Genomic DNA, 142,351 nt, shown 5'->3' on the forward strand with positions numbered 1-142,351 from the left:
CACAGCTCTGCACATCACCTTTGCTCTTAAAAATGGGCACCAGTACACTTTTCCTCCATTCCTCAGGCATCTTCTCACGCACTAGAATTCTATTGAACAAGCTGGTCAAAAACTCCACAGCCACCTCTCCTAGATGCTTCCATACCTCCACAGGAATGTCATCAGGACCAACTGCCTTTCCATTTTTCATCCTCTTTAATGCCTTTCTAACTTCCCCCTTACTAATCATTGCCACTTCCTGGTCCACCACACTTGCCTCTTCTACTCTCCCTTCTCTATCATTTTCCTCATTCATCAACTCCTCGAAGTATTCTTTCCATCTAGCAAGCACACTGCTGGCACCAGTCAACATATTTCCATCTCTATCCTTAATCACCTTAACCTGCTGCACATCCTTCCCATCTCTATCCCTCTGTCTGGCCAGCCTGTATAGATCCTTTTCTCCTTCTTTAGTGTCCAACCTGCCATACATGTCATCATATGCCTCTTGTTTTGCCTTTGCCACCTCTACCTTTGCCCTGTGTCGCATCTCAATGTATTCCTTTCGCCTCTCCTCGGTCCTCTCGGTCTCCCACTTCTTCTGAGCTAACCTTTTTCCTTGTATGATTTCCTGTACTGTGAGGTTCCACCACCAAGTCTCCTTCTCTCCTTTCCTGCCAGAAGATTCACCAAATACTCTCCTGCCTGCTTCTCTGATCACCTTGGCTGCAGTGGTCCAGTCTTCTGGAAGCTCCTGCCGTCCACCGAGAGCCTGTATCACCTCTTCCCGAAAAGCTGCACAACACTCGTCCTGTCTCAGCTTCCACCACATGGTTCTCTTCTCTGCCTTTGTCTTCCTAATTTTCCTCCCCACCACCAGAGTCATCTTACACACCACCATCCTATGCTGTCTAGCCACTCTCCCCCCTACCACTACCTTACAGTTGGTAACCTCCTTCAGATTACATCGTCTGCACAAGATGTAATCCACCTGTGTGCTTCTACCTCCGCTCTTGTAGGTCACCCTATGTTCGTGCCTCTTCTGGAAAAAAGTGTTCACTACAGCCATTTGCATCCTTGTTGCAAAGTCTACCACCATCTGTCCCTCCAAGTTCCTTTCCTGGATGCCGTACTTACCCATCACTTCTTCATCACCCCTATTACCTTCACCAACATGTCCATTACAATCTGGACCAATTACGACTCTCTCTCTTGTCTGGGATGCTCAGAACTACATCATCTAGCTCCTTCCAGAATTTCTCTTTCACCTCTAGGTCACATCCTACCTGTGGGGCATAGCCACTAATCACATTACACATAACACCCTCAATTTCAAATTTCAGCCTCATCACTCGATCTGATACTCTTTTCACCTCAAAGACATTCTTAGCCAACTCTTCTTTTAAAATAACCCCGACTCCATTTCTCTTCCCATCTACACCATGGTAAAATAATTTAAATCCTGCCCCTAAACTTCTAGCCTTACTGCCTTTCCACCTGGTCTCCTGGACACACAATATATCAACCTTTCTCCTAATCATCATGTCAACCAACTCCCGAGATTTTCCTGTCATAGTCCCAACATTCAAAGTCCCCACATTCAGTTCTAGGCTCTGTGTTTTCCTCTTCTCTTTCTGCCTAAGAACCCGCTTTCAACCTCCTCTTCTTCTTTGACTTCGACCCACAGTAGCTGAATTTCCAACGGCGCCCCGCAGGTTGACTGCGCCGGTGGCGGACGTTGTTAACCCGGGCCACGACCGATCCGGTATGGAATTCTTTGGATGAACGCTCATATTTGTTTGGCAAGGTTTTAAGCCGGATGCCCTTCCTGACACAACCCTCTGCATTTATCCGGGCTTGGGACCGGCCTACAGTTTGCACTGACTTGTGCCACCCATAGGGCTGCATTATAGGTTCAGCGACAACAAACTGGCTAAACAAATCGGTCATTTTCAAAATCCATTTAATGTTTTTGTCTGGCAGTCTCCTTGAGTGGGCCAATTAGGTTCATCCAAACAAACACTCCAGTTTTATTTCACCTGTGAATATACATTTCAATAGTTAATCACCTGTGTATTATCTCACAAGTCTAGTATTACTGTATATTATTCATTAATGCGGAGAGGCGATTTTAGGATCATAGGTTTAAGGGTGTTGGGATTCTTTTTAGATGTGTTTCAGTACCCACCCACCCCCACAAAAAAAGGGTTCCAAACAGACATCTATGCCAGTCTGTAAGATATTTAGTGGCCTTTTGGCTTTCATATTATCACACGTACATGACACAACTTACTTCTCTAAATCCAGTTCAAACAGAGAACAGTGGTACTTTCTGACCACCTGAATCGTTTCCTACAACTATAAAAAAAAAAAAGTCAGCCAACTCCTACCTAACAACATGAACAGTGACTTATGATTAAATAGAGCAAAAATGAGGACTGGTAAAGACAATAGTGTGTTGAGACATGCACAGCATATCTTTAAAATGGTATATGGTCATATCACTGGAAGACGGGTATTGCTGCGTGTAGGGAGGGAATTTTAGTGGCGCTTCAGCACCCCCAAAAATGAGCTCGAAACACCCATGGGAGTGTGTACTTGTGTGATCGACATTACCTTTATGGGATGTACAGTAGCTCATGTGCCACTGTTTTTATTGGGACGTTCATGGCCTTAGTGACAGCTCCTGACCTGGAACAGAAGTCAACTGTACTTGAAAAGATAGCTCATGTGCATATAGCCTATCCATCCATCCATTTTACAAGTCGCTTATCCTCACAAGGGTAGCGGGAGTTCTGGAGCCTATCCCAGCTATCATTGGGCAGGAGGCGGGGTACACCCTGAACTGGTTGCCAGCCAATCGCATGGCACATACAAACAAACAACCATTCGCACTCAGTCACACCTGTGGGCAATTTAGAGTGTCCAATTCATGCATGTTTTTGGGATGCGGGAGGAAACCGGAGTGCCCGGAGAAAACCCACACAGGCACGGGGAGAACATGCAAACTCCACACAGGCGGGGCCCCGCGGGGATTGAAACCGAGTCCTCAGAACTGTGAGGGTGATGCTCTAACCAGTCGGTCACCGTGCCGCCCATATGGCCTAACATTTATTAATAAAAAAGAGTTTGGTCATTCTGTAGTCCATATGTCAAACCTTGCCTTACCCAATCAACAGCATCCTGCTTAATGGCATAGTAGTAGCCAGCCAGTCTATTGTGCGTCTCTGTGGTTGCTGGTGCCCTTCTGGTTATGGCATTCATGCAAAACTGGTCTTTTCTTCCTCACACATTCTAACCAGGTACAACAGTAAAACAGTCTGCCATCTGTATAGATTATTATTATTATTATTTTAAGAAAAACTCAAACTTAAACCAGTAATCTGAAAAATATGGACAGGGGAAGAAGTTGACTACCTACCTAGCTATTATTTACTAATTAAAGAACTGAGCTCAGCTGACATAAATAATAATGTCAAATAATCATAATAAAACACACTGCTATGGTTGTTTCTTACAGGCATTTCTTGTTGTTGTACACTATTATGGTTGTTACTTATTGTTGGGAGGCATCAGCCAGGGTTATGTGAGGGATGTGGGAAGGAGAAGGAGTCAGTAGACCATGTATTTCTGAGGGCGTATAAAGATCAGGGGAGGGTGATTAGGGACGAGATGAGGGGAGGTACTGAGTGATGGTAAAGCGGCTAAAGAAAAGCTGATGGTGGAGTTTTGGAATGGTGCAGAAGCATTTGAAAGAGTATGGAGAGGGGGAGGGGCTCTATGTTAATCGTTAGTATCATTGCTAAAAACAGTGACAAACGCATTTGAATTTTTTCATTTCCAAACGATTTTTTTTTTTGCTGATCGACCAATGGCGGCCCCTCCTTGTCCGTGGCATAAACTCAATCGGTATCCTCGTTTTGGTCAGACACGTCACTAATGTGCGTGTTGTTTCACACACGGATATGAAAAGAGGACATGATTCGCCAGCGCGCTGTTGCAGCCCAACTAACAGATGTGACTACGTGACGGCCATGTTGGCAGGGGCAATGTTCCCATCGAAGGCAATGCATGGACATTGAAATGAAGTCGTAACATGCTCATTTCTGTCTCGATTTTAATGAGGTTTACTTTGTTGTCTATGCCAACGCATGTGCTATAAATACAGAACATTTTGGGGGGAACATTTTTTAAGGACAATTTGCACGCTAGAAAGGTTGTACAGCGTTGTCAGACCGTATGCAGCACAATTCTCCGGCATCCTTGTTCTTTGGGGTTCCCTGTTGTCCGGAAACATTGAATGTGCAGATAACTTTGCCACTGCTATCTTAACGTCGTCGTACGCATGCACCTTACAGGGGGTGCGTCTTATCTACGTATGTTCATATCTATGCTTTGACTTCACCCATGGCAACGGAAAATAACACACGCGTTAACTTACTGTAGGGGTATGGTGGATATCAAGATGGACAAAGATACACTGGCACAGGAAAGAGTTTTTATCAACGATATTGACTCATTTGCATCGAAATATATTGCAAAGGTGAAATCTGGCATTAGTAATTAAAACGTTGTCATGAAATTTGTGCCGTCAAAGCAAAGGTGTTTGTTGTTGACAGTGTCTTGCCAAACATACGCTTGAAGGCGATGGCTCAGCTGAGAAAGAGGGTCGGACTTTGAAATCAAACGACTCTGGGTCACAAAGTTACAGGGTCGTTGGGACGATTTCAGACGGTTCAGAGGAGGACAGACCCTATGTGTTGGAAGCATACATTGTAAGTACCAACAAAAGTGCAATATAAAATAATAAACCCACAAACTGACAAAGTGACGTATTGCTATTTTGTATGCAAGCGACCGAGTAGGGAAAAGATTCTTCAAAAACTGATGGAATGTGACGTGATCATCTACAACGTTACTCAGCATCCTGAGCAGGTAGATGAAGCCTGCTGGGCAGTTACAGGTAGGCATTTTGCATGTTCAATAATAAAGTATATGTTTGAATATGTTTGTGTATGATAGCAACGTGTGTGTGTGTGTGTGTGTGAGAGTGCATCTCCATGATTGCGGGGCGTCAGCGTTCAGAGTTGTGGTGGGTAGAGGACAGAAGCGGTGGAGAGCGCAGAGCGGGCAGAGATTTCAGATTCCTGAGCGTCTGATGAATCCAACTGTCTTTGAGTCGGCTCGTCCTGGCCCGCAGACTGAAGAGGCTGTGTGACGGACGGGTGGCCTCCGTCACACATCTGCTATGCGGAGGGCTTTGCGGGTGCTGTAAATGTCCTGCAGGGAGGGAAGAGAGATTCCGATGATCTTCTCAGCTGCCCTCACGATGCGCTGGAGAGTCTTGCGGCAGGATGCGGTGCAGGCACCGACCGTACCACACAGTGATGCAGTTGGTCAAGATCCTCTCTATGGTCGCTCTGTAGAACGAGCACAATAATAATAATTATAGCAAGCAAGGTTGGAATGTAATTATGTAATTAACTAATGCTTTTATCACAGAGGCAGCATCCTCCCTTTTACAGGGATAAGCCTCGGGCCAACGAGTATACGCATCTACAATTACCAACAAATAGCGTTTGCCCCGTATACATCCAAGCATGTCTGTAAAATCCAATTGAATTTCCTCCCCCGGGTCTCGAGGCAATGGAAAAGTGCCCTGAAGTGGTTTCATTGTTGGCTGTATATTACATATTTGGCACACCTCGCAATTTTTCACCAGATTCTCAATTGCGTCCTGTAAGTTGAGGGTGCCACCAGTGAATGAGTGCTCGTATCATTCGCGCCTTCCCCACATGAGCCGCTCCGTGATTCTCCTCTACCAGGACCCGGAGCCGAACCACCAAGGGAACAGGGCGACCTGTGGCATCTGGGGAAGCCTTGTTGGGGTTCTCTTCTGGGGATGCACGTTTTTGATCCTCCAGCAATGTCTCTCACGTCATCTTTGGAAAAAGTTTTAACTGGTCCTAACTCGGCACACACCATCTGATATGCTGGCACTGTCTGTTTTCCTGCCTCATTTCCCTCTTCGACCAAGCAATCACTCTTACTATGTCCCTTACATTTCATTGTAGCTACTTTTAAATCCTCCCAAAGCCAAATAACCTTGTCCTGATGCTTTATCTGCGTTCCCGTGGCTGTCATAAAACCTGCTCTTAACCATTGTGCCAGTTCTATGTGCACTATACCACAAACATATTCTGAGTCTGTATAAATGTTCACAATTTTCCCTTCTGCTAACTCCAAAGCCCTTACCACCGCTCTCAACTCTGACAATTGCGCCGATTGCTTCCCTTCCACCTTCTCTGTTTCCTTCACCTCAGCCACTGTCATCTTGTTGCACCACTGCATATGCTGCCTGAAGCATATGATGGTTCGATTGATGGTTGGCTCCGACAGATCAAATCCCATAGTACCCTATGCCTATAGGAAACATTACGTACTTGGGTATTAATATTTCGTCAAAACTCACAGAGCTATCCATCCATTTTCTGAGCCGCTTCTCCTCACTAGGGTCGCGGGCGTGCTGGAACCTATCCCAGCTGTCATCGGGCAGGAGGCGGGGTACACCCTCAACTGGTTGCCAGCCAATCGCATGGCACATACAAACAAACAACCATTCGCACTCAGTCACACCTGTGGGCAATTTAGAGTGTCCAATGAATGCATGTTTTTGGGATGTGGGAGGAAACCGGAGTGCCCGGAGAAAACCCACGCAGGCCCGGAGAGAACATGCAAACTCCACACAGGCGGGGCCGGGGGATTGAACCCGGGTCCTCAAAACTGTGAGGCTGACGCTCTAACCAGTCGACCACCGTGCTGCCACCCAAGAATAGCAAAGAGCAAAATGGTGGACTATTCTGAAGTGGCCTTCTAAAGGCTTCTTTATACTCGCGCGGGCAGCGTCACTGCGTAACTGTCCCGCAGTGCTCGAGCGCGACCCACGCGCGCAGTTTTGAAAATGTACTGTAGGCAGTTCACCTCAAAGTCGCCGTGTCGCTACGGCTGGTATTGGATAGGACACCACAGGCTAGAGTTTCCTCTTTTTGGGCCATTTCCGGTAGCCCTTTTTACTTTCCATAACAAGGAACAAAGCAACAACAATGGCAACCGTGGAACAGTGTCTGCTAGAACAAATGGACCTAGATGACCAGATGATTCATTTCATTATGCTGCAAAATCGATCAAGAAGGCGGCGGCGTAGATGGTATGTAGAACCAAGGGGCACGCTGAGTACTTCATCACAGCATGTGACTAAAACGGACCAATCACGAGAGATGATCTCCGCGGCGTTCTACGCGCAGCAACAATTTTTGCCGTGTGCACGTCAAGGTACGCAGAGGGGCCGCGCGGGCCAATTCGATAAAGAGGCCTTAAGATCCCTGATCTGCCGTAAATCCTAGGAGCTGAAACATGCCGTCTGGGGAACGCACCCTTCAAACTTGAGACAACGGGAGCAGTTTGCTCATGAAGCCTCGTTGGGAGTCGTGGAGTTGGTAGAGGGGATATAAACATAGACAACAGAGAATACACTGTTGGTGTTTTTATAGGCTTAAAAAAGCATTTGATACTATTGATCATAGTATATGAATGAAAAAATTAGAGCGATATACCATATGAGGTCTGACATAATTGGTTTAAAAGTTACTTGGATGACAGATTTCAAGATGATAATATTTCAATATTTCACTTCTGCGGTCCCACAAAGATCTGTGCTGGGCCACAAGTTATTTATGCTATATATTAATGATATCTGCAATGTTTCGAAAATCTTCAAATGTTTCTTATTTGCTGATGGCACAACTCTCTACAGTGCAAGGAAAAGCCTCGAAGAGCTTCTAACTACTGTGGAAAATAAATTAAATATATATATATTTTTAAATGGTTTGACGTCAACAAATTATCATTAAATTTAACGAGACATTTTTTGCACTAGACAGCTAAATAAACAGGCAAAAATCATGATTTATTCTACTAAAATAGAAGGAGGATATGAAAATATATTCCTTGGAGAAATTATTGATGATAAACTATGTTGGAAATCTCATATAGACTGTGAAATCCAAGATGTAAAAAACCATAGCTATTTTACATAAAACTATAGGGCGTCTTAAATAAAAGGTCACAATAGACAGTACTCAGACGCTGTTCGAAAAAATACATAATATAATATATTATTATGATTATTATATATATTATAATTTGATTTCCTGGTATATTGCAGATGTTTATTACAGTTGTTACTCTATTTTTTTGTTTGTGCAATATTTTTTATGTTATCCATTTCTCTTGCTGTTTCTCAATGTATTATATGTATTTAGGCCTGTCACAATAGCAAGTGTTTTAGGATGATATAGTTTCCCCAAAACTATAACAACGATAGCATCGTTGATTTTTTTTAATGCAACTGATATAATGATATCAGAGCATAATAATGCAAGTTCATCCTTTTTAAGAAAAAAACATCACTTTTATTTATAATTCTAAGTACAATGAACATTGACATTGTAATGTAGAACAATACATAAAATATCTTAGATACTAATATGAATAAAAAAAAGGCTCTGTTCACAAAAATTGCACTTAAAACAAATTATAAACTTTTGGCACAGAGGTATAAACAGTCATGAATGCCTTAACAGGCAATATACTGCCAATCAAGTTTCCAGTTGCTTAAAAAAAGTAGCAACATTAATAACATCAGTACTGTAGATCAAAAGCAACCTGATTTGATTCAAGATTTGTACTACTTTTTAAAAGTCTGCTGCCTTTCTTTAAAAGCTTCTTTGTCAACATGTTCAATGACTGCATCTCTTACAATAGTAATACTATACTGTATATAATGTGAGCATGTACCATATATAGTACACCGTCACGTCTTTGCATTGTTGGGCAAAGGGTTCCATAATTGGCAAGCTGACGCAAAACGGGAAATGCTGAAGAAATTGGGTGGGATGGTTGTGTCTTAAGATGGATTTCGTCACTTTGAGGTTTTAAATAGTATTGTCTTTGTTGCGACTTCATACAAATTCGAGACACCAGCTCATTGGTAACGGGATGGCCGCATTCATCTGGCTTGAATCCAAAATGTTCCACTACATTGCATTGGCATCAGGCTTTGGAAGTAATTCCATTTATGCCGCCCAACTTTCTGTAACTGTGCAGCTACCGGCGTGCTGTCTGAAAACTTAGTATTCAGAAATTAGGCGGCATATGCAACCAAATTAGCCACACTCTGGAGTGCTGTCCTGTCAAAAAAATTTAAATTCATATGCCAGATTTCCAGCACCACGGCAGAGTACTAAGCCAAAGCTCTGCATCCTAAACCGAAAATTGATCGTACTTTATGCGTTTCTGCTCGTTTTTGTACGTCTCAGATGCAGGAGGCACATCAAATGAGATCCCTGTGTATGTGTATATATGTGTATGTACTGACATCAAGCATCAAGGAAATCTGGGCTTCCATAACTCCCAGGCTGGGTGCCTCAATGCCACGGCGCATCGAGGCAGTGATTACAGCAAAGGGATTCCCAACCAAGTATTGAAGATTAATGTATCGTTTTAAAAGTATCATATCAGAATCAGAATCATCTTTATTTGCCAAGTATGTCCAAAACACACAAGGAATTTGTCTCCGGTAGTTGGAGCCGCTCGAGTACAACAGACAGTCAATTTACAGAACACTTTGGGGACATAAAGACATTGACAAAAAAACAATTGTGCAAAAAGATGCAGAGTCCTCTAGCACTTAGAGCAGTTTGAACGACTAATATTGCAATAGTCCAGTGCAATGACCATTGTGCAAAGGGCGCTGAGACTTCAAGGAGTGTATGCGGTTTAAAGTGACGAGTAGTGCGATCATCTGGGACAATTGTCGGTTGTGCAAATGTTACAGATACTCCTCAATCAGTGTGCAAATGGAGCAGATGCTACTCTGGCATGAGTGGCCAGTATATGCAAATAGTGCAGCATGGCGAGACAACTACAGTGAGTGCACGAGTAATACATAATTGGCCCCACAGAAATGTGACAACGAACTCAAGTCAAAAAATTGCCAGCTTGTTGTAATGGAATTATAGGTTAGGTGTTTAAGAAGTTGATCGCAAGAGGGAAGAAGCTGTTGGAATGTCTACTAGTTCTAGTTTGCGTTGATCGGTAGCGCCTACCTGAGGGAAGGAGCTGGAAGAGCTGGTGACCGGGGTGCAGACGGTCCGAGAGGATTTTGCACGCCCTTGTCTTAGTTCTGGCAGCGTGCAAGCCCTCAATGGTGGGTAGGGGTGTACCGACAATCCTTTCAGCAGTTTTGATTGTCCGTTGCAGTCGGAGTTTGTCCTTTTTTGTAGCAGCACCAAACCAGACTGTGATGGAAGAACACAGGACTGATTCGATGACTGCTGTGTAGAACTCTCTCAGCAGCTCCGGTGGCAGGCCGTGCTTTCTCAGAAGCCGCAGGAAGTACATCCTCTGCTGGGCCTTTTTGAGGACGGAGTTGATGTTGTTCGCCCACTTCAGGTCCTGAGAGATTGTAATTCCCAGGAACTTGAAGGTCTCGACGGTTGACACAAGGCAGCTGGACAACGTGATGGGCAGCTGTGGCGAAGGATGCCTCCTGAAGTCCACGATCATCTCTACCGTCTTGAGCGTGTTCAGCTCCAGGTTGTGTCGGCCGCACCACAGCTCCAGCCGCTCCGCTTCCTGTCGATATGCAGACTCGTCACCGTCCTTGATGAGGCCGATGACAGTGGTGTCATCTGCAAACTTCAGGAGCTTGACAGTCGGGTTCGCTGAGGTGCAGTCGTTCGTGTAGAGAGAGAAGAGCAGCGGAGAGAGGACACAACCTTGGGGCGCCCCAGTGCTGATGCTGCGTGTGGATGAGGTGGCCTCCCCCAGCCTGACCTGCTGTGTCCTGCCCGTCAGAAAGCTGTAAATCCACTGGCAGATGGCAGGTGAGACGCTGAGCTGGAGAAGCTTGGTTGAAAGGAGTTCAGGGATGATGGTGTTGAACGCTGAGCTGAAGTCCATGAACAGGATCCTCGCGTAGGTCCCTGCACTGTCGAGGTGTTCTAGGATGAAGTGCAGTCCCATGTTGACTGCATCATCCGCAGACCTGTTCGCTTGGTAGGCAAACTGCAGGGGGTCCAGCAGGGGACCTGTGACACTCTTGAGGTGGTCCAGCACGAGACGTTCAAAGGACTTCATGACCACAGATGTCAAAGCGACAGGCCTGTAGTCATTCAGACCAGAGATTGCAGGTTTCTTGGGGACTGGAATGATGGTGGAGCGTTTGAAACAGGATGGAACTTCGTACATTTCCAAAGATCTGTTAAAGATCTGAGTGAAGACTGGAGCGAGCTGGTCCGCGCAGACTTTGAGGCAGGATGGGGACACATGGTCCGGTCCTGTCGCTTTGTTAATATTCTGTTGTTTCAAGATGCGTCTCACATCCTGTTCATGGATGGTTAACGCAGAAGTCAGAGGTGTGGTTGTGGTCGCGGGTGCGGCCGGGTGGGTGTGTGGAGTGAAATTGTCCTTTTCAAATCTGCAATAGAAGGTATTCAAGTCGTTATTTTGATTGATTTAATGTGAGCCTAATTCATCTTTTTTTTTATCTACAAAAACTTTTTTTTATCTACAAAAACTGAGAAGTAAATGATTTCTTCACAGTATTACATTTTTTGGAATTCCTCATCAAACAAATAAATACTTTAAATTGTTTAAATTGTGGGCCTTGAATCTATAATTGATGGAAGTTTAACTTTTTGAATGGAATTATGGAAATACAAACTTTTCCATGCGATTCTAACTTTTTGGAGAGGGTCTGTGTGTGTGCACGTGTGTTTGTGTGTGTATATAAAAGCAAAACTTGTTTTTGCTCCCATTTTTCGTGAGCTGGACTCAAAGATCTAAAAATGTTTCTATATACACATAAGGCCATTTCCCTCAAATATTGTTCACAAATCTGTCTAAATCTGTTAGTGAGCATTTATCCTTTGTCAAGATAAATATCAAGATGGCATATCGAGATGCTGATTACACAGCATGATTATTGCACAGGTAGGCCTTACGCTGGCCACAATAAAAGGCCACTCTGAAATGTGCACTTTTGCTTTATTGTGGGAGTCTGGGGAGGGGTGTCAGAAAACCAGTCAGTATCTGGTGTGACTACGATTTGACTCACGCAATTGTTGATTATGGCCTGTGGAATGTTGGTCCACTCCTGTTCATTGGCTGTGTTGGATATAGTCAGGAACGGGAACACGCGGTCATATACGCCGATCCGGAGCATCCCAAACATGCTCAATGGGTGGCATGTCCGGGGAGTATGCTGACCATGCAAGAACTGGGATGTTTTAACAAAGAAAAAAAAAAAACAACACAAAACGGACCAAAACTTGTCCCCTGCCGAACCATCGGATTTCTGTATGTAGTAACAGGTCACCATATTCAGCTGACAGCTCCTCCAAAGCACCTTGAATGCTCTGTGCTGTTTAGCCCTGGAGCAGATGCGGTTTATGATCTTCATAACAGGAGTCATCACATGCTCAAAGCCGATCACTTTTGTACATAATGCCTGCTGGTAAATGATGATGCAATGGTACTGCAGAAACTTTGGAAACTGTGTCACCTTAACAGTGAGCAATGAATCCTCGATATCGGCCGATCATAGCAGGAGCCCTGTCTGTAGTCACAGATAGCAGTTTTTCTAACAGTACCTTTTTCTCTGCAAAAAGTTTGCATGGAAGCTTGTGTGACACGTTCTGAAATGTCTCTCCACATTGTGCTGCTTTGGCATCACCACAGTCACTCCACACACGCTATTTTTTCACATTGGTAAAAAAAATAAAAATTAAAAAAAAGTACTCGGCCTCCCATTCACTGTGAAAGTTATGTTGTTCTTTTGTGTTGTGTTTTGTGTTTTTTGGGGGTTAAATCATCTCAGCGTCGCTGTGCCTGCTAGCTTCTCTTCACTAATGCTATGATTTGGTCATGCGCTACAATACAGCAAAAACACAATAAAGCAAAAGCACACATGTGAACTCTACTGTTGTTGTTTTTTAAAATACTGTCATTTCCAAATTTACATCAATTTATCAACAATATCAACAAAAAATATCGATGCAGCACACTGTTAAGTGACTTTTTTTTTTTTAAGAATAACATTTTTGAAAAAATTTACACTCGTGAACTATTTCTAGAACAGGCGACTCATAAGGTTCCTGCAGGGTGACACGGGCACCGCGTTGGTGACCCCTGGCCTATTGTATAATACGTAATGTATCATGATGCCAACTCCACTGAGACAAGAATCTCTGCAGAACAAAACGCCCCATGAGAACCTGCACGAATGTTAATGGCAGACTATGACCACGGCAGATGAATGCAAGATTAATTTAACACATCATGGCAGATGATTGACGAGAGCTACTGCTCACTAAAACTAAACTGGTTGTAGACAAGATGTTGCCAGCCAGCAAGGCGTACATATTGTTTGGCACCGAGTCCTGCTTAAATAGATCTTGGTCATGGCGAGGGATCATGATGATTAAAGTAAGCCATTTTAAACTAACAAGATGATTCAAGAACAGTCACGGAGTTGTTATTTTAGCTGCAGGCTTAGGGTCATTGTCTTGTTGGAAGGTGAACCTTTAGCCCAGTCTGAGGTCCTGAGCACTCTGCAAAAGGTTTTCGTCCAGGATACCCCAGTACTTGGGCGCATTCACCTTTCCTTCGATTGCAACCAGTCGTCCTGTCCCTGCAGCTGAAAAACATCCCCACAGCATGATGCTGGCACCACCATGCTTCACTGTTGGACTGCATTGGACAGGTGATTAGCGGTGCCTGGTTTTCTCCACACTTACCACTTAGAATTAAGGCCCAAAAGTTCTATCTTGGTCTCATCAGACCAGAGAATCTTATTTCTCACCATCTTGGAATACCTTAGGTGTTTTTTAGGGAACTCCATGCGGGCTTTCATGTGTCTTGCACTGAGGATAGGCTTACGTCTGGCCATTCTGCAATCAAGCCCTGACTGGTGGAGGGCTGCAGTGATGGTTGACTTTCTACAATTTTCTCCCATCTCCCGACTGAATCTCTGGAGCTCAGCCACAGTGATCTTTGGGTTCTTCTTTACCTTTCTCACCAAAGCTCTTGTCCCCCAATTACTCAGTTTGGCCGGATGGCCAGCTCTTGGACGGGTAAAGGTCGTTCAAAACGTCCTCCCATTTAAGCACTATGGAGGCCACTGTGCTGTTAGAAACCTGAAGTGCAGCACAATTTTTCTTGTAACCTTGGCCAGATCTCTGCCTTGCCCCAATTCTGTCACTGAGCTCTTCAGGGAGTTCCTTTGACCTTTTCATTTTCTCTGACATGCACTGTGAGCTGTAAGGTCTTCTTGATAGGTGCTTGGCTTTCCTAATCAAGTCCAATCAGTATAATCAAACACAACTGGACTCCAATGAAGGTGTAGAACAATCTCAAGGATGATCAGAAGAAATGGACAGCACCCGAGTTAGACATATGAGTGTCACAGCAAAGGGTCTGAATACTTATGGCTCTGTGATATTTCAGTTTGCCTTTTTTTTTTTAATTTTGCAAAAATTTCAACAATTCGTTTTTTTTTCTGTCAATATGGGGTGCTGTGTGTACAATAATGAGGAAAAAAATGAACTTAAATGATTTTAGCAAATGGCTGTAATACAACAAAAAGTGAAAAATTTAAGGGAGTCTGAATACTTTGCATACCCACTGTATGTTTTGTGGATTGGCATCCGTATGTTGATGGGGGCATGTGGGGTTGCTGATGGGGACCGTTGCGATCGCGGACTGCCACACGTTTGTCAATGGGTGCTGACGGGGATCATTGCGATTGCGGAGCACCAGACGTTTGTTGATAGAGGTGGATGCTGACAGACCTTTGCGATCACGTAACGGCAAACATTTGTCGACAGGGATTGTGGGGGTTGCTAACGGACCTTTGCGGTCGCGGTGCACCATGTGTTTATCGACGGGGCTGGTGCTGAACAACCTTTGCGATCGCGGACCACAAAACGTTTGTCAACGGGGGAGGATAATTTTTATTACATTTTTATTTTTAATTACTTTTGTCAGATTCAAGTTATTTCTGTGATCACTCTGGGTTTTACTTTCCTTAACGGGGGGTACCAACAATTTTGTCCACGTATGTACAGGTCTCCCTTCTGAACCTTCGTAAACACTCGGCAAACATCAGCACATATTCGGAAGTGTTTCTTCGTCAGTTTTGTTACATCACGTGAGATTTCTACATCTTTCTGTATTGGAGGACTTGTCCCTTCATCAGCGGTGGAACAGAATCTTTAAGTGTGTGGTGTTGTGTGTTGAGGCTATCGGAGCACTCCACACACAATATGACCAAAACTGTTACATGCCTGATTTGTTTATCTTCAAGTGTGGGGTCTGTACTCAGGGGCGTCAAACAGGTAGGGATGAGGTGTCATCTGTCCCAAGCTGTCAAAGAATTTTTGGAGGAGGGCCTCCATGGAGGTGCTATACAGGGGCCCATAATCTGGTGCGACGTTCATGTCTGTGGCACATGACAGTTGAAAAATCCTTTTGTGTGTCCTAGGCCAAAGTTAAATGTTCTCAGAGTTGTTTTCTGTTTTGTGTATTTGCAGCCCTCCATGATAAAAAAACACATTTTAAGCAACCAAAAAGGTTTATCCTCATCTCTACAGTGATGACTTGGGCGTGCAGTGAGCCAATCAGTTCTGTAAGTATTTTGTGAACGGTCTTTTTTTTTTTGTCTGGTGTCCAGGTAATTTTTTGTCTGCTGTCCAGTTAATACCCAAAAAATACACACATTCAAGTATTCATTTAAATCAGTGGTTCTCAACCTACTTTCTGCCCGCATCTCAAAATGTTTGTATTTGTTTTCACCCAATATAATTTCAGATATTCATGCATTTTTACATGTACCTAGCTACCTGGATATCAGTCCAAGTTGTACTCTGCTGAAGAGGCTCTATGACCTTGAACAATGTATAAAATGGTTATAGCTATGTTTAGCTATGAGACCAAGATGGCGCCGACCAGTGTGGTCGCCTCGGTTATGTCCTCTCTAGTATTTGTTTTTGTGTTTTCCATTCATCTTTGGAGACATTAAACGACTCACTTACACAAGGGGAGACTTGCTAACCATCAAGGAGGCTACTTCAGACTTTCTTTCACCAACTTTCGCAAATCCACTCAGTCCCCCCCCCCCCCCCTCCCAAAGTTACTCACTGGAGCGGCTTCCACGGTCTTCGGCGCATGGAGGCGGAGGCGACGCCACCAAGGGAAGCGAGCCGGCATCTTCTGATAAAGACCAGTAAAGACTTTGGACGTTCCGAAGTGCTTTATGGAGACTTGGCTTCGTGAGGCTGTACTCGATGGCACCGTCATGTCTCCGGGTTTTCATCTTCACAGAGCAGACCGCATCATGGAGTTATCGGGGAAAACAAAAGGCGCCGGGATAGGCTTCTATATCAACGAAAAATGGTTTGCGGACGTCACGGAGCTCAGCACACACTGCAGCCCGCATTTGGAGTCACTCTTTTTGAACTGTAAGCCATTCTACTCGCCGCGTGAGTTTGCATCTATCATTCTCGCTGGCGCCTATATTCCTCCTAAAGCTAACACGAACAAGTCAACAAAATTGAAAAAAAACACCTGGACTCACCCCTCATTATTCTCGGGCACTTTAACAAAGCTAAACTCAACCACAAACTCCCTAAATACAAGTAGCACATCGACTGTCCCACCAGGGAAAATAAAATTTTTGACCGCTGCTATACTACGCTAAATAACGCATACCGTGCTATACCTCGTGCAGCCCTGGGCTCCTCTGATCACTGCTTAATTCACTTCATGCCAATGTACAGGCAAGAACTTAAATGCGTGAAGCCTACAGTGAAAACAGTGAAAAAGTGGACCAATGAAGCAAAGATAGAACTTCAAAGCTGTTTAAACTGCACAGACTGGAGTGTTTTTGAAAATTCTGCTGGCAGCCTGGATGAATATACAGACACTGTCACATCCTATATCAGTTTTGGTGAAGATGTGTGTGAACCAGCAAAGTCATTTCGCACATTCAACAACAACAAGCTGTGCTTCACTGCCAAACTTACGCAGCTTCGCAAAGCTAAAGAGGACCCATATCAGAGTGGGGACAAGGCCCTGTATAATCGAGCTAGAAATCAGCTGACTAAAGAAATTAACATTGCAAAGAGGAACGATGCAGCAATGTTAATTTAATTTAACTCTAAAAACTCTAAATGAGTCTGGCATGTATTCCAATCGCTGACCAACTACAAGCGACGATCCTCCCAAGCTGAGAACAATAGCACACTAGCCAACGACTTGAATACCTTCTACTGCAGATTTGAAAAGGACACTTTCACACGCCGCACCACCGACCACAATCACACCACCGACCTCTGCGTTAACCATCCACGAACAGGATGTGAGATGCATCTTCAAACAACAAAACATTAACAAAGCGGTAGGTTCAGACCATGTGTCCCCATCCTGCCTCAAAGTCTGCGCAGATCAGCTCGCTCTAATCTTCGCACAGATATTCAATAGATCTCTGGAACTGTGCAAAGTACCATCCTGGTTCAAACGGTCCACCATCATTCCAGTCCCCAAGAAACCTAAAATCTCGGGTCTAGATGACTACAAGCCTGTCGCCTTGACATCTGTGGTCATTAAGTCATTTGAACATCTTGTGCTGGACCACCTCAAGAGCGTCACAGGTCCCCTGCTGGACCCCCTGCAGTTTGCCTACCGAGCGAACAGGTCTGCGGATGATGGAGTCAACATGGGACTGCAGTAGAACACCTCGACAGTGCAGGGACCTACGCGAGGATCCTATTCGTGGACTTCAGATCAGCGTTCAACACCATCATCCCTGAACTCCTTTCATCCAAGCTTCTCCAGCTCAGCGTCTCACCTGCCATCTGCCAGTGGATTTACAGCTTCCTGACAGGCAGGGCACAGCAGGTCAGGCTGGGGGAGGCCAGCTCATCCACACGCAGCATCAGCACTGGGGCGCCGCAAGGTTGTGTCCTCTCTCCGCTGCTCTTCTCTCTCTACACGAACGACTGCACCTCAGCGTACCCGGCTGTCAAACTCCTGAAGTTTGCAGATGACACTACTGTCATCAGCCTCATCAAGAACACTGACGAGTCTGCATATTGACAGGAGGTGCAGCGGCTGGAGCTGTGGTGCGGCCGACACAACCTGGAGCTGAACACGCTCAAGACTGTAGAGATGATCTTGGACTTCAGGAGGTATCCTTCGCCACAGCTGCCCCTCACGTTGTCCAGCTGCCTTGTGTCAACCGTCGAGAGTTCCTGGGAATTACAGTCTCTCAGGACCTGAAGTGGGCGACCAACATCAACTCCGTCCTCAAAAAAGCCCAGCAGAGGATGTACTTCCTGCGGCTTATGAGAAAGCACGGCCTGCCACAGGAGCTGCTGAGGCAGTTCTACACAGCGGTCATCGAATCAGTCCTGTGTTCTTCCATCACAGTCTGGTTTGGTGCTGCTACAAAAAAGGACAAACTCCGACTTCAACGGACAATCAAAACTGCTGAAACGATTGTCGGTACCCCCCTACCGACCCTTGAGGACTTGCACGCTGCCAGAACTAAGACAAGGGCGTCCAAAATCCTCTCGGACCGTCTGCACCCCGGTCACCAGCTCTTCCAGCTCCTTCCCTCAGGTAGGCGCTACCGATCAACGCAAACTAGAACTAGTAGACATTCCAACAGCTTCTTCCCTCTTGCGATCAACTTCTTAAACACCTAACCTATAATTCCATTACAACAAGCTGGAAATTTTTTTACTTGAGTTCGTTGTCACATTTCTGTGGGGCCAATTATGTATTACTCGTGCACTCACTGTAGTTGTCTCGCCATGCTGCACTATTTGCATATACTGGCCACTCATGCCAGAGTAGCATCTGCTCCATTTGCATCTTTTTGCACAATTGTTTTTTTGTCAAAGTCTTTATGTCTCCAAAGTGTTCTGTAAATTGACTGTCTGTTGTACTAGAGCGGCTCCAACTACCGGAGACAAATTCCTTGTGTGTTTTGGACATACTTGGCAAATAAAGATGATTCTGATTCTGATTCTCTTTCCACCTCTCCTTCGTCTTCGACCCACAGTAGCTGAATTTCCACTGGTGCCCTGCAGGTTAACTGTGCCGGTGGTGGATGTTTTTAACCCGGGCCATGACCGATCCGGTATGGAACTCTTTAGATGAACGCTCATATTTGTTGGGCAAACTTTAAAGCCGGATGCCCTTCCTGACGCAACCTTCTGCATTTATCCGGGCTTGGGACCGGCCTACAGTTTGCACTGGCTTGTGCCCCCGTAGGGCTGCATTCATTAAAGCCTTTTTTTCTAATTATATAAAATAGTCCCTTTGATATCTTTTACGATCGAAAAGGTCATATATTATATTTCTACCTCCTAAAATGTTAATCCCGCTAAAATAAATAAACAAACAGGTACTAACTGTTGTTTCAGACTGTCAAACCCCCTAGGTCAATTCCAAGTGCACTAGATCGTTTAAAGAGAGAGGGCTGGCGTCTCATTGATGGCCGTGGGAACCTAGGTGAATCTCTCTTGACACCGGCTTAAGCAAGCACCCATCGTCTTTTTAATAAGACTCACCATGCAATTGTTCATTGAACCTTCACAAGAAAACCAGAGGGCTGATAAAACAAATTTGCACCTTCAAAGCCTATCGTCAAAGGTGGGGGGCTTAGTTTTTGCCCCTTCAAAACCGATGGATAGTACTTTTTCAGTTAGTCTAAGAAAATGCTATGCTTTGGCTTACTTTTTTCCACTTTATTTCTAAAGTGAGATTAAACAGACCTGTCATAAATTGGAATAGGCATTCAGTAGTATTGCAATTAGTTATCGTGTATCCTACTGACACTTCTATCGAATAATAAAGTACACAGTATTTGGATAATATATTTTTTTGCTTGGTGAATACACTACAGAAAATGAGACATTTCACTTAATGAATGACCAATTGGTTTCCTCTTTTAGCTAATCAACAGTATTTTTCTGAAACTCACATCGTTAATATAGCAGGAAACTGCATTTTTCCATCTACAAACATTTCTCGTGATGCAGTTTCAAACACAAATAATAAATAAACACAAATATAAACAGTCGGTCAGGGACTCCATGTGCCTGAAAAATATGGATAAGTGCAAGGAGCCACTGTGTCATCGAGATCTGTTGATCTGTCAAGTGTTATATGACATTGGAAGTAAGGGGTATACATGTAATATGGTTTATCTTTAAGACGCATGAGTACCGTACCTGTTGACAGTTAAAGTTAGTAGAACAGTTAATGTCTCTATTTAATCTAATTTTAGATGAGAGAAAAAGTGGAGAACCCAGAGAATTATTCGGAGTGCAAAGTCCACTGAGTTTGTTCATTAATAATGTCTTAAAATAACCTCCCTTTTATTTTCTGTCATAGGATGATCTGGAACTCCCTTTTACTGATGATGATTTTAGAAGAAGAAAGGCTCATCCAAACTTTAAAAAGCACCTCGAACTGGAGAAAATGGTTGCCAAAATGGGCAAGATGGTATGTTTCAAACGTCTTTCATACATTTTTTTCTTCTGTTATTTGGTAATGGCAAAACACATACAATACAGTGTATCTAAAATGTTTAATCTTACTACATCAATTCACTAAGCCTGAACAGTTATCTGCAAGCTACACACAATTGTTGGTACCCCTTTGTCAATGAAAGAAAAACCCACAGTGGTCACAGAAACAGAGGTGGGACCAAGTCATTGGTTTGAAAGTCACAAGTAGGTCTCAAATCTTTGCCCTCAAATCCGAAGTCAAGTCCCAAGTCGAGACAGGCAAGTCCCGAGTCAAGTCTCAAGTCGAGACATGCAAGTCCAGAGTCAAGTCCTACACTCGATGTTTCGAGTCCTTTTGAGTCATTTTTACAACAAAGTTATATTATATTTTACTATAATATATGCATTTATATATTGAATATTTATATATTATATGCAATATGTATATAGTTAATATACTTTAAAATGCATCTGTAGCATATTATAATTCATTTGTTAATGGTTTGGAGGATAACGTTTGCATTCTCCTTCGTTCCATGGGTTCCGTTTAAAATGAAACAAGAGGATATTGTAACTAAGGATGTTTAGTTCGTATAAAAATGGGGCACCACGTCGTTGATTAGCTAACAGCAGGTCAAAATGATGACAACCCTTGTGGAGTAATCTTTTTCTGAAAGGGTTGCCACAGTTATGTTATAAGTTATAAGAGTTCTCAATTGCAAAGGTCAATATCTTTGACTCAAACACACACAGTACACAACAGTGTGCTTGATATGTAGAACATTTAATGTGAAACTTCAGGGAAATTGGGACAAATGCAAAGGGAGTTAACTATGTAATAAAAGACAATAATACATAACACAGCAGAACATGCGGCACGATGGCCGACTGGCTAGAGCGCCAGCCTCACAGTTCTGAGGTTCAATCCCCGGCCCCGCCTGTGTGGAGTTTGCATGTTCTTCCCGTGCCTGCATTGGTTTTCTCCAGGCACTCCGGTTTCCTCCCACATCCCAAAAACATGCATGGTAGGTTGATTGAGGACTCTAAATTGTCCATAGGTGTAAATGTGAATGTGATTACGAATGGTTGTTTGATTGTATGTGCCCTGCGATTGGCTGGCAACCACAGTCCCGAAGGTCCAGTCGACAAGCGCAGAAGTACAGCCAGGAACAAGAGAGAGAAGACAAAGGAAAGGGGTCTGCTTTTATACCTCTGAGTCACGGGAGAAAGAGATCACGCCCCCAAAACTGATTTATTAGTTTCTGGAGTACACAGGCCACGCCCTAATCACGGGTGGATTCTGCAGTTTCAAAAACGATTCCCAACTTTGAAACTGTCTCAAGCAAGAGATTGAGTACATGAAACAAGCTTGTTTCAAACTTAGTTCTGGCATATCAAATTATATTGTTCAACACATTATTTCATACTTTTGGGTTAAAACACTGTTTTACAGTCCTCATTAACAGACTCATCGCCAAACCTGGAGAATCAACACATGAATGACACAGAAATCAAGACACACGTTCAGGGTACTCATGCAGGCCTGTACATGTTTGTACAGATGGATTTCCTTAATTGCATTGTTCATTCTCGACACACATAATATAGGGGTAACAAGGGGTCAATCTTGCAGTGTTTTTAGTCACCACTGGGGGCTGACCGTGTTCTGATAATGAGGAGTGACCCCCCATTCTCACTGGATGGCTGGACTTTGTCAATCTGTTGAGAGAGCATTTTGACTGCAGGTCAAAAGGGGAATTGTTCTGTGATGAGCAGTCATCACTCATTCTTTTTGTTTGAGTGTCCTGGTGAGTCAACACAGACATCCTGCTGGCCTGTGGGCCCATCCAAGGAATGCTGGGGGTCTTCCTGAATGAATTTAGAAAAGAAGAGCAGGCGAGTCTTTTGTAGTCTTTGTGTTGAGAGTCGATATCCGTTACACATTTATTTGTCAAACTTAATTTGATAAAAAGTTCATTTAAGGCGGCACGGTGGCCGACTGGTTAGAGCGTCAGCATCACAGTTCTGAGGACCCGGGTTCAATCCCCGGCCCCGCCTGTGTGGAGTTTGCATGTTCTCCCCGTGCCTGCGTGGGTTTTCTCCGGGCACTCCGGTTTCCTCCCACATCCCAAAAACATGCATGAATTGGAGACTCTAAATTGCCCGTAGGCATGACTCTGAGTGCGAATGGTTGTTTGTTTGTATGTGCCCTGCGATTGGCTGGCAACCAGTTCAGGGTGTACCCCGCCTCCTGCCCGATGACAGCTGGGATAGGCTCCAGCACGCCCGCAACCCGAGTGAGGAGAACCAGCTCAGAAAATGGATGGATGGATGGAAGTTCATTTAAACTTTATAAGAAAACTAGATGGCTGATCAGAATGTTTGCACCTTCAAAGCCAATCGTCAAGGGTGGAGGAAACTTAGGTTTCCCCCCTTTAAAACCGATCGATAGTACATTTTCAGTTTTTCTATGAAAATGCTATGCTTTTACTTAATTTTTCTCACTTTATTTCTAAAGTGAGATTAAACTGACCTGTCACAAATGAGAGTTTTCATCCAGTAGTATTGCAGTATTAATTATCCTACTGACATTTTTATTGAATAATCAAGTAAACTGTATTAGGATAAAACATATTTTTTCTTGGTTAAAGAGCAATTATGAAAACATGAGAAAATGGTTAAGACTTTTCGCTGAATACACAACCGGTTACTTTCCTCTTTTAGATAATCAGCAGTATTTTTCTTTTCTTTTTTCTTAATTTATGCTTTTATCTCAAGTAGACTAGACTATTGTAATGGTCTTCTGACAGGACTCCCCAAAAAGAGCATTAAACAGCTGCAGCTCATTCAGAATGCTGCAGCTCGGGTTCTGACCAGAACAAAGAGGTCAGAGCATATTACTCCAATTCTAAGGTCTTTACACTGGCTCCCAGTCAGCTTTAGAATAGATTTTAAAGTTCTGCTACTAGTCTATAAATCACTTCATGGTTTAGGTCCTGAATACATGAAAGAAATGTTCATGGAATATAAACCCAGTAGGGCTCTGAGATCGACAGACTCAGGTCAAATAGTGAAGCACAGAGTCCAAACCAAACATAGTGAAGCAGCATTTCAGAATCAGAATCATCTTTATTTGCCAAGTATGTCCAAAACACACAAGGAATTTGTCTCCGGTATTTGGAGCCGCTCTAGTACAACAGACAGTCAATTTACAGAACACTTTGGAAACATAAAGACATTGACAAAAAACAATTGTGCAAAAAGATGCAGAGTCCTCTAGCACTTAGAGCAGTTCGAATGACTCATATTGCAATAGTCCGGTGCAATGACCATTGTGCAAAGGGCGCTGAGACTTCAAGGAGTGTATGCGGTTTAAAATGACAAGTAGTGCGATCATCTGGGACAATGTTGGTTGTGCGAATGTTACAGATACTCCTCAATCAGTGTGCAAATGGAGCAGATGCTACTCTGGCATGAGTGGCCAGTATATGCAAATAGTGCAGCATGGCAAGACAACTACAGTAAGTGCACGAGTAATACATAATTGGCCCCACAGAAATGTGACAACGAACTCAAGTCAAAAAATTTCCAGCTTGTTGTAATGGAATTATAGGTTAGGTGTTTAAGAAGTTGATCGCAAGAGGGAAGAAGCTGTTGGAATGTCTACTAGTTCTAGTTTGCATTGATCGGTAGCGCCTACCTGAGGGAAGGAGCTGGAAGAGCTGGTGACCGGGGTGCAGACGGTCCGAGAGGATTTTGCACGCCCTTGTCTTAGTTCTGGCAGCGTACAAGTCCTCAATGGTGGGTAGGGGGGTACCGACAATCCTTTCAGCAGTTTTGATTGTCCGTTGCAGTCGGAGTTTGTCCTTTTTTGTAGCAGCACCAAACCAGACTGTGATGGAAGAACACAGGACTGATTCGATGACCGCTGTGTAGAACTGTCTCAGCAGCTCCGGTGGAAGGCCGTGCTTTCTCAGAAGCCGCAGGAAGTACATCCTCTGCTGGGCCTTTTTGAGGACGGAGTTGATGTTGGTCGCCCACTTCAGGTCCTAAGAGATTGTAATTCCCAGGAACTTGAAGGTCTCGACGGTTGACACAAGGCAGCTGGACAATGTGAGGGGCAGCTGTGGCGAAGGATGCCTCCTGAAGTCCACGATCATCTCTACAGTCTTGAGCGTGTTCAGCTCCAGGTTGTGTCGGCCGCACCACAGCTCCAGCCGCTCCGCTTCCAGTCGATATACAGACTCGTCACCGTCCTTGATGAGGCCGATGACAGTGGTGTCATCTGCAAACTTCAGGAGCTTGACAGTCGGGCTCGCTAAGGTGCAGTCGTTCGTGTAGAGAGAGAAGAGCAGCGGAGAGAGGACACAACCTTGGGGCGCCCCAGTGCTGATGCTGCGTGTGGATGAGGTGGCCTCCCCCAGCCTGACCTGCTGTGTCCTGCCCGTCAGAAAGCTGTAAATCCACTGGCAGGTGGCAGGTGTGACGCTGAGCTGGAGAAGTTTGGTTGAAAGGAGTTCAGGGATGATGGTGTTGAATGCTGAGCTGAAGTCCACGAACAGGATCCTCGCGTAGGTCCCTGCACTGTCGAGGTGTTCGAGATGAAGTGCAGTCCCATGTTGACTGCATCATCCGCAGACCTGTTCGCTTGGTAAGCAAACTGCAGGGGGTCCAGCAGGGGACCTGTGACACTCTTGAGGTGGTCCAGCACGAGACGTTCAAAGGACTTCATGACCACAGATGTCAAAGCGACAGGCCTGTTGTCATTCAGACCAGAGATTGCAGGTTTCTTGGGGACTGGAATGATGGTGGAACATTTCAAACAGGATGGAACTTCGCACATTTCCAAAGATCTGTTGAAGATCTGAGTGAAGACTGGAGCGAGCTGGTCCGCGCAGATTTTGAGGCAGGATGGGGACACATGGTCCGGTCCTGCCGCTTTGTTAATCTTCTGTTGTTTGAAGATGCGTCTCACATCCTGTTCATGGATGGTTAACGCAGAAGTCAGAGGTCTGGTTGTGGTCGCGGGTGCGGCCGGGTGGGTGTGTGAATTGAAGTTCTTGCCTGTACGTTGGTATTAAGTGAATTAAGCAGTGATCAGACGAGCCCAGGGCTGCACGAGGTATAGCACGGTATGCGTTTTTTTACCGTAGTGTAGCAGTTGTCTAAAGTATTATTTTCCCTGGTAGGACAGTCGATGTGCTGCTTGTATTTAGGGAGTTCGTGGTTGAGTTTAGCTTTGTTAAAGTCCCCGAGAATAATGAGGGGTGAGTCCGGGTGTTTTTTTTTCAATTTCGTTGACTTGTTCGGCGAGGGTTAGCAATGCGGCGTTCGTGTTAGCTTGAGGCGTAATATAGACTCCAACCAGTATGAACGATGCAAACTCACGTGGCGAGTAGAATGGTTTACAGTTCAAAAACAGCGACTCCAAATGCGGGCTGCAGTGTGTGCTGAGCACCGTGACGTCCATACACCATTTTTCGTTGATATGGAGGCATATCCCGCCGCCCTTTGTTTTCCCCGATGATTCCATGTCGCGGTCCGCTCGATGAATGTTGAAGCCGGGAAGCATGACGGCGCCATCGTGTACGGCGTCGCAAAGCCAGGTCTCCGTGAAGCACATGGCCACGGAACGTCCGAAGTCTTTAACAGAAGATGAAGCTCGTCCATTTTGTTGGGTCGGGAGCGTACATTCGCGAGGTGGATCGACGGGAACGCCAATCTGTGTCCTCTCTTGCGGAGTTTCACCTGAATGCCGGCTCGTTTCGCTCTGTGGCGCCGTTTCCGCCTCCATACTCCGAAAACCGCGGACGCCGCTCCGGTGAGTAACTCGGGGAAAAAACTGAGCGGATATTCGAAAGTTGGTGACAGAAAGTCCGGAGTAGCCTCCTTGATGGTTAGCAGGTCTCCCCTTGTGTAAGTGAGTTGTGTAAGGTCTCCAAAGACGGACGAAAAACACAAAAACAAAGACAATACTAGAGAGCGCGTTACCGAGGCGACCACACTGGTAGGCGCCATCTTGGAATTTAGCTATTATGCTGCACACAAATGGAAGTAAGTTGCCAACAGAAGTGACGTCAGCGTGTGAATGTTTTTAAATCCAGGTTAAAAACTTTTTTTCTCATGCTCTTCAGAGTATTTCCATTTTTAAATATTTCTTGCAATGTACGCTGTTTTAATTCTCTTTTTTAAATGTTTATAAAATGTTTTTTACTTAGTTTTTAAATGTTTTTAGTCATGTAAAGCACATTGAGTTACCTTTTGTATGAAATGCGCTATATAAATAAATTTGCTTTGCTTTGCTTTAATTTCAAATTGTGCATATAGTAAAAAAAAACTGCCTTTTCTTGGCTACAAACATTTATAGTGCTGCAATTTCAAACACAAATAAATAAATAAATAAACAAATATAAATAGATTTCTCTTTAAACTTATTTCTTGTGAGTATCAAAAACATCCATCCATCCATTTTCTGAGCCGCTTCTCATCACTAGGGTCGCGGGCATGCTGGAGCCTATCCCAGCTATCATCGGGCAGGAGGCGGGGTACACCCTGAACTGATTGCCAGCCAATCGCAGGACACATAAAAACAAACAACCATTCGCACACACATTCACACCTACGGGCAATTTAGAGTCTCCAATTAATGCATGTTTTTGGGATGTGGGAGGAAAGCGGAGTGCCCGGAGAAAACCCACGCAGGCACGGAGAGAACATGCAAACTACACACAGGCGGGGCCAGGGATAGAATCCCGAACTGTGAGGCTGACAATCTAACCAGTCGCCCAGCGTGCCGCCAAAACATAAGTCATTACTAAAAAAGGAACAGAAGTTTGTCATCTTTTAATAGAGGCACAATTTCATCCAACTGTGGTGTCACAGTCCGAACACTAGGGGGTACTATGTAAAAATACTGGATTATATAAAAAAGAGGGGGGAAAAAAAGGACACGAAGAAGAATGTAGCTTCGTGTTGAATATATATAGCTGTGTGCTGATTGGTAAAGTGTATAAAAAAACAAATACAAGAATGATTCTTGAGAGCCCTACACTGACTAGACCAGACTGTAATGAACAGTAAGCCTAGATAGTGTATGGTCAACCAGCTTTGAAACTTACTATTTGCGTGATCACTCACAAAGCTAGCTGCTAATGCTGACAAAACCAATCATATGTGATGTCAAACTACGTGATTCCCACTGTGCAATGTGGATTTCTTTCCTTTGCAATAATTAACATTAACGTCCTCATTGTTACGTTAATTGTTGGTCTTTTCTGTGTATTTTCCCAGCACTTTAATTTTTAATTGACTGTCACATTTGTTGTTGATTTATGTTGCACTGTGTGTGTTTTCCTTTTTTTAATTAATAGAACCATTACTTTAGGTAGTGTGCGAAAATAGTGACCGTCTGGTCAATTCCTCCACAAGAATGTGCCCATCAGGGTCTTAATTAACTGTTAAAAGAAAATAAACTGAACGAAAGCTCTTAGCATTGTGGGACCAACTAAATTATAGTAGATAAGAACAGCAACTTTATGATTACATCACTCATAAATTCCTGTAGACCAATACTTAGTGGCAAGCATTTGATTGTTGGTGCTTCGATAAAAGTAGTAAGTCTTTTCAAGTCAATAGGCCGAAGTCCAAGTAAAGCCTCGAGTTATTGCTGTTCAAGTCCAAGTCGGGTTACAAGTCTTGTATCATTTTGTCGCGTCCAAAGTCATCAAATTCATGACTCGAGTCTGACTCAAATCCATCTCGTGTGTCCACACCTCTGCACAGAAATAACTTGAATCTGACAAAAGTAATAATAACAAATGTAATGCAAATTAACCAATGAAAGTCAGACATTGCTTTTGAATATTGGTTCAACAGATTTTTTTGATAAACAAACTCATGAAACGGGCCTCGACAAAAATGATGGTACCCTGAACTAAATATTTTGTTGCACAACCTTTTGACGCAATAACTGCAATCAAATGATTTTTGTAACTCTTAGTGAGACATCTGCACCCCTTTATTTCTTTGGCAAGCTATATGTTAACAACAGATATTCTAGAGAGAACTGTGCTGCCCACTGTCAAAAAGATTGGTCTCAGTCGCAGGTCATGGGTCCTGCAACAGGATAACGACCCAAAACACACAGCTAAAAACACTCGAGAATGGCTCAGGACAAAACATTGGAATATTCTAAAGTGGCCTTCTATGAGCCCTGATCTAAATCATATTGAACATCTGTGGAAGGAGCTGAAACAGGTCATCTCATAAAAGCACCCTTCAAACCTGAGACAACTGGAGTTAATTGCTCCAGTTCACTCCAAAGTGGGTCAAAATATCTGCTGAGCGGTGCAGAAGTCAAATTGAAAATTACAAAAAAAAATTTATTGCGGTGATTGCCTCAAAAGGCTGTGCAACAAAATATTAAGGGTATCATTGTTTTTTCCAAGTCCTGTTGCAGAATTTTTTTTTTTTTTTTTTTTTAAATAATTCTATTTGAACCAAAATTCAAAAGCACTGTCTGATTTTCCTTGGTTAATTTTCATAACATTTTTATATTTACTTTTGTCAGATTTAAGTTATTTCTGTGACCACTATGGGTTTTTCTTTCGTTAGAAGGGTACCAACAATTTATCCACTTGTGTTTTACATTTAAATTACATTTTATCCAAACCCCAATATACGCTACACTACTATACCCTACCTACAGTGAAGGACGGTGGTGTTAGCATTTTTCATGCTTTGGGACTGTTTTTCTTGAGATGGAACTGGGGCCGTAGCCAAGGTGGAGAATTATGAACAGCTCAAAATAACAGACAGTACAACACCTTCAGGCTTCTGCAAGAAAGTAAAAAAATAAACGCCAGAAAAAGCTGACAAAACATCTGAACTCTATTTGAGCTTAATCAATGTGATTGATTAATTCTGAACACAGTTACCAGCCAGTTACGTATAAGAGGATGTACGTATTTGTGCAACCTCATTATCTGAGTTGTTAATTTTTACTTACCCTCCTAAAAGCATGAGATTTTTTTTCAACTGAGTTATAGCTCACATTAATGTTGAGGGAAAAAAATGAAATTCTAAATCTTGGTCTCATTTTATTATGTCACAAAAACCTGGCATTTGAACAAAGGGTGCGTAGACTTTTTATATCCACTGTAGGACCTTTACATAATCACACACCCATTATTATTGAAACCTTTTTCATATACTTGTATACCCCACAACTGAGCGGTGTGAATTGTTTCCATTGTAAATGGCAAGTATAGCAAAACCTGCTTGTTGCTTTGCTTTTAGGACAGAGCACTGTTTTCTACATATGTTGTGGTGTCAGGTCTTCAGTATGGACTGGGAGAGCAGGTCTTCCATCTCTTTTTTAAGGTGAGAGTCCAGAACTTATTGTTGTTTATTCTTGCTTGGAGAAAATTAGTATGTTTTTTTTTTTTTTTGTATTGATATGTTTTACTTGCTTTTAATATTATATGTGACGTATTACATGTAGCAGTGCCTGGGATTAGCAACATGAGAATGCAAATATATTTGAATAAAGTTACAAAATACTATTTGTTGTTTGGGATAAATATGATCTAAATAAACTGTTCCAAATGACAATGCCTACAGGATAGAATTAAAATTCAATGAACTGTTTTTGTTTGCATTTTCTTCATGCATTTTTTTCTCTCCTGTCAGTGTAGATCACTGAGATCAATCTCAGACAGGGTTCATAATTAGAATCGGAATCATCTTTATTTGCCAAGTATTATCCAAAAACACACAAGGAATTTGTCTCCGGGAGTTGGAGCCACTCGAGCACGACAACAGACAGTCAATTGACAGAGAACACTTTTGAGACATAAAGACATTGACAAAAAAAAAAAAAGTCACTGAGCAGTAAAGAGTTGCTAGTTATCTGGTAATGCCGGTAATTTTTTTTTTTTTTTTTACAATTGTGCAAAAAGATGCAGAGTTCTCTAGCACTTAGAGCAGTTCGAATGACTAATATTGCAATAGTCCGGTGCAATGACCATTGTGCAAAGGGCGACGAGACTTCAAGGAGTGTATGCGGTTTAAAGTGACGAGTAGTGGGATAATTTGGGACAATGTTGGTTGTGCAAATGTTGCAGATACTCCTCAATCAGTGTGCAAATGGAGCAGATGCTACTCTGGCATGAGTGGCCAGTATTGGTCAACAACAGATATGCAAATAGTGCAGCGTGGCGAGACAACTACAGTGAGTGCACGAGTAATGTATAATTGATTTGGCCCCACAGAAATGTGACAACGAACTCAAGTAAAAAAATTGCCAGCATGTTGTCATGGAATTGTAGGTTAGGTGTTTAAGAAGTTGATCGCAAGAGGGAAGAAGCTGTTGGAATGTCTGCTTGTTCTAGTTTGCATTGATCGGTAGCGCCTACCTGAGGGAAGGAGCTGGAAGAGCTGGTGATCGGGATGCGGAGGGTCCGAGAGGATTTTGCACGCTCTTGTCTTAGTTCTGGCACGTGCAAGTCCTCAAGGGTCGGTAGGGGGGTACCGACAATCCTTTCAGCAGTTTTGATTGTCCGTTGCAGTCTGAGTTTGTCCTTTTTTGTAGCCGCATCAAACCAGACGATGATGGAAGAACACAGGACTGATTCGATGACCGCTGTGTAGAACTGCCTCAGCAGCTCCGGTGGCAGGCCGTGCTTTCTCAGAAGCCACAGGAAGTGCATCCTCTGCTGGGCCTTTTTGAGGACAGAGTTCATGTTGGTCGCTGTTGGATCTATCTCACCTAACACCTATAAAAATAGACACAAAAGGAATGAAAACGCTGGTTTCTTTTGCTCATGAGGAGGGCGTATGGGAGATTGCTCAGATTACAGCCTCTCATCACGCGCTAAACAATCTCTCCCGTCGCTCCTGTATTTATTTGAAATAGGGAGGTTTCTGATTTACAAGACATAAAATACGAAGCTTACAAGACACAACACACTAAGGGGAGGGTTTCAAAGTGAAGGCATGAGACCAACACCAGCCACGTCCCCGGCCACGTCCTTGCTCAAGGCGCCCTTCAATCGGATGATTCCTGCTGAGTCATCTTCTTGAAGGCGAGACTAATGCAAGCTAAACAAATAAATGATAACTTCTACAATATATTTTACAGTCGCCCACTTCAGTTCCTGAGAGACTGTAATTCCCAGGAACTTGAAGGTCTCTACGGTTGACACAAGGCAGCTGGACAACGTGAGGGGCAGCTGTGGCGAAGGATGCCTCCTGAAGTCCATGATCATCTCTACAGTCTTGAACGTGTTCAGCTCCAGGTTGTGTCGGCCGCACCACAGCTCCAGCCGCTCCACTTCCTGTCGATATGCAGACTCGTCACCGTCCTTCATGAGGCCGATGACAGTGGTATCATCTGCAAACTTCAGGAGTTTGACAGTCGGGTGCGCTGAGGTGCAGTCGTTCGTGTAGAGAGAGAAGAGCAGCGGAGAGAGGACACAACCTTGGGGCGCCCCAGTGCTGATGCTGCGTGTGGATGAGGTGGCCTCCCCCAGCCTCACCTGCTGTGTCCTGCCCGTCAGAAAGCTGGAAATCCACTGGCAGGTGGCAGATGAGACGCTGAGCTGGAGAAGCTTGGATGAAAGGAGTTCAGGGATGATGGTGTTGAACACTGAGCTGAAGTTCACGAACTGGATCCTCGCGTAGGTCACTGCACTGTCGAGGTGTTCGAGGATGTAGTGCAGTCCCATGTTGACTGCATCATCTGGAGACCTGTTCGCTTGGTAGGCAAACTGCAGGGCGTCCAGCAGGGGACCTGTAACACTCTTGAGGTGGTCCAGCACAAGACATTTAAAGAACTTCATGATCACAGTTGTCAAGGCGACAGGCCTGTAGTCATTTAGACCTGAGATTGCAGGTTTCTTGGGGACTGGAATGATGGTGGAGCGTTTGAAACAGGATGGTACTTCACACAGTTCCAGAGATCGATTGAAGATCTGAGTGAAGACTGCCGCGAGCTTGTCCGCGCAGACTTTGAGGCAGGATGGAGACTCATGGTCTGGGCCTGCCGCTTTGTTAATCTTCTGTTGTTTGAAGATGCGTCTCACATCATGTTCGTGGATGGTGAACGCAGAAGTCAGAGGTGTGATTGTGGTCGGGGGTGCGGCCGGGTGGGTGTGGGGTGTGAATGTGTCCTTTTCAAATCTGCAGTAGAAGGTATTCAAGTCGTTGGCTCGTGTGCTATTGTTCTCAGCTTGGGGGGATCGTCACTTTTAATGAGTCAGCAATTGGAATGCATGCAAGACTGATGTAGAGTCGTTAGCACTAAACTGTTTTTCCAACTTTGATGCATAGTTCCTTTGCTTTGCAATGTTAATTTCTTTAGTCAGCAGGTTTCTAGCGCGATTATACACAGCCCTGTCCCCGCTCTGATATGCGTCCTCCTTAGCTTGGCGTAGCTGCTTAAGTTTTGCAGTGAACCACGGCTTGTTGTTGTTGAAAGTGCGAAATGACTTTGTTGGTACACACACATCTTCACAGAAACGAATATAGGATGTGACAGTGTCCGTATATTCATCCAGGCTGCCAGCTGAATTTTCAAAGACACTCCAGTCTTCTTCTTCTTTTCCTTTCGGCTTGTCCCGTTAGGGGTCGCCACAGCGCGTCATCCTTTTCCATGTAAGCCTATCTCCTGCATCCTCCTCTCGAACACCAACTGCCATCATGTCTTCCCTCACGACATCCATCAACCTTCTCTTTGGTCTTCCTCTAGCTCTCTTGCCTGGCAGCTCCATCCTCATCATCCTTCTACCAATATACTCACTATTTCTCCTCTGGACGTGTCCAAACCATTGAAGTCTGCTCTCTCTAACTTTGTCTCCAAAACATCGAACCTTGGCTGTCCCTCTGATGAGCTCATTTCTAATTTTATCCAACCTGGTCACTCCAAGAGCGAACCTCAACATCTTCATTTCCGCCACCTCCAGCTCTGCTTCCTGTTGTCTCTTCAGTGCCACTGTCGCTAATCCATACATCATGGCTGGCCTCACCACTGTTTTATAAACTTTGCCCTTAATCCGAGCAGAGACTCTTCTGTCACATAACACACCTGACACCTTCCTCCACACGTTCCAACCTGCTTGGACCCGTTTCTTCACTTCCTGACCACACTCACCATTGCTCTGGACGGTTGACCCCAAGTATTTAAAGTCCTCCACCCTTGCTATCCCTTCTCCCTATAGCCTCATTCTTCCCCCACCAGCCCTCTCATTCATGCACATATATTCTGTTTTAGTTCGGCTAATCTTCATTCCTCTTCTTTCCAGTGCATGCCTCCATCTTTCTAACTGTTCCTCCAGCTGCTCCCTTCTTTCACTGCAGATCACAATGTCATCTGCAAACATCATGGTCCACGGGGATTCCAGTCTAACCTCATCTGTCAGCCTGTCCAACACCACTGCAAAAAGGAAGGGGCTCAGGGCTGATCCCTGATGCAGTCCCACGTCCACCTTAAATTCTTCTGTCACACCTCACCGCTGTTCTGCCGCCCTCGTACATGTCCTGTATTATTCTAACATACTTCTCTGCCACTCCATACTTCCGCATGCAGTACCACAGTTCCTCTCTGGGTACTCTGTCATCGGCTTTCTCTAGATCTTCAAAGACACAATGTAGTTCCTTCTGACCTTCTCTGTACTTTTCCATCAACATCCTCAAGGCAAATAATGCATCTGTGGTACTCTTTCTAGGCATGAAACCATACTGTTGTTTGCAAATACTCACTTCTGACCTGAGTCTAGCCTCCACTACTCTTTCCCATAACTTCATTGTGTGGCTCATCAACTTTATTCCTCGATAGGTGCCACAGCTCTGCACATCACCTTTGTTCTTACAAAATGGGCACCAGTACGCTAGAATTCTATTGAACAAGCTGGTCAAAACGTCCACAACCACTTCTCCTCGATGCTTCCAGCCTATCCATCGCCACTGCAAACAGGAAGGGGCTCAGGGCTGATCCTTGATGCAGTCCCACCTCCACCTTAAACTCCTCTGTCACACCTACAGCACACCTCACCACTGTCCTCCTTCCCTCATGCATATCCTGTATTATTCCAACATACTTCTCTGCCACTCCAGAATTCCGCATACAGTACCACAGTTCCTCTCTGGGTACTCTTTCATAGGCTTTCTCTAGATCCACAAAGACACAATGTAGCTCCTTCTGTTCTCTGTACTTTTCCAACAACATCCTCAAGGCAAATAATGCATCTGTGGTGCTCTTTCTAGGCATGAAACCATACTGTTGCTCGCAAATACTCACTTTTGTCCTCAGTCAAGCCTCCACTACTCTTTCCCATGACTTGTAGCTTATCAACTTTATTCCTTTATAGTTCCCACAGCTCTGCACATAACTCTTGTTCTTAAAAATGGGCACCAGCACACTTTTCCTCCATTCCTCAGGGATCTTCTCAGCCGCTAGAATTCTGTTCAGAAAGCTGGTCACACAGTCCACAGCCACCTTCCATACCTCCACAGAAATGTCATAAGGAGCAACTTCCTTACCATTTTTCATCCTCTTTAATGCCTTTCTAACCTCCCTCTTACTAATCATTGCCACTTCTTGGTCCACCACACTTGCCTCTTCTACTCTCCCTTCTCTCTCATTTTCCTCATTCATCAACTCCGCAAAGTATTCCTTTCATCTGTCGAGCACACTACGGGCACCAGTCAACACATTTCCATCTATATCCTTAATCACCCCAACCTGCTGCACACACTTCCCATCTCTCTCCATCTGTCTGGCCAACCTTTAGAGATCCTTTTCTTCTTCTTTAGTGTCCAACCTGGCATACATGTCATCATATGCCTCTTGTTTGGCCTTTTCCACCTCTTCCTTTGCCCTATGATGCATCTCAATTTATTCCGTTCATCTGCCTTCGGTCCGCTCAGTGTCCCACTTCTTCTTCGCGAACCTCTTTCCTTGTATGATTTCCTGTGTTCCAGAAGTCTCCTTTTCCCCTTTCCTGCCAGACGATACACTCAAGTACTCTCCTGCCTGCCTCTCTGATCACCTAGGCTGTAGTGGTCCAGTCTTCTGGAAGCTCCTCCTGTTCACCGAGAGCCTGTCTCAGCTCTTCCCGAAAAGCCGTACAACACTCCTCCTTTCTCAGCTTCCACCACACGGTTCTCTGCTCTGCCTTTGTCTTCCTAATCTTCCTCCCCACCACCGTAGTCATTTTACACACCACCAACCTATGCTGTCTAGCCACACTCTCCCCTGCCACTACCTTACAGTCAGTAACCCCCTTCAGATTTCATCGTCTGCACAAGATGTAATCCACCTGTGTGCTTTTACCTCAGCTCTTGTAGGTCACCCTATTTTCCTGCGTCTTCTGGAAAAAAGTGATCACTATAGCCATTTCCATCCTTTTTGCACAATCTACCACCATCTGTCCCTCCAAGTTCCTTTCCTTGATGCCGTACTTACCCGTTACTTCTGCATCAAACCTGTTTCTTTCACCAACATGTCTATTACAATCTTCACCAATCACGACTCTCTCTCAGTCTGGGATGCTCAGAACTACTTCGTCTAGTTCCTTCCAGAGTTTCTCTTTCACCTCTAGGTCACATCCTACCTGTGGTGCATAGCCGCGAATCACATTATACATAAGACCCTCAATTTCAAGTTTCAGCCTCATCACTTGATCTGATACTCTTTTCACCTCCAAGACATTCTTAGCTAACTCTTCTTTTAAAACAACCCCAACTCAATTTCTCTTCCCATCTACGCCCTGGTAAAATATTTTAAACCCTGCCCCTAAACTTCAAGCCTGACTGACTTTCCACCTGCACTCCTGCACACACAACACAGTATATCAACCTTTCTCCTAATCATCATGTCAACCAACTCCCGAGATTTTCCTGTCATAGTCCCAACATTCAAAGTTCCCACATTCAATTCTAGGCTCTGTGCGTTCCTCTTCTCTTTCTGCCTACCAACCCGCTTTCCACCTGTCCTTCATCTTTGACTTTGACCCAAAGTAGCTGAAACCCTGCAGGTTAACGGTGCCGGGGGCGGACGTTGCTAACCCGGGTCACAACCTATCCGGTATGGAATTCTTTAGATGAACGCTCATATTTGTTTGGCAAAGTTTTAAGCCGGATGCCCTTCTTGATGTAACGCTCTACATTTATCCGGGCTTGGGACCGGCCTACAATTTGCACTGGCTTGTGCCCCCCATAAGGGTTGCATTCTGGTTTTGTCATATCATGTCTGCTGCAAGCATGTCGCGTTATTAAACACAGGCTTTTAAAACTCCACATAACTTGTCTTATAAGACGTAACAAAAAAATCAACTTGGTGAATGTGCTTTATTTTTTTATGGGTTTTTTTTAACACTGCTGTTCAGGGCACTAAACTGTACTCAGTTAATGCTTTTATGTAAACGTTAACTCCCCCCCCATGTACTATGACAAACAGTATGTTCCAAAAGGCATGTAAAGCAGTCTTTAAGAAACTTTTTTCCACAAATTGACAGTCGTGACATGTTCCATGTGGTGGAAGCTGAGACAGGACGAGTGTTGCGCAGCTTTTCGGGAAGAGGTGAGACAGGCTCTCGGTGGACGGGAAGAGCTTCCAGAAGACTAGACCACTGCAGCCAAGGTGATCAGAGAGGCAGGCAGGAGAGTACTTGGTACATCTTCTGGCAGGAAAGGAGAGAAGGAGACTTGATGGTGGAACCTCACAGTACAGGAAATCATACAAGGAAAAAGGTTAGCTAAGAAGATGTGGGACACTGAGAGGACCGAGGAGAGGTGAAAGGAATACATTGAGATGTGACATAGGGCGAAGGTAGAGGTGGAAAAGGCCAAACAAGAGGCATATGACATGTATGACAGGTTGGATACTAAAGAAGGAGAAAAGGATCTATACAGGTTGGCCAGAGACAGGGATAGAGATGGGAAGGATGTGCAGCAGGTTAGGGTGATTAAGGATAGCGATGTAAATAATGTTGACTGGTGCCAATAGTGTGCTCGATAGATGGAAAGAATACTTTGAGGAATTGATGAGTGAGAAACATTAGAGAGAAGGGAGAGTAGAAGAGGCAAGTGTGGTGGACCAGGAAGTGGCAATGATCAGTAAGGGGGAAGTTAGAAAGGCATTAAAGAGGATGAAAAATGGAAAGGCAGTTGGTCCTGATGACATTCCTGTGGAGGTATGGAAGCATCTAGGAGAGGTGGCTGTGACCAGCTTGTTCAATAGAATTCTAGTGCGTGAGAAGATGCCTGAGGAATGGAAGAAAAGTGTACTGTGCCCATTTTTAAGAACAAAGTTGATGTGCAGAGCTGTGGGAACTATAGAGGAATAAAGTTGATGAGCCACACAATGAAGTTATGGGAAAGAGTAGTGGAGGTTAGACTCAGGACAGAAGTAAGTCTTTGCGAGCAACAGTATGGTTTCATGCCTAGAAAGAGTACCACAGATGCATTATTTGCCTTGAGGATGTTGATAGAAAAGTACAGAGAAGGTCAGAAGGAGCTACATTGTGTCTTTGTAGATCTAGAGAAAGCCGATGACAGAGTACCCAGAGAGGAACTGTGGTACTGCATGCGGAAGTCTGGAGTGGCAGAGAAGTATGTTAGAATAATAAACGACATGTACGAGGGGAGCAGAACAGCGGTGGTGTGCTGTAGGTGTGACAGGCGAATTTAAGGTGGACGTGGGACTGCATCAGAGATCAGCCCTGAGCCCCTTCCTTTTTGCAGTGGTGTTGGATAGGCTGACAGATGAGGTTAGACTGGAATCCCAGTGGACCATGATGTTTGCAGATGACATTGTGATCTGCAGTGAAGCAGCGAGCAGGTGGAGGAACAGTTAGAAAGATGGAGGCATGCACTGGAAAGCAGAGGAATGAAGATTAGCCGAAGTAAGACAGGATATATGTGCATGAATGAGACAGATGGTGGGGGAAGAGTGAGGCTACAGGGAGAAGAGATAGCAAGGGTGGAGGACTTTAAATACTTGGGGTCAACCGTCCAGAGCAATGGTGAGTGTGGTCAGGAAGTGAAGAAACTGGTCCAAGCAGGTTGGAACGGGTGGAGGAAGGTGTCAGGTGTGTTATGTGACAGAAGAGTCTCTGCTCGGATTAAGGGCAAAGTTTATAAAACAGTGTTGAGGCCAGCCATGATGTACGGATTAGAGACAGTGGCACTGAAGAGACAACAGGAAGCAGAGCTGGAGGTGGCGGAAATGAAGATGTTGAGGTTCGCTCTTGGAGTGACCAGGTTGGATAAAATTAGAAATGAGCTCATCAGAGGGACAGCCAAGGTTCGATGTTTTGGAGGCAAAGTTAGAGAGAGCAGACTTCGATGGTTTGGACAGGTCCAGAGGAGAGATAGTGAATATATTGGTAGAAGGATGATGAGGATGGAGCTGCCAGGCAAGAGAGCTCGAGGAAGACCAAAGAGAAGGTTGATGGATGTGGTGAGGGAAGACATGAGGGCAGTTGGTGTTCGAGAGGAGAATGCAGGAGATAGGCTTACATGGAAAAGGATGACGCGCTGTGGGGACCCCTAAAGGGACAAGCCGAAAGGAAAAGAAGAAGTCACTGATGGTGTAGCGGTACCCTCATCTGACTTTGGTGTGGGCAGCGTGGGTCAGTTCCCGCTCAGTGTGAATGTGGGTGTGAATGGTTGTTGGTGTCTATATGTGCCCTGCGACCGACTGGCGATCAGTTCAGGGTGTAGTCTGCCTTTCGCCCGAAGTCAGCTGTGATAGGCTCAAACACCCCGTGACGCTAACCACGATAAGCGGTGTTGAACATTGATGGATGGATGTTGTTCATGGTGGTTTTGTTCAATTACATCCCCATTAATATGAAGCTGCTACAGTTCTTGATGATCCAAAAATATTATTCACGCAAGATTGTATAGATTGTATATTTCATTACCTAATTAACTGTTCATAAGATTGTTATTTATCTGTTCAGAAAGTTTTTTATATGTTAATAAATTGGTTATCCATTCATAAAATGTATGTATGCAGTTACCCCCTGTAGCGATTATGTATGAAATAAGAATTGTAATTAATTTAGGATAAAGTAATGAGCCGGGAGCAACGTTTGCCTTACTTCCGGTTTATCAAAATTTTGATTTAATTGTTAAAAATCTTACTAATGTCTCGAAAAGGGCACCAGGTAAAATTTTTCAAGTTTAACTTTCGGCGAAATGATGACAAACCGTTTTAATCAGTCTCAGAATCACACAATTTGAGTCCTAGGTTACAGAGGTTTACTTAAATTCAGAACACACACAATATACGACCACGAGTGGAATTTTATGGTGTATTTAATGAAACACACAACACCAACTACAAACTACAACAAGAACATAACACTCAGGGTAAACAAAAGAGAAAATAAGGCGTACAAAAATGGAAAAGAGGACATCGTGTGTGGTCGCTGGGCTAAACTTAATGAGCGTGTGAGCGTTTAATGCGTTGAGTCAGAGCGAGAGAAGGCAAAATTGGGATTTCGTATGAAGCTTGTAATTTCCCCAAAATTATTACGCGCTGATGTTGTTCATCATAGTAAGGATTGCAGTGTCGACTCAAGAACGTTGATAAGCTGGTCTTTGGGGGTGGTCTTCCTCTGGATCTCAGGTGGAAATGAAACAGTTTTGCTTGAAGAAAAAACAGATGCACAAAAAGAAAAAAAGGAATACAAAAGGAAAGTTGGAGTCCCATTTGGGTTGCGCTCATAACTTCCCTGTCGCTTGACTTGGTGGCGAGCCGAGCTCTGGCCCTCAGAGGCTTGCGGCATCCGTCAGGGATGCCAGTAGTTGCTCATTGAGGCCCCGCCGACTGATCGTGGCTAGGGAAAGCGATCGGAGCCGCATGGTCGACTTCTTCAGTCGAAAACGCCACGAGCTTGGTTGCAGCGGGCGTTCGCGCACGTGGTGGCACCGGGAGGTGCCCGAGCACAAAAAGGCAACGAAAGAAGGGGGAGGAGTGGCCGGAGGTCACCCAGCTGGCGAGCTGCCAGCAAAGGTACGAGGAGAAGGACAAGGAAGCCTCAACTCTACCCTGCACAACTCTACTCTGAGAAAAGTTTCAGTTTAGAGTTAAATACCACAGGGGCACGGCGTAGGAAGAGGGAGTTCCGACTTGGAAAAGACCACGCCCACCAGCCTGAATCTCGTCTGCACATTTGAGTAAATGGGTTTTTTAAATAATATTAATCTCAAACTGTTATGGGTGTGTGTTATGGTTGTTGTCTTCCCCATGTCTTGAACCCACTTCCTCCTGAGAGCATCTTCCCCACCTGTGCCTCGTTTACCCTAATTACCCCATGCATGTAACCTCGTTTCTCATTCTTTCTGGTCGCCAGTTAGTTGTACCATGTTGTCACGTTCCAGCATTCCTTGTTTCCACATCCACAACTCATAGTAAGAGTAGACCCTGTTCTGATTATTGACCTTGTCTCTTTGCCTCATGTTTTTTGGATACTCTTGCCTTTTCGGATTGCCTGCCTGTGTACCAACCTCTGGCCGTTTATGAAACCTCTCTTTTTGAAATTGTCCATTTGAATTGGAGTCGTGCATTTTAGGTCCTGTCCTTTGTTCCGTTCATGACAGAACAACCTGGCCATAACATGGACCCAGCAGACTCAGACCCGGTGCGCAAAGCCCTTCAAGCGCAGGGTCAACACATCTCGAAGCAGGATGAGCAGCTTGTTGCCCTCCATCTAAAGGGACTGTCGGAACATCAGGACACTCTGATGAGACAGGTGGCCTCACAGTTTGACGTTCTAATGAATATGGTTAAGAACAAGGAACCAGCTGGCACAGCACCCGATGCCACCACTGTACCACCGTTTCCATGCGAATCAGTCACAATGCCGCCCACTTGCCACCACCGCTGCTGTCTGCCCACAGCTCTCTCGACTGGAGAGGTTTCTCTGGAGATTCTGGGAATATTAAGCCGTTCATCACTCAGTGCGAACTCCACTTTGAGCTGCAGGCATCTGCCTTCCCCACCGAGTGGGCAAAGATCATTTTTGTCATTTCCCACCTGGCTGGTCGTGCGGAGGCGTGGGCTACTGCTGAATGGAGCCGCAATTCCGCCACGTGTCATTCTTGGGCTTTTGTAAAGACTATGGAGCAAGTTTTTTCAGTATTCCACACCAGGTCATGAGGCAGCTTGCAGAGTCAACCCCTCAGGTCAGTCTGGTGGCCATCCAGGCCACCCGAGGTGAGGTGCTTGGGTGAGTGGTTCAGGAGGTCATCCAGGACGCCAAGCACCAGGGTCTTTACAGGGCCATTCAGGCGGACGGCCACGGTGCCGAACCCAATGGTAATGCAAGAGCCAGGCAATAGGGTTGGGTGGCGGCCGATGGATGAGTGCCGCCGGAGCGAGGTCGGGTGGCGGCCGCCGGATGAGCGCCGCCGAAGCGAGGTCGGATGGCAGCCGCTGGACGAGCGCAGTCGGAGCCGGGACAGGAGACGGACGCTGGACGAGCGCCGCCGCAGCGAGGTTGGGAGACGGCCGCTGGACGAGCGCCACCGGAGCAAGGTTGGGAGACGGCCGCTAGACGATTGCCGCCGAAGCCAGGACGGGTGGCGGCCACTGGACGAGCCCCGCCGGAGCCGGGACGGGTGGCGGCCGCTGGACGGGTGCCGCCGGAGCCGGAAGGGGAGCCTGGCGCGGCTGCAGAGGAGCAGGATCGGGAGCCTGCCGCAGCTGCAGAGGAGCAGGAACGGGAGCCTGCCGCAGCTGCAGAGGAGCAGGAACGGGAGCCTGCCGCAGCTGCAGAGGAGCAGGAACAGAGCCTGCAGTCGCTTCCTCAGCCTGCCACCATTGAGGTTTGGGAGGAGAGCGTACGGGAGGGGCAGAGTGCACAGGGTCTCGGGAAGATTAACTCGGAAAAATGGCTGGTAATGAACATGGTGGCTTGGGGGCAGGTTTGACCAGACGTGACTTAATTGGAGCCGTGGATCAACATGTGGGAACGGGGGGGAAAAAACGAGACAAAATGGACCCTTGCAAAGTTGATGCCGTGACTAATTAGCCCACTCCCACGTCACGCAAGGATGTACAAAGGTTCTTAGGGTTCGCAAATTTCTACAGAACGTTCATTAGAAATTTCAGTTCAATAGCCTCGCCTTTGCATGATCTTACCTCGCCATGTAGTCGTCTCATCAGAGGGGGAAGTGGTTTCAATATCTGGTGGACTGGGAGGGCTACGGGCCTGAGGAACGTTCATGGGTGCCGTCTGCGTTTATCGTGGATGACTCACTCATTCGGGACTTCCACATTGCGCATCCTGGAGCTCCGGGGCTGTCTGGGGCCGGCCGTTAAGGGGCGGGGGTACTGTCATGGGTGTGTGTTATGGTTGTTGTCTTCCCCCTGTCTCGTAGACACCTGCTCCTGAGAGCATCTTCCCCACCTGTGCCTCGTTTACCCTAATTACCCCATGCATTTAAACTCGTGTTTCATTCTTTCTGGTCGTCAGTTCATTGTACCTTGTTGTCATGTTCCAGCATTCCTTGTTTCCACGTCACCGACTCATAGTAAGACTCAACCCTGTTCTGATTATAGACCTTGCCTTTTTGCCTCACGTTCTTTGGATACTGTTGCTTTTTCGGATTGCCTGCCTGTGTACTGACCTCTGCCCGTTTATTAAACCTCTCTTTTTGAAACTGTCCATTTGAATTGGAGTCGTGCATTTTAGGTCCTGTCCTTTGTTACGTTCATCACATAAACACTCCCAACTTTGCACTCTCACATATAGAATCATTGTTTAAACTTTGGTCGTGACAGACGGGTTGCTTATTGTTCAAGACAACATTTCATACTGTTTGATTTCAAATCATGAACCGCTTTCAAAATCATGCAGAGCACCTGTCAAAGTGAGAATGGGGACACAGACACCAAGGCTTACATTTGGAATATATCTCCAGAGTGTGCAAGATATAAAAACGGACATTTTATCTTCCGTTAACAAACAAAGGCATGTTCCCCAAGTTCTGCTTGCAGTTCCTCTCAACGCCAGTGGGTGGCGCCTCACGCTCATGGGTGAATGTTAACCACATAGTCTGCTTGAAGGGAATGTCCCTCCAATCTTTTGGTTGGGGAAGGAGTCTTTTGAAGACAGGAAGCAAGAGTTGACGGGAACCTGCTAATTAGGTTCAGGTCCACTTGACGTACACCAGGCCCTGTCCTAATCGCTGTCTCACAGCAGCGCAGCATGGAGGAGTGGGGGTTCTCAGGTGGTCGCGAGTCTCTGAGGCGCGTCAAAGTTGCGGCGCACATGTCCGCTACACCCCCCATCACGGGGTGTTAAAATTCCAGTCCACTCCCACAATAAGTGAAAATCTGTGATATAGAAATACCCTATTTAAATACACCCTCTGCATGTTTCTATAGCATTTGCGGCACTTATATTTTTAAAAATGTCTTTAAACACACTTATAAAACAATACAAACACATTTAAACACATACAATATATTGAGAAAGAGCAAGAGCAATATATAACAAAGTATTGTACAAACAGTAATCGAGTAATAACTGTAATAACACAAATAAAATCTGCAATATATTGGGACAGCGAAGTGTGAACCGTGATTACTGCATCTGTATATTATTATGTATTAGGTAGGTAGGTAGATACTTGAATTGATCTCATACAAAATTCTGGATGATTAAATGATCATTTAAATGATAATGATAATTTTTCTGAACAGTTTAGCAGGGGTGGGGCATCAGCAACACATTCTCTGCTGGCCAAAACACTGTGGACATGAAGTCCTTTTAACATCTCGTGCTGGACCACCTCAAGAGTGTCACAGGTCCCCTGCTGGACCCCCTGCAGTTTGCCTACCGAGCGAACAGGTCTGCGGATGATGGAGTCAACATGGGACTGCACTTCATCCTAGAACACCTCGACAGTGCAGGGACCTACGCGAGGATCCTGTTCGTGGACTTCAGCTCAGCGTTCAACACCATCATCCCTGAACTCCTTTCAACCAAGCTTCTCCAGCTCAGCGTCTCACCTGCCATCTGTCAGTGGATTTACAGCTTTCTGACGGGCAGGACACAGCAGGTCAGGCTGGGGGAGGCCACCTCATCCACACGCAGCATAAACACTGGGGCGCCCCAAGGTTGTGTCCTCTCTCCGCTGCTCTTTTCTCTCTACACGAACGACTGCACCTCAGCGAACCCGACTGTCAAGCTCCTGAAGTTTGCAGATGACACCACTGTCATCGGCCTCATCAAGGACGGTGACGAGTCTGCATATCGACAGGAAGCGGAGCGGCTGGAGCTGTGGTGCGGCCGACACAACCTGGAGCTGAACACGCTCAAGACTGTAGAGATGATCGTGGAATTCAGGAGGCATCCTTCGCCACAGCTGCCCCTCACGTTGTCCAGCTGCCTTGTGTCAACCGTCGAGACCTTCAAGTTCCTGGGAATTACAATCTCTCAGGACCTGAAGTGGGCGACCAACATCAACTCCGTCCTCAAAAAGGCCCAGCAGAGGATGTACTTCCGGCGGCTTCTGAGAAAGCACGGCCTGCCACCGGAGCTGCTGAGACAGTTCTACACAGCGGTCATCGAATCAGTCCTGTGCTCTTCCATCACAGTCTGGTTTGGTGCTGCTACAAAAAAGGACAAACTCCGACTGAAACGGACAATCAAAACTGCTGAAAGGATTGTCGGTACCCCCCTACCCACCATTGAGGACTTGCACGCTGCCAGAACTAAGACAAGGGCGTGCAAAATCCTCTCGGACCGTCTGCACCCCGGTCACCAGCTCTTCCAGCTCCTTCCCTCAGGTCGGCGCTACCGATCAACGCAAACTCGAACTAGTAGACATTCCAACAGCTTCTTCCCTCTTGCGATCAACTTCTTAAACATCTAACCTATAATTCCATTACAACAAGCTGGCAATTTTTTGACTTGAGTTCGTTGTCACATTTCTGTGGGGCCAATTATGTATTACTCGTGCACTCACTGTAGTTGTCTCGCCATGCTGCACTATTTGCATATACTGGCCACTCATGCCAGAGTAGCATCTGCTCCATTTGCACACTGATTGAGGAGTATCTGTAACATTTGCACAACCATCATTGTCCCAGATGATCGCACTACTCGTCACTTTAAACTGCATACACTCCTTGAAGTCTCAGCGCCCTTTGCACAATGGTCATTACACTGGACTATTGCAATATTAGTCATTCGAACTGCTCTAAGTGCTAGAGGACTCTGCATCATTTTGCACAATTGTTTTTTGTCAATGTCTTTATGTCTCCAAAGTGTTCTGTAAATTGACTGTCTGTTGTACTAGAGCGGCTCCAACTCCCGGAGACAAATTCCTTGTGTGTTTTGGACATACTTGGCAAATAAAGATGATTCTGATTCTGATTCTGATCAGAACCACTGACCTACATTTACAACCTAAATTCTAATATACTGTAGACGCAACTAGTTTGTATTCTAAACAGTGTATTCTCTTCATTTTGTAGCATTTCTCTTGGCTGCACTGCTTCCATAATGTGGATGTGGATGTTGGATTATTTCTATGTGCTGCCATGTCAATCTACAGTAATCTGCCTCGGGCACTTCATAATCAGTAGTTTTGGCCGATGTTACCTAAACTAGCAATGTGACTGTTTCTTCAACCAATCGTCAATTCCCCTCACAAGGGCCACAATAATTTCAATATTTTGGTCCAACCAAAACATAATAATAATAATAATCTCTGGTGAGTATGATGTATTTTAATTCAAATGTTTCTTATGTCATGTTGCGGCGGCACAGTGGCCGACTGGGTAGAGCGTCAGCCTCACAGTTCTGAGGACCCGTGTCAATCCCCGGCCCCGCCTGTGTGTAGTCTGCATGTTCTCCCCGTGCCTGCGTGGGTTTTCTCCGGGCACTCCGGTTTCCTCCCACATCCCAAAAACATGCATTAATTGGAGACTCTCAATTGCCCGTAGGTGTGAATGTGAGTGCGAATTGTTGTTTGTTTGTTTGTATGTGCCCTGCGATTGGCTGGCAAACAGTTCAGGTTGTACCCCGCCACCTGTCCAATGACAGCTGGGATAGGCTCCAGCACACCCGCGACCCTAGTGAGGAGAAACGGCTCAGAAAATGGAAGGATGGATGGATGTATGTCATGTTGCATTCTGAACTGCTACCGATGTACGTGGCACAGTTGCACGCTGTTATATTGTGCTTTTTTTTATTGTATTTTAAAATAATTGTGACATTATGGTGCAATCATATTTTTAAAAATGCTTTTCATAACCATGATACTGTATACGGAGCAAAATTCTGAATTTGTGTGTTGATGGTTTATTTTTTTCTAACCAAATGCAATTCTGGATTCATAGATGTCATGGCTGGGACAAGAAAATGAAATACCAGTCTTTGGAGAGGGCAACAACATTGTTCCCACAATTCACGTCAGTGACCTTGCAAGGTTGGACACAAGAATAATACACTGCTCAATTAATATGCTTTCTTTACTACCTTTTGAAATTTGCATGGGCTCACCATGCACTGTATATTATACTGGGCCTGTTGTGATGTATTGTAGTATGCTGGATACACTCAATGGTACACCTGGAAATTACACCTGCCATCCATACATCTATCTATTTTCTTCACCGCTTATCATATTCGGGGACGTGGGGGACCCTAGTCCCATTGAATGTGGGCAAGAGGCAGGGAAGCTCTTGGACTTCACGATCACGCCCCACCTGGGGTTTCACTTATCAAAGAGTGCGTAGGATTCTTAAGATAAGTGTGCTTTCGCACATTAACTGAAAACGGCATACAACCAAAATGCTATGAAAAAATCTCGTGTACGCACACAAGGACACCTGAAGGTAATTTGCCTTGATAAATTAACAAAAAAGTCCCGAGAGTTTGCTTAAAATAATTTATGATTTTTGAGGAAAGAGCGGAAATTACATCTGTCAATTACATTTTAATCATGTGCAACCAATAATAGAATTCAGGGCTTTTTTTTCAGTGTGGGGTGGCGTGAGACAGCGACATGGCTCTGAGGGATGAAACCGGAAAAGCGCTGTTCAATCTTTTATTGCAAATAAAATACAACACATGAACAAATAAAATAAAAGAAGTGGTTGAATGTGTCCTTCGTTTATTCCAGTCGGGTATGGTTAGTAGGGAAGGGAATCGAGAATCGGTTCCAAAATTAACGATACCTTGGAATTGTTAGCCGAATTTTCTAGCAATTCCCTGATCGATTCTATTTGAATTGATGACGTCATTACGCATTTTACACAGTTTATTCACCGCATTGATCAGCTGGCATTCACACAAGTACTGGCCTCAAGTGGTATTAATATACTATATCATACTAACTATTCTGTGTAAAAATTACACCAATTTTACTATAAACAACTCGAAAGAACACCACTTTAACTATTAAACCCTCTGTGTACAAAATAAGACAAAGATGTATTTTAAGGTAGTCAAAATGTGATACAGTAATTTGAACTATAGCAATGCATTCTGGGAAAGAGCGCATGCAAATTCTTCTGGTGTTAATATACCCTGCCAGAAACTGCGACGGGAAGTTTCTATTGGCCTCTTTGGGGCAGTATGGTGCGATGCATGCAAGGAGGTACATGTAGAAGAAGAACATCACAATGGAACTTCATTAAACTTGCTCTTCACATATTAGGAAGATTATATGCGTGAGTGGTTATATCACCTGTAGACTATATCACTATATTATATCACCACTATGGAGTTGCTTTGAAGTGCCTGTGGCCGCATGGCCCAGTGATTGTCTTTCAATCCAAAGAGTGTAGGTCTGATCCCCCGGGCCCTATGAATATGTCCAAGTATCCTTCAGCAAAATACTGAACCCCCAGTTGATCCTGATGCTGTGTCCTCAGTAGGTGAATGAGGAGACAGCGTTAAAGCGCACTGAGCACCTTAGGTAGAAATGTGCTATACGAGCCAAAGCCCATTTACTATGAATGTTCACTTTAGCTAGCCTGTCAATAGGGTGTTCGCATTAAGCTAGCAATCTCTCAAATATATAATTTATGTTTTGTATTTAAATATACAATGTGTAATTATTTTTGTTTTGAGTTTAGTTTTACAGTAAACTCCAAATGGGAGTTTACTGTGTGACGAGTCGTGCGATCATCTGGGACAATGATGGTTGTGCAAATGTTACAGATACTCCTCAATCAGTGTGCAAATGGAGCAGATGCTACTCTGGCATGAGTGGCCAGTATATGCAAATAGTGCAGCATGGCGAGACAACTACAGTGAGTGCACGAGTAATACATAATTGGCCCCACAGAAATGTGACAACGAACTCAAGTCAAAAAAATTCCAGCTTGTTGTAATGGAATTATAGGTTAGGTGTTTAAGAAGTTGATCGCAAGAGGGAAGAAGCTGTTGGAATGTCTACTAGTTCTAGTTTGCGTTGATCGGTAGCGCCGACCTGAGGGAAGGAGCTGGAAGAGCTGGTGACCGGGGTGCAGACGGTCCGAGAGGATTTTGCACGCCCTTGTCTTAGTTCTGGCAGCGTGCAAGTCCTCAATGGTGGGTAGGGGGGTACCGACAATCCTTTCAGCAGTTTTGATTGTCCGTTGCAGTCGGAGTTTGTCCTTTTTTGTAGCAGCACCAAACCAGACTGTGATGGAATAACACAGGACTGATTCGATGACTGCTGTGTAGAACTGTCTCAGCAGCTCCGGTGGTAGGCCGTGCTTTCTCAGAAGCCGCAGGAAGTACATCCTCTGCTGGGCCTTTTTGAGGACGGAGTTGATGTTGGTCGCCCACTTCAGGTCCTGAGAGATTGTAATTCCCAGGAACTTGAAGGTCTCGACGGTTGACACAAGGCAGCTGGACAACGTGAGGGGCAGCTGTGGCGAAGGATGCCTCCTGAAGTCCACGATCATCTCTACAGTCTTGAGCGTGTTCAGCTCCAGGTTGTGTCGGCCGCACCACAGCTCCAGCCGCTCCGCTTCCTGTCGATATGCAGACTCGTCACCGTCCTTGATGAGGCCGATGACAGTGGTGTCATCTGCAAACTTCAGGAGTTTGACAGTCGGGTTCGGTGAGGTGCAGTCGTTCATGTAGAGAGAGAAGAGCAGCGGAGAGAGGACACAACCTTGAGGCACCCCAGTGCTGATGCTGCGTGTGGGTGAGCTGGCCTCCCCCAGCCTGACCTGCTGTGCCCTGCCCGTCAGAAAGCTGTAAATCCACTGGCAGATGGCAGGTGAGACGCTAAGCTGGAGAAGCTTGGTTGAAAGGAGTTCAGGGATGATGGTGTTGAACGCTGAGCTGAAGTCCACGAACAGGATCCTCGCGTAGGTCCCTGCACTGTCGAGGTGTTCAAGGATGAAGTGCAGTCCCATGTTGACTGCATCATCCGCAGATCTGTTCGCTTGGTAGACAAACTGCAGGGGGTCCAGCAGGGGACCTGTGACACTCTTGAGGTGGTCCAGCACGAGACGTTCAAAGGACTTCATGACCACAGATGTCAAAGTGACAGGCCTGTAGTCATTCAGACCCGAGATTGCAGATTTCTTGGGGACTGGAATGATGGTGGAGGGTTTGAAACAGGATGGAACTTCGCACATTTCCAAAGATCTCTTTAAGATCTGAGTGAAGACTGGAGCGAGCTGGTCCGCGCAGACTTTGAGGCAGGATGGGGACACATGGTCCGGGCCTGCCGCTTTGTTAATCTTCTGTTGTTTGAAGAAGCGTCTCACATCCTGTTCATGGATGGTTAACGCAGAAGTCGGTGGTGTGATTGTGGTCGGTGGTGCGGCCGGGTGAGTGTGTCGTGTGAAACTGTCCTTTTCAAATCTGCAGTAGAAGGTATTCAAGTCATTGGCTAGTGTGCTATTGTTCTCAGCTTGGGGGGATCGTCGCTTGTAATTAGTCAGCGATTTGAATGCATGCCAGACTGATTTAGAGTCATTTACGCTAAACTGTTTTTCCAACTTTGCTGCATGGCTCCTCTTTGCAATGTTAATTTCTTTAGTCAGGTGGTTTCTCGCTCGATTATACAGGGCCCTGTCCCCGCTCTGATATGCGTCCTCCTTAGCTTGGCGAAGCTGTTTAAGTTTAGCAGTGAACCACGGCTTGTTGTTGTTGAATGTGCGAAATGATTTTGTTGGTACACAAACCTCTTCACGGAAACTGATATAGGATGTGACAGTGTCCGTATATTCATCCAGGCTGCCAGCTGAATTTTCAAAGACACTCCAGTCTGTGCAGTCTAAACAGCTTTGAAGTTCCATCTTGGCTTCACTGGTCCACTTTTTGACTGTTTTCACTGTAGGCTTCGCACATTTAAGTTCTTGCCTGTACGTCGGTATTAAGTGAATTAAGCAGTGATCAGACGAGCCCAGGGCTGCACGAGGTATAGCACGGTCTGCGTTTTTTACCGTAGTGTAGCAGTGGTCTAAAGTATTATTTTCCCTGGTAGGACAGTCGATGTGCTGCTTGTATTTAGGGAGTTCGTGGTTGAGTTTAGCTTTGTTAAAGTCCCCGAGAATAATGAGGGGTGAGTCCGGGTGTTTTTTTTCCAATTTCGTTGACTTGTTCGGCGAGCGTTAGCAATGCGGCGTTCGTGTTAGCTTGAGGCGGGATGTAGGCTGCAGCCAGGACGAATGATGCGAACTCACGTGGCGAGTAGAATGATTTACAGTTTAAGAATAGCGACTCCAAATGCGGGCTGCAGTGTGTGCTGAGCACCGTGACGTCCGTACACCATTTTTCGTTGATATAGAGGCATATCCCGCCGCCCTTTGTTTTCCCCGATGATTCCATGTCGCGGTCCGCTCGATGAATGTTGAAGCCGGGAAGCATGACGGCGCCATCGGGTACACCGTCGCAAAGCAGGTCTCCGTGAAGCACATGGCCGCGGAACGTCCGAAGTCTTTACTGGTCTTTAACAGAAGATGAAGCTCGCCCATTTTGTTGGGTAGGGAGCGTCCATTCGCGAGGTGGATCGACGGGAATGCCAATCTGTGTCCTCTCTTGCGGAGTTTCACCTGAATGCCGGCTCCCTTCCCTCCGTGGGGCCGCTTCAGTCTCCATGCGCCGAAAACCGCGGACGCCGCTCCGGTGAGTAACTCGGGGAAAAAACTGAGCAGATATTCGAAAGTTGGTGACAGAAAGTCTGGAGTAGCCTCCTTGATGGTTAGCAGGTCTCCCCTTGTGTAAGTGAGTCGTGTAAGGTCTCCAAAGACGGACGAAAAACACAAAAACAAAGACAATACTAGCGAGCGTGTTACCGAGGCGACCACACTGGTAGGCGCCATCTTGGATTACCATCTTACCTTGTCGTCGTCGTTGCTATGCAGAATGATGGCCATTTGCCGCTGGCTCCAGACTGGTTCTCATAAAGTTTATAGCAACCCCCCGCAGCCATTGTCATCTCCAACAGATGTCCCCTGTGGCCTCCACATGCACCCTGCTGGGAGCTTTCCTGCATCACACTCCCACACCCTTATCTGATTTACATTTTATCCTCCCTGCAATAAACACCCATATTCACACTCAGACCAGTTACACAATAAAACCATATATCACATTAATCCCCCTTTTTATCTCTGTTATTCAGAGAACAACACTCTCTAAACATGGAGCTTCGTTCGCTATAATACTCAATAAAACCCAAACTAAATAAAATATAGCAAATATCAAAAAACGTAAGGAGAGGATACAAAGGCGTCATTCAACAGAGCTCATGGTTTCCACGTCTTTCAGGGGCGACAGCAGATTTTGGCTGCCCCTCAAAGGCCTTGAGAACAATCCGGAGGATTCGACTCCTGAAACTAGGAATGTTACAACATCCGCACAAAGCAAGTACAACAGCAAAGACAACCAGGATGGTAGTTGCCAAAGTCAGCATGAGACATTTCCATTTACCAAACATCATATTCAGCAGGGTTCCCTCTCCCCAGCCACTTCATCCAGCTCTTGAACTCCTCCACTGAAGACCATGGTCTCACATTTGGAGGTGCTGATTCTCATCCCAGCCGGTTCACACTCAGCTGCGAACTGCTCCAGTCAGAGTTGGAGGACACGGCTTGATGAAGCCAACAGAACCACATTATCTGCAAAAAGCAGAGATGCAATACTGAGGCCACCAAACCGGACCCCCTCTACGCCTCGGCTGCGCCTAGAAATTCTGTCCATAAAAATTATGAACAGAATCGGTGACAAAGGGTAGCCTTAGCGGAGTCCAACCCTCACCGTGAACGAGTCCAACTCACTGCCGGGGATGTGCAGACCAAACTTTGACTCCGGTCGTACAGGGACCGAACAGGCCGTGTCATACTTTCGAAGCACCCTCCACAGGACTCCCCGAGGGACACGGTCGAACGCCTTCTCCAAGTCCACAAAACACATGTAGACTGGTTGGGCGAACTCCCATGCACCCTCTAGGACCCTGCCCCTACGTGAGCCGTCACCTTATCGTGGTGGAGGTGTTTGTGTGTCCCAATGATCCTAGGAGCTAAGTTGTCTGGGGCTTTATGCCCCTGGCAGGGTCACCCGTGACTCAAAGACCACTTATGATGACGACGACAAACAATGTACTTCGTTTTCCCTTGCCCAGACGCGGGTCACCGGGGCCCCCCACTGGAGCCAGGCCTGGTGGCAGGGCTTGAAGGTGAGCGCCTGGTGGCCGGCCTGCACCCATGGGGTCTGGCAGGGCGCAGCCCGAAAGGGTAACGTGGGTCCCCCATCCCATGGGCTCATCACCTGTGGGAGGTGCCATTGGGGTCGGGTGCAGTGTGAGCTGGGCAGTGGCTGAAGGCGGGGACCTTGGCGATCCGATCCCCGGCTACAGACGCTGGCTCTAGGGACCTTATTTATTTATGTAATAAATATCATGGGTACCCTTTAAAGCGCTTTATAATTATTTACATATATATTCATATAATTATATTTATCATAGTTCTAGGGTTTACTTTAAATTGTGTACACAATTTGTAAGACATATCACACAGAATCATTTCCACGTTTTTTTTTTTCTACAACAAAGGCCTGCGTAGGACATGTCTGAGACACGTAGAACCACTTGTCTGATCTGATTACTCGTGGAAACTCGTGTGTCGGAATATAATGGTTTACCCGTTCTTTGATGACAGATGGCGCGTCCTCTTTTGCACAAGGCTAGGCTTCGGACCATCCAGAAAAAGTATCGACAATCATTAATAGGTACCTTCTTCCTTGGACTGGGACCACCATGTTGGTTTAGTCCATTCCTACCACATTATTCTGGCATCAGCCCATCTCAGTGTGTTGCAGTTCCCTCTTCGTTGTAGGGCCAACACTGAAATTCTGACATCACAAAAAACACAAAACTCTTTTACCTTACGCAGAAGATCAGGGTGCCACCAAAAGTGCAGCTTGTACAGCATTGACACGTAACTCTCATGTGTCGGGGCGTGTGCTTCCTCAACCACTAACCGCATGAACTTTCCTCTCATCGGCCCAAACCACAGCTTCTCCTTGTCGTCATACTCAGCATCTTTCTTTTGCCACTCACGTTTGTCTTGCTCTGGCGCTGCCTCTTGGAGGTCGCGAATTACATCAACCGTTACTGCAGGGAGAAAGCCAATCAACTGATCCTGCTTAAACAACATAGTTACCTTCAGCATCCGTTTGATAGCCTACTACTTTTTTTACCCGCGGCATCAGCTGCACCATTAATAAATAATAACACTCTGACCTTCAGATAACGCCAGTGCCCTGCACATGGCCAGCAGTTCTGCAGCTTGAGCGGAGGGTTTCACAATATCATTTGTGGACCAAAGTGTTTGGAAGTCAGAATTTGGGTCTCTGCGATGTCTTCAGCAGCCTCTTGTTTACAGGGATACTATGGAACGTTTGCTCGAACGTTACCAGAGTCACGGATGTACATAGTCCCCCGTCGGCAGGCCCCTCGGACCACAGTGAGTCCGGCAGAGAGTTGAACAACTGTACGGCGTCCTCATGGTCCAAGAGCTCTCTGCCATGGAATCGCGCCAGTGTGACATGCTCCAACATCCCCTCGTCAACCGCGGCACTCTGAATACAAAAACATTCAGTACTAGGAAAGTACAACACATTGGGTATTCGACCTTGTTGTCAATCATTTGCCAAATGCCATTTCCTTACCATGGGTCCCAGTTCTCGGGCTTCATGACCTAGTGTAAGTGCAAGTGAAATGTGTGGAAAAGATGTCGAACTAATCATAAACCACTCATTCTGCTCTTGCGTCAAGGTGGAGGCAGCTGCCACATCTTGCTTCCTTATGTAAATACCTGTACTATTGAGCATCCAGTTTTCCTCCTGTATTGACTCAAAGGCTTCTCAGGAAGCCCCACAACATCCAGAGCCTTTAGGAACTCCGGGCGAATCTCATCCACCCCCGGGGCCCTGACACTGAGGAGCTTTTTAACTACCTTGGTGACCTCAAACCCAGAGATAGGAGAGCCCGCCTCAGAGAACCCACACTCTGCTTCCTCATGGGAAGGCGTGTCGGTCGAATTGAGGAGGTCTTCGAAGTATTCTCCCCACCGACTCACAACGTCCCGAGTCGAGGTCAGCAGTGCCCCATCCCCACTATACACAGTGTTGGTGGTGCACTGCTTTCCTCTCCTGAGACGTCGGATGGTGGACCAGAATTTCCTCGAAGCCGTCCGGAAGTCTTTCTCCATGGCCTCACCGAACTCCTCCCATACCAGAGTTTTTGCTTCAGCGACCACCAGAGCTGCATTCCGCTTGGCCAGCCGGTACCCATCAGCTGCCTCAGGAGTCCCACAGGCCAAAAAGGCCCAATCGGACTCCTTCTTCAGCTTGACGGCATCCCTCACCGTTGGTGTCCACCAACGGGTTCGGGGATTGCCGCCACGACAGGCACCGACCACCTTACGGCCACAGCTCCGGTCGGCCGCCTCAGCAATGGAGGCATGGAACATGGTCCACTCGGACTCTATGTCCCCAGCCTCCCCCGGAACATGAGCAAAGTTCTGTCGGAGGTGGGAGTTGAAACTCCTTCTGACAGGGGATTCTGCCAGACGTTCCCAGCAGACCCTCACAATACGTTTGGGCCTGCCACGTCGGACCGGGATCTTCCCCCACCATCGGAGCCAACTCACCACCAGGTGGTGATCAGTTGACAGCTCCGCCCCTCTCTTCACCCGAGTGTCCAAGACATGTGGCCGCAAGTCCGATGACACGACCACAAAGTCGATCATCGAACTGCGACCTAGGGTGTCCTGGTGCCAAGTGCACGTGTGGACACCCTTATGCTTGAACATGGTGTTCGTTATGGACAATGCATGACGAGCACAGAAGTCCAATAACAGAACACCACTCGGGTTCTGATCGGGGGGGCCGTTCCTCCCAACTATATTTAGTCGGAACTTCTCGACCTCACACACCAGCTCGGGCTCCTTCCCTGCCAGAGAGGTGACATTCCACGTCCCTAGAGCCAGCTTCTGTAGCCGGGGATCGGATCGCCAAGGTCCCCGCCTTCGGCCACCGCCCAGCTCACACTGCACCCGACCCCTATGGCCCCTCCCACAGGTGGTGAGCCCATGGGAAGGGGGACCCACGTTACCCTTTCGGGCTGTGCCCGGCCGGGCCCCATGGGTGCAGGCCCGGCCACCAGGTGCTCGCCTCCGAGCCCCACCACCAGGCCTGGCTCCAGTGGGGGGCCCCGGTGACCCGCGTCCGGGCAAGGGAAAACGAAGTCCATTGTTTGTCGTCATCATTAGGGGTCTTTGAGCCGTGCTTTGTCTGGTCCCTCACCTAGGACCTGTTTGTCATGTGTGACCCTGCCAGGGGCATAAAGCCCCAGACAACTTAGCTCCTAGGATCACTGGGACACACAAACCCCTCCACCACGACAAGGTGACTGCTCAAGGAGGCACGCCTCTGCAACATCGCGTGGACATCGGGGACAGTGCCTCTGGATTGGCAGACTGGGGTGGTGGTCCCCCTTTTTAAGAAGGGGGACCGGAGGGTGTGTTCCAACTACAGGGGGATCACACTGCTCAGGCTCCCTGGTAAGGTCTATTCAGGGGTGCTGGAGAGGAGGGTCCGTCGGGAAGTCGAATCTCAGATTCAGGAGGAGCAGTGTGGTTTTCGTCCTGGCCGTGGAACAGTGGACCAGCTCTACACCCTCGGCAGGGTCCTCGAGGGTGCATGGGAGTTCGCCCAACCAGTCTACATGTGTTTTGTGGACTTGGAGAAGGCGTTCGACCGTGTCCCTCGGGGAGTCCTGTGGAGGGTGCTTCAGGAGTATGGGGTACCTAACCCCCTGATACGGGCTGTTCGGTCCCTGTACGACAGGAGTCAGAGTTTGGTCCGCATATCCGGCAGTAAGTCGGACTCGTTCCCGGTGAGGGTTGGACTCCGCCAAGGCTGCCCTTTGTCGCCGATTCTGTTCATAACTTTTATGGACAGAATTTCTAGGCGCAGCCAAGGCGTAGAGGGGGTCCGGTTTGGTGGCCTCGGTATTGCATCTCTGCTTTTTGCTGATGATGTGGTTCTGTTGGCTTCATCAAACCGTGAGCTCCAACTCTCACTGGAGCAGTTCGTAGCCGAGTGTGAAGCGGCTGGGATGAGAATCAGCACCTCCAAATCTGAGACCATGGTCCTCATTCGGAAAAGGGTGGCATGCCCTCGCCAGGTCGGGGATGAGATTCTGCCCCAAGTGGAGGAGTTCAAGTATCTTGGGGTCTTGTTCACGAGTGAGGGAAGAATGGAACGGGAGATCGACAGACGGATCGGTGCAGCGTCTGCAGTGATGCGGACTTTGTATCGGTCCGTTGTGGTAAAGAAAGAGCTAAGCCGAAAGCGAAGCTCTCAATTTACCGGTCGATCTTCGTTCCGACCCTCACCTTTGGTCATGAGCTGTGGGTCGTGACCGAAAGAACGAGATCCCGGATACAAGCGGCCGAAATGAGTTTCCTCCGCAGGGTGTCCGGGCTCTCCCTTAGAGATAGGGTGAGAAGCTCGGTCATCCGGGAGGATCTCAGAGTAGAGCCGCTGCTCCTCCGCATTGAGAAGAGCCAGATGAGGTGGCTGGGGCATCTGATTCGGATGCCTCCCGGACGCCTCCCTGGTGAGGTGTTCCGGGCACGTCCCACCGGGAGGAGACCCCGGGGACGACCCAGGACACGCTGGAGAGACTACGTCCTTCGGCTGGCCTGGGAACGCCTCGGGATCCCTCTGGAAGAGCTGGATGAAGTGGCTGGGGAGAGGGGAAAAAAGCTAAAGCTACTGCCCCTGCGACCCGACCCGGATAAGCGGTAGAAAATGGATGGATGGATGGATGGCTTCTCAGGAAATCATACAAGGAAAAAGGTTAGCTAAGAAGAAGTGGGACACTGAGAGGAGAGGCAAAAGGAATACATTGAGATGTGACACAGGGCAAAGGTAGAGGTGGCAAAGGCCAAACAAGAGGCATATGATGACATGTAAGGCAGGTTTGACACTAAAGAAGGAGAAAATGATCTATACAGGCTGGCCAGACAGAGGGATAGAGATGGGAAGGATGTGCAGCAGGTTAAGGTGATTAAGGATAGAGATGGAAATATGTTGACTGGTGCCAGCAGTGTGCTAGCTAGATGGAAAGAATACTTCGAGGAGTTGATGAATGAGGTAAATGAGAGAGAGAGTGGAAGAGGCAAGTGTGGTGGACCAGGAAGTGGCAATGATTAGTAAGGGGGAAGTTAGAAAGACATGAAAGAGGATGAAAAATGCAAAGGCAGTTGGTCCTGATGACGTTCCTGTGGAGGTATGGCAGCATCTAGGAGAGGTGGCTGTGGAGTTTTTGACCAGCTTGTTCAATCGAATTCTAGTGTGTGAGAAGATGCCTGAGGAATGGAGGAAAAGTGTACTGGTGCCCATTTTTAAGAACAAAGGTGATGTGCAGAGCTGTGGCAACTACATAGGAATAAAGTTGATGAGCCACACAATGAAGTTATGGGAAAGAGAAGTGGAGGCTAGACTCAAGACAGAAGTTAGTATTTGTGAGCAACAGTATGGTTTCATGCCTAGAAAGAGTAGCACAGATGCATTATTTGCCTTGAGGATGTTGATGGAAAAGTACAGAGAAGGTCAGAAGGAGGTACAGTGTGTGTTTGTAGATCTAGAGAAAGCCTATGGCAGAGTACCCAGAAAGGAACTGTGGTAATGCATGCGGAAGTCTGGAGTGGCAGAGAAGTATGTTAGAATAATACAGGAGATGTATGAGGGCAGCAGAACAGTGGTGAGGTGTGCTGTAGGTGTGACAGACGAATTTAAGGTGGATGTGGGACTGCATCAGGGATCAGCCCTGAGCCCCTTCCTGTTTGCATTGGTAATGGGTAGGCTGACAGATGAGGTTAGACTGGAATCCCCGTGGACCATGATGTTTGCAGATGACATTGTGATCTGCAGTGAAAGCAGGGAGCAGGTGGAGGAACAGTTAGAAAGATGGAGGCATGCACTGGAAAGAAGAGGAATGAAGATTAGCCGAAGTAAGACAGGATATATGTGCATGAATGAGACAGATGGTGGGGGAAGAGTGAGGCTACAGGGAGAAGAGATAGCAAGGGTGGAGGACTTTAAATACTTGGGGTCAACCGTCCAGAGCAATGGTGAGTGTGGTCAGGAAGTGAAGAAACAGGTCCAAGCAGGTTGGAACGGGTGGAGGAAGGTGTCAGGTGTGTTATGTGACAGAAGAGTCTCTGCTCGGATTAAGGGCAAAGTTTATAAAACAGTGTTGAGGCCAGCCATGATGTACGGATTAGAGACAGTGGCACTGAAGAGACAACAGGAAGCAGAGCTGGAGGTGGCGGAAATGAAGATGTTGAGGTTCGCTCTCGGAGTGACCAGGTTGGATAAAATTAGAAATGAGCTCATCAGAGGGACAGCCAAGGTTCGATGTTTTGGAGACAAAGTTAGAGAGAACAGACTTCGATGGTTTGGACACGTCCAGAGTATATTTTTTAACTTAAAAAAATATTAAAAGCTGTTTGTAGTGTTTTAATTCTGTATTGAACAAACAACAACCATGTACAGTACCTTTAATATTGAGTGCACATTTGTATTGGCTTGTAAGTTTATAAAGACAGCTCCTGATCCTAAGCATATGTCATCGCTACTGCGATTTATTATGATCATTTAATTGTTCGTGCTAGCACAATAGATTTAACCAGCCTCTTCCAACCAATGTTTGTCTGTCCTTTGTTTTGCTTTTCCCCTACATTGTTCCCTTGTAGATTCCCCCTGATAGGTCGCATAAACTTTTTGATAAAGATTCACTACCTGTATCATTTATGTGTGTTTGGCTTCGACAAAAGACCTCTGGTTATCGAGAACTCTTATCTTATTCATGTAGAAACCTTCAGATTACAAGACTGATGAAAGGTTTGTCATCGCTTTCTCCTAAATGTTATACATATAAAAAGTGATGTGGTCCCCCTTTACGAGACAAAATAGCTTGATTTATTACGCTGAAACTTAAAATTACGGTAAACCGGAAGTAACGCAGGCGTCGCTTCTGGCTTATTCTTTTCCCCTCAATTAATTTAAAAAAAATATTTGACCAATATACGCGACACTAGTGTATATTTCATTACTTCCGGTTTACTGTAATTTTAAGTTTAATTTTTAAAATCAAACGAATGTCTCAAAAATGGCACCACGTCACTTTTTATAAGCATAAACTTTTGGAGAAATGACGAGAAACCTTTTTTTTTTTTATCAATATCATAATCTGAAGGTTGCTACACTATGAAATTTTGAGTTGTAGATGATAGAGATTTACTTAAACTCAGAACACACACATAAAATACAACAAAGAGTGGAATTTTATGAGGTTGAACGGCAGGTGTTCTAGTCTGTACAAAGTAAAGGATACTTTGCCTAAGTCAAAGAGGAAGCAAGGACGTTCTGGGAACGTTCGGTCAGAGGGGAGGACCTCCTGCACGGTTTGAGCTGTGACAGTTTCGAGCTCAGCCATTCCTTTCCACCGGAAGACATCAGGCAAGCATTGTAGTGCTGTTCTGAGCAGTGCCGCCGCTCCTGGGTCTTTCGGGAGAGCAGCGAGGCTATGCTGAAAATCATGTAGTTCTTTGAAATGGCTTTTTTGCATGCTGCCAACATGATCTTAAGCAGATACTTACCTTCCCTTAAAGTGTTTTTTGGTAGATAACCTCGGTACAGTGCCACGCAGGAGAACATGTAGTGGCAGTCCACAATTTTACACACATTATCCTGGAAAGAAAACACTTTCGGACAGAGCCGGAATATATTACATTTATAATACATTAAGCGCACCACGCTTAATGTATTATCGCACCACCAATAATACATTAAGCGCACCACATTGGCACCAACAGGGCTGTGATACTTTTTAAGATATTTTTGCTTGATTTTTGGTGTGATAAAGAACCTGGTTATGTTGTTCCAACATGTTCTTTCCAAACCAGACATGATGTTGTGGAGCTTTGTGTTATCATATGGAACGTATGTAACGGTCACGCCATTAAAGATGACACCTCGCACCCCCAGTTTCCTCATACCTGCCTCGGCTGCACTACTGAGCCAGTTTGCATACACAAGACATCAAAAGAAAGCCTGGTCTACGTATCAAAGGAGAAGGACGGCATATTTAACTTCGCACACTGATGCTAAATGAATTACAAGCCAGTCCCAAGCAGCATCAAAGCTGAGACACAGACACCTGGCCTCTCACCCGGACGCTAAATTAATTAACTTCCACCCCCGGGCAACCTGAAGAGTCTCACCAACAAAGACTTCTCTGTTTCCCGCTGTTTTCAGTTACAGTTCCTCCCAGTGACATTTGTCCCTCCTGTATGGAACAATGGATGGAGCACTAGCGGCACCCATAGATAGTGGAAATCTATTGCAACCCCGGATTAACTAATCATAATATTCACTGGATTTGTTAAAGAATGAATAAAGAAAGTGAATGTTATATAATATTTTAAGAACTTCACATGAACGCCACCAGTGTTACCATTGGAATAGCACCATTGTGATTGTATTTCTGCAAATTTGAATGTTAGATATCAAATCTGTTTGTCAACTGAACCAGTAGAAATGTTTCACCCCACACAACACAAACGCCACATTGCAAATATTAGTCTTCTCAACAACCACACACAATTGAAACATTCGTTCCAGGGATTAACGACGATGTACGCGTGACAATGCAAAGCTGGAAAATTGTCTCGTTATCTTAAATCCAATAATTAATATTTTATTCCACTGGCTTTAAACCACAAAATAATCCTAAAATGGAAATGTAACATTCAGAGGCGGTCCAGCTTCACTTTTGGTCCCGGAGATGGGGGAGGGGGAAAGGGGGACACACCCCCTTGGCAGCTGGCCATAAAGGCCGCAGCCCCCTTTGTTGTGTGCGCTCTCGATCGACCAACTTGCCGAAGGCTGGCCCAGCCAGGACACCCCACCTTGCAACACGAGGTGACGAGGACACATTGGACCCTTCCCCACTCGCAGGGCATCCTGCCAGCGCTCCGAGCTACCTATGCGGCTGCCTGGGCAATCTCTGTGTGGAAGGAAGCGGGCAGCACACATCCGCTCCGAACTTCTTGCGAACAGCGACATACGGGCTCCTGCCATCCTGCCTGGGAACTTTTTGTTTTTCCTTCTCTTCTTTTTTTCCCCCTTCCTCTACCTGTTCTCCGTGCGGTCCGGATCGGCCAAACATTCGGAAGCTCGACCAGCCTGCATAAATTGCGTTCCACACACATAAATCCAACTCGCAGTCGACTAAAAGTACAGATTAGTGCATATTTGGGTTTATATTAACGAGAACAGGAACCCCCAGCTATATGCCTTGTCATCCCATGCTCAGTCCCAACCTCACATCACAAGTCAGTCTCCTTTGCTTAGTGTTTGTTTGTGTTTTTTATTTTTATTTTTATGTATGGTTTCCCTGTAGATTTCCATGTTAGATCTCATTAAATTTTCTATAAAATTCACTCTCTGTATCATTTGTGTGTGTTTGGGTGCGACAAAAGACCTCTGGTTATTGAGAACTCTTATCTAATTCAAATAGCAACCTTCAAATTACGAGACTGAAAAAAGGTTTGTCTTTACTTTGTCCTGAAGTTTTATACATCTAAAAGTGACGTAGTGACCCTTTACGAGACAAAATAGCTTGAGTTATAACGCTGAAACTTAAAATCATACAAGACCGGAAGTAACGCAGGTGTCGCTTGCGACTTAATCTTTTTCCAAATTAATTACATTTTTAGTTAACCCTCACATTCGCTACACGTATATTGGTGTTGGATAAAACGTAGTTTATTTAAAAAATACATTCGTCGAAGATGAACGCCTGCGTTCACTTCTGCGTTAGTTCAATTTACGTTTTAACGTCACAATCAAACTATCTCGTAAAGAACACCACGTCTCTTTTTTTATATGTATAAAATTTAGGAAAAGTGACGAAAAAACACTATCACTGTCATAATCTGAAGGTTGCTACATTTAGGAAATATGAGTCCTCGATTTCAGAGGTTTTATTATTAAACTCGAAACAACCACAACAAGCAGTGGAATTTTATAGAATATTTAATTAAATCTACGAGGGATCTATAGGGAAACACACAGGAGTCTAACTACAAAAAGAAAAAACTACTAATAAGGCTAATACAAAGAAACTAGCATATGTAAAGAAAGAAGGACATCGTGTGTGGCTGGAATAGGCGTGAATAGGTTATACCGTGTTGAGTTAGTACAAAGTTGGAACTTGTGTGAAGCTGGTATTTTACCTCAAAATTAGTGGGCAATAATTTTGCACACTCGGAACGATTGTTGTGCTACTCACGACCGTAGATTAGCTGGTCTTTGGGGATGGTCTTTCTGCTCACATCTAAGAAAGAAAACGAAGCAGATTTGGTTGAAGAAGAAGATGCACATAAATAAAAGAAAAACAGGCGGGAGAAGAAAAAGGGAAGTTGTTCGTCACACTTTTGTTGGGAGAATATGACGGTCTCTCGTCCTGCCTTTCCAGGGACTTGCTAGTAATTTCACAGCGATCACGCTTGGCAGGACGCGTATCTGCTTCTTTTAGAACCGCGTGTTCGAACAAAGAAAAGGGGAGGGAAGGGGTGGCAGCATGGCGGAGCTGTACCTAGGTAACCCTCAGCATGAAGAAACAAGAGGGAGACGAACCAAAAAGCCAAGAGGAGGTGGGAGTCAAAGGTTAAATACCCAGGGGGCATGTCTAAGGGACGGAGAAACTGGAGAAAGACCATGCACACCGACTTGAATTTCGGTCTCCAATTTAGCCATAAAAATAGTGTTAACAATCATATATTAATATAAAGTACTCCTAACTTTTTACTCTTACTCATAGATCAAGTATATAGAATGATTGTTTAAACTTGAGTCTTGGCCGATCAACTGCTTATTCTTCAATCCAACATTTCGTACTGTTTGGCTTCAAATCAAGATGAAAATTTCTCAAAGTCTCGCAGCTGGACCTGTAAAGCTGAAACAATGACACAGACATCAAGACATACATTTGGAATATTTCTGCAGAGTTAGTAAAATATCAAAACAGACATTTATCTTCAGTTAGAGAAACTTCGAATGAGAGTCCACATGTTTGCAGTAACTCTCAAACGCCAGCGGGTGTCGCCTGTATCCCAGCAATTATTCCAGCAGTCCTTGCATGAATTTCAAAGGAGCGAATAGTCCTTTGAAATCTTATCTTGGGATGCATTGACCAGCGGGTTTTCAAACTTTGGTTTGGTATCTTGAAACCTGCGCACCACGGTGGGGTCTGTAATGACTGGAAGCCCAGGTTTCTCAGGGAACTGTTAATTAATTGAAAGTCTGTGTGAGATAAATTAGAGCATCCCTGTGACTGTCTTCCACAGCAGGGCAGCTTGGCAGAATGCAGTGTATCAAGTTGGTGGTGGTGGAGGTGCAGTGACAACCGGGCCATCGTCACTACGTTTACATAACCATTCAGCCTCTTTAATATTTACCCCAAGTTCTCTTTCTCATCTCTGCTTGATAAACAGTATATAGTATTCCCCTTCCATTAAATCACGGTATAATGTGGAGATTATTTTTTTCGGTTTTGATTTGTAGACACCCATTACAGTTTTCAATTCACTTCCCCTCTTGATTTATCTTTTGTTTTAGGTCTCTTTAAAAAAATAGCATTTTCACACAAAATAAATTATCTATTTAAAGTAATAATCATGTCTTTATTGTCCCTTGAAAGGAAATTAGTCTTGCAGCAGGAGCACACAAAGGACAATGTACACAATGACAATATCAGCAGTGAGAATAAAACCCTATAAAAGTCTAATACAAAAAAAAAAGTCTAAAAAAAAAAAGTCTAAAAAGTCTGGATACAATAAAAATCAATCAATCAAAGAAACACTATACTCACACAAGATTAAGAAAAATTAACTGACTACAAATGACACTACTAGTCATGCCACCAAAGGTAGCAGCCGCCTTTCCGGGCCTTTTTCGGAAGCATTTGAGGAGGTGCTTGAGCATTGCCTAATGAGGATGAGCGGTATAGAAAATGGATAGGTGTAACTCTGTATTGGCAAGTAAAATTAAAGTCTCTTAATCTCAACTGTACATTGATTACTTACTTACCAGAGTACTTACTGCCTGGCCTTAGTTGTACTTATGCAGCCATAGTATGAGAATGTGGCGGAGGAATTTGAAAGTGGTTTGATGTGCCATTTACTGTCCTTTTCTATCATTCATTATAGAGTCATTCAAAAAATAATTGAGCATCAGCCCAAGCCCTATTACTTGGTAGCTGTGGACTATTCCAACAACACTATGGAGGATATTGTTAAGGTATGTATGTCACACAGAAAATAATACAGTACATCCATACCATAACCATGTAAAGATTAAAGGTCAGTTTATTAGAAATCTGCTCTTCCATCTTATTTTAATATACTGTACTCAATAATACATTATAACGCGGCACAGTGGACGACTGGTTTGCACATCTGCCTCACAGTTCTGAGGACCCGGGCTTAAATCCCGCCTCGCCTGTGTGGAGTTTGCATGTTTTCCCTGTGCCTGCGTGGGTATTCTCCGGGCACTCCAATTTCCTCCCACATCCCAAAAACATGGATGGTAGGGAAATTGAAGACTCCAAATTGTCCATAAGTATGAATGTGAGTGTGAATGGTTGTTTGTTTATATGTGGCCTGCAATTATAGCTGGCAACCAGTTCAGGGTGTCCCCCGCCTCCTGCCCGCAGTTAGCTGGGATAGGCTCCAGCATACCTGCCATCTTAGTGAGGATAAGTGGTGAAGAATATAGATGAATACATTAACAGGGGTGTCAAACTCGTTTTAGTTTGCAGGCCACATTCACCCCAATTTGATCTCAAGTGGGCCGGACCACAAAATTTGTGTCTTAAAAATCCATAAATAACAACTATTGTATTTTCACAAAAAGATGTTCACATTTATTGAAAGTCTTTTTTTTTTTTTTTTTTTTATCAAATTTTGTTGCAAATCATATGAGCAATCGGAATTCATCCATCCAGCCATTTGGACATGCAAACTCCACACAGGCGAGGCGGGATTTAAGCCACAGAGCCTAGAACTGAATGTGGGGACTTTGAATGTTGGGACTATGACCGGAAAAATCTCGGGAGTTGTTTGACATGATGATTAGGAGAAAGGTTGATATATTGTGTGTCCAGGGGACCAGGTGGAAAGGCAGTTAGGCTAGAAGTTTAGGGGCAGGGTTTAAATTATTTTACCATGGTGGAGATGGGAAGAGAAATGGAGTCCGGGTTATTTTAAATGAAGAGTTGGCTCAGAATGTTTTGGAGCTGAAAAAAGTAAGAGATCGAGTAATGAGGCTGAAACTTGAAATTGAGGGTGTTATGTGTAATGTGATTAGTGGCTATGCCCCACAGGTAGGATGTGACCTTGAGGTGAAAGAGAAATTCAGAGAAATGGAGCTAGACGAAGTAGTTCTGAGCGTCCCAGACAGATAGAGAGTCGTAATTGGTGCAGATTGTAAAGGACATGTTGGTGAAGGAAATAGGGGTGATGAAGAAGTGATGGGTAAATACGGCATCCAGGAAAGGAACTTGGAGGGACAGATGGTGGTAGACTTTGCAACAAGGATGCAAATGGCTGTAGTGAACACTTTTTTCCAGAAGAGGCAGGAACAGTGCCAGCAGTGTGCTAGCTAGATGGAAAGAATACTTCGAGGAGTTAATGAATGAGGAAAATGAGAGAGAAGGGAGAGTAGAAGAGGCAAGTGTGGTGGACCAGGATGTGGTAATGACTAGTAAGGGGGAAGTTAGAAAGGCATTAAAGAGGATGAAAAATGGAAAGGCAGTTGGTCCTGATGACATTCCTGTGGAGGTATGGAAGCATCTAGGAGAGGTGGCTGTGGAGTTTTTGACCAGCTTCTTCAATAGAATTCTAGCGCGTGAGAAAATGTCTGAGGAATGGAGGAAAAGTGTGCTGGTGCCCATTTTTAAGAACAAGGGTGATGTGCAGAGCTGTGGGAACTATAGAGGAATAAAGTTGATGAGCCACACAATGAAGTTGTGGGAAAGAGTAGTGGAGGCTAGACTCAGGACAGAAGTGAGTATTTGCGAGCAACAGTATGGTTTCATGCCTAGAAAGAGTACCACATTATTTGCGTTGGGGATGTTGATGGAAAAGTACAGAGGTTAGAAGGAGGTACATTGTAGATCTAGAGATAGCCTATGACAGAGTACCCAGAGAGGAACTGTGGTAATGCATGTGGAAGTCTGGAGTGGCAGAGAAGTATGTTAGAATAATACAGGAGATGTATGAGGGCAGCAGAACAGCGGTAAGGTGTGCTGTAGGTGTGACAGACGAATTAAAGGTGGAGGTGGGACTGTGGTCCATGATGTTTGCAGATGACATTGTGATCTGCAGTGAAAGCAGGGAGCAGGTGGAGGAACAGTTAGAAAGATGGACGCATGCTCTGGAAAGCAGAGGAATGAAGATTAGCCGAAGTAAAACAGAATATATGTGCATGAATGAGAGAGGTGGTGGGGGAAGAGTGAGGCGACAGGGAGAAGAGATAGCAAGGGTGGAGGACTTTAAATACTTGGGGTCAATCGTCTAGAGCAATGGTGAGTGAGGTCAGGAAGTGTCCAAGCAGGTTGGAACGGGTGGAGGAAGGTGTCAGGTGTGTTATGTGACAGAAGAGTCTCTGCTGGGATAAAGGGCAAAGTTTATAAAACAATGGGGAGGCCAGCCATGATGTATGGATTAGAGACAGTGGCACTGAAGAGACAACAGGAAGCTGGAGTTGGAGGTGGTGGAAATGAAGATGTTCAGGTTCGCTCTCGGAGTGACCAGGTTAGATAAAATTAAAAATGAGCTCATCAGAGGGACAGCTGAGGTTCGATGTTTTGGAGACAAAGTTAGAGAGAGCAGACTTCGATGGTTTGGACAGGTTCAGAGGAGAAATCGTGAGTATATTGGTAGAAGGATGATGAGGATGGAGCTGCCAGGCAAGAGAGCTCGAGGAAGACTAAAGAGAAGGTTGATGGATGTCGTGAGGGAAGACATGAGGGCAGTTGGTGTTCGAGAGGAGGATGCAGGAGATAGGCTTACATGGAAAAGGATGACGCGCTGTGGCGACCCCTAGAGGGACAAGCCGAAAGGAAAAGAAGACCCAAACTTACCAAACCTAAAAGTACACCAAGAATGGGAGCCTAAAAGCTTACCAAGGAATGGTAGCACCCGAGTGGGAGCTCGGCATCATGCTCAAATAACTATTCAGTTAAAAGCGGACTCTGGTGGGACTCAAACCCACAACCTTTGAATTGCCTCATCTTGACAAGCTTAGAAGTCCAATGCGCTGTCCATTGCGCCACAGAGCCTTTTGGGGTCACTTTTGGAATGTTACCCTAATTTACCAAATCTAAAGTTTTTCCATGGAACGACTCGGTGGGACAGGCTAAAAGCTTACCAAGGAATGGTAGCACCTGAGTGGGAGCAAGGCATCAAACACCTCGACAGTGAAGGATCCTGTTCGTGGACTTCAGCTCAGCGTTCAACACCATCATCTCTGAACTCCTTTCATCCAAGCTTCTCCAGCTCAGCGTCTCACCTGCCATCTGCCAGTGGATTTACAGCTTTCTGACGGGCAGGACACAGCAGGTCAGGCTGGGTAGGCCACCTCATCCACACGCAGCATCAGCACTGGGGCGCCCCAAGGTTGTGTCCTCTCTCCGCTGCTCTTCTCTCTCTACACGAACGACTGCACCTCAGCGCACCCGACTGTCAAACTCCTGAAGTTTGCAAATGACACCACTGTCATCGGCCTCATCAAGGACGGAGATGAGTCTGCATATCGACAGGAAGCGGAGCGGCTGGAGCTGTGGTGCGGCCGACACAACCTGGAGCTGAACACGCTCAAGACTGTAGAGATGATCGTGGACTTCAGGAGGCATCTTTCGCCACAGCTGCCCCTCACGTTGTCCAGCTGCCTTGTGTCAACCGTCGAGACCTTCAAGTTCCTGGGAATTACAATCTCTCAGGACCTGAAGTGGGCGACCAACATCAACTCCGTCCTCAAAAAGGCCCCGCAGAGGATGTACTTCCTGCGGCTTCTGAGAAAGCACGGCCTGCCACCGGAGCTGCTGAGACAGTTCAACACAGCGGTCATCGAATCAGTCCTGTGTTCTTCCATCACAGTCTGGTTTGGTGCTGCTACAAAAAAGGACAAACTCCATCGACAACGGACAATCAAAACTGCTGAAAGGATTGTCGGTACCCCTCTACCCACCATTGAGGACTTGCACGCTCCCAGAACTAAGACAAGAGCGTGCAAAATCCTTTCGGACCCTGCGCATCCGGTCGCCAGCTCTTCCAACTCCTTCCCTGAGGTAGGCGCTACTGATCAATGCAAACTAGAACTAGCAGACATTCCAACAGCTTCTTCCCTCTTGCGATCAACTTCTTAAACACCTAACCTACAATTCCATTACGACATGCTGGCAATTTTTTTACTTGAGGTCGTTGTCACATTTCTGTGGGGCCAATCATACATTACTCAGGCACTCACTGTAGTTGTCTTGCCATGCTGCACTATTTGCATATACTGGCCACTCATGCCAGAGTAGCATCTGCTCCAGTTGCACACTGATTGAGGAGTATCTGCAACATTTGCACAACCAACATTGTCCCAGATTATCGCACTACTCGTCACTTCAAACTGCATACACTCCTTGAAGTCTCGGCGCCCTTTGCACAATGGTCATTGCACTGGACTACTGCAATATTAGTCATTCGAACTGCTCGAAGTGCTAGAGGACTCTGCATCTTTTTGCACAATTGACAAAAAAAAAATTCATTTTTTAAATGTCCCGGCACTCCAAATAACTAGCAACCCTTTACTGCTTAGTGACTGTTGTTTTTGTCAATGTCTTTATGTCTCCAAAGTGTTCTCTGTCAATTGACTGTCTGTTGTCGTACTAGAGCGCCTCCAACTACCGGGGACAAATTCCTTGTGTGTTTTTGGACAAAATTGGCAAATGAAGATGATTCTGATAACTATTCAGTTAAAAGCTGACTCTGGCGGGACTCGAAACCACAACCTTGAATTGCCTCATATTGACATGCTTAGAGCTATCCTCCTTTTCTACCCAATCATGGCACCTGTTCACCTGTGGGATGTTCCAAACAGGTTTGATGAGCATTCCTCAACTCTCTCAGTCTTTTTTGCCACCTGTCCCAGCTTTTTTGGAACATGTTGCAGCCATAAAATTTTAAGCTAATGATTATTTGCTAAAAACAATAAAGTTTATCAGTTTGAACATTAAATAGCTTGTCTTTGTAGTGTATTCAATTAAATATTGGTTGAACATGATTTGCAAATCATTATACTCTGTTTTTATTTATGTTGAACACAACGTCCCAACTTCATTGGGATTGTGGTTGTATTTGTAAAGGTGCCAGATGTTGGGAACAACCCAAATAACCCATACAAACAAAGAAAGTAAAGTAAAGCAAAGCAAAGCAAAGCAAATTTATTTAAATAGCGCATTTCATACACAAGGTAACTTAATGTGCTTTACACGATTAAAATAATTTAAAAACAGAAAAAAACAGCTTGTAAACAAAGAGAAAAAAAATAAAAAATTAATTAAAACAGCGTGCAGTGCAAGAAATATCAGTTAAAAGTGGAAATGCTCGAGAAAGCATGGGAAAAAAAGAGTTTTTAACCTGGAATTAAAAACATGCACACTTGGGGCTGACGCCACTTCTTTTGGCAACTAATTTCATTTCTGTGCAGCATAATAGCTAAATGCTGCTTCACCACGTTTGCTTTGGACTCTGTGCTCCTCTTTTTGACCTGAGTCTGTCGCTCTCAAAGCCCTACTGGGTTTATATCTCATTAGCATTTCATTCATTTATTCAGGACCTAAACCGTTTAGTGATTTGTAGACCAGTAGCAGAACTTTAAAATATTTTCAAAAGCTGACTGGAAGCCAGTGTAAAGACTTTAGAATTGGAGTAATATGCTCTGACCTCATTGTTCTGGTCAGAACACGAGCTGCAGCATTCTGAATGAGCTGCAACTGTTTAATGCTCTTTTTAGGGAGTCCAGTCAGAAGACCGTTACAATAGTCAAGTCTACTTGAGATAAAATCATGGATGTGCTTCTCCTGGTCTGCTTGCCTTCACTCTGATATGCTCTTCAGATGGAAGAAGACAGCTTTAGTAATTTATTTGAAATGACTGTTGAAAGTCAGGTTGGAATCTATCAGAACACCAAGGTTTCGGACTTTGTCTTTGGTTTTTAAGGAGAGTGAAGGGCGTGATTGGGAGGAACGGCCCCCCGATCAGAATCCGAGCGGTGTTCTGTAATTGGACTTCTGTGCTCATCACGGATTGTCCATAACGAACAGCATGTTCAAGCATAAGGGTGTCCGCACGTGCACTTGGCACCAGGACACCCTAGGTCGCAGTTCGATGATCGACTTTGTGGTCGTGTCATCGGACTTGCTGCCGCATGTCTTGGACACTCGAGTGAAGAGAGGCGCGGAGCTGTCAACTGATCACCACCTGAGTGAGTTGGCTCCTATGGTAGGGAAGATGCATGTTCGGTCCCTGTACGACCGGAGTCAAGAGTTTGGGCCGCATATCTGGCAGTAAGTCGGACTCGTTTCCGATGAGGGTTGGACTCCGCCAAGGCTGCCCTTTGTCACCAATTCTGTTCATAACTTTTATGGACAGAATTTATAGGCGCAGCCGAGGCATAGAGGGGATCCGGTTTGTTGGCCTCAGTATTGCATCTCTGCTTTTTGCAGATGATGTGGTTCTGTTGGCTTCATCAAGCCATGACCGTTACATCAGCCGTTACATCTTATATAGACAGATGTGTGGCTTTCCTAATCAAGTCCAATCAGTATAATCAAACACAGCTTGACTGCAATGAAGGTGTAGAACCATCTCAAGGAATATCAGAAGAAATGGACAGAAACGAAGTTAAATATATGAATGTCTGAATACTGTGTGATATTTCAGTTTTTCTTTTTAATAAATCTTCAAAAATTTCAACAATTCAATATGGGGTGCTCTGTGTCCATTAATGAGAAAATAAATGAACTTAAATGATTTTAGAAAATGGCTGCATTATATCACAGAGTGAAAATTTTTAGGGGGGGATTGAATACTTTCCGTACCCACTGTGTGTGCCTGTAACCAATGCCATTGTTAAGTTGCGTTGACGTCACTGCGGCTATCCCGCAAGCAGTTTGCCTTTATACTCGAGCGCAACCCACACGCGCTGTTTTGAAAGTGTGTGCTGCAGTTCTCTTCCAAGTCAGGCGTGTCACTACGGCTGGTATTGGCTAGGACGCCACAAGGCGGACTTTCCTCTACATTTTTTGCCATTTCCGGTAGCCATTTTTACTTTCTTTCCGTAACAAGGAACAAAACAACAACAATGGCAACCGTGGAACAGTCTGCTAGAACAAATGTACCTAGATTACCAGATGATACGTTTAATTATGCTGCAAAATCGATCGAAAAGGCGGCGGCGTAGGTGCTATGTGGAACCGGGAGGAATACTGATTACATCATCACAGCAGGTGACTAAAACGGACCAATCACGAAAGATGATCGCGGCATTTAGCAACAATTTTTGCCGTGTGCGCGTCAAGCAACACGGAGGGGCTGCGCCGGCCAATTCGTCGGTCACGTGATGCAAAGTATAAAGAGGCCTTTACTCATCATGAGATGTGTCTTGAATCACACCTTGGCAATGAAACCTTTTTGTAGGCCAATTAGGACTGAACCAGTTGATATTCATTTGCACTGACAAGGGGCTGGATTGCTTTGATTATTGATAGATTTTAGGTGTTGTCTTGGTTTTCCATGCCATTTTGCACCTCCCTTTCTTCAAGTGTTCAATGCTTTTTCCCTGTGTCATTTCACATTTTTACACACAACTTAAATTCTGATCTTATTTGTTCTACTTTCTTTGTATGTATGGATTATTTGGGTTGTTCCCAACATCTGGTGAAATTTTCAGGTCAATAGCACCTTTGAACGTATATTTCGTGAGAAAAATGGTTCTGTGCTAAATACTTATTTCAGCTGCTGTATACACACACACACTCATGCACACACACACACACAGACAAAATTGTTGGTCCCCCTCTCAATGAATGAAAAAACCACAGTGAACACAGAAATACCTTGAATCTGACAAAAGTAATAGATATAAATGTAAAGAAAATTAACCAATGAAAATCAGATATTGTGTTTGAATTGTGGTTCAATAGAATAATGTTTTAAAAAACAACTGCATGAAACAGGCCTGCAAAAAAATTCTATGGTACCCCTCGAAAAGGTTGAAAATAATTTGACAATCGGGACATGTTCAAACCAGGTGTGTCCTCTAAATCGCATCACATGTATCTTGTAATCAGTTAGTCAGCATTTTTAAAGGGTGACAAGTAATCAATGTGCTGTTTGATGACATGGTGTGTCCACACTGAACATGGACCAGAGGAAGCGAAGGAGAGCGATATCGCAGGAGATTAGAAAGAAGAATATAGACAAGCACGCAAAGGTTATAAGACCATCTCCAATAGACTTTACACAGATCTGATCGGCTTGATCGTTATCAGCCGATAACACAATTCTTGTTGAGTTAGGTCTGACAGCTCTTTTTGACAAATTTTTGGGTGCGGAATCCAAAACTGATCTCAGTTTTTCTCTGTCACGTCAACTTTTTGAACAAAGTGGAGCCAAGGAAATCTATACCTATGTAAATAAAACACTGAGATGGAATAGTTACAAGCTTTGAAAACTAAAAAAAAAACAGCCTAAAATGAAATAGAACTTTCAACGGTATGCCCATGGTTACAAGGCTAAGAGAAAAGCCAGCACAAATCCTCTTAATTCCTACTATGCTATCTTTCTGTTTGCAGATATTGATACTACTGACCTATTGGGAGCTGTACACACCTCTCACCACACTGTCTCAATTGTGACTGCACAAACAAGTTGTCACGTAGTTGTCGATGAGTCCAATCATAATCAGATGGCAAGTGTTACTACAGCTAATCAGTAGAATTTTGCTTATCTGGAGGGTAAGCCGTGGAGAAAAAAACGATGTGCTAGAAAAAAACTGACTGCAATTTTGGAATCAGCATGCCAATTTTAGTTTTAATCAACATACAAATCTAACACAACAGAATTTAAAAAAAAATGTTCCCCAGTGTTTAGCATTTTATGCTGATCGACTGATCGGCTTTAATGTCATAATTCGCCGATCTGATCCTCTCCACAAAAGACATTTACGCCGCGTCGCCATCATGTACAGTATATTTGAATCCAAAAGCTAGTTTATTTTTAGCGTTGTTGCGTGTTTTTAGCGTTGTTCCGCTGATATGTGCACATAGCATGAACATACAGAAGAAAATTATTCCCCTTGTATTACCCATAGTATTGAAGTGATTACTAATTACTGATATTTTTCCTCCTCATGATCTCGTCTTATTTTAATTAATTGCTCTAAAGCTTGGTACACACAAGGATTTTTTTATTTTTATTTTAAAAGTGTATCTGTTACAAACACCACACAAGGACAAAAAGAAAAATTGGCATTAAACAGTTGTGGTCATGCTGTGTGTGGTGTGCTCTGATAATCTCGCCACAGAACACCACACACATAAAGGTTCCGTTCCATCACCGATCTTGAATCTAGTCCGCCAAGACAGAAATTTTGTGAGATCAAACGTGATCTTACAAAAATGTACATGAAGAAGCAGTACGAGGTATGTTGAGTGTTGCAGGATGGTGATGTAGTCTTTACTGATCAGTAAAGACTACTTCTATACTATTACTATAATAGTTCTTGCTGACTGGTGAACCCACTTATACAAAATACGACATTGGATAGGACATGTTTGTTTTTATTTACGGCTGTTTTCATGTTCCTCAGTGAGGTTTCTTCTTGACTGGCTACATTCTCATACAAAATACGACATTGGATAGGACGTGTTTGTTTTTATTTACGGCTGTTTCCATGTTCCTCAGTGAGGTGTCTTCTTGACTGGCGACATTTTCTTTCACCTCACAATTCAAAGGGTCATGACTCAGGAGACGTCTTCTTTGCCCACACACACGAATAATTTTAGTCGTAAATACTGAAAACATTTAATCGAATTTGACCCGTTTTGGAAGCTATTATCGGTACAATGTTTTTGTTAACACACCTCAGACTCCAGGGTAATCGAAAAGACATAAAATAGTCTGGCAATTGTCATCCATGGTCAGGAAGGGCCAAAATCAGGAAAAAAAACCAGCTTTAGTATCATCATGTGTGTACCAGGCCTTAGTTGTCCATCTATTCCCCATCATGAGCATTGATAGTTTGAGTCTCTGTCAGATCAGGTGTTAATGGCAAGACAATTATTGAACTTGACAGCAATAAGTTGCTACGTATTGTAAGTGCCAATGATCACTTTTTCTTCCATCCTATGCATGACTACGCTCTGGTTATGGAAATGTATTCACTCTGTCTGGTGTAGTCAATGCCTTGTCATCCTGACAGTACATTACAAACATGTTGTTATTTAAATCTACATGCGACAGTAACCCTGCTGACGCATCTGTATCTATGACAAAATGTCCAAATGCAAGACTTGCTATTGACTGGGAAAAGTTGAGATCACTCATGAAGGGGATGGGCCAAAGACTTCCAGAACCCATCCTCCTTACCGACAAAAAAACACGCATGACATAAAATGAACAGAGTTGGGTCATTGGTGAGTCATTGGTACGTCATCTACATGTGACACTGAGGAATTATCAGCTTTGCGTCAATGTCAGTCATGGTTGGCATGAGGAACCATTGTTATGAACATTCAAGCGATTTTCCTGTTATGGCTTGCAATTTTTGTTGTTGTTGAGAAATACTGGCATGAAAGTGCAAGAATCTCAAATTACATTTATTTTTTTTCTTCGTCAGACCATTGCCTGTGCGCTTGGATTGGGGAAGATCCAGAGAAAGACATTTGAAGAGGCCTTCCTCCAGCAGGACTTGAGCGTAGGTTTCAACAAATATTTTTTTTCTTCAAACTTATTGTTTGCCAAAAGAAAACTGACATTTATATAAGGTCTACATAACTGATCATTTGAAGAAATACAACTGCTGTTGAGTCACTGATGATGGCTGACTTTAGTGCAAAATGCTGGATTTAATCCCTGGTGATGCTCTGCCAGGCCTCTGTGCAACCGTCTTCAGTTTCTGCTTGTCTTGGGGCAGCTTTCCCTTTAGTTTTGGTTTCAACAAGTGAAATGCATGCTCGATCAGCTTCACGTAAGGTGATTGACTCAGCCATTGCGTTCAACATTAAATTCTTTACCTTAAAAACACTTTGCTTGCTTTCCCAGTATGCTTCTGTTCATTGTCCATCTGCATTGTGAAGCACTGTCCAATGAGTTCTGAAGCATTTGATTGAATATGAGCAGATTATACTGGTCGAAACGCTTTAGAATTCATCCTGCTGCTTTTTTTCAGCAGTAACATCATCCATAAATAAAATGGAACCAGCTCCATTTGCACCACCATGCTTCACTCAAAAACAGGAAGGCCGGATAAAATGTTTCCAAACATCTAAAGAAGCCTTCAAAGTTCTTGAACAGCATCATATGGACAGATAAGACAAAGATCAACTTGTCCCAGAGTGATGGGAAGAGAAGTATATGGAGAAGGAAAGGAACTCCTCCTGATCCAAAACATACCCTAACCCACCTCAGCAGTGACGCATGATGGTCAGCCAAATGCTTCAGAGCTCATTTGACGGTGCTTCTCAGTGGAGATGGACAATGACCTGAAACATACTGCGAAAGCAACCAAAGAGGGGAATATTATGTAATATTATGTAATGGCAATCACCTGACCTGAATCTGATTGAGCATGCATTTTACTTGATGAAGAAAAAATACCCATGAACAAGCAAGAACTGAAGACAGGTGCAATAGAGGCCTGGCAGAGCATCACCAGGAATGAAATCCAGCGTTTGGTGATGTCTGTGCATTCCAGACCAAGTATCAAAAAGGGAAAGATTTATTTCTGATTGTTAATTTGTCCCATTACATTTGCCCCCCTTAAAAAGTCGGAGGCATATATAGTGTATAAACTCATAATTCCTACACCGTTCACCTTATTTGGATGTAAATACCCTCAAATTAAAGCTGAAACACTGTATGTAAAGCACGTGTTGTTTGTTTAATTTCAAATCCATTGTGGTGGTGTTTAGAGCCAAAAAATGAGACTTGGGTTGATGTCCTAATACTTATGGACCTGACTATGTACCTTATGGGTGACTGGCGACTAGTCCAGGGTGAAGCCTAGAACGCCTTTCTTCCGGAATCAGCTGGGATAGGCTCCAGCTCCACATGACCCTGAACAGGATAAGTGGTATAGAAAATGGATGGAGGGATGGAAGGATGGAATCTTTCTGTTTTCTAAAACATTTAAACTGCTTCTAATATAATATTTTCTGTCACATTCTTAAAAGATCATGGACATTGATTTATTGCACGTCAACCTTTGCATGGAGGGTGTCCATCTCAAGGAACTGTTCTCTGTCCACTGGTTGTGTGAGTTCGGTCTGGTGGAGAACATAGAACTAGTGGTGGAAGAGTATCGCCAGATCAGGGGACTGCTGGTATGTACTGCATAGGGAGAAAACAATCATTGGGCATATTACAGTATATAATATCATACTACTGCTGCATTCACATATAGTGCTACCTCAAAGCTCAACCACATACATTCCATGACACTGGTCAAACAAAAATTTCCATTGAGGTTAATTATATTTTGAAATTTTTGTTTAAGCCCACTGTTGCCATCATAAAACCTTTATTAACTACACAGACAATGATTTAAAGGAAACATATACCCTTATTCACAATTTAAAACATTCCCCAGTTGTCTCACTAAAATGTCTGTGACATGCTTTCCCTGTAACCACCTTGAGAAACTAAAATAATATCACATTTTATTCTCCCTATTTCCTTTCTTGCACAAATAAAGCCATTTTAAGGGCCAGGTACTTCTAGGTCAATGGAGAGCCTGACTCCAAAGATTGATAACCAGTGGGCTGGATTTCGCGAGGGTGTTCCTGTCTGTGTTTGGACGTTCCTCCTCCGCTTGACTCGGTGGCGAGCGCTCACAGTGACAAGCTGCTTGCTTCTACTGTACCTGCGGAAGCAGAGCTGAGAGTGTAGAAAACAAGAAATTGTCCTTTGCTTAAAGACAGATACAAAGTATACAAAAAAAAAGTTAGTGACGAAAGTTAGAAAACAGAATAAAGATTATTATAGTGAACTATTAAAAAAGTTTAAAGATAACACAAATGCTAGATGGGGAATAATAAATAGTGTATTTAAAAGTGACAATGGAAAATACAAATTTCTAAAATACTTTTTTTGAAGGAAAATAAAGATACTGTATATATGATGTCAAAGCTGTTAATGTTTTTTTTTTTGGTAAATGTGGGTTCAAGTCTAGTAAGTAATAAAGCGATAATAGATGAAGAATTAAATACAACAGTCAATAGAATTTTCCTTAACAAAGTACAAAGAAATATAAGTATTGTAAAATACTGTATAAACAAAAGATCAACTGACCTTGATGCTCTAAATATGATGACTCTAAAAACTATTATGGAATCAGTTATTGACCCACTCATGTACATATGCAATTTGTCACTATCAACAGGAGTCTTCCCAAACTCAATGAAAGTAATGAAAGTCGTCCCTTTATATAAAAATGGTGATAAGCACAATTTCACAAACTACAGCCCAGTGGAATTGCTTCCACAGTTTTCAAAAGTAATGGTAAAATGGTTTGTGCCAATTTAGATGAATTTATTGAAAAAGACAACCTTTTAAATACTGGTCCTGTAGCGTATATTGGTGTTTGGATAAAGTGGAATTTATTTAAGACATAAATTCGTCGAAGCAGCGATGCCTACTTTGCTGCTGGTTTAGCGTGATTTGACGCTTAGCGTTATAAATCAAGCTATTTTGTCTTGAAAAGGGCACCACATCACTTTTTATATGTATAAAATTTAGGAGAAAGCGACGACAAACTCTTTATCAGTCTTATAATCTAAAGGTTGCTACATTTTATGAAATACGAATTCTAGATGACAGAGGCTTACTTAAACTCAAAACACACACAACGCAACCAAGAGTGGAATTTTATAGAATATGTAATGAAATCTATGAGGGATCTATAGGGAAACACAAAGGCTAACTACAGGGAGAAAATAACACTAATACTGGTGAAAGCTAGAAATAAATAGGCGTACCAAAACGGAAATAGTACATCGTGTGTTAGAGAGAAAGAATCTTGGGATAATGACAAAATGATGGATTGCCTATGATGTCATCACTTGGCATGCTGCCAGCGCACGTGCCCGATGACGTCACCTCTCGGGCCACATGTCCCCTTTGACGTCACATCAGGTGGACACAAAATGACGTCACATCCGGTGAAAACAAAATTACGTCACAACTGGTGAAAACAAAGTGAGATCACGTTTTTTTGTCGCATGATATCATGTTCGGGGACACCTGTAGAAACAAAGGAAAATAAAGGGTGTCATATCGGCAACAAAAAAGGTAATTTGTAATACCTGTGAATATGGTCCTTTCTGGCCCCGTCCCGCGTCGATGGTGCCCCCCGAGGGTTTCACTGAGACAGCTGCAAAGAATTAGGTCGTCACGTGACTTGTGCAGATGACATGGGGTGTCTGAGATGTTTGGGGGTCATGTCCAGAGGTCACACAGCATTTGCAAAGAATGGGGATACTCGGGCAGCGGGCGTCTGGGATGTTTGAGGGTCAAGTCCAGAGGTCACAACCCCGTACCTGTACAGAATGGGACGCTCATGTGGCTTCAGCATGAGACATCGGATGTCCGAGATGTTAGATGATCTGAAGAAAAATAGTCTTTCGCCAAGAAAATATGTTTTCTCTGACCACAGGGTTGTGCGATATTCTGAGCAGTCAATCAATCGAAAAAAAATCCCGACCAGTGAACATGCCCAGACATGTTCTCGCTTTCAAGACTTTTATCACAACAAGTGCATGTGAAAAGCATAAACATGTCAGTTTTACATTTCATGTGGGGGCTGTTGAGGCTCTGATCAAAAACATCAAGACATGTTTTCATTTTTCAAGGACATCTCGTTTACACGGCTCTTATCAAAAGCAAGTGCAGGTGTAACGCATTATGTGATGAACATTAATACAGCTAAAGTATAAACATGTCAATTTTACATTTTACGTGGGAGTTTCCGAGGCGAAAACATGCGTAGTCATTCTTTTGTTTTTCGAAAACATGCCCAAACTGTCATGAACGGAACAGAGGCTAGGACCCAAAAATGCAAGACTCCAAAACAAATGGACAGTTTCCAAAAAGAGAGGTTTAATAGACGGGCATAGGTCGGTACACGGGCAGGCAATCCAAGAAGGGCAACAGTATCCAAGAACATGAGGCAAAGAGGCAAGGTCGATAATCGGAACAGGGTCAAAGTCTTACTGTGAGTCTGTGACAAGGAATGCTGGAACGTGACGACAAGGTACAACGAACTGGCAACGAGAGGGAATGAGACACGAGGTTAAATACAATAGGTAATTAGGGTGAACGAGGCACAGGTGGTGAAGATGCTCACAGGCGCAGGTGTGTGAGAAACGAGAGAGGAAGACAAAACCTGGCACACACGCACACACACACACACACACACACACACACACATGACAGTACCCCCCCCTTAACGGCCGGCCCCAGACGGCCCTGGGGCCCCTGGATGCGCAACGTGGAAGTCCCGAATGAGCGAATCATCCATGATAAACGCAGACGGTACCCATGAACGTTCCTCAGGCCCATAGCCCTCCCAGTCCACCAGATATTGAAACCCCCTCCCCCTCCGACGAGACGACAACAGCCGCTTCACAGCGAAGACAGGGCCCCCATCCACAAACCGGGGGGGAGGAGGGGGCCTGGAAGGCGGGACCAGAGGGGACTCCCGGGCTGGTTTGAGTAGACTGACATGAAAAGCAGGGTGGACCCGCATCGACCTTGGGAGCCTCAGCTTCACGGTGACAGGGTTGATGATCTTTGTGATGGGGAAGGGCCCAACGAACCTGGGAGCGAGCTTCTTTGACTCCACCCGGAGTGGAATATGTTTGGTCGAGAGCCAAACTCGCTGACCCACTTTGTAGGCCGGTGTCCTCCGACGGTCAGCAGCGGCTTTGTAGGACCGTCCCTGGCGCAGCAGCATCTGTCGGGCTCGCTCCCAGGTCCTCCTGCAGCGTCTCACCAAGGTTAATGCCGCTGGAACTGTGGACTCAGGGGCTATGGCAGGAAACAGAGATGGTTGGTAACCATGCACAACGTGAAAAGGCGATAGACCAGTGGATGCAGAGGGGAGGGAATTGTGGGAGAATTCGACCCAAACCAATTTCTGAGACCAGGATCGCGAATCCTGTGAAGCGAGACATCGGAGCCCCGTCTCCAGGCCCTGGTTCAGCCTCTCGGTTTGGCCGTTGGTTTCAGGATGAAACCCAGATGACAGACTGACGGTAGCACCTATGAGATTGCAAAACTCCTTCCAAAATTGCGAAATGAATTGGGGACCCCTATCAGACACCACATTCTTGGAGAAACCATGGAACTTAAAAATCAGCTCGGCAGTGTCTTTAGCTGAGGGGAGTTTTGGAAGTGCAATGAAGTGTGCCATCTTAGAGAACCTGTCAACAACTGTAAGAATGGTGGTATTGCCTTTAGAGGCCGGTAATCCTGTCACAAAGTCTACGGAAATGTCTGACCAAGGACGTTGTGGTATTGGCAGGGGTCGCAACTCCCCAGAAGGACGTTGATGAGAGGGCTTGTTGGCAGCACATACCTGGCAAGCATTGACATAATCAATAACATCCCTCCTAATATTAGGCCACCAAAAGCGCTGTTCGACCACTGATTGAGTCTTGGCAATGCCTGGGTGACATACAGTGCGGTTCGTGTGAGCCCAGTGGATGACTCTTCCCCTTAAGGTCGGAACCACATAAAGCCTGTTTTCAGGGCAATCGTCAGGGCTAGGAGTGTCTTTCAGAGCCCCTTTAACCGCCGTTTCAATGTCCCAAACAAAAGCGGAAATAAAACATGACTTGGGCAAAATAGTCTTTGGGTCGGACAAAGAATTCTCTTCGGAGAAAATGCGTGACAAAGCATCTGGCTTACCATTTTTAGAACCGGGTCGGTAGGATAGCGTGAAATTAAATCTAGTAAAGAACAGAGCCCATCTAGCCTGCCTCGCATTTAATCTTTTAGCAGTCTTAATATACTCAAGGTTCTTGTGATCTGTCCATACTAAAAACGGAGTCTGTGCCCCCTCTAGCCAGTGCCTCCACTCCATCAAGGCCACCTTGACTGCCAGCAGTTCACGGTCACCAATGTCATAATTTTTCTCAGCTGGGGTCAGTTTTTTGGAGAGAAAAGCACAAGGATGTAATTTATCATCCTTGAGAGATTTCTGGGAGAGCACTGCTCCTATTCCGGCATCAGACGCATCGACTTCTACCACAAACTGCTGTTGGAGATCTGGCAAAGTAAGGATGGGAGCGGAGGTAAAGCTCGACTTAAGTTTTTGAAACGCTGCCTGACAAAGCGGGTTCCATGCAAAAGGTTTGTGTGGCGAGGTAAGATCATGCAAAGGAGAGGCTATAAAACTGAAATTCCTGATGAATTTTCTGTAGAAGTTTGCAAACCCTAAGAACCTTTGTACATCTTTGCGTGACGTGGGAGTAGGCCAATTAATTACTGCATCGACTTTGCAAGGGTCCATTTTGACTTCACCTTGAGCCAGGACAAAACCCAGAAAAGAAACTGACGCCCTGTGGAACTCACATTTCTCAGCCTTAACATATAGTTGGTTCTGCAGTAACTGCTGCAAAACAGAGCGGACATGAATAATGTGAGTCTCCTCATCCGGGGAGAAAATCAAAATGTCATCCAAATAAACAAAAACATAAACATTCAGCATGTCACGCAGGACATCATTGACGAGGTTCTGGAAAACAGCTGGAGCGTTAGTAAGCCCAAAAGGCATTACCAAATATTCATAATGTCCTGTTGGTGTGTTAAATGCTGTTTTCCATTCATCCCCCTCCCTTATTCTGACTAGATGATATGCATTTCTTAAGTCCAGTTTGGTGAAAACCTTGGCTCCCTCCAGGAACTCAAAGGCGGTGGAGATGAGAGGAAGAGGGTACCTGTTTTTTACAGTGATATCGTTGAGACCCCGGTAATCGATACAGGGTCGCAGGGTCTTGTCTTTCTTGTCCACAAAGAAAAATCCTGCTCCCGCAGGGGATGAAGATGGGCGAATGAGGCCGGCTGCCAGTGATTCCTCCACGTACTCCTTCATGGCCTTGTGTTCCGGCCCTGAAAGAGAGAACAACCTGCCTCGTGGGGGTGTGGTTCCAGGCAGCAAGTCAATAGCACAGTCATAAGGTCTGTGGAGTGGAAGGGATTTGGCCTTGGACTTGGAAAAAACATTTTTAATATCCTGGTAACAGGTGGGCACTTGAGATAAAGCAGGATCCCCAGATGGGGTCTGTGGATTGTCCTTAGAAACATGACCCTGAACATCACATGGCGGCTTGAAACAGTTCCGGGCGCAATTGCTGCCCCATGACATAACCTGCCCAGAGGACCAGTCAATGTGGGGGTTATGTAATCTCAACCATGGGTTCCCTAAGATAAGGTCCTGATTCATGGCGTCAAAAACATGAAAACTAATGCGTTCCGAGTGAGAATCGGGAAATGTCAATATGAGTGTTTGAGTGCGGTGAGTGATTTTGCCCATAAAACTGCCGTCTGCAGCATAGGTGTTGCGGTGGCGTTTTATTTCAAAGGTTCTAAGGTGCATACGTTTAACGAGGATGGAGTTGAGTAAGTTTGCGTCAGAACCAGAGTCAATTAATACAGGTGTATGAATTTCTTGATCAGGAGAGCATAGTGTCACTTTAGGAAGAACCCGTGTCGGGTCTTCCTTCATCAAATTCAGACTCACCTCTCCCGTGCCCTTGCTACCGGCACCGGCAACTTTGACGTGACAGTTGCTCACGGAATGACCCAACTGACCGCAGTAGAAGCACCGCCCTTCCCTCAGCCGGCGTTGACGTTCCTCAGGGGAGAGACGGAACCTGCCCAGTTGCATGGGTTCCTCCGTGGGGACGTTAGCCAGTGGGCTGAGACCGGAACCAGGGGATCTGCCTTGGTTTGGCTGGTCACCGAGGCTTGTCCTCAAAGTGCGCGGTGACGCAGCCTTCCGCCGATCTCCATCCAGCTCGCGATCCAAAAGCCTCCTGTCGATTTTTACGGCGAGAGCGATGAGAGTGTCCAAGTCGGTCGGCAGGTCTAGCGGCACTAAATGATCCTTGACGGCGGGGGATAGTCCTTGAAAAAAGGCATCGAGTAGCGCCCGATTATTCCAATGACTCTCAGCTGCTAGAATGCGAAACTCAATCGCGTAATCTGACACCCTGCGCATGCCTTGTCGTAAGGTGACAAGGGAGCGAGCTGCCTCACGATCAGGAGTGGAAAATTGAAAAATTTGCTCCATAGTCTTTACGAAAAAAGCCCATGAATGACACGTGGCGGAATTGCGGCTCCATTCAGCAGTAGCCCACGCCTCCGCACGACCAGTCAGGTGGGAAATGACGAAAGCGATCTTTGCCCGCTCGGTGGGGAAGGCAGCTGCCTGGAGCTCAAAGTGGAGTTCGCACTGCGTGATGAACGGCTTAATGTTCCCAGAATTTCCCGAGAACCTCTCCGGTCGAGAGAGCTGTGGGCAGACAGCAGCGGAGGTGGCAGGTGGCTGCATGTTGACTGTTTCACATGGAAATACCGTGGCGGTATTGGGTGTGGTGCCAACTGGTTCCTTGTCTTGGATAATTTTCATAAGAAGTTCAAACTGTGAGGCCACCTGTCTCATCATATTGTCCTGATGCGTTGACAGTCCCTCTAGATGAAGGTGGAGGGCAGCAAGCTGCTCATCCTGCTTCGAGAGGCGTTGACCCTGCGCTTGAAGGGCTTTGCGCACCGGGTCTGAGTCTGCTGGGTCCATGTTATGGCCAGTTCGTTCTGTCATGAACGGAACAGAGGCTAGGACCCAAAAATGCAAGACTCCAAAACAAATGGACAGTTTCCAAAAAGAGAGGTTTAATAGACGGGCATAGGTCGGTACACGGGCAGGCAATCCAAGAAGGGCAACAGTATCCAAGAACATGAGGCAAAGAGGCAAGGTCGATAATCGGAACAGGGTCAAAGTCTTACTGTGAGTCTGTGACAAGGAATGCTGGAACGTGACGACAAGGTACAACGAACTGGCAACGAGAGGGAATGAGACACGAGGTTAAATACAATAGGTAATTAGGGTGAACGAGGCACAGGTGGTGAAGATGCTCACAGGCGCAGGTGTGTGAGAAACGAGAGAGGAAGACAAAACCTGGCACACACGCACACACACACACACACACACACACACACACATGACACAAACGTATCTTTTGGGATTCCTCCAACTATCTTCACTCTGTCAGGACGAGGGTCTCTCTTTCCTTTTTTTTTTTTTTTCTAAAATTGTGTGTGGGTGATCCTGGAGTCTCTCGTTTTCAATTATAAAATGTTGAAACATGTATTAGAAACAAATAGTTTTATGTATCTAGTTAAGCCACCAATGCTAGATCAGCTAACATCATTGCTAGCTGGGCCTCCACCACTGCTAGCTGGGCTTCCGCCTCTGCTGGTTGGGCCTCTGCCTCTGCTAGCTGGGCCTCTACCACTGCCACCTGGGCCAACACCACTGCTAGTTGGGCCTCCATCACTGCCGGCCGGGCCTCCACCACTGCCAGCCGGGCCTCCACCACTGCCGGCCGGACCTCCACCACTGCCGGCCGGACCTCCACCACTTCCGGCCGGACCTCCACCACTGCCGGCCGGGCCTCCACCACTTCCGGCTGGACCTCCACCACTGCCGGCTGGGCCTCCACCTCTGCCGGCTGGGCCTCCACCACTGCCGGCTGGGCCTCCACCACTGCCGGCTGGGCAACCACCACTGCCGGCTGGGCCTCCACCACTGCCGGCTGATGCGGAAGCTGGCAGCGTAAAGCTATATGCAAACATTGTCAATAAAAGAAACGGGGGGCTTCCAAACCCCGCAATACTAAAGCACCGGAAATGCAGGGTGTTCCAAACCGTTAATAACTCTAAATTAATATGGGACTCAACACGGAAACCAAAAGGCATTATTTGTGCACACTTAAATATACGAAGCATTTTAACAAAATGTGATCAGGTCAAACACCTTCTCACTGACTCAAATATTGACTTCCTCTGCCTATCTGAGACATGGCTCCATGAATCTTCGCCCTCAGCAATACTATCTGTACCTGGTTATAAAATGTTTAGAAACGACAGACAGGGTTCTAAGGGAGGAGGTGTTATGATTTATGCCAAGGACACTTTTAATTGTAATGAAATACATGTTACATATGAGAATGGATTAGAATTTCTTGGACTGTTTCTTTGTCACAGCAAATGTCTTTTATTCTTGTAGTTATTTATAGGCCTCCCTCATCAAATGCCGCTTTTTATGAAAAGCTGGAAATTTTACTGAAACAACTCAATCTTGCAAAAGAGGTGATAATAATGGGTGACCTAAATGTTAATTGGGAAGTTAACAAAGTTAGGAAAAAATTTAAAAGGGTTATGGATGATATGGATATGACTCAGGTAATTAATGGCCCTACGAGAATTACAAACTCCACCCGAACTCAGATTGATCTAGCTTTTACTAATAGGCCAGAAAGGATCTTGAAGCCATACAATATGCTCACAGGATTGTCTGATCACAATCTTATAATGGTCACAAGAAAATTAAATAAAAAGCGCTTCAAACCCTTGGCCACCACTGAATCCAATAGGATACCAAAACATGAACAACAAAATTTCCAAGATTCTATCCAAGAAGGAAACTGGGATGTATTACTTGCTGGTAAAAATTTAGATGAGGATTGTTCTAAATTTGCCAACAAAATACAAAAAATTATTATACAATTTACACGGATAATTAAACTAAAAGCTAGAAAGAATGGCCTTCCTTGGTTAAACACATTTATTCTGAAACTGATGAAAGAACGCGATCATTCCTTGAAATTGTCGGTCAAATTTGGATACAATAGGCACCACTTTATTTCACTGAGAAATAGGTTAGTGAAAGAAATAAGAAAATCTAAAGCTGACTTTTTCATTACTGCTTTGAATAGTGCGAAGGGAAATTCAAAAATAACCTGGAATTATATTAAAAAACTATTGGGTAATACACAAAATAACAAAACAAAACTAATGCAAATTAAATTAAATGGAAACATCCTGACGGAACCTCAAGTGATGGCTGATGCTTTTAACAACTACTTCATTGAATCTGTGTCAGAAATCACTTCTAAGTTTGCAGTAAAACAAAGGAAGGAATACCCTGCATTGTCTGCAAGGCAGTTCTTTACTATTACAAATATTACTGAGACCAAAGTTATCGATTTAATTCATTCACTCAAACCATCTAAGGCAAAGGATGTTTTTGGAATGGACACGAACATGCTCAAAGATCTAGGTTCAACTCTTGCTGCTACTATTGCCTCAATCATTAATCTTTCAATTTCATCTGGTCACTTTCCAAAGGCCTGGAAATCTGCTATTGTTACCCCTGTCTTTAAATCCGGTGACTCAAATTGTCTGAATAACTAGCGACCTATAAGCATTCTTCCGGCCATTTCCAAAGTTGCAGAAAAATGGGTGTCAGAGCAGATTGTCCATTATTTAAACAGCAGCTCCCCCTCTCTCCACGCCATGCAGTTTGGTTTCAGATCCAAGCATTCCACTGAAATGGCTACATGCCTCTTCATTGAGAAAATAAAATCTTCTCTCGACAAGGGTGGAGTTGTAGGGGCGGTGTTCTTGGACCGCAGGACAGCTTTCGATACAGTAAATCACTCTGTTCTTCTTACCAAGCTCTCAAATTTTAACTTCTCTCACAAAGCTGTGAGCTGGATTGAATCATATCTGCATGACCGAACACAATCTGTATCAGTTAACAACTACAGATCAGAGTCTCTTAGGCTAACCTCTGGAGTCCCTCAGGGATCAATATTAGGCCCCCTTTTATTTAGTCTTTATATCAACGATTTGCCCACTGTTTGTTCTGAAGCAGAGTGCGTAATGTATGCAGACAACACGGTTTTCTTTGTTCATGGTCGCTCCAAAGATACTGTTTCTGCTAAACTCACTAATACAATGGCCTGTGTCACAACTTGGTTGCAGGAGTGCTGTCTAAAGCTAAACGTTTCTAAAACTGTAGGCATGTATTTCACTAAAACAAATAGAGTATCACCTGACTCGACATACTTGTTAATGGAGAAAAAATGCAAATTGTCAGCCAATACAAATATCTTGGGTTAATAATAGATTCACAGCTTTCCTTTAAAGCCCATATTGACAAATTGTGTAAAAATATCAAATTAAACCTCGCAAATGTTCGTGCAATTCGAAATTAAATGTCAACTGAAGCCGCAAAAATTTACTTATATTCAATGATTCTTAGTCACTTTAACTATTGCATAACCAGTTGGTCCCAGGCTGGTCAGAATGCAAAAAAACCATTGGAAGTTTTGTACAAACAAGTAATTAAAGTGATGGATAAAAAACCAAGGCACTATCATCACTGTGCAATTTAAAAAAAATACAGTCTTTTAAACTGGGACAGTCTTCACATATTTGCAGATTTAAATTTGATTTATAAAGTACTGCATGATTTGGCTCCAGCTCCTCTGGCTGAGTTCATCAGCCAAAGAAACAGCTCTGAGCATGTCACTCGAGGCTCTGTCAGAGGTGACTGTCTCATTCCTCTGCACAGGAGCACTTTCAGTAAGTCAGCCTGGTCAGTGAGGAGCGCTGGTGAGTGGAACTCAGTACCTGAGGATGTTAAACTGCTTACAACATACAAGGCCTTCACAAAAAAACTGAAAATGTGGTTAGTTAACACCTATAGCTGCCAACACTAAAAGACAAGTATGTTATGATGTTTTTTGTTTTTTTTTTGTTATCAAATGATTTGTGGTTTTATTCTCTCTTAATAGTATAGTAAGTCTTTATGTATCTTGTATTATATTGTCTTGTAGATGTATTTTACTGCTTTTTTACATCATGGCCAGGGGACTACAGATGAAAACTAGCCTTCTGGCTAATTCTGGCTTTTTTAACCATGTGTATTTCATGTGTTTTATGAAATTGCATTGTCCCCTTTCAAATAAACTGATAAAAAAAAAAAAAAAAAAAGCTACATTCCAGAGTTCAAAGTATAGTTTCATTTCTTGCACTTCATCACCACCCAGTACAAAAACCTGTGTGTGTGTGTGTGTGTGCGTGATCCAGGAGTCTCTCGTTTTATTTTTAAAACGTTGAAACATGTAGGAACAAGAGGTTTTATGTATCTAGTTAAGATACATTCCAGATAAATGATATTAAATTATAGTTTCTTTTCATGAAGCAAATGTCTTTTTAATTGCCCAAGCAGGAGCACTCAAGGTCTTAAATAAACCTGTCTTTTAAAATCACTTATCAACTCTCGAGGTTCCATGCGTGTTCGTTTTCGTGAAAGAACTACAATTATAACGACGTGTTAAAAGCCAACCATTTTATTCCTGACAGAGGAGTCTATACATATTTCAGAGCTCTGGGTCAGCAGATACGCTTATCCTAGCCTCAGCAGAGACAGCGCAGACTGAACAAAGCTATCTGTTCTTGCCCCAGACTTATACAATGTTTCAAAGAGGAAGTTTGGAATCCTCGTCGTCTGATTGGTAGAGAGTACCCATGGTGCAGCCGAAGGAGGGGATTGTGGCAGTCCAATCCCCGGCTAGAGAAGCTGGCTCTCGGGACATGGAACACCACCTGTCTGGTAGGGAAAGAGCCTGAGCTGGTGTGTGAGGTTGAGACATTCTGACTAGATATAGTTGGGCTCTACTCAATACAGCTTGGGCTCTGGTATTATTATTCTTGAGAGGGTTTGACCTTTTGAGTTACCCAAAGTGAGAGGTGCTAAGCAGGTGTGGTCATACTAACTGCCCCCCAGCTTGGTGCCTGTACGTTGGGGTTCATCTCCTTAGACAAGAGGCGATTCTCCCTCTGCTTTCAGGTGGGAGGATGGGTCCTGACTGTTGTTTGTGCCTATGCACAAAACAGCAGCTCAGAGTACCCACCCTTTTTGGAGTCCTTGGAGGGGGCACTGGATTATACCCCTGCTGGGGAATCACTCTTTCTCCTGGGGGACTTCAATGCTCACGTGGGCAATGAGCCTGGAATGGCATTATTTGGAGAAATGCCCTCCCCCGATCTGGACTCGAGTGGTGCTTTGGGTTATTGGACTTATGTCCTCGTAACGGACCAAACACCACATTCAGACATAAGGGTGTCCACAAGTGTACTTGGCACCAGGACACCCTTGGCCGCAGTTCGATGATCGACTTTGTGGTCGTGTCATTGGACACGCCCACATTTCTTGGACACTCTGGCGATAGGGGGGCGGAGGTGGTGTTATGTTGGCTCCGATGTTGGGGAAAGATGTTGGCAGACCCAAACTTATTTTGAGGGTCTGCTGGGAGCGTCTGAAAGAGACCTTCGTTCGAAGGAGTTTGAACTCCCACTTCCAGCAAACCTTTGCCCATGTCCCAGGGGACAGGGGGTGGGGAGACATTGATTTTGAGTGTGTCGTGTTCTGGTGGTCAGTGCCTCATGTGGCGGCTATCCCCAAACCAATTGGTGGACGGCAGCAGTGAGGGATGCTGTCAAGCTAAAGAATTATGCCCATCAAGCCTTATTGGCCTGTGGGATTCCGGTGGCAGCTGATGGATACCGACAGGATCTGGCGTCTCGGGGGGGGGGGGGGGCGGGGGGGCAGTGCACCGTCAACATGGTGTATAGTGGGGACGTGTGCTGCTTACCTCAACTCAGGACATTATGAGTCAGTTGGTCGAATACTTTGAAGATCTCAATTCCACCGACACGCTTTCGGAAGGAAGCAGAATCTGGGGAAACTGCGGTGGGCTCTTCTATCTCTGGGGTTGAAACCATCGAGGTGGTTATAAAGCTCCTCAGTGGCAGGGCCCCAGGGGTGGATGAGATTGCCCGACGTTCCTAAAGGCTCTGGATTTTGTGGGGCTGTCCTGACTGACATGCCTCTGCAACATCACATGCACATCAGGGAACGTCCCTCTGGATTGGCAGACTGGAGTGTTGTTCTCACTTTTTAAGAAGGGGGACCGGAGGGTGTGTTAGAACTACAGGGCAATCACACTCCTTCACTGGTCTATTCAGGGGTTCTGGAGAGGAGGGTCTGTCAGGAAGGAGCAGTGTGATTTCTTTCCTGGGTATGAAACATTGGACCAACAGCAGTGTCCTCAAGGGTGCATTGGAATTCGCCCAACCAGTCTACATTTTGTGAACTTGGAGAAACAGAAGAAAAGAACCTGTGGAGGGTGCTCCAAGAGTATGGGGTACCGGAGGCCTTAATATGGTGCCTTTGGTCCCTGGACCACCGATGTCAGAGTTTTGTCCACATTGCTGGCAGTAAATCAGATTTTTTCCAGTGAAGGCCTTACTCCATCAAGGCTGACCTTTGTCACCGATTCTGTTCACGATCTTTATGGACAGAATTTGAAGACACAGCTGAGGTGTTGAGCGTGTCCGATTTGGTGACCTCAGGATTGTCTCTTTGCTTTTTCCAGATGATATGGTTCCGTTGGCTTCATCAAGCAGTGATCTACAACTCACACTGGAGCGCCTTGCAGCTGAGTGTGAAGCAGTTGGGATGAGAATCAGCACCTACAAATCTGAGGCCATGGTCCTCATTCAGAAAAGGATACAGTGTCCTTTCCTGGTCATGAATGAGATCCTGCCCAAAGTGGAGGAGTTCGAGTATCTTGGGGTCCTGTTCACAAGTGAGGGAAGAATAGAGCGATAACTCGACAGGCGGATCACTGCAGCGTCTGCAGGGGAAGAAGGAGCTCATTCAAAAGGCAAAGCTCTCGATTTACTGGTTGATCTACGTTCCAACCCTCACCTATGGTTACAAGCTGTGGGTTGTGACCAAAAGAACACGATCGTGGATACAAACGGCCGAAAGGGTTTGCTCCACAGGGTGTCTGGGCTCTCCTTTAGAGATAGGGTAAGAAGCTCAATAATCCGGGAGGGGCTCAGAATCGAGTCACTGCTCCTCTGCATCGAGAGCTATCAGATGAGGTGGCCCCGCAACCTGACCCTCCATATGCAAATGGATGGTTGGATGGAATTTAATATATACTGTTTTTCAAAGCTAGGATACAGTGCAGTTCACTGCACAGTCAAGAGGGCTTTGACGATATTATCTCTAGGGCCAAAGTGATGCAATGCAATCCGCTGATAGGAGATCAAGAAATGCTCAGATTTCGCTGTTTTCTTAATCCACGATTCACAGACATCAGAAGTGGGGAAATGTTGACCTTGTTGACCTTGTAGCAGAATCCCCCACAGTTACAGGGACAGGTACAGGCAAACGTAGAATTTGAGTGGCTGTCTGTCATGGAAGATTGTGACACACAATAATAGATTACACAACACAGGACTACTTATGCTAGCCACTTGTGTGATGGAGATGGGAGCTCTAACATTTTGAGTTTCAAGATACTAGTGTATATTTATTTATTTATTTGACAAAAAAACAATGTATTCATTCATTCATTCATTCATTTGACAATAAAAACAATTATGTTAAATCTATATTTCTGTTTTGTACTCCTAGCCCATTCGTATGTGTGTTCTGGGTCCTCCTGCAGTGGGGAAAAGCAGTGTGTCCAAACAGATATGTGACCACTACAAGCTCCATCACATCAGGCTAAATGAGACAATCTCTGAGACCATCTCTCACCTGGTTAGAGTCTCTGCACTTTGAATATGTTGACTTTGTTTCCCATTAATGTTAGGAAAAAAATTACATAGCACTTAATTGTCAATGTCACGTTTTGTAAAGTTGAAGTAAAGTATTTAATTATGCTAATTGATCAGGTTTTTTTCTCCATGTCCAGGAATATATGGTGAGGAACCCTTTTTCAGATTCAGAGAATGAGGACTCAGCATCAGCAATAGAAGCCCAAGAACTGCTGAGTATTTTCAAGGACAATATGGAGCAGAATGGAGGTACAGACTTGGGGAGGGGGGTCAATTGAACTATTACTATACTATATTAAACCGTACTCTCATTTATTGTATTGTACAGTGTGTCAGGTTCAAGACACCTAAAACAAAAAAACAAGACAGACACCGAGGTAGTTCAGTTTTCAGACTTGCAAGGAGAAACGGACGAGAGTGTGTTTAGTTACAGTCTCTATACCGCTCTGAATTCACTCTGTCCGTCCCCTCTCTTTTTATTTCCTTTGGGCAGATCCTACTTACACAGCTGTTATTGCTATTAAGTTGGGGGAGCACATCGCATCATCGTAAACAATCACATATATGACTCTCTGTGGAGATGTGTTCTTCCTCAAGGTTATTGCTCCAACCTTTGACCTCTGACCGCAAAATGCTCCAACCGCCATCTTTGGAATGAGGGCACACATGTTTGTTGTAACTCGTGTTCAGCACATAACACTCTTCGTTGGTGGTCCAGATAGCAGAAGAGTTATAGCCTATTTATCAAGAAGGAGTAAACTCCTCAGCTCAAGTATGTCCTTGCACCAGCAAGCACATGTCCCATCCTGTAAGAAAAAAATAAACACACAGTAATAAAACATTTCTCTAACCAGAAGTAAGCAGAAAGGCACAACACATGATAACTTATTTACATTTTTCCATCACAGTGGAATTTCCAAATTCAAATCTGTTCCATGAAATTGGTTGACTGCCAGGCCCGAGGTATAATTTTTTCTATTAGTGTAGACATTTCTTCTGCTGTCATCTGATAGACTGATATAGGTATTATTAGGGTAACCAGTGCACACAATCCAGATACATTCTTGGGTTGTCTGTCAAATAATCTGTTATCACCACACCACCACCATACGTCTGCTCTAATTACAGATACGAAGTCTTTTTTTACCGATATTTGTTTAGAACAATGTTCAGCCGAAAGATTCCCTAATAATTTTCCCTGTCCAGTTATTTTAATACACGTAAAGTTTCCTGTCGCCACCTTTTTTGAGAATATTGGTTTCTTCTTCTGTGGTTTAGTTACAGGAAACACTAAATCCCAGTGGCTACAATTTGGGTTTAAATTTGTTTGGCTCATAACTTCTATTACGCATTTGTCTTGGATTGATGCAGGTATTATTTGTAAAACTGGTTTGGGACCCATACACACCACACAGTCGTTTTTTGTTACATTAGCGGCTTGTTCTACCATCAGAACCCAATTGTTAGTCTGTCCTGAAATTCCAGTAGTGACTTCGAACCATTTTATCGAGGAAGGTTTAGATATGGCGACTATTCCCCGCTGCGTTGCAACGCTGGACATCTGTGGTGTGGCGTTATCCCTAGGTGTAAATTCACAAAGTTTTATTAAGTAACTAGGATCCTTCCCATTACTCCATGCCCAAAACATGAAGAGCCAACATGTTCCCTTTTCTCTCCCAGTGAAGAAGCTCTTTCCTTCTGTAAGATTTACTGTTAGGATAAACCCGTTTTTATCTGTTTCCAATCGTAGCAATGGTCTTTGTCGTCGCGCATCTTCTGTTTTGGTATAGCTTGACCAGTCTTTTCCCGGTGGGTCAGCCACTAGAGTGGCCCACCCTGTGTTTTTCTGGTCATTTGTCATATACCATGAGTATCCTTTACCAATTTTTGATGCTGATTCACCCCGACGAGTTATGCTGGCCCATGGGATTTTTATTATTGTGGTTGTGTTAGTTGCCAAGCATATAGTCGGTATGGACTGGTGAGCCGTTGCATTATCACATTGTTTTCCGGTAACATCCATACTGATTTATTTTTTAACGTCGCGATTTGCTCTTTGTAGATATGTGACGTTTTGGTGTGCTTTTTCAAAATCCGATGGTTCCCATAGATACCATACAAACAGAAATAATACAATGGTAAAGAACGTACATCCCCAACATCCCACAGCATTTTGGTGTTGTCATTCTTAATTGTTCCGTTTGTTCTTTCTACCAATCCGGCACTTTGAGGATGGTATGAACAGTGTTTTTTTAAATCTATGTGGAACATGTCGCTTATTCTTTTTATTAATTGATTCACAAAATGTGCTCCATTATCACTGTATATTTTTCTGGTATTCCATATCGCGGTATAATGTCTTTACATAACGCCTTTGCTACTGTTAATGCGTCAGGATGTTTTGTGGGGAACAGCTCTATCCATTTAGAGAATGCATCAACAATGACCAAACAATACCTCTTCCCTTCACTTTGGTTTAATTCAATAAAGTCCATGTGAATTATTTGAAAAGGGTATTGAGGTGCAGGAAATTTTCCTCTCCTGGGCCTCAAATTGCCTTGTGGATTATGCCTAGCACAAACCATAAATGCTCTACAAAAGTTTTTTGAATAAGAATTAAAGCCATAGGTTGTATAATATTGATTTATCTGTCTTACCATCCCTCCTGTTGAGACATGTGTTGAACCATGGCTCAATACTGCTGCCCATTTATATAAGTTTTTTGGTAAGACAGGTTTACCTTCAGGTCCTATATAAATGTTGTTTTCAATTCTTACATTATTTTTAAGCCACTGTTCTTTTTCTTTCAGTGGGCTTTGTTCTTACATATCTTTCAAAGTGTCCTTGTCTAGTTCCTTATTTTCTTCCAGATTTAGTATTTGCTCTTCCCCTTGTGCTGCTGCTTTTGCAGTTTTGTCAGCTAATGCATTCCCCAAAGAGATACTGTCTGTTCCGGCTGTATGTGCAGTGCATTTGCATATTGCTAGTTTTTGCGGTAGTTGTACTGCTTTTATTAATTCTGTTAACAGCTCTGCATGTGTCACTGGTTTTCCCGTCGAGGTTATCATGCCTCTATTTTGCCAGTACTGTGCAAAGCTGTGAACAGTAGCATATGCATATTGGCTGTCGGTGTATATGGTAACAATCTCATTTTTCATTAATTTACATGCTTCAGTCAATGCAATTAATTCTGCTTCTTGTGCTGAATAGTGAGATAATATCATTTTTGCTTTTAAAATAGTCGTTTGTGTTACTACTGCATATCCTGTCAATGTTTTCCCTTTTTCATTTTTACGCGATGACCCATCTACATATAGAATTTGTCCTTCTTTTAACGGTTGATCTGATAAGTCACTTCTGCTTTTTGCTTTTTCCTCTGCCAACTCTTGACAATCATGTTTAGTGCCTTCATCTGGTAGTGGCAGCAGGGTGGCTGGATTTAAAACTGTGCATCTCTCTATTGTCAAATGTGGTTGTGAGAGCAATATGGACATGCATGATAAGTGTCTTGCTGGAGACAAAAATGTCATATTTGTCTGCAGCAAGAGTGCTGATACTGCATGTGGAACCCTAAGGATTAATGGGTGAAATGGTACTATAACAGCGCTTGTTTCCACGGCCATTGATGCTGCTATTACTGCTCTGACACAGTGTGGCAATGCACAGGCCACGCTGTCCAATTTGGCTGAGAAATATGCTATGGGCTTCATTTTTTCTCCATGTTGTTGTGCCAATACTGATGTCATAAACTGGCCCTTACAATCCACCATTTGTATAAAGGGTTTGTCGTAATTTGGTATAATATAATAATAATTTGGTAATTTGATATTGTCTTACACAAGGTCTATATTCTGTTTTTGGTCGTATTTGTACAGGTAATGTTCCTTTCACTCGCCCTACATCAGTGGCGCCTTTTGACCACAAATTTATGGGCAAATCTTTAAGTATTATCTCTTCCTCCTTGGTCAGGAGAATATGTCATTCTGGGCTTTTATGTAGGTGTACTCCAATTTTGATTCTTACGCACCAGAAGAGTGCTTTTCTGGTGAGACCTGTGTTTGCACTGGTCCACGTATTTACTGATGTAGCTACCCAATCTGTAGCTCTTTCGCCCTCTTCCACAATTTTTGAAAGATCTTCCCACTCACTGTGGTAGTCTTTGTAAAGTGATACATGTGGTGGTGTCCATTCTTTATGTAATGCCTTTGCTTCCGGACTTAGTGTTACTCCGGCTACAGAGGTGCTTTCCGCGTCTGAATAGACATATGTAATTGTGATTTTCTGTGGTGTTTTCCCAAGTTTGTCTTCATACTTAGCGTCTGGTCCTGGTCTGGTCTTGTACCACATTGTCACATGTAAGTTGTCGGATGTCATTCTATCTTGTGTGTCTGTGACGGCTTTTCGCCCCTCTGTTAGGAGGGCTGAGCCTGTCTCACACGGAAGTACATTCAACACATCCAGTGAGTAATAGTACAATGGCAACCCTTTTCCTTGTATCACATACGTCTCTTCGTTATGTATTTTGAATTGTCTTTTTACTACTATACTTCCATCTTGAGTGGGTATCAAAGCTAATTTTAAAACCAATAGGGCGTCACGTCCCAGCAGGTTTACTGGACATTCTGGAAACACCAGTATACTCAATTTGCATGATATGCCATCAGGGTCTCTTATCCATACTGGTAATGACTGTGGGACTGCTTTTACTTCCCCACTTGCTGCGCAGATCATTATTGATTTTGGTGACATTTGTATTCCAGGAATTTTATCTTTACATGTTGTTCTACACGCCCCTGTATCACACAGAAAGGTTATAGGTTTGCCATTTACTAATAACATTACTTCTGGTCTGTCTGTCTGCATAGTCAGTATTTCTTGAAGATTTAAAATTTTTTCAGTACCGTCGTATTCTAAAGTCAGTTCCATTTCTCCTCTGTCTTGGTCTAGTCATGCATCTATAGTTTTTCTGTCTGGACAGTCTCTTGATATGTGCCCTTCTTTTCCACAACACCAACATTCCATTCTGTTCTGTCTGAATCCTACTCTGTCCTTTCCTCTAAAACCCCCTCTCTGAATTCCTCTCCCTCTGTTGCTTTGATAAAACACTTCCTCATTACTGTCTATATGGAAAGCATCAATTCTTCCCCCTTTCAACTTTCTTTTTTCCTTTATAACTTTTTCAGCATGGAGAGCATGGTTTACGTACTCTTCCATGGTTCCTGTAGACAAACCAATGTAATGTCTGTCTACCCACGTGCGAATTTCTTCTCTGCTCCCTGCATGGAGTGCATTTTTTAGTTGTTGTCTGAAAGGTCCTTGATCATCGTTATTGTCCAATAATCCACTATGTGTTTTGAATGTTATAGTCATTCTTGTTCTATATATTTCAAAAGTTTCATCTTCTCCTTGTTTTACTCTGTCTATTTCAGTGTAATTTGCTCTTTTTCTAAATTTCAGTGTAGCTCTGTGCGCCATTTGACCTGTTCGAGTAGTCAATTCGTGACTGTCATGTGCTAAGATCTGATTATTATCACCCACTGTTGGGCTCCAGTTTCCTCTTACATAATGCCAGTCTGAGCCCAGCGCTTGCATCCAAACTTGCTGGACTTCATATCCATTTAAGTGATATGATCGTCTTAAATTTTCCATTTCTTCAACAAATTTCGTCACATCCTCTTTGTGAGGAGTGACTCCTTCTATGACCTTTTTCACATCTCCTAGTGTCCAAGTATGGTACACTAGGATGTTTTGGCTCTGTCCTTCATCTATGTTTGGATTTGCAACTTCAATCATGGGGTATTGTTCCACCATGGAGTATTGTTCTGCTTCTTCTGGTTTAACAGATGAGAGGACCGTTTAACAGATGAGAGGACAGTCTTTAGACTGAACAGTCCTCCCATTTTGCTCGACCAATTTGGCATTCCAGCAGTGGTGGATCTGGTCTGTCTCAGTGGTGTTTTTGCCTGTTCCTCATATAACGGAGGTCGTTCAGCGAAGTCTGGATACAGACATGCTGTTTGATTCTGTCTCCTATGGTTTGCCACAGGTCCAGTTTCATCGTCTTCTTGACGGTGTACTATCATTTGTTCACTTTTACGTTCTTCTTCATTTTTTATTTTCTCTGACTCGTTTTTAGATTGTTCTCGTACTTTTCGTTCTCCTTGTTCTCTTTTCCCGGCTACTTCTATCCAATATTGAACATCTTCGATACCTTCTTTAGTCAATTTTTTTTGGTTGTTTTTATTTTTCGTTTTTATTGAGTCTTTTAACGCTGTGAGGTTTTGAGTATTTAACCTTCCGCTGTAGTTATGTTTTTTTACCCATTTATCAAGGTGTTTTATTTTGTCAGGATTCTTTGTTTCAATTATTTTCCAATCTTTACACTGCAGTGTATCCCTGAGTTTTATTTTACTACTTCCTTTCCCCATTTTAAAGAATTTGGTCCAGTTTGTCAACACCTAGGATGTTCTAAAAACTGGTTTCTTATCAGTGGGACAGCAACTCAAATTTGCTGTTGTGGTAATTCTCACTTCAACCTTTTCAGGTGGAGAATTCTTGCCTTCGCATCCACAAAAGTCTGCTGTTTACAACCCCGCTGTTTTGGTATGGAATGAAAAACAGTGGTTTTCCATTTCCCGTTTACACTCATTCAAACAGTTTTCATTCACACTGGCTCGTTAGAGGACTCCGCCATCCTATACGGAATTTAACTACGTCTGTCAACAGCTCGTTAGAGGACTCCGCCGTCCTATACGGAATTTAACTACGACACCACGAAACTTTCCTAGTTTCTTTTCTGACCTGCCATTGACTAGTATTCACAGGGGTTTTCCCAGGTTTCGCAAACCTTTTCCTTATTCATTCATACCTTTTTTAAATGAAAACTCAACTCACCCCCGTCTGTCTTCTCAGAGTACCGTCAACCTTTGGATTCCAGCTGGCGGGCCGATTTCAGTCCCGGAAAGGGTTTTTTGGACGCACTTTAAATGGAGTCTGCCATGGCCATGGTCTTTATACTGCAATCCACCCGCCCGCTGTATTCGTCGGGTATGTTGGCATCCGGCTCGAAGGACCATTTAAATGTCAGGTTCAAGACACCTAAAACACTTGTAAAAAAACAAGACAGACACCGAGGTAGTTCAGTTTTCAGACTTGCAAGGAGAAACGGACGAGAGTGTGTTTAGTTACAGTCAGGAATATATGGTGAGGAACCCTTTTTCAGATTCAGAGAATGAGGACTCAGCATCAGCAATAGAAGCCCAAGAACTGCTGAGTATTTTCAAGGACAATATGGAGCAGAATGGAGGTACAGACTTGGGGAGGGGGGTCAATTGAACTATTACTATACTATATTAAACCGTACTCTCATTTATTGTATTGTACAGTGTGTCAGGTTCAAGACACCTAAAACAAAAAAACAAGACAGACACCGAGGTAGTTCAGTTTTCAGACTTGCAAGGAGAAACGGACGAGAGTGTGTTTAGTTACAGTCTCTATACCGCTCTGAATTCACTCTGTCCGTCCCCTCTCTTTTTATTTCCTTTGGGCAGATCCTACTTACACAGCTGTTATTGCTATTAAGTTGGGGGAGCACATCGCATCATCGTAAACAATCACATATATGACTCTCTGTGGAGATGTGTTCTTCCTCAAGGTTATTGCTCCAACCTTTGACCTCTGACCGCAAAATGCTCCAGCCGCCATCTTTGGAATGAGGGCACACATGTTTGTTGTAACTCATGTGTTCAGCACATAACACTCTTTGTTTGTGGTCCAGATAGCAGAAGAGTTATCGCCTATTTATCAAGAAGGAGTAAACTCCTCAGCTCAAGTATGTCCTTGCACCAGCAAACACATGTCCTATCCTGTAAGAAAAAACTAAACACACAGTAATAAAACATTTCTCTAACCAGAAGTAAGCAGAAAGGCACAACACATGATAACTTATTTACATTTTTCCATCACAGTGGAATTTCAAAATTCAAATCTGTTCCATGAAATTGGTTGACTTTTAATTTCAAAACAATTTCATGTCATCCAAGTGTAAAGTGGGTGGCTGTGGTTCAATGGGCGGCTGTGGTTAAGTAGGTCGAGCGGGTCGTCCGATGACCGAAGGGGCTGGTTCGAATCCCGACTCTGACTGTCCGCATGTCGAAGTGTCCTAATTTGCTTCCAGTGGGTCTGGTCGCGCCTTGCATGGCAGCAGCCTCCCATTGTTGTATAAGAATACATAGCACCCAATCTATTTAGAATTATGATACATGTACCCATTATATGTCACACTTAACTTTTGTGTCATGGAATGTCAATGGCTTTCGATCGCAGGCAAAGAGAATTAAGATTATAGATTATATCACTAAATTGAAATCAGACCTCCTCCTATTACAAGGAACGCACCTTATTGAGTCAAAATAAATTTCACTCAGGCTATCTCGGCCTGTTCAGATTACTCACCCTTTTTGGAGTCCTTGGAAGGGGTGCTGGAGAGTGCTCCCGTTGGGGACTCCATCATTCTGCTGGGGGACTTCAATGCTCATGTGGGCAATGACGGTGAGACCTGAAATCTTGCAAAAGAGGTGATAATAATGGGTGACCTAAATGTTAATTGGGAAGTTAAAGTTAGGAAAAAATTGAAAAGGGTTATGGATGATATGGATATGACTCAGGTAATTAATGGCCCTACGAGAATTACAAACTTCACTCGAACTCAGATTGATCTAGCTTTTACTAATAGGCCAGAAAGGATCTTGAAGCCATACAATATGCTCACAGGATTGTCTGATCACAATCTTATAATGGTCACAAGAAAATTAAATAAAAAGCGCTTCAAACCCTTGGCCACCACTGAATCCAATAGGAAACCAAAACATGAACAACAAAATTTCCAAGATTGTATCCAAGAAGCTGGTAAAAATTTAGATGAGGATTGTTCTAAATTTGCCAACAAAATACAAGAAATTATTATACAATTTACACAGATAATTAAACTAAAAGCTAGAAAGAATGGCCTTCCTTGGTTAAACACATTTATTCTGAAAATGATGAAGTGCAAACTGTAGGCCGGTCCCAAGCCCGGATAAATGCAGAGGGTTGCGTCAGGAAGGGCATCCGGCTTAAAACCTTGCCAAACAAATATGAGCGTTCATCCAAAGAATTCCATACCGGATCGGTCGTGGCCCGGGTTAACAACGTCCGCCACCGGCGCCGTCAACCTGCGGGGCGCCGTTGGAAATTCAGCTACTGTGGGTCGAAGTCAAAGAAGAAGAGGAGGTGGAAAGCGGGTTCTTCGGCAGAAAGAGAAGAGGAAAACACAGAGCCTAGAACTGAATGTGGGGACTTTGAATGTTGGGACTATGACAGGAAAATCTCGGGAGTTGGTTGACATGATGATGAGGAGAAAGGTTGATATATTGTGTGTCCAGGAGACCAGGTGGAAAGGCAGTAAGGCTAGAAGTTTAGGGGCAGGGTTTAAATTATTTTACCATGGTGTCGATGGGAAGAGAAATGGAGTCGGGGTTATTTTAAAAGAAGAGTTGGCTAAGAATGTCTTGGAGGTGAAAAGAGTATCAGATCGAGTGATGAGGCTGAAATTTGTAATTGAGGGTGTTATGTGTAATGTGATTAGTGGCTATGCCCCACAGGTAGGATGTGACCTAGAGGTGAAAGAGAAATTCTGGAAGGAGCTAGATGATGTAGTTCTTAGCATCCCAGTCAGAGAGAGAGTCGTAATTGGTGCAGATTGTAATGGACATGTTGGTGAAGGTAATAGGGGTGATGAAGAAGTGATGGGTAAATACGGCATCCAGGAAAGGAACTTGGAGGGACAGATGGTGGTAGACTTTGCAACAAGGATGCAAATGGCTGTAGTGAACACTTTTTTCCAGAAGAGGCACGAACATAGGGTGACCTATAAGAGCGGAGGTAGAAGCACACAGGTGGATTACATCTTGTGCAGACGATGTAATCTGAAAGAGGTTACCAACTGTAAGGTAGTGGTAGGGGAGAGTGTGGCTAGACAGCATAGGATGGTGGTGTGTAAGATGACTCTGGTGGTGGGGAGGAAAATTAGGAAGACAAAGGCAGAGAAGAGAACCATGTGGTGGAAGCTGAGACAGGACGAGTGTTGTGCAGCTTTTCGGGAAGAGGTGATACAGGCTCTCGGTGGACGGCAGGAGCTTCCAGAAGACTGGACCACTGCAGCCAAGGTGATCAGAGAAGCAGGCAGGAGAGTACTTGGTGTATCTTCTGGCAGGAAAGGAGAGAAGGAGACTTGGTGGTGGAACCTCACAGTACAGGAAATCATACAAGGAAAGAGGTTAGCTAAGAAGAAGTGGGACACTGAGAGGACCGAGGAGAGGCGAAAGGAATACATTGAGATGCGACACAGGGCAAAGGTAGAGGTGGCAAAGGCAAAACAAGAGGCATATGATGACATGTATGGCAGGTTGGACACTAAAGAAGGAGAAAAGGATCTATACAGGCTGGCCAGACAGAGGGACAGAGATGGGAAGGATGTGCAGCAGGTTAGGGTGATTAAGGATAGAGATGGAAATATGTTGACTGGTGCCAGCAGTGTGCTTGCTAGATGGAAAGAATACTTCGAGGAGTTGATGAATGAGGAAAATGATAGAGAAGGGAGAGTAGAAGAGGTAAGTGTGGTGGACCAGGAAGTGGCAATGATTAGTAAGGGGGAAGTTAGAAAGGCATTAAAGAGGATGAAAAATGGAAAGGCAGTTGGTCCTGATGACATTCCTGTGGAGGTATGGAAGCATCTAGGAGAGGTGGCTGTGAAGTTTTTGACCAGCTTGTTCAATAGAATTCTAGTGCGTGAGAAGATGCCTGAGGAATGGAGGAAAAGTGTACTGGTGCCCATTTTTAAGAACAAAGGTGATGTGCAGAGCTGTGGCAACTATAGAGGAATAAAGTTGATGAGCCACACAATGAAGTTATGGGAAAGAGTAGTGGAGGATAGACTCAGGACAGAAGTGAGTATTTGCGAGCAACAGTATGGTTTCATGCCTAGAAAGAGTACCACAGATGCATTATTTGCCTTGAGGATGTTGATGGAAAAGTACAGAGAAGGTCAGAAGGAGCTACATTGTGTCTTTGTAGATCTAGAGAAAGCCTATGACAGAGTACCCAGAGAAGAACTGTGGTACTGCATGCGGAAGTCTGGAGTGGCAGAGAAGTATGTTAGAATAATACAGGACATGTACGAGGGCAGCAGAACAGCGGTGAGGTGTGCTGTAGGTGTGACAGAAGAATTTAAGGTGGACGTGGGACTGCATCAGGGATCAGCCCTGAGCCCCTTCCTTTTTGCAGTGGTGATGGATAGGCTGACAGATGAGGTTAGACTGGAATCCCCGTGGACCATGATGTTTGCAGATGACATTGTGATCTGCAGTGAAAGCAGGGAGCAGCTGGAGGAACAGTTAGAGAGATGGAGGCATGCACTGGAAAGAAGAGGAATGAAGATTAGCCGAAGTAAAACAGAATATATGTGCATGAATGAGAGGGCTGGTGGGGGAAGAATGAGGCTACAGGGAGAAGCGATAGCAAGGGTGGAGGACTTTAAATACTTGGGGTCAACCGTCCAGAGCAATGGTGAGTGTGGTCAGGAAGTGAAGAAACGGGTCAAAGCAGGTTGGAACGGGTGGAGGAAGGTGTCAGGTGTGTTATGTGACAGAAGAGTCTCTGCTAGGATGAAGGGCAAAGTTTATAAAACAGTAGTGAGGCCAGCCATGATGTACGGATTAGAGACAGTGGCACTGAAGAGACAACAGGAAGCAGAGCTGGAGGTGGCGGAAATGAAGATGTTGAGGTTCGCTCTTGGAGTGACCAGGTTGGATAAAATTAGAAATGAGCTCATCAGAGGGACAGCCAAGGTTCGATGTTTTGGAGACAAAGTTAGAGAGCGCAGACTTCAATGGTTTGGACACGTCCAGAGGAGAAATAGTGAGTATATTGGAAGAAGGATGATGAGGATGGAGCTGCCAGGCAAGAGAGCTCGAGGAAGACCAAAGAGAAAGTTGATGGATGTCGTGAGGGAAGACATGATGGCAGTTGGTGTTCGAGAGGAGGATGCAGGAGATAGGCTTACATGGAAAAGGATGACGCGCTGTGGCGACCCCTAACGGGACAAGCCGAAAGGAAAAGAAGAAGATTCTGAAAATGATGAAAGAACGTGATCATTCCTTGAAGTTGTCTTTCAAATCAGGATACAATAGACACCACTTTATTTCACTGAGAAATAGGGAAGTGAAAGAAATAAGAAAATCTAAAGCTGACTTTTTCATTACTGCTTTGGATAGTGCGAAGGGAAATTAAAAAATAACCTGGAATTATATTTAAAAACTATTGGGTGATACACAAAATAACAAAACAAAACTAATGCAAATTAAATTAAATGGAAACATCCTGACGGAATCTCACGTGATAGCTGATGCTTTTAACAACTACTTCATTGAATCTGTGTCAGAAATCTCTTCTAAGTTTGCAGTAAAACAAAGGAAGGAATACCCTGCATTGTCTGCAACGCAGTTCTTTACTATTACAAATATTACTGAGACCAAAGTTATCGATTTAATTCATTCACTCAAACCATCTAAGGCAAAGGATGTTTTTGGAATGGACACGAACATGGTCAAAGATCTAGGTTCAACTCTTCCTACTCCGATTGCCTCAATCATTAATCTTTCAATTTCATCTGGTCACTTTCCAAAGGCCTGGAAATCTGCTATTGTTACCCCTGTCTTTAAATCCAGTGACTCAACTTGTCTGAATAACTAGCGACCTATAAGCATTCTTCCGGCCATTTCCAAAGTTGCAGAAAAATGGGTGTCAGAGCAGATTGTCCATTATTTAAACAGCAGCTCCCCCTCTCTCCATGCCATGCAGTTTGGTTTCAGATCCAAGCATTCCACTGAAATGGCTACATGCCTCTTCATTGAGAAAATAAAATATTCTCTCGACAAGGGTGTAGTTGTAGGGGCGGTGTTCTTGGACCTCAGGAAAGCTTTCGATACAGTAAATCACTCTGTTCTCCTTACCAAGCTCTCAAAATTTAACTTCTCTCGCAAAGCTGTGAGCTGGATTGAATCATATCTGCATGACCGAACACAATCTGTATCAGTTAACAACTGCAGATCAGAGTCTCTTAGGCTAACCTCTGGAGTCCCTCAGGGATCAATATTAGGCCCCCTTTTATTTAGTCTTTGTATCAACGATTTGCCCACTGTTTGTTCTGAAGCAGAGTGTGTAATGTATGCAGACGCCACGGTTTTCTTTGTTCATGGTCGCTCCAAAGATACTGTTGCTGCTAAACTCACTAATACAATGTCCTGTGTCACAACTTGGTTGCAGGAGTGCTGTCTACAGCTAAACGTTTCTAAAACTGTAGGCATGTATTTCACTAAAACAAATAGAGTATCACCTGACCCGACATACCATTAATGGAGAAAAAATGCAAATTGTCAGCCAATACAAATATCTTGGGTTAATAATAGATTCACAGCTTTCCTTTAAAGCCCATATTGACAAATTGTGTAAAAATATCAAATTAAACCTCGCAAATGTTCGTGCAATTCGAAATTAAATGTCAACTGAAGCCGCAAAAATTTACTTACATTCAATGATTCTTAGTCACTTTAACTATTGAATAACCAGTTGGTCCCAGGCTGGTCAGAATGCAAAAAAAACATTGGAAGTTTTGTACAAACAAGTAATTAAAGTGATGGATAAAAAACCAAGGCACTATCATCACTGTGCAATTTTTAAAAAATACAGTCTTTTAAACTGGGACAGTCTTCACATATTTGCAGATTTAAATTTGATTTATAAAGTACTGCATGATTTGGCTCCAGCTCCTCTGGCTGAGTTCATCAGGCAAAGAAACAGCTCTGAGCGTTTCACTCGAGGCTCTGTCAGAGGTGACTGTCTCATTCCTCTGCGCAGGAGCACTTTCAGTAAGTCAGCTTGGTCAGTGAGGAGCGCTGGTGAGTGAAACTCAGTACCTGAGGAGGTTAAACTGCTTACAACATACAAGGCCTTCACAAAAAAACTGAAAATGTGGCTTGTTAACACCTACAGCTGCCAACACTAAAAGACAAGTATGTTATGATGTTTTTTTTTTTGTTATGATCAAATGATTTGTGGTTTTATTCTCAATTCTCAATATAATACAGGACACCTAATCAAAGACTTACTATACTAATAGTAAGTCTTTGATTAGGTGTCCTGTATTATATTGTCTTGAAGATGTATTTTACTACTTTTTTTACATCATGGCCAGGGGACTACAGATGAAAACTAGCCTTCTGGCTAATTCTGGCTTTTTTAACCATGTGTATTTCATGTGTTTTATGAAATTGCCCTTTCAAATAAACTGATTAATAATAATAAACACCATGTTCAAGCATAAAGGTGTCCACATGTGCACTTGGAACCAGGACACCCTAGGTCGCCGTTCGATGATCGACTTTGTGGTTGTGTCACCGGACTTGCGGGTGCATGTTTTGGACACTCGGTTGAAAAGAGGGGCGGAGCTGTCAACTGATCACCACCGAGTGGTGAGTTGGCTCCGATGGTGGAATAAGATGCCGGTCCAAGCTGGCACGCCCAAATGTATTGTGAGTGTCTGCTGGGAACATCTGTCAGAATCTCCTGTCAGAAGGAGTTTTAACTCCCACTTCTGACAGAACTTCGCCCATGTCTCGGGGAAAGCGGGGGACATTGAGTCCGAGTGGACCATGTTCCGCGCCTCTATTGCAGAGGCGGCCAACCAGAGCTGTGGCCGTAAAGTAGTCGGTGCCTGTCGTGGCGGCAATCCCCGAACCCGTTGGTGGACACCAGGGATGCTGTCAAGCTGAAGAAGGAGTCCTATCAGGCCTTTTTGGCCTGTGGGACAGCTGATGGGTACAGACTGGCCAAGCGGAATGCAACTTTGGTGGTCGCTGAGGCAAAAACTCGGGCGTGGGAGGAGTTTGGTGAGCCCACGGAGAACGACTTCCGGACGGCTTCGAGGAAATTCTGGTCCACCATCCGGCGTCTCAGGAGGGAGAAGCAGTGCACCATCAACACTGTGTGTAGTGGCGTTGGGGCGCTACTGACCTCGACTCGGGACGTTGTGAGTCGGTGGGGAAAATACTTCGAAGACCTCCTCAATTCACCGACACGCCTTCCCATGAGGAAGCAGAGTCTGGGATCTCTGAGGCGGACTCTCCTATCTTTGGGGTTGAGGTCACCGAGGTGGTTAAAATGCTCCTTGGTGGCAAGGCCCCGTGGTCGGATGAGATTCGCCCGGAGTTCCTGAAGGTTCTGGATGTTGTATGGCTGTCCTGCTTGACACACCTCTGTAACATCGCGTGGACGTCGGGGTCAGTGCCTCTGGATTGGCAGACTGGGGTGGTGGTCCCCCTTTTTAAGAAGGGGGACCAGAGGGTGTGTTCCAACTACAGGGGGATCACGCTCAGCCTCCCTGGTAAAGTCTATTCAGGGCTGCTGGAGAGGAGGGTCCGTCGTGTTTTGTGGATTTGGAGAAGGCATTCGACCGTGTCCCTCGTGGAGTCCTGTGGGGAGTGCTTCGGGAGTATGTGGTATCGAACCCCGTGATACGGGCTGTTCTGTCCCTGTACGACCGGTGTCAGAGTTTGGTCCGCATTGCAGGCAGTAAGTTGGACTTGTTTCCGGTGAGGGTAGGACTCCGCCAAGGCTGCCCTTTTGTCACCGATTCTGTTCATAACTTTTATGGACAGAATTTCTAGGCGCAGTCGAGGCATAGAGAGGGTCCAAGTTTGGTGGCCTCAGTATTGCATCTTTGCTTTTTGCAGATGGTGTGGTTCTGTTGGCTTCATCAGGCCGTGATCTCCAACTCTCACTGGAGCGGTTCGCAGCCGAATGTGAAGCGGCTGGGATGAGTATCAGCACCTCTAAATCTGGGTCCTCAGTCGGAAAAGGGTGGAGTGCCCTCTCCAGGTCGGGGATTAGATCCTTCCCCAGGTGGATGAGTTCAAATATCTTGGGTTCACGAGTGAGGGAAGAAAGGAACGAGAGATAGACAGGCGAATCAGAGCAGCGTGTGCAGTGATGCAGACTTTGTATCGGTCCGTTGATAGAACCCTCTATCACTGAGGCATTCCAGCACATTGCTCTGGCAAAAGGTTCACTCAAAGGCCTCATTCAAACACTATGCTAAATAACGCATACCGTGCTATCCCACATGCTGCTCTGGGCTTGTCGGATCACTGCTTAATTCACTTAATACCAAGATACAGGCGAAAACTTAAGCCTATGTTGAAAACAGTGAAGAAATGCACCAATGAAGCAAAGCTAGAACGTCAAAGCTGTTAAACTGCATAAACTGGAGTGTCTTTGAAACTTCAACTGGCAGTGTAGATGAATATACGGACACTGTTACATCCTATATCAGTTTCTGTGAAAAGGTGTGTCCTAACAAAGTAATTTCACACATTCAAAAACAAAGCCGTGGTTCACTGCCAAACTTAAACAACTTCGCCAGGCTATAGTGGACGCCTATCGAAGTAGGGATAGAGCGCTATATAATTGAGCAAGAAACCAGATGACTAAAAGAAATTAACATCACAAAGAGAAATTATGCAGTTAAACTAGAAAAACAGTTTACCGCTAACGACTCTAAATCAGTCTGGTGTGGATTACAATCGCTAACCAATTTCAAGCGACGATCCCCCCCAAACTGAGAACAATAAAGGACTAGCTAACTAATGGAACACCTTCAACTGCAGATTTGAAAAGTACACCAACCACCATCACACCTCTGACTCCCTCTCCTGCGTTGACCATCCACGAACAGGATGTGAGACGCATCTTCGAACAACAAAAGATCAATAACGCGGCAGGCCCAGACCTTATTTCCCCATCCTGCCTCAAATTCTGCGCGGACCAGCTTGCTCCAGTCTTCACAAAGATCTTCAATAGATCTGTAGAACTGTCCAAGGCACACTCCGGTTTCAAACGCTCCAACATCATCCCCGTCTCCAAGAAACCTGCAATCTCGGGTCTAAATGACGACAGGCCTGTCGCCCTGACACCTGTGGTCATGAAGTCCTTTGAACGCCGCGTGCTAAACCATCTCAAGAGTGTCGCAGGTCTCCTGCTGGACCCCTGCTGGACCCCTGCAGTTTGCCTCCTGAGCAAACAGGTCTGTGGATGATGGAGTCAACATGGGACTGCACTTCATCCTAGAACAGCTGGACGGCACGAGGACCTATGCGAGGATCCTGTTCATGGACTTCAGCTCTGGGTTTAACATCATCATCCCCAAACTCCTCTCTTCCAAGCTTCTCCAGCTCAGGGTCTCGCCTGCCATCTGCCAGTGGATTTACAGCTTCCTAATGGGCAGGAAACAGCAAGTGAGTATTGGGGACACCACCATCAACACGCACCACCAGAACCGGGGCGCCCCAAGGATGTGTCCTCTCTCTGCTCCTCTTCTCTCTCTTCATGAATGACTGCACCTCAACGGACCCGGCTGTCAAACTCCTGAAGTTTGCAGATGACAACACAGTCATCGATCTCATCAAAGACGATGAGGAGTATGCATATCGACAGGAAGTGGAGCGGCTGGAGCTGTGGTGCGGCCGACACAACCTGGAACTGAACACGCTCAAGACTGAAGAGATGATTGTGGACTTCAGGAAGCATCCTTCGCCACAGCTGCCCCTCATACTGTCCAACTGCCCTGTGTCAACCGTTGAGACCTTCAAATTCCTGGGAATTACAGTCTCTCAGGACCTGAATTGGGAGACCAACATCAACTCCATCCTAAAATAGGCCCAGCAGAGGATGTGCTTCCTGCAGCGTCTGAGGAAGCACGGCCTGCCACAGGAGCTGTTGAGGCAGTTCTCCACAGCAGTCATCGAATCAGTCCTGTGTTCATCCATCACAATCTGGTTTGGTTCTGCCACAAAAAAGGACAAACTCCGACTGCCACGGACAATAAAAACTGATGAAAAATGTCTGCCCGACCCTCCACATCCTGGTCACCACCTCTTCCAGCTTCTTCCCTTAGGTAGGCGCTATCGAACAATGCAAACTGGAACAAGCAGATATTCCAACAACGTCCTCCCTCTAGCCATTAACTTCTTAAACAGTTAATTTACAATTCCATTGTAACATGCTGCCAATTTTGCCTTGAGATTCATCTCCGTCGGGCCAATTATACATGTGCACTCACTGTAGTAGTCTCGCCACTCTGCACTACTTGTGTTGGATTTATCTTACCCAACATTATAATGAATAGACACAAAAGGAATGAAGACGCTGGTCTCTTTTTCTCATGAGGAGGGCGCATGGGAGATTGTTCAGGTTACAGCCTCTCAACACGCTCTAAACAATCTCCCCCGTCGCTCCTGCATTTATTTGAAAATAGGGAGGTTTCTAAGTTTACAAGACACAACACACTAAGGGGAGGGTTTCAAGGTGAAAACATGGCACCAACACCTGCCACGTCCCGGCCACGTCCTTCTCTCTGATGATTCCTGCTGAGTCATCTTCTTGAAGGCGAGACATCTTTCTTTCTAAAAATTGTCCATAATACTCATGCAAGCTAAGCAAATAAATGATAACTTCTACGATATATCTAACAACTTGCATATCTGTTGTTGACCAATACTGGCCACTCATGTGCTTGATAAGTATGTGCACCATTTGCACAATTGACATTGTTCCAGATTATCACTCTACTAGTTTCTTGAAACTGCATACATTTCTTGAGGTCTCTGCGCCATTTGCACTATGGTCACTGTATCAGATTATTGTTCTATTAGTCATTTCAAGCTGCTCTGCATTGCTCGAGGACTCAGCATCATTTGCACAATTGTCAAAAAACAAAAAAAGTATCCGCATTACCACATAACTGGTAACCTTTTATTGCTCAGTGTTTTTATGTCAAGTATTCCTTGTCAATTGAGATAGATAGCTCGATCGATCGATCTCATCATATGTATATCTCACCTATGAGAGACAAAATGAGAGAAAAAAAAAATCCAGAAAATCACGTCTGATTTTTTAAAGAATTTATTAGCAAATTATGCTCATGAGTATTTGGTCAATAACAAAAGTTCATCTCAATACTTTGTTATATACCATTTGTTGGCAATGACAGAGGTAAAACGTTTTCTGTAAGTCTTCACAAGGTTTTCACACATTGCTGCTGGTATTTTGGCCCATTCCTCCATGCAGATCTCCTCCAGAGCAGTGATCTTTGGGGGCTCTCGCTGGGCAACACAGACTTTTAACTCCCTCCAAAGATTTTCTATGGGGTTGAGATCTGGAGAATGGGTAGGCCACTCCAGAACCTTGAAATGCTTCTTACGAAGCCACTCCTTCATTGCTCGGTGTTTGGGATCATTGTCATGCTGAAATGCCCAGCCACTTTATACGTATATATACATATATATATATATATACATATATATATATATATATATATATATATATACATATATATATATATACACACACAACCCCAAATCCAATGAAGTTGGGACCTTGTGTTAAACAAATAAAAACAGAAAAGAACAATTTGCAAATCATGTTCATCCTATATTTAATTAAATACACTACAAAGACAAGATATTTAATGTTCAAACTGATAAACTTTATTGTTCTGAGCAAATAATCATTAATGTAGAATTTTATGACTGCAACACGTTCCAAAAAAGATGGGACAAGTGGCAAAAAAGACTGAGAAAGTTGGGAATGCTCATCAAACACCAGTTAGGAACATCCCTCAGGTGAACAGGCTAATTGGGAACAGGTGGGTGCCATAATTGGGTATAAATGGAGCTTCCCTGAATTGCTCAGTCATTCACAAGCAAAGATGGGGCGAGGTTCCCCTCTTTGTGAACAAATCGTGAGAAAATAGTCGAACAGTTTAGGGACAATGTTCCTCAACGTACCATTGCAAGGAATTTAGGGATTTCATAATCTACGGTCCATAATATCATAAAAAGGTTCAGAGAATCTGGAGAAGTCACTGCATGTAAGCGGCAAGGCCGAAAACCAACATTGAATGCCCGTGACCTTCGATCCTTCAGGCGGCACTGTATCAAAAACCGACATCAATGTGTGAAGAATATCACCACATGGGCTCGGGAACACTTCAGAAATCCAATGTTCAGTAAATACAGTTTGGCGCTACATCCATAAGTGCAACTTGAAACTCTACTATGCAAAGCAAAAGCCATTTATCAACAACACCCAGAAACGCCGCCAGTTTCTCTGGGCCCGAGCTTATCTTGGATGGACTGACACAAAGTGGAAAAGTATTCTGTGGTCCGATGAGTCCACATTTCAAATTGTTTTTGGAAATTGTGGATGTCGTGTCATCCGGGCCCGGCCCAAGAGGAAAAGAACCATCCGGACTGTTATGGACGCAAAGTTCAAAAGCCAGCATCTATGATGGTATGGGGGTGTGTTAGTGCCAATGGCATGGGTAACTTACACATCTACGAATGCACTATTAATGCTGAAAGGTACATCCAGGTTTTGGATAAACATATGCTGCCATCCAAGGAACGTCTTTTCATGGACGCCACTGCTGATTACAGCAAGACAATTCCAAACCACATTCTGCACGTTACAACAGCGTGGCTTCATAGTAAAAGAGTGCAGGTACTAACTAGACTGGTCTGCCTGCAGTCCAGACCTGTCACCCATTGAAAATGTGTGGTGCATTATGAAGCGTAAAATACAACAATGGAGACCCCGGACTGTTGAACAGCTGAAGCTTTACATCAAGCAAGAATGGGAAATAATTCCACCTACAAAGCTTCAACAATTAGTGTCCTCAGTGCCCAAACTTTTATTGAATCGTGTTAAAAGAAAAGGTGACGGGTATTTCAGGTAAACATGACCCTGTCCCAGCTGTTTTGGAACGTGTTGCAGCCATAAAATTCTAAGTTAATGATTATTTGCTAAAAACAATAAAGTTTATCAGTTTGAACATTAAATATCTTGTCTTTGTCGTGTATTCAATTAAATATAGGTTGAACATGATTTGCTTCTCATTGTCTTCTGTTTTTATTTATGTTTAATACAACATCCCAACTTCGTTTGAATTGGGGTTGTTCTTATACACACACACATAATATGATTTAATATGACGCTGGTCTACCCTTTGCAGATATAACACCAACTCTTGCATGCATGCATTTTAGGTTCATTGAGGACACTAAATTCCCCTTTATGTCAGTGTGAGTGTGATATTTACCTATGTGTCCTGTGTGTGACTTGTGACCAGTACAGACTGTACCCCACCTCGCATAGTAAGCTTTGACAGAATAGAAAGTATTAAGGATGTATTAAGTATTAGATGGCGCCTACCCGTGTGGACGCCTCGGTTACGTGCTCTCTCGTATTGTGGTCTGTTTTTGTGTTTTTCGTTCGTCTTTGGAGACATTACGCGACTCACTTACACAAGGGGAGACTTGCTAAACATCAAGGAGTCTACTCCAGACTTTCTTTCACCAACTTTTGCAAATCCACTCAGTTTTTTCCGAGTTACTCACCGGAGCAGTGACCGCGGTCTTTGGCATATGGAGACAGAGGTGACGCCACAGAGGGAAGCAAGCCGGCATCCAAGTGAAGCTCCGCAAGAGGATACAGATTTGCGTTTCTGTCGATCCACCTTGCGAATCTACGCTCCCTACCGAACAAAATGGACAAGCTTTATCTTCTGAAAAAGACCAGTAAAGACTTCAAACGTTCCGCCACCATGTGCTCGACGAAGACTTTGCTTTGTGAGGCTGTACCCGATGGCGCCGTCATGTTTTCTGGCTTCCATCGTCACCGGGCAGACCGTGACATGGAATCATCGGGGGAAACAAAAGGTGGCGGGATATGCTTCTATATCAACGAAAAATGGTGTACGGACGTCACGGAGCTCAGCACACAATGCAGCCCGCATTTAGAGTCGCTGTTTTTTTAACTGTAAGCCATTGGACTCGCGCCTCGTGAGTTCACATCATTCATTCTCACCGGTGTCTACATTCCACCTCAACCTAACACGAACGCCACACTGCTGACGCTCGCTACACTGCTAACGCAAACGGAAAAAACACCCGGACTCACCTCTTATTATTCTCGGGGGAGATAAACTCAACCACAAACTCCCTAAATACAAGCAGCACATCGACTGTCCTACCAGGGAAAATAACATTTGACCACTGCTATACTACGCTAAATAACACATACCATGCCATTCCTCATGCAGCTTGGGCTCGGCTGATCACTGCTTAATTCACTTAATACCGACGTACAAGCAGGAACTTAAATGCGCGAAGCCTACAGTGAAAACAGTGAAAAAGTGGACCGATGAAGCAAAGATAGAACTTCAAAGCTGTTTAGACTGCACAGACTGGAGTGTCTTTGAAAATTCAGATGGCAGCCTGGCTGAATATACGGACATCCTATATTAGTTTCTGTGAAGATGTGTGTGTACCAACAAACTCATTTCGCACATTCAATAGCAACAAGCCATGGTTCACTGCCAAACTTAAGCAACGTCAAAGGTCCCCTGCTGGACCCCCTGCAGTTTGCCTACCGAGCAGACAGGTTTGCAGATGATGCAGTCAACATGGGTCTGCACTTCATCCTAGAACACCTCGACAGCGCGGGGACCTACACGAGGATCCTGTTCGTGGACTTCAGCTCTGCGTTCAACACCATCATCCCCAAACTCATCTCCTCCAAGCTTCTCCAGCTCAGCGTCTTGCCTGCCATCTGCCAGTGGATTTACAACTTTCTGACGGGCATAACACAGCAGGTGAGGCTCATCCACATGCAGCATCAGCACTGGGGCACCCCAAGGTTGTGTCCTCTCGCCACTGGTCTTCTCTCTCTACACGAACGACTGCATCTCAACGCACCCGGAGAGCAAGAGAGGACGGGCTGACTACTTGAACACCTTCTACTGCAGATTTTAAAAGGACAGTTTCACACCCCACACCCACCCAGCCGCACCTCTGACTTCTGTGCTGACCATTCATGAACAGGATGTGAGACACATCTTCAAACTACAAAAGAGCAACAAAGTGGCGGGCCCAGACCATATGTCCCCAAGTCTGCGTGGACAAGCTCGCTCCAGTTTTCACAGAGATCTTCAATAGATCTCTGGAATCTTGGCTCTGAATGACTATAGGCCTGTCGCCCTGGTCATGAAATCCTTTGAATGCATCATGCTGGACTACTTCAACAGCATCACAGGACCTCCCTGTAGTTGGCCAATAGAGCAAACAGGTCTGTGGATGATGCAGTCAACATGGGGCTGCACTTCATCCTAGAACACCTCGACAGCGCGGGGACCTACACGAGGATCCTGTTCGTGGACTTCAGCTCTGCGTTCAACACCATCATCCCCAAACTCATCTCCTCCAAGCTTCTCCAGCTCAGCGTCTTGCCTGCCATCTGCCAGTGGATTTACAGCTTTCTGACGGGCATAACACAGCAGGTGAGGCTCATCCACATGCAGCATCAGCACTGGGGCACCCCAAGGTTGTGTCCTCTCGCCACTGCTCTTCTCTCTACACGAACGACTGCATCTCAACGCACCCGGCTGTCAAACTCCTGAAGTTTGCATGACACCACTGTCAACGGCCTCATCAAAGACGGTGATGAGTTTGCATATCGACAGGAAGTGGAGCGGCTGGAGCTGTGGTACAGCCGACACAACCTGGAGCGGAACACGCTCAAGACTGTAGAGATGATCGTGGACTTCAGGAGGCATACTTCACCACAGCTGCCCCTCATGCTCTCCAACTGCCTTATGTCAACCGTCGAGACCTTCAAGTTCCTGGGAATTACACTCTCTCAGGACCTGAAGTCAACATCAACTCCATCCTCAAAAAGGCCCAGCACAGGATGTACTTTCTGCGGCTTCTGAGGGAGCACGGCCTGCCACAGGAGCGGTTGAGGCAACGGACAATCAAAACTGCTGAAATATTGTCGGTACCCCCGACCCACCCTTGAGGACTTGCACGCTGACAGAACTAAGACAAGAGATTACAAAATCCTCTTGGACCCTCGACATCCTGGTCTCTAGCTCTTCCTGCTCCTTCCCTCAGGTAGGCGGTACCGAACATCCATCGATCTATTTTCCAATCCGCTTATCCTCACAAGGGTCGCGGGCGTGCGGAAGCCTATCCCAGCTATCTTCGGGCAGGAGACGGGGTACACCCGGAACTGGTTGCCAGCCAATCGCAGGGCACACAGAAACAAACAACCATTCGCACTCACAATCACACCTATGGGCAATTTAGAGACTTCAATCAACCTACCATGCATGTTTTTGGGATGTGGGAGGAAACCGGAGTACCCGGAGAAAACCCACGCAGGCACGGGGAGAACATGCAAACTCCACACAGGCGGCGCCGGGGATTGAACCCCAGTCCTCAGAACTGTGAGGCAGAGACTCTAACCAGTTGTGCACCGTGCCGCTCGCTACCGAACAATGCAAACTAAAACTAGCAGACATTCCAACAGCTTCTTCCCTCTTGCCATCAACTTCTTAAACAGTTAACTTCCAATTCCATTGCAACATGCCGCCAATTCTTTGTCTTGAGTTTGTTGTCACATTTCTGTCGGGCCAAGTATACATTACTCGTGCACTCACTGCGGTAGTCTCGCCACCCTGCACTATTTGCATATCTGTTGTTGACCAATACTGGTCACTCATGCCAGAGTAGCATCTGCACCACTTGCACACTGACTGAGGAGTATCTGCAACATTTGCACAATCGACATTGTCCCAGATTATCGCAATACAAGTCATTTTAAACTGCATACATTTCTTGAAGTCTCCGTGCCCTTTGCACAATGGTCGTTGCACCAGACTATTGCTATATTAGTCATTCAAACCGCTCTAATTGCTAGAAGACTATGCATTATTTTGCACAATTGTGGAAGAAAAAAAAAATGTATCGGCCTTACCAGATTACTTGGAACCTTTTATTGCTCAGTGGTTCTCTCAATGTCTTTATGTCTCAAAAGTATTCTCTGTCAATTGACTGTCTGTTGTCGTATTTGAGTGGCTCCAACTACCGGAGACAAATTCCTCATGTGTTTCTTGGACATACTTGGCAAAATAAAGATGATGCTGGTTCTAATATATGGATGGATGGATGGATGGATGGACGGATGGATGTCGGTACCCCCATACCCACCCTTGAGGACTTGCACGCTGCCAGAACTAAGATAAGAGCGTGCAAAATCCTCTGCGACCCTCCACATCCCGGTCACCAGCTCTTCCAGCTCCTTCCCTTAGGTAGTCACTACCGATCAATGCAAACTCGAACTATCAGACATTCCAACAGCTTCTTCTCTCCTGCGATCAACTTCTTAAACACCGAACCTACAATTCTATTGCAACATGCTGGCAATTTTTTTGACTTTGAGTTTGTTGTCACATTTCTGTGGGGCCAACTGTATATTACTCGTGCACTCATTGTCGTAGTCTCGCCACGCTGCACTATTTGCATATCTGTTGTTGACCAATACTGGCCACTCATGCCAGAGTAGCATCTGCTCCATTTGCACACTGATTGAGGAGTATCTGCAACATTTGCACAATCAACATTGTCCCAGATGATCGCGCTACTCGTCACTTTAAACCGCATACACTCCTTGAAGTCTCGGCGCCCTTTGCACAATGGTCATTGCACCGGACTATTGCAATATTAGTCATTCGAACTGCTCTAAGTGCTAGAGGACTCTGCATCTTTTGCACAATTGTCAAAAAAAAAAAAGAAAAATGTACCGGCATTACCAGATAATTATTAACCCTTTATTGCTCAGTGACTGTTTTTTTTTTGGTCAATGTCTTTATGTCTCAAAAGTGTTCTCTGTCAATTGACTGTCTGTTGTCGTACTGGAGCGGCTCCAACTACCGGAGACAAATTCCTTGTGTGTTTTTTGGACATACTTGGCAAATAAAGATGATTCTGATTCTGGATGGATGGATGGATGGATGGATGGACGGACGGAATTAAAGATGACCTCTGCCTTTACTGGGACCCTTCTGCGGTGGCAATACATAGAAAAAGTGAAGTAACTCATTTCGATGCACAGTAAGCTGAAGTTTTACGAATCGCACGTGATGTGATTTGATGTGTCTCATCATCAGGTGCGTCGTGATGGTATAAACTTCCAAGTTTGAGGCATATTTTTTCTTTCATGGATTTTTAATTATATTGAATTATTTTAATAAATTAATTCCCGGGTCAAACTGTTGTCATAATAAATCCATATACAGGCAATGTTATTGGTGTGATTATCAAGCACACATTGTGCTACTGCCAATGAACACTGAAAAAAAAATCTGAACACTAGATATAATGATAGGCCAAACATTGCTTATGATCTGAACTCGGGGAACTGGATATGTGGTGCCTTTTCGCACGGCATTCAAATTCCCCAACCGCTAGAGTTTTGTCCAATGCTTCAGTGTGTCCCAAAAAATTGTTAGCTCGATTTTAACTTTAATTTTGTTATATGATCCCCAGTGTTTTACAGTGACATGTTTATTGTGTAAATCATATCTTTGCCATTAGGTTATTTGGATGACCAGATGTTGGTGAAGGTGATAATGGATAAAGTAATTTCTAACCCCTGCAAAAACCAAGGCTTTGTTCTGGATGGATTTCCAAAGACATATGAACAAGCAAAGGAGCTTTTCCACGGTAACAAAATCAAAGATGACTATTGCAGATTACACCATCCCCATAATTACACACACTGATGCACACGCACACACTTCCAAAAATATATTTCTAACTGTATTTCTTGTTTTTAGTTGATGAACATGAATCAGATGAGAGAACACCGATTTCCTTGTACAACAAGAAGATAATGCCAGGTTCGACCACCAAGAACCTTGCTGTGATGTAATTTGGTAGTCATTCATGTGGGAAAATACTGCTGCATATGGAGTATTTTCTGCACAACACAAACATAACAACAAAAATTCTATAAAGATATAGGGTTTGTTTTGACATGATTTTCTGTATCCCTTTGCTATGACTTTTTAGTAACTACATTAGGCTCAAATAGAAGTGCTGAGTTAACTTTTGATGCTACATCCACCATATTTATACACATAGTAAATCTATGCAGCCATTTAGTGTCTATTTTTTTGCAATATTTTGTGTGTTTCTTGCAGAGTTTGTTTTGCGCCTTGATGCATCAGATTCCTTCCTGAAAGATCGGGTGATTAACCTCCCTGAGAAGTTGGTGCAGGAACACAAATATGAGCAGGAGCACTTCCTGCAAATTTTAGCCAAATACAGAGAGAAAAACATGGAAGAAGAAAGTGTTGTCAATTACTTTGAAGAGTTGGACATCAATCCATTATTAATTGGTAATAGCCTTTCCCAAACCTTTTTAAGTCATGCACCCCCGTCAACACCATTTCCTTTGGCTTTTTGTAGTTATCTTGCCACTTCGTGGTTAGCTGCCATATGATTGCCACTTGTCATTAAAAAAAATAAAGGGTAAGCAATGCTTATAATAATATTACTTTAAGCTGAAGTAAACTGTATGCTATAACTCAGCATTTCCTGACAGTAAAGTTTGTATTTAAATGATATTTAGAAAACTCATCTAATCCTCATCTAATATCACTAATTTAATTTTTATTGATGGAGAGAATTGTCCAATTTGACACTATGCAGACTGGAGGTGTGGCCCGGGAGTGTGTCAATTATTTTCTCGTGAAAGCGCATTTATGCCAGAAGGAAGCTCTGGGAACAGTGGCGGACGCAGAGGCTTTCTGCGGCTATCCCTCATTTGCCCACAACTGGGTCTTCTAAGACAAGGAAACACAAGCAGAGCGAAGAGACTAGAAACCCTAAACAGAGAGAATCTTTTGGGGAAAGAACAAAACTAGGATACAGTACACATTGAACCTAGTATTCTAGAGGTGACGTCAGCTCAGACTCCCTGAGGAATTTGATGGACATGAGCAACGAGGCTTCATTCCTGCTTGACGGGTAAGTCTATCACATACTTTTCTTTTTAATTGATTGTGCATTCCCCGAAAATATAACTTCAAATCAACAGCATTATTGTTATACAGCCACGGTCGTGTGCAGCACTCGACGACAGCACAAACTAGTTCAACAAAATAGCATTGCTCGCGAATAATACAGTAGCTAGCATTATGGCATGTCAGTGCTGCTATGTCGTAATGACTGTGGGTACGTTCGGAAATTCAATCTAACGCGCTCACTGCGCTCTGAGAGTCACAGTGTTCAGAAAGGCAGAGCGCGGTCCATTTTCTATAAATTTACGAGCGACCGTGCTGGCCATTGGCAGCAATAGTCAGTGTGTCCACCATATTGAATGTGTCAATTCTGCCTGTAAACATCGGAATCAGAATCCTCTCTATTTGCCAAGTATGTCAAGGAATGTGTCTAGTTGTCGGAGTACGACAATATACAGCCATTTTGACAAAAAATTACATAAAAACACACTATGGAGAGTCACTTCGCCTCTAGCAATTTAATGGCAAGGGGATGAAGCTGTGGGAATGTCTGCTTGTTTTAGGTTGCATTGATTGATGCATTGATCTATCTGAGGGAAGGAGCAAGACGAGGTGGTGACCAGGATGTGGCGGGTCCAAGAGGATTTTGCATGCTCTTGTCTTTGTCCTGGCAGCATACAAGTCCTCAAGTGTCGATAGGGGGGTACTAACGATTTTCTATCAGTCCTAATTGTCTGTTGCAGTCGGAGTTTGTCCCCAGCACCAAACCAGACTGTGATGGATGAAAACAGAACTGATTTGATGCCTGCTGTGTCGAACTGCCTCAACAGCTCCTGCGGCAGGCTGTGCTTCCTCAGAAGTTGCAGGAAGTACATCCTCTGCTGGGCCTTTTTGAGGATGGAGTTGATGTTGGTCTCCCATTTCAGACCGTGAGAGACTGTAATTCTCAGGAACTTGGAGGTTTTGACAGTTGGCACAGGGCAGTTGGACAGTGTGAGGGGCAGCTGTGGCGAAGGATGCTTCTTGAAGTCCACGATCTACAGTCTTGAGCGTGTTCGGTTCCAGATTGTGTCGGCCGCACCAATGCTCCAGCCGCTCCACTTCCTGTCGATATGCAGATTTGTCACCGTCTTTGATGAGGCAGATGACTGTGATTTCATCTGCAAACTTTAGGAGTTTGACAACTGAGCCGTTTGTGGAGAGAGAGAGAAGAGCAGCGGAGAGAGGACACATCCTTGGGGCACCCCGATGCTGATGGTGCGTGTGGATAAGGTGGTGTCCCCCAGCCTCACCTGCTTTGTCCTGCCCATGAGGAAGCTGTGATTCCGCTGGCAGCAGGCGAGACGCTGAACCGGAGAAGCTTGGAGGAGAGGAGTTCGGGGATGAGTGTGTGTTGAACGCAGAGCTGAAGTCTACGAACAGGATCCTCGCGTAGGTCTCCATGCAGTCGAGGTGTTCTAGGATGAAGTGCAGCCCCATGTTGACTGCATCATCCACAGACCTGTTTGCTCTATTGGCCAACTACAGGGAGGTTCTGTGATGCTGTTGAAGTAGTCCAGCATGATGCATTCAAAGGATTTCATGACCAGGGAGACAGGCCTGTAGTCATTCAGAGCCAAGATTCCAGAGATCTATTGAAGATCTCTGTGAAGACTGGAGCGAGCTTGTCCACGCAGACTTGGGGACATATGGTCTGGGCCCGCCACTTTGTTGCTCTTTTGTAGTTTGAAGATGTGTCTCACATCCTGTTCATGAATGGTCAGCACAGAAGTCAGAGGTGCGGCTGGGTGGGTGTGGGGTGTGAAACTGTCCTTTTAAAATCTGCAGTAGAAGGTGTTCAAGTCGTCAGCTCGTCCTCTTTTGCTCTCCGCTTGGGGGGATGGTCGCATTTAGTTGGTTAGCGATATTAATCCTCCCCAGACTGACTTAAAGTCATTGGCAATAAACAATTTTTCCAACTTTTCTGCATAATTTCTCTTTGCAATGTTAATTTCTTTTGTCAGCTGATTTGTAGCACGATTGTACAGGGATCTGTCCCACTGCGATATACGTCCTCTTTAGCCCGGCAAAGTTGCTGAAGTTTAGCAGTGAATCAGGGCTTGTTATTATTGAATGTGCAAAATGTCTTTGTTGGTACACACATATTCACAGAAACTGATATAGGATGTGACACCGTCCGTATATTCATCCAGGCTGCCAGTTGAAGTTTCAAAGACACTCCAGTCTGTGCAGTCTAAACAGCCTTGAAGCTATAGCTTTGCTTAATCGGTCCACTACGCACTTGGCTAGGCTTTGCACATTTAGGTTTTTGTCTGTATGTTGGTATTAAGTGAATTAAGCAGTGATCAGATGAGCCCAGAGGTGCACGGTATGCGTCATTTAGAGTAGTATAGCAGTGGTCTAGAATGTTATTTTCTCTGGTATGACTGTAAATGTGCTGTTTGTATTTAGGGAGTTTGAGGTTGAGTTTCCCCAAGAATAATGAGGGGTGAATCTGGGTGCTTTTTTTTGAGTTTATTTACTTGTTAAGCAAGCATTAGCAGTGCTGCGTCCGTATTAGCCTGGGGAGGAACGTAGACACTGGCAATGATGAAAGAGGCGAACTCGGCTTACACTTCAAAAACAGCGACTCCAAGTCTGGGCTGCAGTGTGTGTAGAGCTCCGAGACATGATATTTGTATATTCTGCCACCTTTTGTTCCGCTCGATGTAGTTGGAAGTCTGGAAGCATTATGGGGCCAACGAAGTATATATGATGAAGACATTGCTGGTTACGTACATCGCTCATACCTGCTCTTATTTTAGTGATAAAGTTGTGCATCAACTTTATGATGACACAACGAAAAAGTGAATGAAGCTAACTCCGGCCATGTCTGAAAACCAACTATGCTTCACTTTGTTGGTTAAAAATCCCAGACAATTATTTTTATCGTCACAGACAATGTTGCAAACATGTTTGCTTCTGTACAACTGGAAAATGTAACACACTGCAGTTGTTTTGACTTGTGCAACTCACAGATAAAACTTAAAACCACTTGCACGACAAACAGAATATTATTATTCTATTGACAACATCTGCATGGCATATTTTCAACATCAGATCATTTTTGGCTCGTTCATGTATCTTTTCAGGATACATAGTCATTTATATTACATGATATATATATATTATTTGTTTTCATTCTGTGATGATATTGTGTTTTCAATGTGTTTTGTAGTTATGAAAGGATCCATCAAGCTTGCCTTTAAAAAAAGGTTATCTGAGACCACCGCCTCTGGTGTTTCAACAATTGTTGGAGGAGAGTGTCTCTCTGACCGGTGAATGGTGAGTATTAATATCAATATGTCCTGCATATGTACTGACACGTCTAAGTATTCTTGCTACACCCTTGTCCTGTCTCTCACCAAAAAAATATTTATTTTTCCCAAATATAACCCTTTCACCATCGGAGTGAGATATGAAGAATACATGTCTAACAATGCAAACAGTAACCCTTTGCTGTAAAATACATGCTCATGAGTAAAAAGGAAACAAAAAAATCATCTGATAATTGTCATGCATACACACATTTTTGCTGTCAAGTCAGGGAGCAGAAATTATTTTTTTTCTTAAGAATTTCATCACAAATTATTTAATATTCCAGACAGAAGCCTGACAGAAGGAGGTTGCATTGTGTGTTGGAGTTATTTCTATTCTTAATGGCTCTTTTATGATGGGAAAAAAAAAAAAAAAAGTACCATGTCACAAAAGCTGCTTCTGACATTTTGTTTAGAGATGAGGAGTACTCAGAAGGTGGAATTCAGTCAGGGCATGGATGACATCAGAGAGGACACGCTCCGGCAGTTGGACCCAAGGTATTCATTTTAGGGGGGTGGGGGGGGGGGGGGGGTTGTTACTTCCTTTACAGTTCTTTACACAAGCACTGCAATAACGTTGCTGCTGATACCATTTCAGCAACATGAATCGTGTTTCTTTTTTCTTTTGTGTATTTAGTTTGTAATCGACTGACAGAAATTGATTGTGTATTTGTCACATTCTTTTCCCCCGAAGTACCTGTGTGAACGATGACAGAGAGAGCAGATCTCAAGATGCATTATTTTTGAAACAGATTTTTGTCCTCGGCTTACTTGTTCTTTACCTAAACTCGTTATATGGCTTCGTTACTCTGCCTTATTTGAATAACTGTTGTTGATCAGTATGACCACACCACTTGCCACTTTGTCTTCATTATTTTTTTAGGTCAACTAGAGAGCTGGATTTGTTACCATATAGAGTACAAATTCAGAGTACCATTGTGAGCGAATTGTACAGGATAACCCATGTTGCCTCTGCAAATGTCAATTTCTCTCTGTTCGTGTCCCTGAAAAATCAATACAAATAAAATGGAATTGCAGGTTTTCTGTCATCAGTGGCCTGCCGGACATTACAACAGCTAAGGCCTGAACTACTCTCGTGTTGCAAACTCAATTCAGTAGAGGTCAAGGTGAGTTTTACTTCAATCTTATAGCTGTCTCAAGAAATAATAACGTACAAATATGTATAATGTAATTATAAACATCCATGCTTCATGACATTACTGAGTAAAATTACTTTTAATTTCTCAATGACGTCAGGTCCATTTGTAGTAATTTGGATTTCTTGTGCACGTTTGTCGAAATCTGTAAAAAAAAAATATATATATATATATTGTGTGTGAAATGCATCTAATAGTTATCTAAATGATTCTTTCTGAAGGACACTGCCCGATCAAGATTGGAGTGACACGAACCAGTGCTGGAATACCGGACAAACCATGCATATATCTTATGTTTTGAAATACTTTTGTAATTGGTTTTATATTTCTTGATTTAAATATAAACTCAATGAACAAGCGCTATATAGGCACTGATGTTTATGAACTCAAAGGAGATATGAAATGTAACACTTATTTCTGTGTGGCAATTGTGAAGAAGGAATGATTCATTTTCATTTCTTCATTTAGAACAATTGAACAATTTCAAAATGGTAGCAGTAAATGTGCAGACGTTCCTGGAAGTAAAATAAAGGTGCAAATGGATCTACAAATATTCATAAAGTAAGATAATATGCACATTTCTACTGGAGCAACGTTTGGAAAATATGAAATGTGGTTCTTCATTGAATCCTATAGAATGTCTTTAGGGATTTTCCGTCTTGGATTTTCCGCCTTTGGCGGAATTGTCTGTCGTTCTCTCCAGTGTCACGAAGGTCATCACGGGAAAGCCAGCTGGTGGGCGATGAGTGGTGAAGCTTCGGCCAGAGATTTGGAGGGAGGGCGAGTGAGGCTACATTCAAATCTTGCTAGCATTTTGAATATGACATAGTTCACCTTTAAAGGTGCCCTTCCATCAGAATCTTTTTTTGGTGTGCATAGCATAGGTCAGAATGTGTGGTTTTAAGCTATAATCTATATTTTTTTTGTTTTTTAAACAAAAAGGAATTTTCACCCAAGACACTACTAATGGAGATGACACAGTGCTGATTAACCCTATCAGGTCCTCTTGCTCATTGCTCCTCTTGCTTCTGGGGCTAATGGGGTGTAAGACCTAAGCATCAATAACATGCAGAGCACGAGGAGGAGACACCACCTGAGGACTCAGTTGACTGGTGGAAACTGGCTTGATCAGAAAAATGTGGAACACAGGGTGAATCTGAACGTGAGCTTCAAGGCAGCAGGGTTACAGTGTCAATCTTAAAGGAGGTATGGGTTCTTAATGGTCCATATTTCGCTAACAAGTTGATTTTATGTATTTCCTTGCTCAAGAAAATGAAACAAAGTAATTTCCCAAAATATCAGTCCACTTTAGAGCAATTGGTAAATAACTAATTGCATTGCCAAAATCAACAAAAAATGTCTTGGTTTGGCATCAGTGGCTGAAACGGAGGACAAATTTACTGCATAGCCATTATGGAAAAAGCAATGTACTATACTATAAAGTGGCCAAAGTAAAAAAAAAGTTTTAGGAAATACTATCTCATGACATGCCTTTAGTCCAATGCTTCAATGTTCCTAATAAAACATGTTTCTGCTTTGATTATATAATTTTTTGCTTATACCCCAACATAGCATATTTCAGCCCCACAGGCAGAATACAGAACTATTCAATGATTAAGATAATTTAATCACTATATATATATATATATATATATTTATATATTTCATAGATTCACTACAAGACATCACACAATCGGGACCATGGCACAGATTGTTAAAAGTGAGCATCAAGCATCGAATTATGTTTGTATGATTTGCAAAAGAATATTATCTGTCAGAAAACAAAGGTCGTGCATGTTACAAGTAGCCCGACAACATATATGTCAAAATCAGGCCCAGGGGCCAAATTTGGCCCACGATGTAATTATACATCAATATTATTAGATTTCAATGATTAAATTGCTGAACCAAGACTGTAAACAAGCATGGCGACGCCTGTGAGCTCATGTGGTCCACCATGAAATCACTGACGTTCTCCAGTAATGGGGGAGGCTTATTCGGCACAATTTGAGCTGTTGGTTGATACAGCAGGCTGGACAGAGGATGTGAAGGCAGTGCATTTGGCTTTATCACTGACAGATGACGACACATCCTGCCTGCTGCTGCTGAGCCGGGAAGAGAGACTCAACTACAGCACACTAATTGGTGCTCTATAGTGGCATTTTGGGGATTTTAATTTGAGGGACTCCATACGCTGTGACTTCAAGCATCGCCTGTGACCACCGGATGAGCCTCTTCGTTGCCCTGCTCATGAGATTGAGAGCGTTTTATTGGCGCGCGTATGCTGGAATGCCGAATCCAATCCAAGATGAACTGATACGCAACCAATTTATCCAAGCACTCAGACCGGTTGAGCTATACCTGCACGCACACACCTTGCCGACGCCGCAAGCCTGGGAGAGGCACTCACACTTGGCATGGAAAGGGAGATTGCAGCCAAGGGGGCTCTACAGAAATCGTCCCATCCCGGTTCAACTGCGACGTTGACAAATGGAGTGGGGTAAAGACTGCCATGGCTGGAGAAGCTGGTGTGCGCATTGACGGCCCGTCCAGTCCAGCGTGAGGATGAGAGCGCCTGCCGGGTGTGCCCGCTATGTGCTGGGGGTGTGCGCAACCCGGTCATTTGTTGAGCTTGTGTCCAAAGAGGTTTGACCAGCAGGGAAAGAGTCTACCTAGGCCGGACGACACGGACCTCCTCAGTCTTTTACCAGGATCTGCAGCCCCCAGAGCTGTTGCTACAGTGGGTTGGATGGAGGTGGGGGACCCGTGCATGTTCCAGTGCAGATTGGGACTGTTTCGTGCACACCCCGTAGTGGGTGCTGTCTGAGGGCTAAGAGCACAGTTGGAGGCAGGTTTGAGCAGAGAAACATGGAACGTCGGATGGATCTTGAGAGATTGCGGGAGTTTTAATTTAATTGATGTGGAATTGATGATTTTATTGGTCGGGCAGGGACCAATAAAGCGTGGAGTGAGCTTACGGGATTCAGTCTAGAGCGGGAGGTCACGGGAGGAGAGCCAAACCGTGTGACCCACCTTTTACTCAGGGGTGGGAGGGCGATGAAGATCCAAGAGCCGTTTAATCCTCTCAGCAGACCGATTCAGAGGTGCCCTGATGTCCTTCCAAATAGACTGGACCCATCGCAGGTGAGCTCTCAACGCGGGAACTACCACAGTATGCTGCTGTTACATAAACAACGGAGGTTGGAAACCGTAACAGGCCATGAAAGGAGACCTAACTGTGGCGCAGCTGGTGAGGGAGCTGTGGGCATATTCAATCCATGGAAGAAAGGTGCTCAAAGAGGTGGGATTTGTGGGGCAAACGCAGCAAAGAGCCGATTCCAGAGTCTGATTCACTCGCTCTGGCTGGCCGTTGGACTGCGGATGGTACCCAGAAGACAGAGTGGCTGCTGCACCCTCCTTCGATACCTGGGAGGAGAACTGAGGACCTCGGTCCGAGACGATGTCAATGAGGATTTCGTGGAGTTTAAAGACGTGATTGACAAGGGGATTAGCAGTTTCAAACGCAGATGTTAATTTGGGAAGGTGTACATAATGGACATACTTGGAGAATCGATCGATAATAGTAAGAATGATAGTATTAGCTTTGGAGTTAGGGTAGGCTGGTTACCAAGTCCAAGGCGATGTGGTACCAATGTTCATTGTAGCCTGCTTTGTTTTTTATTGTGTATTTATAAGTGTTTAGGTGTTGCATGAATAAAGTTAAGTTAAACACATACACACACTTTATACAAAGGGTAAATAGTGATCTCACTGTCAACTCACGGATATGGCAGTGGAATATTTACAATGAGTCCATATCAGAGTTTAAAATCTTTAAAATCCACGTCAAATGAAGCTATCATGAATATATCAGAATAATTAAAACTCAAATATTGGTAGGAAATCTGAGTTTGAAATTATTGTGATCCAAATCTCACCCCATCATTCCTCCCTGTGTTTATTTCCAGGATAAAATAAATGAACCCCAGGCTGGCTTCTTAAAAGTGAATGCATATAAAAATGAGCAAAATGAGCCAGCATTTTGAAAGGCTCTTTGAAATGAACAGATCCCAAAGATCCGGCTCCCTCCAAGAGCCATAAATCCTATCTCTAGTAGTAACCTGGTAGCGAGTGTAGCTTCTGCTGTACACCACGACCCATCCTTCATGGGCTTCAGGCCACAGATCCCATCCGCTACATCTCAGATGAACGGCTTACTGGGACACAAGTAATGAATGTCTTTGGTGAGGATGCACACTTGCAGATTTGGCGCCAGATACAGATCAGGATTACTATCATGATAAGCGACCAACGCGGGAGTGTTGACTTGGACTTAAGTGTCGCCCTGCCAGATGCCAATATTAATTATGTCTTTGAAGCGATAGATGTTTCGAGAGTCGATAATTGGGAGAGTAACCAGAAAGACTATTTCTCGGAACTCAGGGTTGATATACTGTACATACAGTGGAACTCCTGACAGAAAAAGCCAAGTGGGCTTGGACAGGACTAATGGGACTTGCTAGAGTTTTAGAAAGGATGCTTTCGACTAGGCTAAGGGGTACCAAGTATGGAGAAATTCTACCCATTGCTAAGTTGTCAATGGATGAAGAGATTTCGCGTAGCATGTCATTCATCAATGTGGTAACAATCCCTGTGTGAGAGTAATCCGTTTGGACCACCGACAGCAGTTTGCTTATAGTCTAATTTGATTAAGGATGACGCTGTGAGTGTTGAGGACCAAGATCATGCCTTTGAGTGTTTCGCCTAAGGACTGGAGGTTAGCAGCTTGCCTATTCATGTTGTGTCGGATGTTGGGAATTTCAGCTTGAAGTTTTCCAATCTGTTTCTTAACAGTGTTTAAGCTAATGGCGTTGACCGCAGCGGTTCCTATTCTCATTAAGGTGCCAAGGGATGCGGCAGCCACGAGCAGGCCCCCTACGAAACGTTTTGATAGTCTGGGGATCCCGCTGAGGTCGGCCTGAGTGATGGCAAATTTCTCTAATTGTTGGAGCATGTGTGTAGTGTCGGAGGCGGCATGGCTAACAGTGATGTTAGACCAAGTGGTCTCCAGCAAAGCTGGTTTAGGTGGACGTCCCGACGTGTTTCAGTTCCACTTCCCGCGGTTCGAGGCGTACTTACACTTTTTGGGCGTGGGTTCGACAGTTGGTAATAAGCAGCCCCGTTTGGTCCTTCAGGCCGATTCTGGAGGCGGGTCCCGGCCAAGTAATTTTAGGTTGTGCAGTAACGGGAAGCAGGTACTGTCATAAACGGAACAGAGTATAGGACCCAAAAATGCACAACTCCAAAACAAATCGACAGTTTAAAAAAAGAGAGGTTTAATATACGGGAAGAGGTTGGTACACAGGCAGGCAATCCAAAAAAGGCAACAGTATCCAAAAACATGAGGCAAAAAGGCGAGGTCAATAATCGGAACAGGGTCTTGTCTTACTGTGAGTCTTTGACGTGGAAACAAGGAATGCTGCAACGCGACGACAAGGTGCAACGAACTGGCGATGAGAAAGAATGAGACACAAAGTTAAATGCAAGGTGTAATTAGGCTGAACGAGGCACAGGTGGTGAAGATGGTCTCAGGAGCAGGTGTGTATGAAACAGGGGGAAGACAAAAACCGGAACACACATCCATGACAGTACCCCCCCCCTTAACAGCCGGGCCCAGAGCCCCTGGATGCGCAACGTGGAAGTCCCGAATGAGCGAGTCATCCAGGATAAATGCAGACGGCACCCATGAACGTTCCTCAGGCCCGTAGCCCTCCCAATCCACCAGATATTGAATCCCCCTCCGACGAGACGACAACAGCCGCCTCACAGTGAAGACAGGGCCCCCATCCACGAACCAGGGAGGAGGAGGGGGCCTGGAAGGCGGGACCAGAGGGGACACCCAGGCTGGCTTGAGCAGGCTGACGTGAAAAACAGGGTGGAGCCGCATCGACCTTGGGAGCCTAAGCTTCACGGTGACAGGGTTGATGATCTTTGTGATGGGGAAGGGTCCAACAAACCTGGAAGCGAGCTTCCGGGACTCCACCTGGAGTGGAATATGCTTGGTGGAGAGCCAAACTCGCTCTAATTCTAAGAGGACTCTATCTCTTTGCACATGTTTCTTTTAAAGTACCGGCATTACCACATTACTAATAACATTTTATTGCTCACTGACTGTTTTTTCAAAAGTATAATGTATTTTCTGTCAAGTGACTGTTTGTTATCGTACTAGAGCGGCTCCAACTATCAGAAACAAATTCCTTGTGTTTTTGACATACTTGGCAAATAAAGAGGATTCTGATTCTGATCATTGAGAATAAATAATTTGAGGTAAGGTTTTCATTTTCATTGCGGCTATTCTTCCCAGTAGTGATATAGGCAAATTATTCCAGCATAATTAAATCAGGTGAGATTTTTTGGTGTGCAATTAAGATTGGTTAGTTCTGTGAGTTCTGGCAAAACATTAATACCTAAATACTTAATTTTTCCAATAGTTTGCTGTTATTGGGAATATTGTTAATTTTGTCCAGTTGAAAAATGTGAAAATGTTTAAAAGAGATTGAAGACTGCTTGAAGAGATGACTTGGGTTTCTGTAAATAAAGAAGAATATCATCCATATACAAATTGATTTTGTGTTCTGTCACTGGCGAGCAGATACCTTTAATATTAGCACTCTGACGTATCGTGGTAGCAAGTGGTTTGATGAATATTGGTGAAAGCGGACACCCTTGTCTAATTCCTCTTTGTAGAGTAAAACTTTGTGATGTGATCCCGTTCATGGTGACTGTCACTTTTGGCGTATATCCAATGTATAAATGAGTCTCCAAAGCCAAATTTGCGAAGTACTGCAAATAGATCAGTTAACTTGATTGAAAGCTTTCTCTGCGTCAAGTGACATGATTGCTTTTAGATTTTGACGCTGTGACATGCTTATTAAATTTAATAGACGTCTGATATTATTTGTGGAACTTCTACCTTTTATGAAACCTCATACTGGATTATCGACGGGAGTACCTTTTCAAGTCTCGCTGCAAGGGCTTTCGAGATAATATTGTTATCCACAATCAGTGATAAGGGCAGATAACGGGGGAATAATTTGAAAAAAGAAATTCTGTTGCGGCGGACGACTGGTTAGAGCGTCAGCCTCACAGTTCTGAGGACCCGTGTTCAATCCCGGCCCCGCCTGTGTGGAGTTTGCATGTTCTCCCCGTGCCTGCGCGGGTTTTCTCCGGGCACTCCGGTTTCCCCCCACATCCCAAAAACATGCATTAATTGGGCACTCTAAATTGCCAATAGATGTGACTGTGAGTGCGAATGGTTGTTTGTTTGTACCCTGCTATTGGCTGGCAACCAGTTCAGGGTGTACCCCACCTCCTGCCCGATGATAGCTGGGATAGGCTCCAGCACGCCTGCGACCCTACTGAGGAGAAGCGGCTCAGAAAATGGAGGGTTGGATGGAAATTCTGTTGCATTAGTTTTATGCTGATTAAAACTAAAACTGGCATGCTGATTCCAAAATTGCAGTCACTTTTTTTCTAGCACGTCAAGTTTTTTCTCCACAGCTTACCCTCCAGATAAGCAAAATTCCACTGATTAGCTGTAGTAAGACTTGCCATCTGATTACGATTAGACTCATCCAGCTATGTGGCAACTTGTTTATGCAGTCACAATTAAAACAATGCGGTGAGAGGTGTGGGCAGCTCCCATTAGGTCAGTACTATCAGTATCTGCAAAGAGAAAGCTAGCATAGTAGGAATTAAGAGGATTTGTGCTGGCTTTTCTCTTAACCTTGTAACCATGGGCAGACCGTTGTAAGTTTGTTTTATGCTATTTTTTTTTCCATTTTCAAAGCTTGTAACTATTCCATCTTAGTGCTTTATTTACATAGGTATATATTTCCTTTGTTCCACTTTGTTCTCACTTTGTTCAAAAACTTGACGTGATAGAGAAAAACTGAGATCAGTTTTGGGTTCTGCATCCAAAAATAATAAGCTGTCAGACATAAAGCAACAAAAATTCTAATGATAATTAGCCGGGAGAGTGGGGTCTTTGCCTAATTTTAGTAGTAATTTGACTGCAGCTGTGTTCATATGGCCACTAATTTGACCTTTATCTTTTATTTCCTTGACTGCTCTGAAAAAGGCGGCACGGTGGCCGACTGGTTAAAGTGTCAGCCTCACAGTTCTGAGGAGCGGGGTTCAATCCCCGGTCCCGCCTGTGTGGAGTTTGCATGTTCTCCCCGTGCCTGCGTGAATTAGACCCAAATTCCATCCAGGCCAGGCGCTCTTTGCATATTTTTTTAATGCATTATGGAATTGTGTGATGGTTAAAGCAGCATCAAGACTGTCTTTAGTTTCTGTGTATAATTGAGGAATGTTTGGATCATTAATAAAAGTTTCAATTTCTTTTTGGTCTGGGATGCTCGAAGATGCATATAAGCTGCTATAGTAATTATAAAATATTTCATTTATTTCTAGCGGTGACTGTGTAAAGATGCCGTTTGAATAATGTAATTAATGAATTTTCATTACTGAATTTTAAAAAAATCTATTCTTGAGAAAGAGCGGTGTACAGATGAAAAAAATGTGTATTCTCTTTTTGTTCGTTTTTTTAACCACCATATGTCAACGAGTCCAAAGTCGTCCATTTACTGCTCTAATATATTGGCGCATCGTGGTTGATTTGTATTTTGTAGATGTGAGCGATCAAAAAAAGGATTAAAAGTAAAGTAAAAGTCACCTCCCATGATAATTGTAGAATTGGCTGACAAGTTAAGCAAGTGTACAAATAGCGTGTGGAAAAAGCCTGGGTCATCTTTATTAGGAACGTAAATTGACAATTGTGTATAGTTTATTAAATATAGTTGCCTGTATAATTATGCATCGGCATTCTGAACTATTTATTGTGAAATGTAGTCCTTTATGAATTTGTATGGAGACTCCTCTTTGTCTGCTGTTTTTGTTGTTGTTGTTTTTAAACCTGTACTGTTCAGCTGCAAGGCCTTGCAGAATGGTGCAGCTGTATGCCTTTGTGCTGGAACAGTTTTGCTGTGCAACAGGGGAGTTTGAAATACTCTCTCCGCTTATTTTTACAATTTTTTAGTTATTCTGATCTTTATTGAAAATGCAGCCGGACAGAAAAGGGTTTTAGGGGACAGACAGAGGGACAGAGTGGACAAGACGACTCGTGGTGAGAACCACAGCAGAACAATAGTGAGACAGTATAGATCAGGGGTGTCAAACTAATTTTTGTCACGGGCCACATTGTAGTTATGGCTTCCCTCGGAGGGTCATTATGACTGTGAACCCATTTAAAATACTGTCTCATATAATGACATATACACAACAAATTGATGGATAACTAGTTTTAAAATCAGAAGCAAATAAAAAATGTTCAACTATTATGACATTTATTCCAAAAAGGTGATTGTAACAAAATGCTTGCAATATCTGAACATTATACAAGACACCAATCTTGGTATTTTCACAAGAAACATGAAGTCGACACACATGATTTGCTTTCATGAGGCACATAAAATGATGTTGCGGGCCGGATCTGGTCCCCGGGCCACCAGTTTGACACCTGTGGTCTAGATATTTGAACGCAAGTAACATTACAACAGTCATTTGTAGATTGGGGGTCGGGTCGGGGGGGACACCCGGTGAGGATATGCAATAACTAACCAAGAGAACAAGATAAGAGGACAAAAAAGGGCAGGACAGGATGTGGAAAATGAGCAAGGCAGTGCTACTGATGAGTGGTGTGGTGGGATTATTTTTTAGTGTCTAAACACCTGTAAGAACCTGTGAGTTGATATGTTAGTATAACCTGTGTTGTTGTTAGTGATCCCAGCACAAGTAATTATAACCTATAGTATGTCTATGGAATGAAGCCCTATGGGGGGCACAACGTCAGCCCCCGGTGCCGTCAACCTGCAGGCCGGCGGTGGAAATTCAGCTACTGTGGGTCGAAGAAGAAGAAGAGGTGGAACGTAAAGAACTAGAACTGAATGTGGGGACTTTGAATGTTGGGACTATGACAGGAAAATGTCGGGAGTTGGTTGACATGATGATTAAGAGAAAGGTTGATATATTGTGTGTCCAGGAGACCAGGTGGAAAGGAAGTAAGGCTAGAAGTTTAGGGGCAGGGTTTAAATTATTTTACCATGGTGTAGATGGGAAGAGAAATGGAGTCGTGGTTATTTTAAAAGGAGAGTTGGCCAAGAATGTCTTGGAGGTGAAAAGAGTATCAGATCGAGTGATGAGGCTGAAACTTGAAATTGAGGGTGTTATGTATAATGTTATTAGTGGCTATGCCCCACAGGTAGGATGTGACCTAGAGGTGAAAGAGAAATTCTGGAAGGAGCTAGACGAAGTAGTTCTGAGCATCCCAGACTGAGAGAGAGTCACGATTGGTGCAGATTGGAATGGACATGTTGGTGAAGGAAATGAGGGTGATGAAGTAGGGATGGGTAAATACGGCATCCAGGAAAGGAACTTGCAGGGACAGATGGTGGTAGACTTTAAAAAAGGATGCAAATGGATGTAGTGAACACTTTTTTCTAGAAGAGACAGGAACATAGGGTGACCGACAAGAGCGGAGGTAGAATCACGCAGGTGGATTACATTTTGTGCAGACGATGTAATCTGAAGGAGGTTACCGACTGTAACGTCGTGGTAGGGGAGAGTGTGGCTACAAAGCATAGGATGGTGGTGTGTAAAATGACTCTGGTGGTGGGGCGGAAGATTAGGAAGACAAAGGCAGAGCAGAGAACCATGTGGCGGAAGCTGAGACAGGACGAGTGTTGTGCAGCTTTTCAGGAAGAGGTGAGACAGGCTCTCGGTGGACAGGAGGAGTTTCCAGAAGACTGGATCACTGCAGCCAAGGTGATCAGAGAGGCAGGCAGGAGAGTACTTGGTGTATATTCTGGCAGGAAAGGAGAGGAGACTTGTTGGTGGAACCACACAGTACAGGAAATCATACAAGGAAAAAGGCTAGCTAAGAAGAAGTGGGACACTGAGAGGACCGAGGAGAGGCGAAAGGAATACATTGAGATGCGACATAGGGCAAAGGTAGAGGTGGCAAAGGCCAAATAAGAGGCATATGATGACATGTATGCCAGGTTGGACACTAAAGAAGGAGAAAAGGATCTATACAGGCTGGCCAGACAGAGGGATAGAGATGGGAAGGATGTGCAGCAGGTTAGGGTGATTCAGGAAATGGAAATGTTGACTGGTGCCAGTAGTGTGCTAGATAGATGGAAAGAACTCTTCGAGGAGTTGATGAAGGAGGAAAATGAGAGAGAAGGGAGAGTAGAAGAGGCGAGTGGTCCTGATGACATTCCTGTGGGGGTATGGAAGCATCTAGGAGAGGTGGCTGCGGAGTTTTTGACCAGGTTGTTCAATAGAATGCGAGCGCATGAGAAGATGCCTGAGGAATGGAGGAAAAGTGTGCTGTGCCCATTTTTAAGAACAAGGGTGATGCACAGAGCTATAGAAACTACAGAGGAATAAAGTTGTTGAGCCACACAATGAAGTTATGGGAAAGAGTAGTGGAGGCTAGACTCAGGACAGAAGTGAGTATTTGCGAGCAACAGTATGGTTTCATGCCTAGAAAGAGTACCACAGATGCATTACTTGCCTTGAGGATGTTGATGGAAAAGTACAGAGAAGGTCAGAAGGAGCTACATTGTGTCTTTGTAGATCTCGAGAAAGCCTATGACAGAGTACCCAGAGAGGAACTGTGGTACTGCATGCGGAAGTCTGGAGTGGCAGAGAAGTATGTTAGAATAATACAGGACATGTACAAGGGCAGCATAACAGTGGTGAGTAGGTGTGACAGACGAATTTAAGGTGGAGGAGGGACTGCATCAGGGATCAGCCCTGAGCCCCTTCCTGTTTGCAGTGGTGATGGCTTGGCTGACAGATGAGGTAAGACTGGAATCCCCATGGACCATGATGTTTGCAGATGACATTGTGATCTGCAGTGAAAGCAGGGAGCATGTGGAGAAACAGAAAGATGGAGGCATGCACTGTAAAGCAGAGGAATGAAGATTAGCCGAAGTAAAACAGAATATACGTGCATGAATGAGAGGGGTGGTGGGGGAAGAGTGAGGCTACAGGGAGAAGAGATAGCAAGGGTGGAGGACTTTAAATACTGCTGAGAGATGCCAGGCAAGAGAGCTAGAGGAAGACCAAAGAGAAGGTTGATGGATGTCGTGAGGGAAGACATGAGGGCAGTTGGTGTTCGAGAGGAGGATGCAGGAGATAGGCTTACATGGAAAACGATGACGCGCTGTGACGACCCCTAAAGGGACAAGCCGAAAGGAAAAGAAGAAGTAGTATGTCTTTGGAACGTATTAGTGAATGAACACCAAATAACATGCATGTTAGTCAACTGGTGTACAGCGTTGCTGAGCTGGCACATCGAGGAAGGGGGGGGGGGGGGGGGGGGGGGGTTGTGGGGGGGGCGGCGAGTCAGCAAGCCCGTCCAGCAGGGGAACCAACCAGGGAGATGCCACTGACCCCCCCAGGACCCAGGGAGGTCCCGAGCCCGACCGAAGCGCCCCGACCAGTCCCAAAGGGAGGGGCACGAGCACCGCACCACCGCTAGACACCTGCGGGTCCGGCCCAGCCCGACCGGCCGGCAGACCACAGAGAAAAGGGGGGAAGCCCCTCCCCACCCTACAGCTCGGCCCAACCGAGATGGGAGGTGCTGACACCCCACCACGAGCCCCAAGTCAGCTGGGGACCCCACACAGCCCAAGGGAAAGAAGGGCGACAACCACGGCGGCATACCCCGGGCAGAGAGAAGAGGAGGACACAGGCCCGGGACACAGCAGCACAGCTCCCAAGCCCCCACCCGGAGACCAAGACGAGACCCCCGGAGTGGGGCCAACGGGCACCACCCTGGCACCCAGGGACGGAGAGCAGCTCCAGAATCGGCATCCCCCTGGAGGGTAACACGGCATACACAACCATACCCAAGAGGAGGAGGGGTGGAACAGGCCCAGCATCCCTAGAGGCCAACCTCACAGATCCAGAATATTAGGGTTAAAGTGCATGCAAGTGACCCTATGGCGTGCACAGGGTTCTAAAATGACAATAAATAATTTGGTCACATTCCATTTCATTTAAATTACATTCCATTTCTGGATGACATTCTTTCCCAGACAAACAGAATCAAACTTCAAGTTTCACCATTTTAATGAAAGGTGACCATATTTTCTTAAAGTTATCCATTTGCTTATTACATTTGGCAGAGATATTTTCTAGTGTTATATACTCTATAAGATTTTGCAATCGGTTAATGTTGATGGCTTGTTTATTTTTCCAGTTAAACAGTATTGTTTTTTTTCGGGATAGCGAGAATTCCAAGCATGTTGAGCATGTTTATTTGAAAGATCTATCCCTTTTAAATCACCTAGCAAGACAAAGATTAGGAGAAATCGCAAACCTACAGTTCAAAAACTGAGGAAAGCTTCTGTGCAACTAGTGACCAGAAGCGCTGTACGGGTGTACAATGGCAAAGAGCATGCAAATAAGTGTCCGGAGCATTTTCAGTACAAGGAGTGCATATGTTTTGATTTCTTTCTTTGTCTGCTGTTATAAAAAGCCGAGATAGCCTGAGTGAAATTGGAGTCAGTGAGGCATTTTTCTTCTGATTCGGTAAAATGCATTTTTTGTACGAGGAGGTCTGTTTTCAATTTAGTGACAGAATCCATAATCTTAATTCTCTTTTTCTGTGATCGAATGCCATTGACATTCCATGACACAAAAGTGGGTGCGTGTATCGTAATTTTCAATAGATTGTGTACTTTATATTCTTTGTTGTTGTTTGTTTACAGTTTGGAGCAAATTTGTTGTGTTGATGTTATATGAAGAGGGTGATAAGGATGATTATATTTAAGTACAGCAAAGCCAGGGTGTATAAAAGGGTAGCAAACAAACATAGAACAAACAATAGTACTGAGGGGATAATATGGTGTGTCGTTGTTTGTAGTGCACGGGGAAAGTGTTGTGAGGATTGTGTGTGTGGCGTGTGTGAGAACAAGAAGAGCAGGGAAACAGAAAGGAGTGAGGATTCATGCTGGGGGAATGCGTGGTTCCGTTCTTTTGTTTGTCTAAGCAAAATGTAAAGAAGGAAACAGAATACAAGCTTTTGAAAATTAATTACGACAACAAATCAGGGCACGTATTTACAGCACACAACAAATTGATGAATAACTAGTAAGATCAGAAGCCTTTAAAAAAGTTTTTAACTACTACATTTCTTTTCAAAGCAGGATTGGAAACAAAAATGATTGCAATATCTCAACCTTATTACATTGGAACACAACTGGCAATTTTGATTTGCTTTCACGGGCCCCATTTTCTTTACTGCTTATCCTCAATAGGGTCACGGGCTGCTGGAGCCTCTCCCAGCTATCTTCGGGCAGGAGGCGGGGTACACCCTGAACCAGTCGCCAGCCAATCGCAGGGCATATATAAACAAACAACCATTTGCACTCACATTCATACCTATGGACAATTTTGAGTCTTCAATTAACCCACCATGCATGTTTTGGGGATGTGGGAGGAAACCGGAGTACCCGGAGAAAACCCACGCAGGCACGGGAAGAACATGCAAACTCCACACAGGCGAGGTGGGATTTGAACCAGAGTCCTCAGAACTGTGAGGCGGATGTCCTCAACCAATCACTGTACTTGAAAAAACTGCAAATACAAACCATGTGTGTTGGATTGACCTCCATTACTCATTCATTTCTTCTTTCAGCAGGTTTGGCCCTTGACGCTCACATCATTCTTGTCACGGATGGTTCAATCCCCCCAAAAATCACCAAGTAACTTGCAAATCTATGGGAACATAGTAACTGATTAAACTATCTACAATATGGCTACAAAGATGGTCACACTAGTACACGGTATGCGTATTCTTTTCCCATCTTTCGTGGTACAGAATTAAACTTCATTGTCGGATCCACCGAAGCTTTGTAGTCCAAAGGGTGAGTTTATTTTTAGATCCTCTTTCTTTATCGAGTTTATTTTCTCTTTGCATTTAATGTTTTTGTGTATCGCGGTGTCGAGCAAAGCGGCTTCTGGTACAGAAATACTCGTGATCAGCGGCAGGAGAGCATTCCATAGGCTGCTCGCAGTGCTCATCTTGATCAGGTCTCCTTACTCGGTCCTAAATACCAGGAGAGTGCCCGTCTCTAGTTGAATTGCTTGCCTCGGGGGTTTGTCGGCTGAATAATCTGCTCGGGGATGAAGTGCGGACCGCGGACCTTGATGGAAGAAATGACAGAATGACAAGTCTTCAGAAGCCACCGCTTTTGGAGTTGCACATTGCTGGGAAATCCGTGGTAACTTAAAACACTGTTGTACTTTGCCAACGATGAGCACATTGGAACACAACTATGTGAATGGTATTTTTTTGTTGTTGTTGATTTTGGAAACCAAATCTTGTTTTTTTTTAAGGCTCATTCTGCTGTTGACCAGAGGCTCTGTCCAATATGGCACCGAAAACGGAAAAGCATGAGCCTCAATACTGAAAAAGTATATGATGTCATTGTGTTTTGTGCAATGAACCCATTCCAGTGGCGAGAGATGAGTGGATGATGACCTATGGGAGATTATCCCAGTGATGCAACATTATTATTCCAAGATGAACATTTGCAACTATTTGTTGGAGACGTATTGACTTTGTTAATGACTTCATAACCATATTTATTGATTTGAACAAACTGGAGCACCAAAGGAACTTCACTGTGCTCTCCTCCTCTGTCTTTGACCATTACGTGTTGTGGCATAACTTGAGGTGTTTCACTCGTTCACTGTGTTGCCACAAGTACTGTTAAACATCACAAACCGTGGCTGTACAGTGGTTAGCACATCTGCCTCACAATTCTGAGGACCCGGGTTCAAATCCGTGTTCTCCCTGTGTCTGCGTGGGTTTTCTCCGGGTACTCCACTTTCCTCCCACAGGCCCAAATTAGCATGCATGGTAGGTTAATTGGAGAGTCTAAATTGCCCGCAGGTGTGAATGTGAGTGTAAAGGGTTGTTTGTTTCTATGTGCCCTGCGATTGGCCGCCGATACGTTCAGGGTGTACCCCGCTGGAATAGGATCCAGCATGCCCGCGACCCTCGTGAGGATAAGCGGTACGGAAAATGAATGAATGAATCAAAAGCAGTGTCTTGGTGTTTGGAGCTGGAATAGCTCCACACATGAAACCTTCTGCTCCGCCATCATGCAGAGTCAGACTGAGACTGAGTGACTGACTTCCTGAGCAGCGTGGAGCGCTGCTGCGCTTACGGATGACGCACTTAACCCAAAGCGCAAGGAAAAGTAGTTCGCACAAAACACGAATCAACAAGGCCTCAATAGTTTAGTTACTTTGCACTGTGTTCGTGTTAATGATTTACTGTACATTTCTGCTTGAATGACTGAAATATCGAAAGTATCAATATTTTGATTTTAGACCATAAAGATCTGGTATCGGCAGTATCGATGTTTCAGTATAGATCCACAGCTCACTAATTGTCACAATAACCATGAAACAGAGTCAGACTGCGGCTGAGTGACTGACTTCCTTACGGACGACACAAC

At 44.5% G+C, this 142,351-nt stretch overlaps 3 protein-coding genes and 1 non-coding gene across 5 annotated transcripts in view; 3 read left to right on the forward strand and 1 right to left on the reverse strand.

The window, feature by feature from the left end:
- Positions 1 to 4,384: 4,384 nt before the first annotated feature.
- LOC133413058 (adenylate kinase 7-like) lies at positions 4,385 to 93,771 on the forward strand. Its single transcript, XM_061696945.1, has 12 exons — positions 4,385 to 4,522; positions 4,599 to 4,754; positions 4,834 to 4,942; positions 15,633 to 15,727; positions 20,503 to 20,613; positions 29,916 to 29,999; positions 46,984 to 47,072; positions 65,386 to 65,476; positions 76,130 to 76,207; positions 93,074 to 93,202; positions 93,357 to 93,468; positions 93,713 to 93,771. Exons 1-12 carry the CDS (start codon positions 4,430 to 4,432, stop codon positions 93,769 to 93,771), a joined length of 1,206 nt encoding a protein of 401 aa, XP_061552929.1. The 5' UTR covers positions 4,385 to 4,429.
- Positions 68,428 to 68,519, reverse strand: trnar-ucu (transfer RNA arginine (anticodon UCU)). The gene is given in 2 exon segments: positions 68,428 to 68,463; positions 68,483 to 68,519. It is a non-coding gene; the product is annotated as a tRNA-Arg (tRNA).
- A 6,490-nt stretch (positions 93,772 to 100,261) lies between the features above and the next one.
- LOC133412489 (adenylate kinase 7-like) lies at positions 100,262 to 121,366 on the forward strand. Its single transcript, XM_061695746.1, has 5 exons — positions 100,262 to 100,525; positions 119,805 to 119,933; positions 120,047 to 120,109; positions 120,413 to 120,610; positions 120,924 to 121,366. The coding sequence occupies exons 1-5, from the start codon at positions 100,420 to 100,422 to the stop codon at positions 121,136 to 121,138; spliced, it is 711 nt and encodes a 236-aa protein (XP_061551730.1). The 5' UTR covers positions 100,262 to 100,419; the 3' UTR covers positions 121,139 to 121,366.
- A 2,310-nt stretch (positions 121,367 to 123,676) lies between these two features.
- LOC133412490 (adenylate kinase 7-like) overlaps positions 123,677 to 142,351 on the forward strand; it is a 27,110-nt gene continuing 8,435 nt past the window's right edge. The window contains exons 1-4 of one of the 2 annotated variants that reach the window (XR_009769774.1): positions 123,677 to 124,558; positions 125,007 to 125,088; positions 125,629 to 125,717; positions 125,969 to 126,438. Coding sequence is in view for 1 of the 2 variants with exons in the window: in XM_061695748.1 (XP_061551732.1) it covers positions 125,049 to 125,088 (40 nt within the window). In the remaining variant the exon portion in view is untranslated. Of the gene's footprint in view, positions 124,559 to 125,006; positions 125,089 to 125,628; positions 125,718 to 125,968; positions 126,439 to 142,351 lie in introns of those variants that run through there. The other variant, XM_061695748.1, reaches the window with a different exon arrangement.

Source organism: Phycodurus eques, chromosome 14 (genome assembly GCF_024500275.1).
Source record: "Phycodurus eques isolate BA_2022a chromosome 14, UOR_Pequ_1.1, whole genome shotgun sequence".
Classification (NCBI taxonomy): Eukaryota; Metazoa; Chordata; class Actinopteri; order Syngnathiformes; family Syngnathidae; genus Phycodurus; species Phycodurus eques.

Bases quoted from the DNA above. Each gene is read 5' to 3' on its own strand.
- LOC133413058 (XM_061696945.1), top strand. From the start codon at position 4,430: ATGGTGGATATCAAGATGGACAAAGATACACTGGCACAGGAAAGAGTT. The intron at 4,523-4,598 runs GTGAAATCTGGC...TGTTGTTGACAG, and splicing joins CATCGAAATATATTGCAAAG to TGTCTTGCCAAACATACGCT. The intron at 4,943-15,632 runs GTAGGCATTTTG...GTGTATTTGCAG, and splicing joins AGCCTGCTGGGCAGTTACAG to CCCTCCATGATAAAAAAACA.
- LOC133412489 (XM_061695746.1), top strand. From the start codon at position 100,420: ATGGTGAGGAACCCTTTTTCAGATTCAGAGAATGAGGACTCAGCATCA. The intron at 100,526-119,804 runs GTACAGACTTGG...CTTTGCCATTAG, and splicing joins CAATATGGAGCAGAATGGAG to GTTATTTGGATGACCAGATG. The intron at 120,110-120,412 runs GTTCGACCACCA...TGTTTCTTGCAG, and splicing joins CAACAAGAAGATAATGCCAG to AGTTTGTTTTGCGCCTTGAT.